The following is a 144,179-nucleotide window of genomic DNA, read 5'->3' on the forward strand; positions in this document are numbered from 1 at the left end:
CCATAAAGCTACAGAACATTCCTTTTCCTTCTCCTCTTCCAGCCCATGATTCAGGAACTGTCTATGTAGCAGGTGCATTCCGTAACTCCACCTTCTCCTACACTTTCCATTCTTCATTCTTTCCGTCTAGTCCATAGGCACAGTCTGTAGCATTCACTAGCTTCATTCCATGCACAGAAACTGTGACAATGGTACTGCTGTACTTTCAAAGAGAGTGAATAACATGCTGCCATTAGAAATTATTCTAAATCCTTCCAGGTTGCGATGCCAAATTGCATTTGCTATAGCCAATTCTATTTCCTTATTCAGACTGAGGTGATGCCCTCGGAGCCTTGTCAACTGAAATGAAACCACCTCATGGTGAAAGCTATGAGAACAGCAAATACAAATAAGACAAAAACCTGCAAAGAACCCAAAATATTTAGTCCAATTATCCTTAATTTTATTTTTATTTTTAAGTACAATCTGAATTAAAATATCCTTGCAAGGTTTTTTAGGCTTGTCAGAGGCAATGCTGCATCTGTAGAAGGTGGTATGAGCCAAAGCAAAAACAAAAAGTACTTTGTGATGTCTTGGAAATCCAGACATTTAAAAAAATCCTGCAGAGAGGTATCTACTAAAAGCAAAAGTAATGTTTCTGGGCAATTCAGCTAAACACCTGTGTGAGTAGCCAGCATAGGGAGTCCCACTACTGCAATGGGCTTTCCCCTCTCTTACCTGGTGCCCCTCTGCCCCCCCCCATATTGGGGGAATTAAGAGAACCCCCAGAACAGTACACGGAGGGAGGAGAGGGGAGATAATTCCATCTGGAAAGCAGATCATAGTATCACAGTGTTGAATTCCTCCCTCTAAGTATAATGCCAAGATTGGAAGGGGAGAAAATGAAGAAGAAAGAGACCAATTACTTGTTGGAAGTGTTGGGAATGGGATGCAACTCACCTTTTGTTGAAGGCTGGTAGGTTTGCAGGGAGAGGCAGTAGTCATAGAATGCAGGGCAGGTCCCAGTGCTTGAACTACGGTAAGTTCTGCAGGATGGCTGTCTGAGGAATTGAGATGGATAGTGGTCATGAGATATGAAGTTCTAAATCTAACAGACAAAACAGAAACTGACAAATCACTGGTTTTGGGTGGCATCCACCATAGTGACTCGAAAGTGCAATGGCTGATTTTCTAACAAAAATATGTAACTTGTCCCTCAGATCAGCTTCCATACCCGAGGACTGGAAAATAGCCAGTGTAACAGAATTTGTTTTTTAAGGATTTGGGGGAAAACCTGGAAATTTCAAGTCTGTTAGCTTAATATCTATCCTGAAAAAACTGGTAGAAAGTATCGTTAAAAGATAAAATAAACAAGCCTATAGAAGACTAAGCCTTGCTACTGCAGATCCAGCATGGCTTTGGCAAGGGCAAGTCCTATCAACAAGCAAATAGATAGAGGTGATCTGGTTGACACAGTGCACTTGAACTTTAAAAAATGCTTTTGACAAAGACTCATGAGTAAGCTTAACAGTACAGTACACAGTAGTGGAATAAGAAAAGAGGTCCGTTTGTGTACCAGGAATTGGTTAGGAGCAGGAAGCAGATAGTAAGAATAAATGGACAATTCTCTTAATTTATGCTTAGAAATGTGGAGCACTCAGCGTATACCCAAATAGATATATTATTTCCAGGCCATTCAGAAAGTTAACTTTGCTATACAGTACTGTATATATACCCTGATAACTAGAGAAGCCGGAAAATTGGGTACATTTGAAATACATAGAACTGAATGTTTATTTGTGGAAGTTCTGCTGTCTCTTGAAGCTTATATTTGTGGGTGTTTTTCTAGCCTAGGTTTTTCCCCAGTCTAAGTTTGCAGAAGCAAGCTAAATATTTTACTTTTATACATTAATTGCATAAGTGATTCCTGCAAAATATTAAGTTGGTAAATATTCCCTTTGAAGAAAAGTCATATATTGTATTTTGAGGTAGGTGTGTGTGTGTGTAAATTAGCTGCTTATTAATTGTACCAAGTAGTCCTGTATGGGGCACTATTAAAGCACAATTTAATAGTAGAATAATGGTATGGCATTTAAATATCAATGTACACAAATTGATATTAAATACAAAATTGAAGTTATTGTCATAGTCTGCCATGGTAATCTATTTCCCTGTACAGTACTTCAGGAACACAAATAACCTTGCCCAGCAAGAGGCAATTTGTGCACAAAAGCAGATCTCAGTGTGCAGATTTGATTTATTTGTATAGACCTTGAGCATTCTCCCCCTCCCCTGATGTTTTCATTATTGTGCAAGGAAGTGAAATAATGTCTGTGTTCTTGTCTCAGACAAGCAGCATCTCCATATGTAATTTCTCTTTTTTTTTTTAAAAAAAATATTTTTATTAATTTTCCAATTAAAACCAATTATATCACATTCAATATTTCAAATTATACACATATATATATCAATCAGACCGAATGTTATGCCAAATCATCTAAAGAATTTTTTATTTGGGTTCCCATGCTTCAAGAAATTGGGAATTCCTCGCAACTGTCCACTGCCGTCTTTTTTCTAAAGTTCAAATCGTCCTTCAAGTTCATAATAATCCAGATCTTCCCCTTACAGTCACGTAGATGTTTTCCACTTTCACGATTGTTTCCCAGCTGCTGATATAAATATCAAACAAAGTCTCACAGATGTTCTTTCTCCTGTGTGAGTTAATCAGTCCAGCCTCCCCATAAATCTTCTTAATGGAGCTCCTGTTGCGTTGAAGCAATTCGAAGTAGCGCCATCTTAAAAAGCTCAAATCACTTTCGCTTTCCTCTCATGGCCATGAAAATTTACGATCATTATAGAATTTACAGCTTTTCCAGGCAGGAGACCCAAACATCAAACCATAGACTCTTGGTAAATTAATGGATCTCCTTGCCCTATAGCTGAACTTAGCTTCAGGTCGCTGCTCCAATTTAAAGTGCGTCACAGCTCATAAATCCTCCGAACGCATTCAGAACTCCTTCCGTCCGACTAGGGGGGGGCTTTTCTCATCGGCAACTCCACATCTTTAAAAAAATATGCTCAGTAACAACAGTTATAAGGTTCAACTCACACAGTCTTTTGCTTCTCTTTCACTCCAAACAAGCCAGGACATCGCGTCCGGGAAGGTACGAGGCAACAATATGAAGAAAAAAATAAAATAAAAACTCACTCCCCTTATCGCTCCGTCCCCATCAATCCTTCTTCCAGATGCAGTACAATCTTTGACTCCTCTCACTCGGCAGCATAAATTTCTCAGCAGTAAACAGCGCTTCTTTCCCTCCTTCTGAAGTATGTCCATAGATTTAAGCCTAATTATCTTCTTTAACCATGGAAATCCCCGCCATGCAGATTAGCGTCCGGGAGTCCTGGCCCTTGTAAGTGCTCAGCCCAAGCTCCCCCCACTCCAAAAACAGTCGGAGTGGGTCTGGGGGCATCGCGGGCCAGCGGCCCCTCTCCGTAACCCCCGGAGAGGGTAGGGGGTTGCCATTTACTCCCCTAGCAACCGCCAAATTCCTTACAAAGGTCAGAGAGATGGAAAACAGGTCCGCCATTCCTGCAGGCGGAAACCGGAACCCTCCATATGTAATTTCTCAACCAGAAGATCAGTTGAAGGAAAATGCAAGTCTCTACTCTCCAGACAGAAACCTGGATGCAGGAAAATAGATTTTTCCTAGTTGTCACCCATGACATATTGTTGCTGGGAAAATGCAATCCACACAGTACCTGCTAACTGCTCTATATGTGTTGACATTTGTCCTCCCTCTGCATTCACTCTGAGAGGTGAGATGCTACCGTAACTCAATACACATGTAAATGTCAACTGTTGGTGAGAATTTGGTCACCCAGGTTTGAAAATCAGGAGTTCTGCTGTGTATCTGCTATGTTTCTGTTATGGTGCAAATGCAGCATAAGAAGCTAAATGTTTCAGGGTGCTGAAATAAACAGAGGGGGGAAATTAGGCACTCTTTTTTCATTTTGTGCTTACAGAAGGACCGAGTTTTGGTGAAGACGTCATTGCGGTTTCATCATTCCTACTAAAATGAATCACTTCTTACAGCTGGAAATACAATACTTGGGGACTAATTACAAAGACGGGAATGAGATCTTTTTAATTACTTGCTGTTAACAGACTTCCTAAAGCAGTCAGAAAAGGGGCTCTTTTCATCTGAGACAATTTCTCACCTGGCAATGGAAGCTTTTAAAGCTTCTGTTATGAGATAGCTGAAGGATGAAGGAAGGGAGACAGGGGTGAGAGAAAGTATGGCAGATGGCAGAGGGAGGAGGCAGGGGAGAAGGGAAGAAGATAATACTACAAAGGAATGAAAGAGGAGAAAGTGCACACACAGAATGGCAAAAAGCTAGAAATAGAAGGAGTACCTTCATTTAAATAATGCGAGGAAGTAAAAAACACAGAAATATTTAATGATTATACTTTGTAATAAAAATGAGCTGTATCAGGAGCTATCCAAACTGACATTAACAAAGTCTGGAGATTAAGAGGCTTGCATATTTCATTTTGAAAATATGGGAAGGAAATCTGCTATTGTGGCACACCTTAAACAGAACTATGCCTTCTTGGCTCAAGCTCAGGCTGGTGCTTGAAATTCTCAATTTGCCACCAAACACTTTTTAGTTAAAATGCATCTAGCTATGGGAGATATGTTTCATGCACACTGTGCATGTCATTACAACCTAATTAAACCAACAAATTTACATGTTTCCAGTTTGCCAATGTGTGTTGCATATGGAGAAACAGTCATTGGCCTTTGTGGCTACAGTGGTGCCTCGCAAAATGAATTTAATTCATTCCACGAGTCAATTCGTTTTGCGAAAAATTCGTCTTGTGAATCGCGGTTTCCCTGTATACATATTTTTAGTTACAGGTAGGTAGCCGTGTTGGTCTGAGTCGAAGCAAAATAAAAAAATTCCTTCAGTAGCACCTTAAATATTTTTAGGTTATAACCATTTTAAGTTGCCTATTTTATGTATGGAACTGGAACAGATTTGTATGACATTTACAGGCTCCCATGACTCCTTTGTTCCCATTCTGCAATACCAATGCCCTCTGCATTTACATGTGGCACATTTGAATTGCCCTGAGAACTCCAGGTATAGGGTGGTATATAAATTCAAAATATAAATACTGTATAAATAAATAAATAAATAACACAAGAGAGGCTCTGAGGTCCACTCAGAAGCTTGACCCTACTCAGATGTAAGATCAATAAACATAAATAAACCTTTTAATGGTTTTTTTAATACATAAAGGTAATTTATGTATGCATTACTATGGCCTGTATTTTGTTAGCCCCAAAATGGAAAACAAAAGCGAGGTCCCAACTGAAGAAGAATGGCAACTTAAACTGATGGAATATGTGCAGCTTGTGGACCTAACACATAGAATAAGAGAACAAGAATAACATTATGTTTATTTATTTTTTGTAAATAATTTTTAGAAAAGCACATGTTAAAAGATTGGAATTTTTTTATTGAAAATGTGGGGGGGGGGGACTGTGTACAGCATTAAGATAAACAACAGTTTTGAGGGATGGAATACTGAATGGTTTAGTTCAGGCATCTCCAAACTTCGGCCTTCCAGATGTTTTGGACTACAATTCCCATCATCCCTGACCACTGGTCCTGTTAGCTAGGGATCATGGGAGTTGTAGGCCAAAACATCTGGAGGGCTGCAGTTTGGGGATGCCTGGTAGTTTATGTAAAATATGCAGGGATTTATGTTAAGCAATTAAAAGACGCCTGCTTCTTGGGAGAAAAGCAATGACAAACCTAGACAGCATCTTAAAAAGCAGAGACATCACCTTGCCAACAAAGGTCCGTATAGTTAAAGCTATGGTTTTCCCAGTAGTGATGTATGGAAGTGAGAGCTGGACCATAAAGAAGGCTGATCGCCGAAGAATTGATGCTTTTGAATTATGGTGCTGGAGGAGACTCTTGAGAGTCCCATGGACTGCAAGAAGATCAAACCTATCCATTCTTAAGGAAATCAGCCCTGAGTGCTCACTGGAAGGACAGATTGTGAAGCTGAGGCTCCAATACTTTGGCCACCTCATGAGAAGAGAAGAATCCCTGGAAAAGACCTTGATGTTGGGAAAGATTGAGGGCACTAGGAGAAGGGGACGACAGAGGACAAGATGGCTGGACAGTGTTCTCGAAGCTACAAACATGAGTTTGACCAAACTGCGGGAGGCAGTGGCGTGCTATGGTCCATGGGGTCACGAAGAGTCGGACACGACTAAACGCCTAAACAAATGTTAAGCAAAATGAACCATGGAAAGAGAAGAGAAGTCGTTGATATTTAAGGTTGTTTAAATGAATATTCTAAAGTGTGTGTGTGTGTGTGTGTGTGTGTGTGTGTGTGTATGTATGTATGTATGTATGTATGTATGTATGTATGTATGTTAGGACGCAAGATCCATCAACAAAGCATCTTAATGGGCTGCCATCCAATGCATACCGGTATTTCCTTTGAGTGTCTTCAGGGTCAGCCTAAAAGGTGCGTACCTGTGTCCCCTCCCCAGATTAACACTCGCCCAACGGGGCGTTGTGTGGGTCTCCTCTTTCTGAGCACGCCACGGGCGAATCAACCCGAGCGAGGGCATTTCCGAGTCCCAAGCCGAGCTTCCCCTTTCTTCCTGGAGGCCTGAGCTGCGCTCCCTATAGAAGGGGCAGGGGAACGGCGCCTCCTCCTGAGGGGCCGACATTATGCTAATCAGTGACGGGAGGCGTCCCCCCCAGCGCCGAGCCGCGGCCAAGAGATCGCGTTTGGAACGGGAACAAGGCGAAGCTAGCCGGCCGGTGTGGGTCCACTCCTTGCCGTCCACACTGCCCAGCAGCGGGGCGCGGAGATGCTCGCCAGGCTGGCCGGGTAAGGCGAGTGCTCGCCTTCCTCAGCCTCGGCTCCAGGGGCCACCTCAGAGAGCTCGTCGCTCGCTGCGTCCAGATGGAGCCGCACTTCAGGCGCGCGAAAGGGATGCTGGTGTACGTCTGGGTGCCTCAGGGTGAGTCCCAGAAAGCGCGCGGTTTCTGTGAGACTGGGGTTTGTGTGTGCCGTCAAATGGGTGGGTGGGAGAGGGGATTACTACTACTACTACTACTACTACTATGACCTAGGCGCCGTGAAGGGGCTCCAGGCGCCACGGTTTGCGGGCGCCAAGGGAGCTCTGGGCAGCCTCGCGCCTTTCCAGCCTCCTCTCAGCTCGCCTCCTCTTTTGCAGCGCTGTTCGCGTGGAGCGTGGCTGCGCAGCTGTCTCCGAGGAGCGCGGTCCCCGGCCAGGCGAGGTAAGTAAGGAGCGTGAGGGGCGCGTGGCGTGGCCCACTTGCCCTTCTTCCTGTGCGTGGCCCGGAGCGAGCTTGGGAAAGTGGGCTCGCCATTCCGAGTACCTTTCCAGCTCCAAAGCAGGCAGAATGGCGAAAAACTGGGGGCTCGTCAGTGAAGCTTACCTTAACTGGCATCTCAGCTTCAGACCCGGGACGGTTCCTGTCTCTTTAATAGAACTAGAGGAAAATTCCACCCGAACCAAAAAGTGCTTCGCTCACCTCCGTGGGATGGGGAAAGCTGCACCTGGGGGAAATCTGCCCCCTTGTGCTTTGATTTGACTCTTAAAGGGACAGGGGCTCTTTCGGAGCCCACTCTGGGCGACCATGACCAGACCTAGAGGTGCTTGGGCTGAGAAAGGAATGGTGGTTTAAACTGGGAATGGAATCCCAAAGCTTTGCTGAATGTGCTGTGCATTCTGACAAGGTGTGAGAGTGAGCTGTGGGAGAATCAAAATCTGCCTCCAGAGGCAGAGCTTTGTTAATTCCCTGCAGCAAAAGCAACAAAGAGTGATGTGTTACCTTTAGAAACTACCAGATTTGTTGCGGTCTAAGATTTCATGGGCTAAAGCCGATCAATCATTTAATGAAGCGGTCCCTAGTTAACAGAACATCCTATGCGACCAAAAATAAAATAAAAATGTCTTTAAGGTGACACAAGACTCATAATTGTAATTAGAATCTGGTAACATAAGAAATTTAAATGTGCTTCTGGCACCAAGCTTGGTTGCCTCTTCAGTTAATCACTTAGAGAAGCAGATTTTCTTGCATTACTCTGTCAAATATCTTAGGCAGGGTATGGATTTCTTTCCTCTATTTCTCCTTGCCTGCAGAAGAATTATGGAGATATAATTAAATGGGAATAAACATAAATAAATAAATGGAAGCATTTCTACATGAAAGGCTTCTGGATTACACCATTTATTTCCCTTACTGAGTAAGAAATGACTTTAGTTGCTGGAAGTACATATGAGGCCGCAGAGAATGGGGAATAACTCTTCATGGGTATATCCACACCAGCATCTTTATTGATATAATTTAAAATGTATTAAGTGCTCACAATTTGCAACCTGTTGATTCTTAATGTTTTACAGACTCACAAGGGATGGATTAATTTATCTGAGGAGAAATTAAGGATTTGCGGCTTTCATTTTAAGGTGGAGGGGAGTAATTAGTGAAAGGAGACATGCATACAAGAGAGCAGCTGGTGTGTATTTGTTGTTCAGGAGCTAATCAAAGCAACCAGAGACAGAGTAGAAAAGCACCCTTTCGGAAAAATCAAGAGTCAGAGGAAACCCCTTAAGCCCACTTTGTCTGATATTCGCTCCAAAGGAAACTCCTAGTTAAACCTGGGGCCCTCCGTCTGAGAAGAGGTGCAGCTTCCCTGAGTTCTGCATGAGTAAGAAAGGTGCAGATTACCTCTGCTAAACAAACCCAGCCTTGTTCTTTTTCTGCCTAGGAACGGCAGCAGTGCAGTACTTCGGAAAGGAGATCCTAGTGCCCTGGGAGAGCAGGTAAGGCAAGGGCACCCACTCACCTGTTGGGAGCTGTTTTTTTCTGTGTTTGAAAGGTTGGCTCAACCATGCATCCAACAAATTATAGTGTGTGGGGTAGGGGATGGGGATGGGCGTTCCAGTTACTGTGAATATTTTCTTTCAGCCGTTTGGCACTGTGTTGTCCAGCTGCTGAACGGAATACATTTCCTTATGTCCTTTCATTTTCTAGCAGTATTGAGAAAATGACTTTGTTTGCAAACAGCTTTAATGAAAGGGTTTGCTTTCATCAATAGCCGTGTTTGCTGTGAGAGTGTTTTGCCTTGGTTCTTTTACTGAAATAACATGCAAGAATAGTTAGACAATTATACTCTTGGCTTTAAGTGAAATGTTCCCTCGCTATACATATTATAATTGAAGAGGGATATTGAAACTGTTTGATGAGCTTTTGATACAGTATTAATGACTCAGGCTGGTGGATTCTTGACTATGTTTGTAATATGAGTCAGTAAAGCTGAGATTTACTACTTTGGTCACTGAAAAGGACCTGTTAGTATGTAAAAACATATATAGAAACTTAGCCATTTTTATTTAGTAGAGGAACTTGGATAGTAGAGCTATCCAACGCCAGAAGTAGGGGGGGGGGGAACCCCACTCACATTTCCAAATGCTTTCAAATAGTTGCTTTCTATCTGGCCCATGAAAACATTGAAAGAATAAATGATATGCATGGATTTGTAAAGAAAAAATGCTTATTTTATAACATTGCCTTTATAACATCAATTTTGCCAGGCTTTATATTATTTTTTTATAAGACAGGTAACAATGAATCAAAATAGGCATATAATTCTGTTGTTTATAAGCATATTATTCTGGATACCTTTCAGTAAGTTTTAAGGAATTCTCACTGTTGTACCTGGATTATGAAAGTATTATAACAGACAGGAATAATATCACTTTATTTCTGTAGGTAAAATAAGCTGAAACAAAACCAAAATAAATCATGAGACTAAATGATCAGAAACAATGATTGCATTAAAATATTATGTTGCCGATAAGATCTATTGTAATTTTAATTACTTTCTTTTAAATTAATGTTTATTGTTGTTGAAAAAACTAGCTTGTTCAACATTTAAGCCTGATTCCGATTAATAATTCTTAAGGATCTGATACTGTTAAATGCAAGTTGTTCTTAGTTCTGTCAACGTCGAGTGCTTATGAACTGTTTACACTTTCTAATGTGCAGTAAAAGTGCAGTCTTGTTTGAGTGCTATAAAATCAATACTTTTGTTCTTAATTTGTTTTTTTCAAAAATTTTTTGAATTTTAATAAAGACAAATGTTATAGAAAAAAGAAATGGAAGAAAAAAATATTTTAAAAGCAATAAAATTGTTACAATTGCTAATGAATAGGATGCAGTTCTACAATTTATTGAGTCAATAATAAAACACACCAAGTAGAAAAGTATGCATGTCTATAATTAGGTTTTATTTAGTACAGTTCAAAGTTACTTTTTATCTTCTTTTTTGAAGTAAAATTTTGTAATAATTTTGGTTTGGGCTGTCAAACCATTTGTAATCATTTAATTTGTAATTTCATTTCTTTATAATTAAATTATACACCAGAACCATATCATCTGCCATATCTTTTAAAGTATATTTTCCCTTCATTCTTTTTTGTGGTTCTTATTTTCTGAATGGGGAAAGAATTTAGTCACTTCAGATTTTCACTTTGTACAGCTTAATTAGGCTCCTCAAAATGAGTCAGTTTCTTGATATTATTTTTCTCCACTTTTTGTTTCTGGAGAGGTTTTGCAGAGAGAAAAATATTCTGCACAATCACAATAATTAAATCAACTGCTGATAAGGCCAAACTTTTGTTTTTATGGAAAGCATCCAGGGAATAACAACCATTCAGTTGCTTCTTTTAAAGCTGTTGATCCTTAATCCCTCACTCCAAGCAATTCTAACAATTCTAATTCTAATATTTGGCAGATTTAACTGAAATGGGAACATCATCAGTTTTGGTAATTAATGGAACTGAAGTAGTTAAACTCAGGAGAGGAGGGTAAACCAAGAGTGGATAAACTCAAAACTATGGGGAAATGGCAAACATTTCATCAACACATTGAAACACTGCTGATGCTCACCAGTTGAGTTGAGCCAGCGACAACACCCACATGCGACTCGGATTGTGTCAGTGAACTCAGGTCATTGGGGACACACCCCAGTCTACTTCTCTGCATCAAACGCACGCCACAGTCCAAAGTGCCCTCACTCCATCAGCTCTAGTGTCTCAGCCAGCAATGATCCTCCATTGCAAGTCTCCAGATATCCCTTCAGGCAGGTGCTATTGTTTTGGAGTGCAACACACAAACTGAAAAAGGAAGGGCACGCAACATAGTACCCACAGAAAGCACATGCAGCATTTTTTGGGACAAGAATTCAAGACATATCCCAGGACAGAAAGATTCTCGCCAAGCAGCCAGGAGGACACACAAGCCATAGAGGCACACTGACAGCAGCAACATCCCGTGGTTCACTGCATATAGCATGGGAATGGAAAGCAGGAAACAGGAGTTCAAGACTCATCCGGGAAAAGGGATGAGGAATGACCCCCTTCAGCTTTTGTTTATGAGCACATGTGCAATCATGGAAGGGGAAAAATAAAGGGAACTGATTGCATTCAACCCATAGTACAAACATCACTGAGCAGTTCTTAACTTGTTTGACCAAAGCAATGAATAGGAATTGGACACAACATGGGGCATTGAGTCTTCTGCCATCCCCATGTGGTTAAGTTACATTGATGGTTGTTACTTTGTTTCCCCCCGGCTGTTTTAATGTTTTATGACTGGTTTATTGCATTTATTTTTGCTGTTGGTTAAATTGTTATGTTGATGTTTTGACTTAGTTTTTTGGGATTCACTGAGGAGAGATGGATATAAATACTGTCTCTTAAAGAAACAAGTAATATTCATAGCCCTTGTTATAATACTATTTGCTCCCTTCCCCTGGTGGTGCCAGCATTTCAAGTCGGGTTTTGCCCGCTGCATCCAAGATTGTAGTTCATTTGCTTTGTGTCAGATCCATCTCCTTGGAAGTAGGGAGAGAGGATTAAAAGTAAAATAGAGGCGAGGCATATGGTTATTATTCTTTGTGCAAACAACTGCATGGAATATTTATTTATACATTTATACCCTGGTCTTCCAATGCATTTACTATTTGCCTTGTGCAGTTCAGTTTAAAACTGTTGCAAAATAAACATTTACATAAAACAAATAGGAGCATAAAATCAGAACGGGTTTAGCAGATAACAATGTTCAAAAAAGGGCTAATATTTTGAAAGTCCATGTTATTTGAGGCTGTTGGCCTCATCACTTGAAGGTTGTGAGCTGGTGATACTGAAAATGTGTGTTCTGTTGAATAATGTTGATGTCATTAGAGCCACATTATGGACCCCAAGTCCAGTGCCCTGTGCAGTCAGAGCCCTAGCAGCAACAAGTAGTGGTGTGCTAGGAAGCAGAACAACATGGTGTCCGGCTTAATCTCTGAAATTTTCACCGGGTCAGGGGTCTTGGTCCAACCCCTTATTGCTTCAGGGCCTTATTGGCTCTGAGCCCCCAAAGCTAGAACTAATTGGCTAAACTTGCTGCTGCTCTTGTCCTGTTGTGCCATCATTTGAGAGAAAATGTGCTGGCACTATTTTGTCCAATCATTTTGTGAGAAATGCATCTCGTTTCTCTTTCGATGCTCTTAGCTGATGAGTGAAGTTACAGTTATGATTGACACTTGGGAGATAACTGCAAACCATAGAGATAACAGACTACAGTCACAAACTATTGTCTGCAAAAGGAATATCCACATGATAAAAATATTCCTTCTGGTAACTACATGGCCTTACCCTCAAATGCATTATGGGTTGTCTTATGCTTTAAACTTGAATCCTTTTTTGAAATTTGATTTAAAGCCTGATGGCAAACATGAGCATGTGTGAGAACACCTTTTAAAATTATGTTTCTAAAGAGTTATAAGCCCTTCACAATGCTATGCTTTTTTAGATTAATTCTTTTATACTTTCTGTACAGGGATTTGGAACATCAGTTTATAACTCTTCATCTACTACAGTATCTTCCAGGCAAAGAAGATTTCACAACACAATTTGTGAATCATCCAGTAAGATCCCTCTTTGTTCTGTTTTTAATCTGTTGGGAGCTACCCAGAGTGGCTGGGGAAACCCAGCTGGATGGGTGGGGTATAAAATACTACTACTACTACTACTAATAATAATATAATTGTGATTATGATCATTTTTAAAAATCACTGACCAAATTAACATGTGTGTCCCCTTCACACTTCTCAGAATTGACATGCAAACAAATGTCTGCTTGTTAAGTATTAAAATGTTTGCAGTTTAGAGTGTATATAGTCTGGATGCAGTATCTAAACAAAGTTTGATAAAGTAGCATGAAAGGGGAAGTAAGGGATAGGTGATAGTTGTGTCTAGAATACATTAGGAAATATGACAAAATCTGTGAGTGGTATTCAAACCTGCTCCATTCAGAGTTGACCCATTGAAAGCAATAGATCCCACTTAGTCATGTTCATTAATTTCATTCGCTTTACTCTGAGTAGCTCCTAGTTGAATACCACCCCATATGTTGTAAAGAAGAATTTATGGCAAACTTTCCTTAGACATGGAATGGACTAGGTTGGAATTTTTCACTATGCCAAGTGATTTGTATGGGACTTGCAGAAGTTCCCCCAAGGAGGAAAAGGAATGAAAAGACATGTGCTTTATGGGGAGGCTCACCTTCATTTATATTCACACACTTAATAACCTACTGCTGTAGGATAATTGTTAGTTCTAAAATAGTGGAAGGGAAGAGTTTAGTTCTTCTGTGCCATAGAAATAATAATAATCTTTGTATAGCCAGAGGCAAAGGGCAAGACAAAGTAAAAGACAAGAATCCTGAAGAGTAAATGGAGCCAGAGAGTGGAAAATGTCATGGGTGAAGGCCCCAGATATAAGAGGGAAACTTATAAGGTCTTCTAGCAGTAGGAATTCTATGGTTCACTAGCTCCATTGATAGCATTTCTATTAAAATTCTCCAGTGCTGGCATCACAAACGGGGCAAATGTAGAAGCAGGCACTGGGGCAAAATTGGTAATGAAAATATTACTAAAATGAACCTAGAACAGGACATCAAATGGAAAATTGCCTATGAAATTTAATTGGCTTTTGAATTGCCATTTTCAAAGCCTGCCTGCTGCTCTCTTGCCAGCTGGCTAATGATGGATTACAGGATGAATATAATGAATATGTATTATTATTTCTGGCTTATCTGACAATGTCAAAAGCTATTTACCTGGTATTTAAGCTTTGGCTTACAGTATTTTTCAGGATCCTAATTAATGGGAGCTGATCCTTCTCAACAACACAGAATATGAGCCTAGAGATTATTGCAATTAGCTCTTATTACATTGAGTGGGCATCTTCATATTCCTTATGAAACTGGGTCACTTGAAAGTATTACTGGGGATTTTGGGGGTATAGTTTGATACAAAATAGTTTGTAATTGATTGCTATTTGCCACACATTATTTATGTGGTATGTAAAAATATTTGAAATATGATTCAAAGGTTTTCCAATGATATTAGATCACTTGTAAGTGTCAATGGGTATGCTTTAATGGTTAATTTATTTTATAAACTTAATATTGGGGGGGGTAGGATGATTTGTGCAAACTATTACAGATACTGAGCTGGATCAACAGGTTCTTTCTGTGAATGAAAGGGGTGCTTCTGTCAACATTAAACTCCTTCCATGAGTGGAAGGGAACCTTTGGATCCTGTTACTTCTGCCATTTAATACTGTCCTGTGCATTTTATAGAATATGGAATTCTTCCTTGCCTAGAGGATGAGAGCCATTACATGTTGCAGAAATCGCAGGTATATGTATCTATGGTGTACCTTTAACATGTGAGAATGGTACCCATCTATTTTTGAGGTGTCATTCCCCTTGGATTAGGAGCCTCTTCTCTGGAAGGGAAACTATGGATGCAGCCCATCCCATGCAAAAAAACCGCAACAAGTAGTAATAGCTCTGAGTCCAAGCAAAGTCTATGGTTTGGCTCCATATGTTAGGGGAAATTGCAGGTCTACATGGTACCCACTAATTGCAGGAGGGTACCCACTAACATCTGTAATGTATGATGTACCTATAAGTACATTCTCAGTTAAGAGATGTATGATTTTCAGTTCACAAATGAGATGCAAACAATTGTTTTCCGAGAAAACCCTTGCAGTCCATTATCTGAAACACAAGTTGCTATTATCTACTTTCACATGTCCATCTAATTACCCCTTAACATGTACAGTATATGACTTTCAAATAAAGGATTATGTATTCTGTCTTAATTAGATTCATTCACATGCTTTAATGGAGGTGAGTGCGTGCATTGGCAACTGTGTGACTGTAGTCGATATAATGCAACTGGATCAAGATGTCAGAAAAGTGAGTAGAAAGTAGTTTGCATGTTACATATTGTGTCTAGCATGACGTAAGACTCACACTTACAGCTTTATTGGCAAACTTCTTTTCAGAAGAAGGCTCAATTGACTTGTATTATTGGGCCTTTTTGAAGAGGTGATGGATACGGTAACTGAACTACTACATGTGTTGTTTATTTTAATTGATAATTTGTGTCCCACCTTTCCTCCAAATAATGCTCAAGTCAGTTAATCACAATGATACGAATGCAATAAGATATTATAAAATAACACTGATTATGTATATTATTATGTGTATTAACACACCTGTGGATTTATCAATAATTGTTTTATGTACACTGCTTACAGCGTTTTTAAAATTAAGTATCTATATGTTTTGCTAAATAAACAAATATTTAAACATTCCTCCTTTTTGGGAGCTCACCCCCCCAGAAGAGGTATAGGCATTAGTGAGAGATCCTGTTTCTAAAATTGCTTCCCCACCCCCTCTTTTCATCTTCTGCCATAGTATACAACACAGGTGCAGAACGAGACCACATTTGCCGAACATGGGGACAATACCATTATGAAACCTTCGATGGGCTCTACTACTTTTTCTCTGGAAAATCTACATACACTCTCTTAAGGCAGAATGAACTGGACGAACAGAGCTTCTCTATACAAGTGAGAAATGACAGTGTAAAGTTCATTCCATTTAAAATAAATCTGATTTGCAATAAATATGAGCCTTTCATGCATTATCATCATCATCATCATTATTAGTAGTACTATTAAAAAACCCCACTGTGAGAATTGTTTGATTCTGTTGCTTCCTGCTAGTTCTTGAACCGATAGTTCATTGGGTTGGGCTGCTTGTATGGTTTGACCTACAAGCAATCCTTCAGCATGCATGGTGCTACGGAGGTATCATTTCCCAGAGCTGATCAAGATTGTGAGTGACAACTATACCTACTGCTGCTTATCCAAGCTCATTGGAAACTGAAAGGAGTTGAGTGAGGAGAGCCTGGAGGGCTTGGAAGAAGTTGTCATGGACAATGCCAAGGCTCAGGCTACCCTGGAGGCCTTCCTCCAATGGAGATTCAGTATGGTACTCGGCCATGAAATTGAATGGGTGACCTTGCGCCAGGCACTGCCTCTCAACCTAAGCTACCTCATTGGGTTGTTGGGATTAAATGAGGAGGGGGAAAGCCATGTATGCCACCTTGTACCCCTTGAAGAGAAAGGTGGCTATAAATGCAATAAAAATGAATGAATGTAGCTGTCCACTGTGAGAATAGGATATTGGACTGGGGCCTTTTATTTGATGCAACATGGCTCCTCTTGTACTGACTCTGACACTGGAGGTAATATAGCCTTTGACTGAATGGATTTGTATTCCACCTTTCCTCCAGTGGCTGAATATGGTTCTCCAGTTTATCTTGAACTGAATAAATATGAGATATGGAATAATACTGTACTTAAAGGGATGCTCACAGAGGCTGCAATTTCAAAGTCATTTTGGGGCCCCATTGCTAAAGCAGTATGTGAAATGCCAAAAACATAGTAGTTGCTAAAATACTTTTCTCCCATTTTTGGCAGGTCCATAATGATCCAGATTGCAAGTCTTCTCCATATTCCTGTAAACGATCAATTAGCCTATACTTTTCTGGAGACGGGGAAATCAGATTAAGTAGTGAGGTCACCTACAAAGGAATTGGGTAAATTAAATGTATACTTTCATGATATGTAGTGTTTTTATTTGCCATGCTATTTTGATATGCAGAGATGTAGGCCCCTTAATTGATTCCTAACTATATGCTATCTTCAGTCCTACAAATTAGTCATGTTTGTGGGTGAAATGAACTCAGTAATGTTCATATTAATAATACAGTAATTCAGTTGGCAAGCCATCTTAAGTTTATTATTTGTAACACTAAGTCATTAAAAATAGTGTGTACATTTCTTCAGAAATGGGGGCATAATCTAAGAGTGATATAAGTGTGATTGGAAACAAAAATAGCAACATTGATTGATAGTGGAATGCAGTAATTACTATAATTGGAAAGAGATTATTTATTTATTTCCCCATGAGACATCCTAAAACATTTTGCAATATAATTAAAATATTAAACAGTTTTAAAAAACTGCATATATGAAAACTATTATGCACACACACACACACAGACACACACATTTTAAAACAGCACATACATAAAATTAATGCTGACCCAATATTTATGCCAACTGGGTATTCAAGAGGCCTGTTGAAAGAGGAACATCTTTAGCAGGCACTGAAAAGACCATAGATAAGGTGCCTGTTTGAAAGGTGAAGGTAAAGGTAAAAGACCTTGTCAAATGTGACTATGGGGTGCGGTGCTCATCTTACTGGTACTTCATGTGGTCAGCGTGACTAAACTACTTCTGGTGCAACTGAATACCCTGACAGAAGGCAGAGCGCATGGAAATGCTGTTTACCTTCCCGCCACAGCAGTACCTATTTATCTACTTGCACTGGTGTGCTTTTGAACTGCTGGGTTGGCAGAGGCTGTGACAGAGCAATGGGTGCTCACCCCATTGCGGGGATTCGAACCGCTCACCTTCTGATAGGCAAGCCCAAGAGGCTCAGTGCTTTAGACCACAGTGGCACCCGCGTCCCTGCCTGTTTGATATATAATGGGTATAAAGGATGACAATGAGTTTGTTTGTTTATCATGGTATTTGTTTGGCTTCCCAGGATACAATTACCATATACCATAGGGAACTTGTACATCCAAGCATTAGCTGGATATGTCATTGTTAGACACCAATATGCATTCTCTCTGGCTTGGGATGGTACCTCTGCTGTTTATATTAAGATGGCTCCTGACTACTTGGGCAGAACTCATGGACTGTGTGGTAACAACAATGCCGTTCTGCAAGATGAACTTGCCACTAGTTATGGTGAGTATTTCATCTAATTTATTAAGATGTTATTTGTGTTCCTCAGCAGTTACAGGCCTTACTTAGAAAAAGAGCAAGACTGTGCTAGCCCTCTTTTTGTCTAGTTTGGCTTCTCTAAATGCCATAATCGCTATGACTTCATCTATTGGCTAAAAACACTGAAAGGTGAGAGCAGGTTAGTTTTCACAAGACAAATGGGCAAAATAGTGACTGGACGTTTTGCTTCATATCTTAGGTTCTACATGGGCTTGCTTTTTAAAATGAAAGTTGGGAACCTGGCACATTATGGCTAGTGGGATGGTGGCAGTGCTGCCTGTTAAATAGCTTCTGTCCATGAGCAGAAAAGGACCAGACTTTCTTCTTGTGTTGTTTTAAAGTGGATTCTTTGTGATTTCTACATATACTTTGCCCTTCAATACTGATGGGCTTTGTGTGCATTTTGTGTGCCAATGTCTTTATACCATTTTTCCCCGAGGACAAAATGTAATATAAGACGTGGCCTTGGATGAGCTGTTGATTAGAATTTAGCATTAACAGGAGCAGTCAGACTTCCATCTTTCTATCTGACAGAGATGCTTCGTATTTCTTTCATAGCTTCCATCTAAACCCGATCAAGAAAAATGTTAATTTCCTGCATTTGTGCACTTTCCCCTAGGAAAACTTACTGAAGACATTGAAGAGTTTGTAGAAAGCTGGAGAGAAAATCCTCCACAGGAGAACATCTTCTCCTGGGATACCTCATTTAACTATGAGCCACCCTGTCTGACTCAAAGCCAAACGTTTTTACAGGTAGGCACGATAATTGATGTAAGACAGGCACACTGGCTTGCTCTTGCGATTGAGGGGGCTGGTGCTGCACAACATACTCACACTCTGTGCACATGCCACAATGTGCTGATGTGCCGCATGCACATTATGTGGCATACACGAGTGATGGGAGTGTAGCATGTGCACATGGCATGAGCACATCACTGCAGAATATTGAGGCGGCCCAGCACCCTCCTTGAAAATTGCGGGGGCCCTTGGCCCCTTCTAGGTGACACCCCTGATGGAAGACAAAAACTTATATGATACTGAATTCTGAAACTTCATATTTAAAAAATGACATAAATGACTTCCTTATTGTGAAAAGAAACTGCTGCCCATCGTTATGAGATTGAGACTCCTTGTTAAATACCTGTGATGCATTATAAACATCGTTTTTGGATGGCTCACATAGCTTTATACTGGCTGAAATTGACATGACAGAAATTGAGCTAGCTGGGGTATAAATGGAAGATGATTTCAGATTCCATCTGCCTCCTGCTTTCAAGTTCATTTTTGATTTTACTCTCTACCTCAAAATATGTGGAATATGTTATTTCCTAGAGGAGTGCTTAAGGTTCATAGATTAAGTAGATTTCTTATCACGCTTGAGTTATTTTTAAATTCCTCATTTTATTTCATTCTTTGATTTTATTATTCCTATTTTAGCATTCAAAGCCTGTAGCCAGCCAATGGACTCCTGTGATACCTAGTGCCAGAATTTAATCAGATAATTCTTCCTCACTTGTATTAAAATCTGTGAAAGAGCTTTTGTCTCCATAGGCAGCAGTCCACAATGACAAAGAAAAAGTTCATCATAATTTTGGCTACCATGTTTCAGTTTTATCAGAAAACTTATCCCATACCAAGTCTGCTTTAGATTTGCTGGGTAGGGATGATAAAAAACAAACCAGTTTGCTACTGGCCCTGGAAGGGGGGGGGGGTTATCAAATAAAATATGTCAACGTACATACAGTATAGTGCATGTATTATGTAAATGTAATATGAGTATGTTTAATTACAAATTATACATCTGTGTTGAATCTGATGGACCTCATTTGAAACCTAAAATATAAACAATTCACATGCTAGATAAATTTGAATTCACAATGCTGCCTCTTCAGCTAAAACCTGTACATGGAATTGTACTCTATTCATGGATCATAGCATTCCTGCCTTCCCTATATAACACCCAGCGCCTCCCTGGAAATCCACTCTTAAGGACTGGCTAGGCCAGGCATCCCCAGACTCTGCCCTCCAGATGTTTTGGGACTACAACTCCCATTATCCCTAGCTAACAGGACCAGTGGTCAGGGATGACGGGAATTGTAGTCCTAAAACATCTGGATGGCCGAGTTTGGGGGTGCCTGGCAGGCTCTCTGGCGCAGAGTGAGATGTGACATAGGAACCTGCAGCATGACATGGAAATAATAAAAAACCAACCCCCCTTGTGCAAGCCTCCTACTCAGCAACATCTTTGCAGCCTTGCCAATCTTTCTAGGACCATTGCTGTCAGACTTTAGATTCAAAATCAAAGGCTGGATACTTATCAGGTGATCTAGTTTCTAGACTATTTTTTAAAAATAAAGCTTCTTCCTTCACACTCATTCTTTGTGTTTTCAGAGGACATATGCATTTTGCAGCATTCTGCTCTGGAGCCCCTTCAAAGAGTGCCATGAATTTGTGAGCCCATTTCCTTTCATGGCCAGTTGCACAAATGATCTATGCATGTAAGTGTCTTGGTCTGAGAAGTCCCGAAATAGCAGTCAGTGGTTGGGATTCAGAGAGGTCCACTTAAAACACTTCTTGGGATGGATGGGACTGTGCTGATTTTCAGCTTCTAGTTGCAGCACTTCATACTGATGAATGCCATTCCAAACAGTCTCAGTATCTATAGGTGTAGCTTTTTAATGTGCATAAGATACCATGGTAGCTGTGGGAATGGGGTTCTTTGGATTTTGGCCATTATTTTTCTGCAAAAATAAAATATGTCTCTTTCCCCCCTTTTTGCCTGCTTCCCTTCTCACTGTTTTTGACTGTCCTTTGTGGTACAACTTCTAGTTATAATAGAATAAGTGGCAGATGAGTTAAAGCCAATATTAATTCATTTAAACATTATATGCATTTTTAATGTTCATCATTGGTATAATTTAGCAGTAAACCATGGCTTAGCGTTATGGAAACAAGCCTCAGCATGACTTGCACTCAATTGCAATCACTGCCTCCACTCTTGTTTTAGCTGCAAGGAAGAAATTGGCAGCTTCAATTTCTGTTTTAGTTTAACATCAGTTTTATGTGTTGTCTCAGTCCTAAACTGTGGTTAATTTTAGTGAAACATATATGAAGCTTTGTTTGCATCTCTGCATTAGAACAGTGAAAATAAGGCTATGTCAAATTTATTTTATTTTTGTGTTAAGGTCAGCAGCTGATAATGCAACTTTGTGTCGAGCATTAACTGAGTATGCCAGGACTTGTGCTCAAGCAGGAAAACCTCTCCACAACTGGCGGGCACAATTTAAGGAATGTGGTATGCAATGGCAAGGTTTTAGAATGCTGTCTTCTGGCAAAATATTCTGCAAATCGTTTATTTCCCTTTCTGCAGGTTTTCTTGTTTTTAAATATTGTACCTTAATTGGTTATTGTATGCAAGTTCAAACTTTAAGACTAAACAGTATATGCTTTTGCATGGAGACCACGTCACTAGATGCTTAAATTAAAATTAAAGTAGCATAAATTTTGCACCCCAGGAAGGAGAAGCATAAATCATTTAACATTTCTTCATTTCTTCTGTTTTTCAGCCATTAAATGTGAGGAGCATCTTGTCTACAATGAATGCATTGACTGCTGCCCAGTTTCATGTCAGCAAAAAACTCATTGTGTTGACAGTGAGCTGCCCTGTGTTGATGGATGCTATTGTCCAGATGGTAATGCATTTTTTGTTGTGGAATTTTGTTAGAAGTTGTGGCCTTTCGGGAGTGTATGAACTTTCTGCAATCTACAAGACACTGTACTTAAGTCACACTCCAGATATTTGTCAACAAAACCAGATGGGTTCATTCTAGAGGCAATGGGTGGTGTTCAACTGACATTTCCTGTCAATACAAGGATTTCCTCTTGTGCAATAGAACTTTTCTCTCTTCTCTTGTTCCCATGCACATTCTCTCCCTTTCCTAAGTCTGCTACAGAGAGTTGGAGGAACCCCCAGAGCAGATTCTATGAATGAGCTAGACTATGAGGGTTCAGGCGATCCCTGAGGTATCCTGGACCCAAGTTGTTCAGGGCTTTGTAAATCAATGCAAGAATTTTGAACCTGGCTCAGTAGCAGATGGGCAGACAGTGCAGTAGTTTTAACAATGGTGTCACATGTTCTTGACCAGAAGCTCCCCTCGGCAATCTGGCTGCAGCATTCTGGAGTTTCCAAACCAGACCCAAGTGCAGATATAGATATTAAATAGCATTGGGGACAGATTTATTGAGAGTAAGCATTACAGAACTTGGTGTGATATTTTAGAAAACAGGCTTAGACTGCAAGGGTAAGTGATAGCATGTCCTATATTGACTTGATAGTATGTTATGAAATTAAAAGGACTTCTGTGAAAATATTTTTGGTATCAGGTTGCAACTATTTATAACTCAAGTTGTTTTTTCTTTATGACAAAAGCAGCTTTTAACTGTTTCATAATACATCTTAACCTTCTGTTTTGCTTTGCTTTTTTATTATACCATTAAACCTTGCAGTATAAGATGCAATGAGGAAACATACACAAGGATTTTAAATATAATTTATCACATCTTCATTTTCTAGCTAGAAGTACTAGGCAGTTAAAGGTATTTTTAACGGTCCTTTTCAAAGCACATGGCTCTAATTTTGTTCTTATTGTCAAATGTCCATTTTAGGACTTATTTATGAAAACAAATTATGTGTAAGGCCATCAGAATGCCCTTGTGATTATCACGGATTTGTCTACAGAACTGGTGCTGTGGTTCATGAAGAATGCAACAACTGGTTAGTAACATTCCATATATTTGTTCCTTTAATATAACATGAATTCCCTAAACAATGTCCAATATATAAGCCTTAGCATATATACCAGTCCTTACTTTTAGAAAGCATACACCTTCATAGAAAGGTGCTTTCTCTTTCATTATACCATTGGTAACAGCACTTTGTAATTTTGTGGAATAATCTTAATTTTAATGGTTTTGCGTACTAAATATGGTGACCAATTCTTTTGCATGCCTTTGGTGCATGAAGGTTTCAAGCTGCAAATTCCCAGACTCTTCTCCTTATCATACAATCTATGCTTGAGTTTATAAATAAGTGCTGGCAGGATGATGAGGAAGATGCTGCACTTGCAGTCAGCTGGCTGTGATAGGCTTGCTGAACCATACAACATAGGGAGAATGTTTGCATCATTTCTATGAGAGATTTACTTAGCTTTTTAGTTTGTGGCTGAGCACTCTGTGACATAGCCTATTCAAAACTTTAACCTAAACACGCTTTATGGGTCTGCAATTATGCAACCTTTAAAACCTGTGTCAACCTCCATTAACATGGAAATGCCGTTCATTTTCCTTAGTATTCCCCAGGTTATCTTGCATTCTGAGATTTGTGGCATAATTTCACTGAGAGTGCTGGGCTCTGCCCCTACTTCTGCCTTTTCATGGTTTCATTACTTAGTATCAATTGAAGCATTCCACTATAAGGTTTCCTTTGCAGTCCTACAACTGTTACTTCCAGTTGCCACATAAGGACTATGCTAACAGCCTTAAAACATCAAATAATTCTTTCTGTTTTCAGTACATGTGCTGGAGGAAAATGGATTTGCACAAACCTTACCTGTTCAGGTATGTCTGTTCTCAGATATTCATTCAAAGTCTTATTTTTATACTGGGTGTATTGCATGTGATCAGAGTGTTAATATTGATGTCTGATTATTTTTCCAATATTTCCCAGTTATTTACACCTGGAAAGCAGCATATAAATGCTTAAAAGTATTATTATCAGCTCGCAGAAAGCAAACTTGTAATCAATAATTCCTTCAGACTTTTTGTTCTCTATTGCAGCTTTAATATCATACATTACTAGCAGCACAGAATATTTCGGTAACATACTGATACACTTTACCCCCCCCCCCTTTTAGCTGAATGTTCAGTCTCGGGAGATATTCACTTCATGACATTTGATGGGCGCAAATATACTTTTCAAGCCACTTGCCAGTATATTCTGGCAAAAAGCCTCACCTCTGGAAAATTTGCTGTGACTCTGCAAAATGCTCGTTGTGGTCAGGTAAGGCTGTAAGAGCAAATGTTTTGGCTGCACCAAGTGTGGGTATTTAACTGGCATTATCAAAAAGATTAAACTAAACTTTCAATTTCTAAGTTTACCTTCGGTGAATGGAAGGAACTTTTCATTCACTGAAAGATTCCTCCCATTCTTGGAAGGTTACCTTTGGATCCAGTTCTAATTTCCTTGGGGTGGGACCATAGTTCAGTGCCTTGTATGTAGAAGGTCCTAGATTAGGTCCCTTCAGTTTATGTGTATCTGTGTCGTGAGAAATTACTGTGCAGACATTTCTTAAGAACTTAAAAAGCTAACTGTCTCTGAATATCCAGTGGCAAAAGGTGGATAGCAAATAGCACATGTGCTTTCTTATGACTTTATTTTAATAATAATAATAAATAAATTAATTAAATAAACAAACAATTTATACCCCACCCATCCAGTTGGGTTTCCCCAGCCACTCTGGGCAGCTCCCAACAGAATATTAAAAACACAGTAAAACATCAAACATTAAAAACTTCCCTAAACAGGGTTGCCTTCAGATGTCTTCTAAAGGTCAGATAGTTTTTATTTCCTTGACATCTGATGGGAGGGCGTTCCACAGGGCAGGTGCCACTACCGAGAATGCCCTTTGCCTGGTTCCCTGTAACCTCACTTCTCGCAGTGAGGGAACCACCAGAAGGCTCTCGGTGCTGGACCTCAGTGTCGGGGCTGAACGATGGGGGTGGAGACGCTCCTTCAGGTATACTGGGCCGAGGCCGTTTAGGGCTTTAAAGGTCAGCACCAACACTTTGAATTGTGCTTGGAAATGTACTGGGAGCCAATGTAGGTCTTTCAGGACCGGTGTTATATGGTCTTGGCGGCCGCTCCCAGTCACCAGTCTAGCTGCTGCATTCTGGATTAGTTGTAGTTTCCAGGTCACCTTCAAAGGTAGCCCCATGTAGACCTAGTGATTTCTTCTCCTGTTAAGAACATAATAACATGTCTTATACTGAGACAGAACCTCGGCTTAGTATTTTCTCTACTTACTGGCAGCATCTCTCCAGGGCTTTGGACTGGGATCTCTGGAGATTGAACCTCCAACTTTTACATGCAAAACACCTTCTCTGCACTGAGTCATGGCCCTGTGATGTGAAGGGGGCTCCTGCGTGGGCCTTAACCTCCACTATAGGGTAGACAGCAGGAGGATTGGATGTTACTGAAAATTAAATGCCGGAGTAGGCAGGTTTGGGCTAATCCAGTAAGGTAATTCTCATTATTCTTTGGTGGTTCTATGAAAAGAGCAGACGTGACAAATGGGTCCTTAGACTGGAGTCCTTCTTTCAGAGCTGTCAGTGGCAGGGAATTTCCACCCTTTTTGCCAGTATGTGAGTAGTGCCAATTTTTCGAGTTTTTGTGTCATTCAGAAAATTGAGGTTAGTTGGTTCAAATAATGGACGAATAATGCTGAAGCCAGTAAGCACAATGTTTATCTGTTCCCCAGAAAACATGTTTCAAATGCTGGGATTGGTTGGCTAATGGTTGTGTTGTTGTAACAGGAGGTTATGTAAATAAATAGTCAACAGTACAGTGTTGAAACCTTTTGCCAAGGGAGGTAGAATTATTTCACCTGATATATATTTTTTATTTGTAAAAAAGAAATATTTGCTCTCTTTTATCTCTATTTAAAGGTTGTGAAAACAATGGCTTTTTATCTAGCTCCTCTGAGGTTTATAATTTTCTACTTAAGTCATGGATAGCCACTGTACTGCTCTCCACATGTTTGTTGTTGCTGTTTAGTCGTTTAGTTGTGTTCGACTCTTCGTGACCCCATGACCAGAGCACGCCAGGCACTCTTGTCTTCCACTGCCTCCCGCAGTTTGCTCAGACTCGTGTTCATAGCTTCAAGAACACTGTCCAACCATCTCGTCCTCTGTCGTCCCCTTCTCCTTGGGCCCTCAATCTTTCCCAACATCAGGGTCTTTTCCAAGGATTCTTCTCTTCTCATGAGGTGGCCAAAGTATTGGAGCCTCAGCTTCACGCTCTTTCCTTCCAGTGAGCACTCAGGGCTGATTTCCTTAAGAATGGATAGGTTTGATCTTCTAGCAGTCCATGGGACTCTCAAGAGTCTCCTCCAGCACCCTAATTCAAAAGCATCAATTCTTCAGCGATCAGCCTTCTTTATGGTCCAGCTCTCACTTCCATACATCACTACTGGGAAATCCATAGCTTTAACTATACAGACCTTTGTCGACAAGGTGATGTCTCTGCTTTGTAGTCCTCTGTTGGTGGACTACAATTTCCATCAGTCACAGCTACCATGGTCAAGGATGATGAGAGTTGTAGTCCACCTGGAGGGCACTGTTTTGGCTTACTCCTGACTTCAGTAAAATGTTTTAATAATATGGTAATATAATAATATGCTTTCTACATGCAACTCATCTAGCAGATGGCAAGTCCAACAAAGGATACACTGTTCATTGTTAAGATCTAGAGTGCCTCAGAAAGGCAGTTTTAGAATGGCATATAATCTCCCAAGCGCCTGCACAGTCCATACCACTTTAATAACCTGTTAGCGTCTCTGTAACAATATACAATAAACCACTTTTTCTTCCAACAAAGCCACTTTGCTAGCATTTTCTTTTCTGAGTTGTTGATCAAACAGATCTTGAAGCAACAAAATCTCAAGGCACAAGGTATTGACTCACAAGAATTGATTCAGTTAAACTGCTTTTAACAACAACCACTTGGTACATTGATCTGTGAATAATAATCTAATAAACTGTAATCTTGAATGCTTGGTTTCTAGTTGTCATCTTTGAAAATGGTTGCTTAAAATGTCTTACATAGAAAGACCAAATTATGAGATAAGAAAAGGTTGCATTTTTTAATTTGACGTTAGCATAGATTATTTATTTCAGAATCTTTGTTTTTTTTCTGAGCCTTGAATTTCTGTAGAGTTACTGAGAATTTTTCATTAAAATGCTAGAGCTCTATCACAATAAAGCAGATTACTGTATTGAAAAAGAAAAACATCTCTAGCAACAGCCAGATAACACCTGAACAGGTTTTCGACTCATTGAATCACAAAGAGTACAGTTACTTAGAGCCTCAGGTTTGTTGACAAAAACAATCATCATGCAGTAAGTGAGCTTGGAATGATGTAAAATTTAGCTTTAAACACTTTTTGAAAGAGGATCAGTCAAGTGATCAGCATAGCTTAGCCTTATCTGAGTCTCAAATGACAGTATCACTAGGTTTTGTGGTTAGTTATGATGAGAAGGATATTTTAATATAGGAATTTCTATTAAGTGTCTGGTGATGAGTGAGGTACAGTCCATGAATAGGCAGCTGCTGATAGTTAGTAGAGTCAATGTTATGAATGAAACAATTCATTGGCTCAGAGAATTGTTGCTAGGATTTTAGAGCCTATTTTAGACAGTATGCATATGCACATACAGATATATGTAGCCATTATATACTCCCACATTCATCTACCGCTCTTAACATTTTAGGGCTTGTTTTTATATTTGATTGGACATCTTGAAGCTGCCATATATGACCAGATGATTGGCCAGTACTTAGTTCTAGTACTGTCTGATCTGACTGACTGTACAGGGTCTCAGGCAAAAGTCTTTCTCTCACTTGCTACCTGGCCATTTTTTTAACAGTAGCTGCCAAGAATTAACCGTGGGATCTTCTGTGTACAAGGCATGCACTTTACTTTTCAGATATGGGCATTTCTAACTTTATCTAGGGTATATATCTCGGCTCATGTCTATCCGAGTCTTGAAACTTGCTTTACCACTATAGAAGTGGGAGGCAGTGTGCTTCTGAATACCAGTTACTGGAAACTACAGGAGGGGAGAGTGTTCTGGTGCTCATAAGCTGCCTGTGGGTCTCCCATGGCATATGGTTGGCCACTGTGAGAACAGGATGCTGGACTAGATGGCCATTGGCCTGATCCAGCAGGCTCTTCTTATCTTCTTAAATTATAAATAACATCTTACTGGGTGTTCTCATTTTCATAGCACTGCATTTTGTAGTATGTAAAAAAGGTAAAGGGGCCCCTGACCACCAGGTCCAGTCGTGGCCGACTCTGGGATTGCGGCGCTCATCTCACTCTATAGGCCAAGGGAGCCGGCGTTTGTCCGCAGACAGCTTCCGGGTCATGTGGCCAGCATGACAAAGCTGCTTCTGGCAAACCAGAGCAGCACACGGAAACACCATTTACCTTCCGCCGGAGCGGTCCCTATTTATCTACTTGCACTTTGATGTGCTTTTGAACTGCTAGGTGGGCAGGAGCTGAGACCGAGCAATGGGAGCTCACCCCGTTGCAGGGATTCGAACCGCCAACCTTCTGATCAGCAAGCCCTAGACTCTGGTTTAACCCACAGCGCCACCTGGGTCCCTAGTATGTAAAATCTCCAAGCAAATTATTAACTGAGTTTTGTGTACTAGTGACTTTCTCAGGAGATACTTTCCTGCTCTACAGGAGCATACTTTCCTGTCAAATTCTACCAAAAAGAAAATAGGTCTGAATCTCAAGCTTATTTTACAATGCTACTCTTCAATTTATTTATAGAATCAAGATGGAGCATGTATCCAGTCAGTCAGTCTTATTCTCGATCAAGATTCCAAGAGGCAAGTGACTCTGACCCATTCAGGAGATGTTTTGGTATATGATCAGTACAAAGTAAACCTGCCTTATATAGATGGTAAGTAAAATAAATAACAGTCAGCAACAGTGAAAATGCTATGATTTCAATTATGTCTACATATCATGCCTTAATTCCATCATGTTAATCATTCTGGTTTTTTCTTCTTCTCCTACAGCCTCACTTAGCCCTCTGTTTCCTTCCTCTAATACAGTGGTACCTTGACTTACGAGTGCCTCGACTTCCGTAGGTTTTGACTTCCAAAGTCTGCTAACCTGGAAGTATTTTCACCGCGTGTGCATTCTGCGCATGCACAAAGCACAAAATTGCACTTTGCGCATGTGCAAAATGGATGCTTCGACTTCCGAAGAGCGCTGCAGAACGGATCGCCTTCGTAAGTCGAGGTACCACTGTATCTACATCATCCCATGGTGCCCCTGGAACCAGATGTTAGTTGTATGTTCACTCCCTTTCATCTCACCATGTAGATCAAATGTGGTCCTCCAGATGCTGCTGAACTAAAACTCCCATCATCCATGGCCATTGGCTATGCTTGCTGGGCCTGATGGGGGTTACAGTCCATCCACATCTGGAAGGCCAAAGGTTCCCCACACTTGATAAAGATAGATGAACTAAGTGACAGACATAAAGGAAGCCTTTTTACCGATGGCCAAGCTATCTTCAGCCTGAATCAGCTTGAGCAACAGATTAGTTTTAGGAGGTTTCAATGAACAACAAATCATCCAAAGCAATTATTTTAGCTTGATTCTATCTTGCTCTCAGTTCCATCACTTAGAGTTTAACAGTAGCTGTCAACCCTTCATCAGCACCCCCACCACTGCTACCCACAAGGGTACATTGTGGTGGTGAAAAGTGCTCATACCATAGTATCCAGACTTCCTAGAGAACTTCCTGTCATCGCTTCTCACCTGGGTAGGCTTGAAAAGGTGGTGGTGATTGAGGGCTCATGGCATGCGCAAAATAGAGTAAATTTTGATCTCGGCAAAACAAATTTATTTGTGCTAAATTCAAGAAGAGATTTAAGAGGTTAATTTGCAACTAACATTAAACACATTGTGAAGAATAAAAGCAACTCCTGATCTCTTGATAATATTGTATATTACTATTAATACATTTTTTCTGCAATGTTTATCTACTAGATGCTTTTGAAATACGGAAACTTTCCTCTGTATTTTTGCAAATAAAGTCATATATTGGATTGCAAATACTGTATGACTGGAAGGGCTTGAGGCTCTATCTCAAAGCTGATGCTCAATGGAAAGATGATACCATAGGACTTTGTGGGACCTTCAACGGAAATATGCAAGATGATTTTTTGTATGTATCATTAACATTTTTAAAAAATACATCTGTCTTCATGAATATTGAATTTCCCCCCCAAACAGTATAGAAAAATAAATAGTAGCTATTTATTAGAAGAATAAAATATAAAATTTGATTAGCAAACCTAGTATTAATTAAGAGGTAATAATGTTGAAGAAATTCAACCCAGAAGGAGAGATCTTGTAATAATATATATTGTTACTTTCAAGGGTCTGATTCTTGGGAGCAAGAACGCTCCACTTAAATGTCCTTTCAAATGATTTTAATCCACAAATATTTAATTTAATAAGTATTTTCCTATAGAGAAGTACAAATATAGAATGCATAAGAGGAAGACTTACCCTTGTGTGTTTTAATTTGTTGGAAGCAGCCCAGAGTGGCTGGGGTAACCCAGTCAGATGGGCAGCATATAAATAAAATAAACCACAATGAATCCAGTAAAGACTCTCTTGAAATTAATGAGACAACACCATGATTTTGAATTACTGTTGTTTGTACTTGCTATTTGAAGTATATCCTTTTTGTGACATTGTTTTTTTTAAAAAAAAAATGGGGGAAAGATCTCCAGTAGGAGTGCCAGAAAGTACGCCACAGCTTTTTGGAAATTCCTGGAAAACTTCATCTGCCTGTGGTCTTGAGCATGATTATTCACCAGTGGATCCATGTGATATTCATCTACAATCAGGTAAGTGTGAAGATATTATAGACAGATATTGGTGATGGGTTTGGAAGCATTATAAGAAACTGTTGCAGGAGAGGAATTGTGAGCAACATCACGGGAGGAATGTTTCTAGTACCAAAATGAAACTGTCAAGCTCCCTTGTAGTTTCTGCTATTGCCAGCAGCAAAATGTTGTTGCATTTATAGGGTCAACTTTTACTCAGTGGTGATCCATTGAAATTTCTGACTCTGAATAACCCATAGTATTGAATTTTTATTTTTTGGTGCGTATTTTGGTACATTTGCTGTAATGATATTGTTTTATTATTCTAGTTATGAAATTGTTTTGATATTGTTGATTTTGAGTGGCATGAGTTTGTGTGTGTGTCGAAAAGAGTGTGGAAAGGCATTCTTATTAGTATTCCTAATTAAGCATATCTGTGTTTTAAGTCATTTTAGCCAGCTGGTTATATTTTGTTTGAGTTTTCATTGATCAGTTGTGCAGCTGACGAAAAATGCATTTCATGCTTCATTATTTTCAAGGATTGTCTAGAAGAAGTAATATAAAACAGTGATAATATAAGTAATCAATATCATGACCCTGACTGAGCCTTATTTACAGAAAATATAGTAATAAAAATTATATCTGATGAACTGAAGAGAAATAATAATAGTGATTGCTATTTGAAACTTCCATGGAAAATTCCCATAAAAATGACTGTTGTCAGTTGTAGAGTTCTGGCTGTGACTTATCTATGGCTGAATCAGATAAGCTGTAAAAAGTAATGTTTGTTCCACAGAAGAAAGCCTTTGCTATTAAATTTGGAGACTTTCTAACTAAAACATGGTTATTTTATTACCATTTACTTTAACAGCCACTTATGCAACAGAAGCTTGCGGCATCATTACGAAAGAACTCTTTGCCCCATGCTACTCCTTCCTGAGTCCTCTCCCCTATTTTGAACAGTGCAGAAGAGATACCTGTAAATGTGGGCAGATCTGCATGTGCTCCGCTCTGTCCCATTATGCCCACCTGTGCCACAGATATGGAGTGGTGATAGACTTTCGGAGTTATGTCCCAGAATGTGGTAAGTTATTGTTCAGCATGTAATTAACTAAATGACTGACTGACATCTTGTGTAAATTTCAAGACTACTCTAAATTTGATACACCATTTGCTGGACATCCAGATTGAATGCACATGGTTAGATTTAAATAACAATGTGCTACAGTAGATCAATGGGTTGCGGGTTAAACCACAGAGCCTAGGGCTTGCCGATCAGAAGGTCGGTGGTTCGAATCCCCGTGACGGGGTGAGCTCCCGTTGCTCGGTCCCAGCTCCTGCCAACCTAGCAGTTCAAAAGCACATCAAAGTGCAAGTAGATAAATAGGGACCACTACAGCGGGAAGGTAAACGGCGTTTCTGTGTGCTACTCTGGTTCGCCAGAAGCGGCTTTGACATGCTGGCCACATGACCTGGAAGCTGTATGTTGGCTCCCTCGGCCAATAAAGCGAGATGAGTGCCGCAACCCCAGAGTTGGTCACGACTGGACCTAATGGTCAGGGGTCCCTTTACCTTTACAGTAGATCAAAGTGGTACATGACTAGATGAGAAACATGGTAATGAAGAAAGCCCACACTGTAAAGCTGGGTTGGGAACCAAGCACTGCATTCTCCTGTGAACAATATTCTGGGGCATACATGCAGGTTCAGAGGCAAAAATTGGCACAGCAATGAATATTACTCTTACTGTTTTACAGTATGCTACATTCCAGGCATGCAAAAACCAGTTGTTTCTACACCCTCCTCAACACCTTGTTTCATCCAGGCAAGCAAGGGGCATGATCACAGCTAAATGACACATTCAAGCTAGGTAAAAGCACATATATATGGTGCAAAGCAGAATCATTTGTACCGTCTAGCATTTAATTATAGTAGGCTATAAAAAGATCTCAAAAAAGATCCTGTACAAGTCTTGCACAAATGGAAGAACTTCTCTGTATTTGGGGTGATTTTGTCATGCGGTGATCTTCCGCTAGGGTGGAAACAGCCCTTCCATTTGTGGATGATTTGTTCCACTAATAGTGGAAGGGTACCTTTGGTCCAAGCCATTCCTATTTAAATATATTAAGGAAAATTTCTGTTTGGTTCCCTCCTCCAAACTAAGCTCACTTTGCCCCGTTTATTTTTTGTTTTTCTTGTTTAAATGGCACAGTTATAGTTAGCCATGTAAGTGGGATCCAATGTGATTTGCAAGTCTAGTTTACAGTACTTGGTGAACGTGTAAAGTAACCTAAGGGGGTCTTAGTGGAAAAAAGAGTCAGGCCTGCACTAAATGTTGAGAGCGTAATAAAATAAATAAAGAATTTTCTTTGTGTAGTAAAAGTGTAAACACTTCATGGCCAGCAATACACGAGGATATGATTTAGGGCTAACTAAACTTGGGCTTAGGTAGTAGTTCTGTGCACATTTTCCAGAGAGTGAGTCCCCTGAACACAATGAGATTTATTTCCAAGTAAGCATGCAAGAAACCATCCCAGTGTGTGGGATGAAATGTGTTACAGGCCTTAGAGAGTAGATTGCCTTTTATTCATTCGGCTTGTAATATGAGAAGTCTGTTTCATTTGCTTAGCTCTTTCATGTGAAGATACAAAGGAGTACAGTACCTGTGTATCTACTTGTGGCAGATCCTGCCAAGCTTTCTCTGTGCCAGAGACATGCAGTGATGATTGTGTTGAAGGCTGCACCTGCCCTCTTGGAATGTATCTGGACATCAAAACTGACAGATGTGTGCAACAGTAGGTATAATTTGTAGTGCTGACACAACCACTTTGTAAAAGTATATTTTCAGATTTAAGGGACTAGCTGAGAAATTGGTTTAACTTTCAGACATGAAATGAATTGCAGAACTAAAGAGGTGTATGTGGGAGGGGGGACGACATGCTGCATTTAGCCAGCAGTGGGAATACAGGGTTCGTTGATGGTTGTAATGATATGAGATGGTTGTAAACTCGGGGTGGTTAAACTTTTCTGTCAGTTTTGCCTCATGCCCACTCAAAGTATGAGAGAGTGCACTCGAATGGCCCCTCCAAGACTGCCTGCTTTTGCGTCATGTTTACCAAGTGAAGAAACAGGCAATAGTGCTGAGCAAGATATGTATATATAGGAACCCACACACAATTCTGTGATAGAGCTAAGCATTCCTGGACCCTTATGTGGGAATGGATGAGCAGATTAAGTCCATTTTTGTCTCATGCTCCAAAGAGCCTGCTCTGCCATGTCTCCATGAGATTTTTTTAGTGCTCAGAGTTTACTGGAGATTACCAAATTTGCATCATCCTGCAGTTCCATTATCTTGAGGATATGTGAGCAATTTATTGAGGTTTTTGACTGGCACAGTCCTATTCATTTTGTTTTCCTTAGAAAATATATTTTGTGACCAGCATGGATTACTGCTGAAGGGGAAACAGTACATAACAAATAGGCTCTGCCATTTGTTATTTATTATTGCCTGTGGATAGTATAGTGATAGGAATGCACTTCAATATGCAGTGTTTGACAAGAAAAGTTGTTAATATGTTAATAACTTTTTTTTTAAAGTGAATGCATCTTTATAACGGGGGAGTCTGTGTTGTTTCCATGGAAACAAATTTTCTATTTTTCCCCCTTTATAGAAATGAATGTCCCTGCTATTTTCAAGGTATTGACTATTCACCTGGAGAAAACATAATCACATCTTTGGGGAAATGGTAAGATATTCCCACAGTAAGGGCAGTTTCTAATGTTCTGCGGGTTTTGCCAAGCATACCATCTGGCAGAATTTTATGCTGCTGTGTTTAGCAGACACTGGATTTGCCCCATTCCTTTTGACTTTGGAACAGAGATCAGCCACAGGGAGAGAGCATTGGTGTTGTTTAAAAAGATGGCACTGCCCCTTTGCACTGCATCCTCCCCATTTGCTCCTGCAGCTGGCCTGTCTCACAGTCTGTATGGGCCTTCACTAGCCATGCTTTTGGAGGGCTAAGAATGAATCTTAAAGATGGCTTCCCTTGTGGCCCCACCTTTTTTCACCTGCTCAATACTGTATGTTTTGAGGTCTGAAATATTAATTTGATTTGTGACTTGGGTCACATCCACACCATAGATTTAAAGTACCTTTAATACTCAATTTAAAGCACAAAGCCTCCCCCAAAGAATCCTGGGAAATCTGGTGCAAGAGTTTCTTAAAAGGGAAATCAGATGGAAAATAGCACGTATGTACTGGCACCATTATTTTCTTTGAAGAACTCTGACCAGATTCCTTAAGTTTTTACAAACAGACTTCTTGTATTTTGTTTCAGCCATTGCAGAGATGGCATGATGAACTGTGAGGAAAACAACATTGGTATGTAACATAAAGATGTTATTTAACCCAGAATTCCCTCGTAGAGTCCTAGCCTTGCCAAAGTTATGGATGGTGACAGCAGAGAGATAATAAACCAAAGGGTGAAGTTTTTCAGATAAGCCGGTGGGGGGGGGAGGGAGGAAGGGACCGGAAACATCATGAATCAGACAGGGTGGGGGAAATCACACTTCTTAAAATTAAAAACATAAATAAAACTACCAAAACAAACGAAAATGCACAATCATAAGAAGACCCCAAAAATAAAAACCATAAATACAAGCACAAAGTTGAAACATCCGGAAAAGCATATTACCTCAAAACACTAACCAAAAACAAGTTATGCAACCATTACCATTCAAAACACAAATGACATAAATAACCCCCCCCCCAAAAAACCCACAGCAACGCATGGCCGGGTCACCAATTTAGGTATAAATTTAATCAAAAAATACTATCTAAATAATAATTTTATCTCAATGTATGCCTTTCTAAGCGTATTTTATCCCAGAATATGGAATTTTAAACACATTTTGATCCCCGCCCCCGCTGCATGAACAAGATTAAGAGAACTGTGGAATCTGAAAAATAATTATTTTTCCAGTTTGCACATTAGTCTGGGAGGTGTGGATCAGATAAGTTCACACTGGAATTCACAGAAATCAAATTCCTCAATCATTCCAGCCCTCATTAAGGCTAGCAGGAGAAATTTGAGCCAGAAGGCAGAAGCAGGGTGCAATCCTATTGCTCCCAGTATTTTTAAAAATGTTTTTTAAGGTTAGGCTGCAATTGAAACCCCCTTCCATTGGCCTATGGAATGATGCTAGTGTCATTCTGCCAATGCAGAGCTTCCTGTTATGCCCATCAAACATGGGCAGGACTTTTCTAAGGGGAGGGCTGAGTGAGACCAGGACCCAATGGATCTCAAGCTGGACTCAGTGCTATTCAGGCTGGCACGGCGCTTTGCCTACCTCTGCTTTCTTCCCTGTGAGTGATGGGACTGTGGATGCTGGCTATTGGCTCAGCCTCTCTGTCATGACTTGCCACGTCTCGACTGTGGTTTGGATTATCTTGCTCATTTTTAGTGTGCCGTTTTAGCTTGTTCCCCAGCAACTGGTAGTCAGAGGTATACTGACTCTAAACCTTGAGGTTCAGTTAGGATTAGTAGTCCCTGATAGATTTCTCCTCCATGGATTTGTCTAAACCTCTTTTAAAATCACATGAACTACTGGCCTTCCCACTACCACAGCATATAACAGCAAATTCCACAAATTAATGATGAAATGTGTGAGGAAGTAGTTTCAGTTGTCCATCGTGAGTCATGACTCTCCTCCAGTCAGTTTTGTCAGATGGCCTGGAGTTCTTAGTGTGATGAGAGAGGGACAAAAACTCTCTAAAGAATCATGGTATATGTGTAGGACTGAAGCCCAAATGCATAAATACAAAATGGAGGAATCTGGCTAGGCTTTAGCTTTGAAGAGGGTGCTTTGGGTTTTATGGTAAAGAGCAAACTAAATATGATGTATGTGTGTCTTCTATTGTTGTAGTTCATGACTGTCCAGATGACCAGATCTATGTAAACTGCAGTAATCCACAAACAATGGAGCTTGGCAGGGAGAGAACATGTGAAAACCAACTGCTAAACCTCACTATATCTGCACATCTTCCTTGTTTTTCAGGATGCATGTGTCCTCAGGGGTAAGTAAAGACAAACACAGGTTCAGTTTTATCCTGCTAGTATAAAACCTATGGCCTATGGCCACTTCAGCACCTAGTGTACATTTGGTAGTATGGCCTTCTGCCAAAGACATTTGATGACTGTGTCCATTCTTATTCCTGTGGAGTTGTGTAGCTTTGTTATCTTTTCCATGGGGTGTTTGTACCCTTTGTAGAATTCACTCAATATCTTCATGAATGAATCTGGTGCCCTCTGGGTGTTTGGGACTACAACTCCCAACAGTTCCTCCCACAGGAACCGTTTTAACTATGGAAACAGTTGCACATCTTTGTTAAGAAGGCATCATGGTTTAGGTTTGGAGGGCACCAGTTTGGTTAAGGCTGGTATAGAGACATCCAGACGAGGCATCTTTTCCACAGAGGGTCCATTTTATCAAAAGCAGTATCTCTGTATGAAGAATTTGGGTGGGATTCACCCAACCAATATTGTCAACAGAAGCCCCACTCAAGGACTTCCACTTGTGCAGTGGGGTTTCCCCTTCCCTCAAGTGTGCCCGCCTCCCAAATTGGCTCTGACAAGTTTGGGAGAACTTGCAGGGGGAGAAGAACGAGGGTTGCTCCATTTGGCAAGCTGAAATGCTTGTGCAGATGGAGCAACTGGAAGTGTGTGTGTGTGTGTGTGTGTGTGTGTGTGTGTGTCTTCCATCTAAACTATGTCTTACAGTGTCACCATATAGCCTTTGCCAGCAGGTCAAGATGCACCTTTTTATTCAGATGATATTTATTGATGAGATTGATTTATTGATGCTATTTATTGGTGAGATGATATTTATTGATGCCGCCACCTCTGCTGCTTTTACTGTGAATGCATGCATTTCATCTTTTTATATAACCCGTCAGGGTCTTTGGGTGAAGAGCAGGTAACAGATCTAACAAATCAATCAAAGGTTTCCAGGGTGCCTTACTAAGTTCTTAAAACTGTCTGTCAGATGTCCTGAGAAATTACATTTCCAGGATCCTTGGTACTTGGATGACTGCTGTTCCAGATGCCAGCCATAGCATTTGCAGTGATGGGAAGTGATGGCATTGGGGAAATCTCCAGTAGAGCTTGTGTTCAGCTCAAAAGAAGCTGAGTGCACCTAGGTTCACCATTACTGACCCCCCCCCCTCCAGCTCTGAACTTTGGCACTGTCCGTGGTATTTTTCTGAAAATGAAATGTTGCAAGAATAATGCAAGAATAATGAAAATAAGGTTCTCGGAATATTCTGCTTGCTTTTTTCTCATCGCAAAAGAAAAAAATATTTCTCATTGCAAAAACAGGTGGCATACCAGATCAAATAACTTATAAGAAGCTTAAATGAATACCTGAAAGGTTTGTTTTAAAAAAGAAAAGAAAAATCATCACTTTCTAATTTATACAAGAAAATAATGATTTAAATGGAGCCCAAGAATGTTTCTTATCAGTAGCCAGAGAGAATTATGCTAGCCTAACTCCACTTAACTGGGAACAAGTCCTATTGAATTCAGTAGACCTTATTTCCAAATAGACATGATTAGAATTGTGCTATTAATGAAGTTAACATAGACAGAATGTAATAACATAGACAGAATGTAATAACATAGACAGAATGTAATTTCTTTTAACCACCTTTTGTGACAGCAGTACTCTTCTGTTGTCCTTGGGATAAAATGAACAGTCTTGCATATCTTCATATTTGTATTTTATGAATTCAAATGGACTGTATTTTACGTATTTAGTTCAAAAGCTTGACAATAAGCTTTGTTTTAAGCGTGCATCCTCCCAGTTGCTAGATCATTTGTTCTATAATAGCCTTTCCATAAATTTCTTTGATACTTGCAGTGCAAAGCCTATGCCTATTTGTGTGGAAGTAAGCTCCACTGTGTAAGGCTTACTGATAGGGAGGTATGTAGAGGTTTATAGCTTAGCTGATCATAGTACTAAACAGAATTTACTATAAATCTATCATGACTTGCCTTTAACAACACCCAGGCTTGCCTTCTCCTATTAAGTGATGAGCTGGCATAAGATTGATCTATGATCAACTAAAGATAATGTGAAAGTCTCATTTTACCAAGTTGGCAATATTAAGTTTTTACTTTAAAAGTGCTAAATTTTAATGAGCGGTAATGTGACTATCTCCTAAAGGGAAATGTGTGGAAGAATCGTACATTCTTCCTGTGCCATTGCTTCTTCAGAATATCTAAAGTGGCTCTTGGTGACGAGTGTAGGTGAGATGTTTTTCTTCAATGCTGTTCCTCTCAGTTTCTCTTCTGTGCATGTATTCATGTGTGTGGTTGGTAACTGCTGCTAATACCCGGTAGTAGGGGCTGATAAATGGCATAAGATTGAGATGCCAGTGAAATTAAATCATGCCTAAGCTCAGTAAAAGGGTCTATGAAAAGGCGCATCATTTCAGTTGGTCTGTAGGCATCATATTGAACATTGACATATAATAGAAATAAAGTCATTTGTAATAAGTGCCTAAGAGTCCTGCTGTATTGGACCAAAGGCCCATCTTGTCCATGGGAAGCCCTCAATGATGATATGGCAGCAATAGCACATTCCATACTTGTGCTTTCAAGCAGTTGGTATTCAGAGACATACCACCTCTGAAATTGGAGATAGCACACAGAAGCCATTGATATCCTCCATGAATTTATCTAAACTCCTTTTAAAGTCATTTAAGCTGGTGACCATTACTACATCTTATAGTAAAAGGTAAAGGTAAAGGGACCCCTGACCATTAGGTCCAGTCGTGACTGACTCTGGGGTTGCATGCTCATCTCGCATTATTGGCTGAGGGAGCCGGCGTATAGCTTCCAGGTCATGTGGCCAGCATAACAAAGCCGCTTCTGGCAAACCAGAGCAGCACATGGAAACACTGTTTACCTATTTATCTACTTGCACTTTGACGTGCTTTCGAACTGCTAGGTTGGCAGGAGCTGGGACTGAGCAACGGGAGCTCACCCCGTCACAGGGATTCAAACCGCCGACCTTCTGATCAGCAAGCCCTAGGCTCTGGTTTAACCCACAGCGCTACCTGCGTCCCTATATTCACTACATCTTATAGTAGCGAATTCCATATTCTATGGCCTATGAAGAGGCATCTCCTTGTCTAGCCGCAATTTTCCAGTATGAAGCTTCAGTAGCTGAGCCAAGGTTTTAGTATTATGAAGAGAAAGAAAAAAGTTATGTCTGTGTGCTTTCTACACATTAAGCATATTCCTATATTATGCCCCCCCCTGCTTGCTTACTTTTTGAACTAAAATGCCCCATATGTTGTAATTTTCTCTCATAAGGAAATTGTTCCAGCTCCATGATCATTTTAGTTGCCCTTTTCTGAACCTTTTCCAGCTATACAATATTCATTTTGAGGTGTGGAGACCACCTGCCAAAATGTCAAAATGGCATTTTGTTTTGTTTTTGAGTTCTTAGATCACTGTAATCAATCTGGCTGCTTGGCTTTCCAAGAGAGAAAGCTGTTAACACTTGTTTTATGCAGGGTAATATTACAGACATGAAACTTGCACTTTGGTCTCACCTTGTCAAAGTGATGCTCTTTGTCTCTGAATGTGGCCTATTTAGTTGGTAGCTTAAACCAGTGGGAATTTTCAGCTTTGTAGTTCACTAGCCATCCAAGAAAGTGACGCAGAACTTGAAAGGGTACAGCTACTCCCAACAGGCTTTAAATAAAATTATAGTTTTAATGTTTAATATAAATGTTGTTTTTCTGAAAAAGTTACTGCTTTCTCGGTAAACATTTTCTAGATAACTTGTAAAATTAGAGAAAACAAACACACTCAGGAAAGCTTTGGCTATCATTGCTCCACTCAGTTCACAAAAGAGTGATTCATCTTTTTATAAAAGTGCTCCTGTGAAATCTTAGGTTGCATTTATGTCTAGACATTGACCAAAACAGTCATCATGCCAAGCACTTTGTAAAAAGATGTATTTGTTATCCTGGCACTGATTATCCAGTACCAATACTTGAAATGTTCGCTGACTAACTTTTTTCTAGTCTAGAAGACTTTTCTAGAGGACTGTAGAAGATGCTAGAGGACAAAATAATAATAATCTTATTACTGCAAATTTGTTAAATTCTTTTTTTTATCGCAGAGAAGCTTAGGTGACTGTGATGGTTAAACCAGCAACAAAATGCAGTGTTTAATAAATGTTTTGAAAAAGAGTAATTCAAATGATATCTCTTGGTGAGGGAGAGCATATTTTAAAACACTTTTAGCTGTTGATCATAGTAGCTATTATTTTCCACCCTTCATCCTAAGGTTTCAGGGCAAGTAACAACATTAAAACACAATATTGTTGTTGTTTAGTTGTTTAGTCGTGTCCGACTCTTCGTGACCCCATGGACCATAGCACGCCAGGCACTCCTGTCTTCCACTGCCTCCCAGTTTGGTCAGACTCATGTTGGTAGATTCGAGAACACTGTCCAGCCATCTTGTCCTCTGTCGTCCCCTTTTCCTTGTGCCCTCCATCTTTCCCATCATCAGGGGCTTTTCCAAGGATTCTTCTCTTTGGCCATGAGGTGACCAAAGTATTGGAGCCTCAGCTTCACGATCTGTCCTTCCAGGGAGCACTCAGGGCTGATTTCCTTCAGAATGGATAGGTTTGATCTTCTTGCAGTCCATGGGACTCTCAAGAGTCTCCTCCAGCACCACTAGAGGTCAAAGAGAACAATTACCAGACCTTTAGAAGGCATCTCAAGGCAGCCCTGTTTAGGGAAGCTTTTAATGTTTGATGGATTTCTGTATTTTAGAATTTCTGTTTTTTTTTTGGAAGCCGCCCAGAGTGGCTGGGGGAACCCGGCCAGATGGGCGGGGTATAAATAATAAATTATTATTATTATTATTATTATAATTCAAAAGCATCAATTCTTCGGTGATCAGCCTTCTTTATGGTCCAGCTCTCACTTCCATACATCACTACTGGGAAAACCATAGCTTTAACTTAAAAAGCAGGTGATGTCTCTGCTTTTTAAGATGTTGACTAGGTTTGTCATTGCTTTTCTCCCAAGAAGAAGGCACAATAAAACACAATATTAAAAATAGGTTAAAACAGCTTACAATCAGAGAAATAAGACGTGTTCTTAAAATAAACACCTCAAATGTCAAAAACTAGGGCAAAAGTCATAGCAATAGTGTGGGGGAGATGCTTACATCATGGCTACCTGTCTGATAGTGCCTGAGGCATCAATGCTCTGTTTTACAATGCCCCCACCAATGCCCCCACCCATGCTCAGTTGAATTATTCAGCGGCAACCAGGAATATATGCGTGCAAACTGTTTCTTCAAATTTACATAAATTTAAAAACATAATTGACAATGAATTTCTATTTGATGTTTTTTATAGCCTTGTTAAACATGGTGATGCATGTTTCAAGCCAGATGAATGCCCGTGTTCTTGGAAAGGCAAAGAGTACTTTCCTGGGGATAAAGTAATTTCTTCCTGCCATACATGGTGAGTAGAAACTTTAAAAAAAGAAAATCTCATGTTATAAATGCAACTATACTATTCTGGTTCTGAATTGCTGTTTTCTCTCACTTCCTATTTAAGTATTTAAATGCATATACTGGCATTTAAGTGATTTTTAATAACCATCTTAAAATAGTTTTTAATAACTAAATTATGCATTGGGGAAATGATGGAGAGCTATGGGTAAAAAATTATAAATTATAAAAATTATAAATTAATCAGTGTAATAACGTACAAGCAAACACCCTTCATCACACATTTTAAACTCCAGAGGGCTGATTTGGAGTCGGGGAAAGGAGAAGCACCTGTGAAAGATGATGTGGTGACAACTGACCTTCTGACAGCAGAGTCACTCCTACCTACCAGGAGGGAAGGGACAAGGCAAGGTGGTGGGAAGGGCAGCACATTGCAAATGCACTGGCAGAGCCAATCTAGCCAGTCCTTCTGGTTCATTTGCACTGCACTGACATTCCTGTCTACTTGCTCCTTCACTTCTCTCTCCCAGTTAGCAGCAGAGACTCAACTGCTGGGAGGTCAGGTAATCACACTATCGCACCACGCTATTCCACCATTATTGTGAAGCACCCGCTGTCTACCACCTGCTTCTGCCAAAAGCCTTCCTTTCAAAACTGCTTCACTTTTTTTCTAAAAAACGAAGTCATAGGGGACTATTGCATTAATTAGCCTGTAATGTATAGTTTTCCCTTAACATCCAAACACAATATTAGCTACCTTTCCTAGATTAGTTCCCACTTCCAAATATACATACACATTTTAAAGATGTATCTTAGTCTCTTTTCATAAATCACCTTATTTTCCCCTTGTCTTTTTCATATTTTGGACTAAAACCCAAATAAACAAATCCTGTTACAGCAGCATTTGCTGAACAGTGGTTTATACTCATACAGCAGTTCTTAAGCAAGGTCATTCACTATCCACCCATTTTTTCTGAACCAGTGATATGCTGGTGTTTCCATACAACAAACAAATGTGTGACAGCTGAAATCTTAGAAATAACACCCCAATTTATGCCTCTTCTTCCCACCATCTAGACTCATAGCAAAAGTATTACAGATTGTTGCAACCACAACACTGTATCTTAACCCCTGTTGACCAGTTTGGCTAATTTGTTCCATCTGGTTACTGGTGGGCCTGCACAACTCCATAGGGCCTAAAGTAATCCAGGCTGGTCCAGTCAGCACTAGTCAATGCCTTGTCTGGATGTCTTTGCCCAATCCAGCCTTGTGCTGACTGCCTGCCTCTGCCTCTTGTCAGGTTCTCAGTATCTGCTCTAGAAGACATTTGTAGCCCTTTGGCCGACTGGTGAAGCGACTTACAAGCCATCTCTACTTGGCAGGAAGGTAAAGTGACCCCGTGTTACCTCCCTTGGTCCCCAAGGCCTGTACACTTTTAACTTTCAGTAATGGTTTGCACACACAAAAATTCGTTCCCTCTAGAGGATGTCATGAAGGGCTTGCTGTAATTCTGAAACAGCATAATGTATTAGTTGAGAAGTCTAAACCCAGTCATTAATAGTACAACAGGCAAGAGGATAATTAGATTGTTAGTATTTCTTTTCTGATCTTGTCAAGAAGTGAATCTTCACCACAGTATAAACTTCCAGTTATCCACCAATATGCTAGCAATCTCCATGTTGCTTATAGAAGAAAGCTCAGTGGGCCGGTTTCACCTAACAAGCTCTATCAGTGAAAGCCCAGTACAAGGGTCAAAGGGTCTTACCTGTCGTGCCCTCTCCTCCCAATTTGGCTTGAGGGGGTCAGGAGAACTCCAAAACAGCATGGAGGGGGATAATGTTGTCTGGCAAGCTTGCACAGATAGGATGCTTGTGATATGTTTTCCCCAATATATCTTAAAAGATATTCAAGGTGAGTTTGGTAAAATGTAAATATGTATCAATTAATCAAATCTTTATTATGGTCATAGACCAGCATAAGTAGGGGGGGTACCATCATTTAAAATCTGTAAAACGTTTTGGAGAGCTAAAATTATTAAAACAGAAGTTATATATAAAAGACTATAAGAAGCTAAAAGAATGGGTTAGGAGCATTAAATGGATGTGGAAGAGCATAAAAGGTTAGTATATAAGAGGCTATGACTATCAATTTACAAAGCACTCTGAAATGAGTGTTCATTAAATCTAGTTTGTGGTGCAGGTCATCAACCGACAAATTCTGAATGCTGCTATGCAGAACCCAGCAACATTGTATGTTGTAAGAGGGTTGGTATCTGAAAGCAGCAGGGAGGTATACAATTGTCCTGAGTGCCCTGGGTACTTATGGAGTAGGGGGGGGGGGGAGATGAGGCCAATTCGGATGTGTCTATAATATAGGCACTGGAGAAACACATGCTCTATTGTTTCTGTTTGCCCAGAATCACAGGGGTATTGTCTCTCCAAGTAAGCAATCTTCTTATATAAATATGTATTATTGATTGTTCATATCTCAGGTTCATGCTGAAATGGATATTAGACTAACATCACACTGAATAAGAATAGAATTTGTTATTAATGGATATCCAGTGAATGTATAACTGTATGTGTTAATGAAACTGGACTAACTTTATTTCATTTTTATAAGTACATGTGTAGATTTTTTTTTAAAAAAAATCAACACCTTCACAATAACACTGTATATCTATTTTTCAATGTGGCATTTATTTTTGATATTTTGTATTAGCTGTATCAGACTAAGTCATTCTCAGAGCAGATCCACTGACATTAATGGAGCTAAGTTAGCCATGACCATTATTTCCATGGATTTGTTATGTGATCTATTATGTAACTGGATACAGTTCTATGATTTTTTGTAATATTTTCAGGTAGTTTCATTTATTTCCTACTTTTCATTTTGAGTTTTTACTTTACATGTGTTCAGTTTAGTGTTACAATATATTATAATTCAGATGGTTATATAATTTCACATGGAATCAGAAAACATTTTTATTCTTCCCAAAGTGGGATGCTATGATGTTTTTGTTGTCTGGCACTGCAGCATTCAGTTAGGTCCAGCAATCTGGGCACAGAAGCAGAATTCACGCACATTGCTTTATGCATGTGCATCTTATCCATTCACTGAAATGCATGGATTGGTTGCATGTGCAACAACTTTGTGTCCGAACAGGATTTCTGGATCAGGAGGAGCGTCAATGCTTTTTGCTTTCACAGAAGATTAACAGACATATTTGTGCATTGATAATTATGGTTACTTTTGAAATTATAACTCTTGGTTTTCTTTCCATCATCACCAGCATCTGCTATCATGGGTCATTTGAATGCACTTTCCATCCTTGTCCATCAATGTGTACTACATATGGAGACCGCCATTACAGAACTTTCGATGGACTTTCCTTTGATTACATTGGGAATTGTAAGGTTTACCTGGTTAAGGTAAGACTTTGAGTTGTTGTTGTTTTTAAAATGCTTTGCTTTTTTCTAAAAAACCAACATACTACTTATTCTAAATGTTAAGTTGAATAAAGCTTGCATTAAAAGGTAAGACTAGTGGCATTTTCTTACCTCCTGCACTACCTCACCAGCCATCTCTGGGGGAGTTCTATCTTCAGAGCTAGAGAGAGATATCATTAAGGGGTGGGATCAGAGAGGCTGGAGAACTGGACACATTAGACAGGTTTTCATCAAATGTCAACAAGTTGTAACCAGCTGCTTTTTCCTCCTTCTGCAGAGTTCCTCAATTACTAGTTTATCAATCATCATAGAAAACGTGAATTGCTTTAACACTGGGATCATTTGCAGAAAGTATATTTTCATTAACATTGGAAAATCATTCATAATATTTGATGATGACACTGGAGATCCGGTAAGCTCTAGCACTGCAGAAGGAAATACACATAGGCATAACTGTACTAGGGGCTGCTGCCCCTGCTTGCTCTGCTCACCAACCCTGCAAGCCTACAGATGTTTGCCACCCTCTTCTCCCACACCTGACTGTTGCCTCAATTTGCCTTGTGCTTGAGCCAGCCCTGGTACACATATACATATTTTCCCTTTCAGTGCCTTTGTGTTTTGCACTGCACATACTTGCACCTGACAACAACACATGATGGATGTGCTGGTGTGTGTGTCAAGCAAGGTGATAAGCAGCATGCAGAGAAAATGCAAAGTGGACCCTGCACATTAGACATAGGTTCAAAGCAACCTCTAAGCATGCATAATGTAAGCAATGGTTTCAAGCCAAGAAACCTCACGTCTTTTGAAAAAAAACAGACCCATATATTAAATAATATTAACCTAGAGAGATGTGCAGAAGACACTGAAGTGCTTGTTCTTCTAAATGTAGTTCACACAAGCTTTTACTGTGAGATGAGCACAGCACCCCATAGTCACCTTTGACTGGACTTAACCACCCAGGAGTCCTTTATCTTACCTTTTACAGTGATCCATTTATTAATATCCATGAGACTGGATTGATGCAACACACTCTATGTGGGGTTGCCCTTAAGGCTGCAGCTGGTACAGAATGCAGCTATGCGGCAGTTCGCTGAAGCAACCCACCATGAGCACATAAATCCCTAATAAATAACCTGTAACAAGCTGCTGGGGCTTCCTACTTTGAGAAAGTGCCTTCTCCCATATAGATCTGCCCATTCACTGAGATGAGCAGAGGAGGCCCTTTTGATGATGCCACAGCTACCTGTGATCACTTGGTGACTTCTTGGATGATGGCCTTTAGAGTGATAGCTCTACGGCATGCACGAACAACACTATGCCTTCATTCTATGTTAAACCTGACCGCTAGTACTCAGTACACTTACTGCCGTCCCACTGGATATTGTACTGTTGTGAAATATATTAATGAAATGGTATAAAAATGCTTTAAATGAATAAGTAAATATGTGTGGGCTGGCTTTTCCTAACAGAGTCCATTGAGTTACCTAGACAAACTGCAGCAAGTACATATATGGAAAGCTGGTTTTTTCACACTTGTTCACTTTCCCAATGAACACATCACAGTAATGTGGGATCAAAGAACAACTGTTCATGTAGAGACAGGACCTCAATGGCAGGTAAGAGCACATTGCCTCATCTAATTATGAGTATGATGTAGTTACAGTTAAGCACTTTGAAACCCCATTCATTTTCTTGGAGAGATTTAGCATTATACTTAATAGTCCAGTTGAATGGAAATAGAAGAAATTCTAGTATTGCTTCTATTCTGTTGTTTACGGTTTTTTTTTGTGTCGTATTATGTTCTTATTTGTTTGTTGTTATCATAAAATGAATAAATTTTTTTTGGGGGGAAAACAGTCAGTGGGATTCCTGAGGATTTAGCTTTGGCTAGAATAAGTCATATATTTAACATATTAAGAAGATTAGATTTATTGTATAAATGAAATATTGTAGTAAATAATGAGCATTGCCATAACTAGGGTGAAATACAGTCATAGATCTGCAGGACTTTTGATTAGAAAACAAAATGCCACCAGCTGGTCATAATAACTTTGCCTCCTTTTTAGGGTGTGCTGACAGGATTATGTGGAAATTTTGATTCAAAAACAATAAATGAAATGAGAACTCCAGAAAATTTTGAGTTAACAAATGCACAAGAATTTGGAAGTAGCTGGGCAGCTGTAGAGGTAAATAATTGGAGTGGTCACTCATTCTATTTCTCTACATAGTTCTTTATCATTTAAAAGCAAGCACCAACTGCACTGTATGTTACTGGCTTTCATGTTCTTTTTTTTTTTTTAAATATTTTTATTAATTTTCCAATTAAAACCAATTATATCACATTCAATATTTCAAATTATACACAAATATATATCAATCAAACCGAATGTTATGCCAAATCATCTAAAGAATTTTTTATTTGGGTTCCCATGCTTCAAGAAATTGGGAATTCCTCGCAACCGTCCACTGCCGTCTTTTTTCTAAAGTTCAAATCGTCCTCCAAGTTCATAATAATCCAGATCTTCCCCTTACAGTCACATAGATGTTTTCCACTTTCATCCGATTGTTTCCCAGCTGCTGAGATAAATATCAAACAAAGTTTCACAGATGTTCTTTCTCCTGTGTGAGTTAATCAGTCCAGCCTCCCCATAAATCTTCTTAATGGAGCTCCCTGTTGCGTCGAAGCAGCTCGAAGTAGCGCCATCTTAAAAAACTCAAATCACTTTCGTTTTCTCTCATAGCCATGAAGATTTACGATCTTTATAGAATTTACAGCTTTTTCAGGCAGGAGACCCAAACATCAAACCATAAACTCTTGGTAAATTAATGGATCTCCTTGCCCTATAGCTGAACTTAGCTTCAGGTCGCTGCTCCAATTTAAAGTGCGTCACAGCTCATAAATCCTCCGAACGCGTCCAGAACTCCTTCCGTCCGACTAGGGGGGGGGGGCTTTTCTCATCGGCAACTCCACATCTTTAAAAAATATGCTCAGTAACAACAGTTATAAAGTTCAACTCACACAGTCTTTTGCTTCTCTTTCACTCCAAACAAGCCAGGACATCGCGTCCGGGAAGGTACGAGGCAACATATATGAAGAAAAAATAAAAACTCACTTCCCTTATCGCTCCGTCCCCATCAATCCTTCTTCCAGATGCAGTACAGTCTTTGACTCCTCATAAATTTCTCAGCAGTAAATTTCTCAGCAGTAAACAGCGCTTCTTCCCCTCCTTCTGAAGTATGTCCATAGATTTAAGCCTAATTATCTTCTTTAACCATGGAAATCCCCGCCATGCAGATTAGCGTCCGGGAGTCCTGGCCCTTGTAAGTGCTCAGCCCAAGCTCCCCCCACTCCAAAAACAGTCGGAGTGGGTCTGGGGGCATCGCGGGCCAGCGGCCCCTCTCCGTAACCCCCGGAGAGGGTAGGGGGTTGCCATTTACTCCCCTAGCAACCGCCAAATTCCTTACGAAGGTCAGAGAGATGGAAAACAGGTCCGCCATTCCTGCAGGCGGAAACCGGAACCACCCTGGCTTTCATGTTCTGAATAGTAGTGCTAAACAATGGTTTAAAAACTAGAATTTTAAAAGTATTACATTGTTTGTACTATTGTGTAACTTTGTTTTTATTCAAACCCCAATGTAGCGCCCTCTCTCTCTCTCTCTCTCTCTCTCTCTCTCTCTCTCTCTCTCTCTCTCTCTCTCCCTCTCTCTCTCTCATAATAGAGGGCATTTTCAGAAGCTTTATGATACCTAAGTTGGATTTTCCAACCACCAGCACACTCCCTTTGGCAAACATATAGCAGTCATATGCCACTCTCAGTACATGGGGCCAGGGAGGAATAAGGGGAGCAACATGACCAAAAAAAGTAGGCATTTAAAGGAGAAGTATATCAATGCCTCTTAAAGTGTGTGTGTGTGTTTGCATGAGTCCATATCCCAGCTCCACCCCAACTCTGGGTGACTGTTTAAATCAGAGTGGGCAGCATACTGATAGTCATCTTACTTTAGGGACTGGTAAGAAAATACTCTATCCACCTTACAGGCAGTTAGACATGGTACATTATTTTGTGGTTATAGGTGTTTATGCATGGGGGACAGTCACTGTGCTGTTCAGAACAGCTGTGCTACACACACACACACACACACACACAGAGAGAGAGAGAGAGAGAGAGAGAGAGAGAGAGAGAGAGAGAGAGAGAGAGAGAGAGCGCCAGCCTAGTGTATGTTACACTTCTTGGTTATTTTAAAAGTTAGAAAAACCATACTGCTTGTAAGAAAATGTTCTCCTGGTTGATTATTTTGCTTTTGGATTCAGTGTGTTGACAGCTCTGACATTCGGCATCCATGCATTTTAAATCCACTCAGAGAACCATTTGCCAAGAAAGAATGTGGAATACTCTTAAGTGAAATATTTGAGTCTTGCCATCCAGTGGTAAGTAGCTGCTAAGGCATAATAATAATTCTTATGGTTTTTAACGTATAGCTCCTGAATTCCATATTAGAATGATGTAGAACTCTGATCCTGCATTTACAGTTTGATCATAAAGTCTGTTGCATTTAGGATGGGCAGGAAGAACAACCACAGTGACTACGCTAACTGGGTTCTATATGGCTACCTGTAAGACTGACTGTTCAGGAACACTAATGAGTTTGCAGTCTCCACCTGGGGACTGCAATTGACCTGTGTCGAGGTGACAGTTCATACAACCAGTGTCTAAACACAAATTGTGGCACTGCATGCTCACCTACCAATATAAAGACATATAATTCACATTAAAAGTGTTTCTACATGATCTTGGTGGGGTTCCAAGCCTGCTGGTAGTGATCACATTGGGCTGACAGAGTGTACAGTCTTCACCCGAAGCAATTAGGTGAAGCAATTATTTTACTCTCTTCTCATTCCATGATCCTGAGCAGTTACTACCAGTTACTGCTGTTTTTAGAACTGCAAGGAAGATGTTCTCAACATCTTAACTGTGAAATGATTTATGTTTGCAGCAATCAGATATAGCAGCATTAGCACCAATATATAGCACAGTACAATGGTGTAGCATGATTGATTGATGAACTGATAGTGCCAGGAACAAGGTATTACCAAGTTGTGGCACAGGAAAAAAAATATTTAATTCTTAAATCCGTGCTAGTTTTAACTATCATAAATGTTGTATACTGTATAAATGTTAGGAGGCCAATAAATCCCACGTATTAGTTCATATTTATTTTCTTGTTTACAATATAGAAACTTTGGGAAGGAGGCATGAGGCTCTGGCAGGGTCCTGGAGTCCTCTTATTTCTTTCCCAAAGCTGGAAAAGTGCTAACTAGGCTTTGGGAAGTAGGGAGAAGGACTCTAGGACCCTGTTCTTATGAAAGCCCAGTGCCTTGCTTATCTGTGAAGGCTGGGAGTTTCAAATGTTGCAAAACAACAGGGCATATATGAAAGGACATAGCGATGAACTTGTTTAATACAAATCAACAGTAAATGCTGCATGCCAGAATCCTTTCGAACTTGCTTTTTAGATATCTGTGGCTCTGTGCTGAAAACACGGTTGCCAATGTTTGTGTAGGTAATGATACGTTACAGTAATAATTATCTTCTTCAGGTTGATGTCACCTGGTTTTATTCAAACTGTTTGACAGACACATGTGGTTGTAACCAGGGAGGGGATTGTGAGTGTTTCTGCACAAGTGTTTCAGCCTATGCACATCAATGTTGTCAACAAGGAGTTACAGTAGACTGGAGATCTCCAAGATTGTGTCGTAAGTATGCTTAAATATTCATTGCATGCTGAAATAGAATGGAAGAATTTGTGTCTGCACCCAGCTTTAATTATGGCAATGCATGCATTACTGATTTCCTAGTGAGAAAATTAAGCATTCATGGATTCCCTTTTTTCATCTTTAAGAATTAGCTGTAGTGTGATGAATAGCCATTTCCCCCTCACTATGTTATAGTAACCAGAGCGGCTGTGAATCTTCCATGTCTACTCAGAAAGATTCCAAACTACAGTCGGTGTTAATGTAGCATAGATGTTAAATGTAACACAGTCATGCCAATTATTATTTTATTTATTCCTTTTGCAAAAGAAAATTGAACTGATACTCTGTTCTGTAGCCTTTTTACTCTAAGGCCAGGTTTTCAATCGATTCCAGTGCCAGGAATGGATCTGTTTTTATAGCTTCATATTGAGTCATGGCAGTCTAGAAGTTTATCTCTTCTGATGTCTTTCTCTAGAATTTACAAACCACTCAATCTCTGCTGGTCATCCTAGTTAAGTGAGCCATCCTCCCTGCAGTGAGATCCAAGCTTAGTGGGACATTGTTGTGTTGAAGGAGTATTGGTGGTTTAAAAAATTCTGTTAACTGGTAGTGAGCGGAGCCCAAAAGCTCTACCTCCCCCCCCCCATTTAGGCAGAAGTACAAGAAATGTGAATGATAATGTGAATGGTCTCTTAAAGTTCAGTTCAAAGCTGGGCATTATGCATTTCCTCTAGAAGATGCAAAAGCTGTTGTATTCACATCAGTTTCTCATCTCTCTACAGGAAAGAAGTACAAAGGTGTATGACCAAGCTTATTCTTATCCACTAGAGGTCACACAAGGATAAGCATCTGCTCATTGAAGCTGATACTTCATTTTGTATCAGATTTATTAGACAGTAGTATGTGAGTTTTTAATTAATTTGCCAGTCTTAATTTCTCTTCCCACTCTGAATAAAAATGGAATGTGATTGTGCAAATATGCCCATATATATACAAAAGATACTGCTAGTTGTGTTCCAGATTTATTTTGCTCACTCCTTTCCTTTCCTTTCCTTTAGCTTATGATTGTGAATATATCAATAAAGGTAAGCAAATCATGGGGAACTGATGATAAGACAGTTCAGTGTTTTTCCATCCACTTTTAATAAAATAACATCTTCATATCCAGTTTGATCAAAGCAGCATTCATTACTGTTTAAACATACAGGTACGGTTCTGATTAACCTTGAAATTTATACCAGGATCAAATGTGGATCAAATTTATATCTGATCCACTTAATTATTCCATACATTTGAAGCGAGTTGCACTCCTGCACTCTCCATCTAACATCTCGCATTCTGAACAGTATTTCTAACACAAAGGAGAATATGAAGGTAATAAAAGAATGTAGTAGATTACCATCCTTGTTCCTCCTCCTCAGCACCTGAAAGCTTTCTGTGAGTATAGAGTGTCAGGCTCTCCTATGACATAGAGTCCTGCACTTGCCACTTGGATATGACTTCAAGATTTGGTACAGGTGCATCATTCCCGGAATGGTCATAAAACAGTCAAGAATGGCCAAATCCAGAATTTTGCCTCCTTCTGCCTCTCCTATTATTTACTATCAAGTTTTATCAAGTATCATGTTTAATACTGTACCATCTAATACTGCTGCATAATGATTCCTTATCTTAGAATCACTAGTTACTACTATTTGTACCACTGTTTGTTACTGCTGCTGCTGCTACTACTACTACAACAACAATACCTTGGAATAAAAATGTAAGAAAATAAACAAAATAAAATAAAATAGTTGCATTTCCCACCTCGCAGCGGAAAATGTTCAGATGTACAGTAATGTGTAATTGCCAGAGATATGTTCTGTGTTTTTTCTCCTGAAGGGCCTCAAGAGGGAGCTAATTTGCAAGCTTTGATAATTGTTAGTCTCTCCATAGCTGTTCTTACTATATTCGGATTCATTATTGGTGTAAGAAATCAACAACGCATCACTTGACACTTTCTTATATAGCTAAAAGGGTATGACTCTCTTGTACAAAATGAAACTGCCCATGTTTGGCATATTTATGTACAGTATTTTAGATATATTTTAATAAAGTCCAAAACAATCTTTACAGCCTGAGGTAATGGGGAAATCTAAAGAAGTCAGGTTGAAATTGTTTTAGTTTTCCATTCCTTTAAGACGACATGAGTTTTCCTCAGATAATATTGAGATTGTTCTAAACATATTCATATAAACATATGAATATAAAACTACAATGAGGGTCTAAGGTCTCCTTTTGTTGTGTACCAGACAGGATGGGCGCTAAGCACCAGCTCCACTTCCCTCTGAAGGGAGAGGAAAGGCTTAGCAAGTGGTAAACTATCATCCACTTGCCTTCATCTTTCCCTCCAGATTAGTGGCAAGGAGAATGGAGGCATAACTAAGAAATCTTAGGTAGTATTTTAGTTGCCATGAATTTTGATTCAATATTGCTTGAATATACTAGGTTGGATCCAAAGACTTCCTTTGGTCTATGGAAGAAGTCCTTCCTTCAGGTATCCCATTGAAGGAAGACACTTTCTATTAGAGGAAGGGACATTCAGATCCAATTCATTATTTTGCATATATTAGTGATTTTCAATTACATTCTGCTTTGTCTGGCATTCTGCTTTGGCAGCACATTTTCATTGATAAGCTGCATGCTTCCCCCCCCCCCCCCCGAATTCACTATACATTTAGATTTCTAGTACTTACTGGGCAATCCAAATGCCCTTCACAGCAGGCTGCAGTAGCTTGGAATAAGTGGAGGTGTCCCTCTGCCCAGCTTTCCCTGCTAAAACAGCCACTTTTGACCCCCCCATCTCTTCACTGAACATGCAGGCAGGTGGGAAGGCCATTGGTTGCTGCTCCCACCATCAGGAGCCCAAATCTGGGCATGGGGCTGAATCTGGGGTGGGGCTGAGTTGATCTGGTCTCTGATGGATTCCAAACCAGTATCACTGTTCTTATGTTGACCGCTCTGGACCTGATCATGGTGCTAGCCTGGGTCTGCAATAGTACATCAGATTTGGTCCCTGTTTTTTTCATGTCACATGTTTGGGGCACCTCACCTGTCTCCATAAAATATAGATGCTCTGAAATAATGGACTAAAGTTACCTAGGTCCATTGATTTCAATGGGTCCACTAAGAGTATGACTTCATATTGGATATCGCCCTCTGCATTTTAATTTGATAAAGGTCTGCATGCTGGACTTGAGTTAGCTATTGTATCTGGGGTGCTGTGAAAATATTTCACAGTGAGCGGGATGGGTGGGACAAATTAACCCCAGAAGATTCATACTGTCTGAAGCAAATTACCCATGCCCTGTCCTTTCAACTCTTCATCACAAAGATCCTAGGGGCTCAAATAAAATGTCCTTTAAGGTACATAAACCGCCAGAGCAATTCCCTTCTCCTTTAGGTCTCAGGCTCAGGAGAAACCATCAACAGAATGTTACTGCTAACATCCAAAGGTATCTCTAAGATATGCACAAGTACAACCTTTGGCCCCTACTAGCTTTGGGAGGTAGATGACAATCTTCCCACAAGTCCAAGCTTTTCTTAAAACCTTTGGTGACCCTCCCTGCCTGCAGGGTCTGACTCCATTTTTTGGTACCCAATGCACTTACACACTAGCAGCCCACTTTAATAATGTTTGTGGTGGAAATGATTATTTTCAGCCCCCCCCCCCCAATATGAGCATTGGGCTTTAACATAGGGAATAACTCTAACTTGGATACTTTCCTCCTGACAGAGGAAGAAAAGGTTGGAGCAAATCATTTTTGAAGCTGAGCGTGCAAACATTGCACATCTCAAACAGCTTTTACGTGACTCGTAGTTCTGATGTCATTTGATGGTGGTGTTTTCTTTGCCACTGTACAAACTTACCAATAAACATGTGCGATACAAGCATTTGTGGCATTCAACAGGAAATGTAACCTTGCCTTCTCTTGACAGTTCTGGGAAAGGGCCCCTACAAGCTGGTCAGCTTCTTGGACAGAGAAATTGCACTTGGAGCCAAGCTGCTGGATGGTTCTGTTTTTCCAGCAAGAGGAGATTCTGTTGCTCCTGGAGATGCAGTACACTTTATGCTGACATCGGGACTGTATAAGCCAAAAGCACATGGTAAACTCACTATCACTGTAAAATATCTAGAAATATAGCAAAGGCAATGCTCATTTCAGATGCATCTTTCAAGTACCAGACACAAACAATGGGAAATGGTATTATTTTCATATCCTCATTCAATGTTTTTCCCCCCAGCAAGGTAGTCCTAACTTAGTAGGCAGCGTGGGTTCTGGCTGCATCAGAATGTAGGAAGTTTTGTAGAAGGAGCATTAAACCTCACTCTACATCTATTAGTAGGTTCTCAACAAGAAGGCTGTCTGCCAAAATCTCTGTCTAATGAGTGGATCTTTACAAGGTGATTGCTGATTTATAAATAGTCTGACACTTCAGCTTTTCAGATCAACAAATTTCTAGACCCAGCAGTCCTTATCTTCCCTGTGGCAGGAACAGAGGTAGAAAATCATGGGAGGAAGTCTGGAAACAGGCAGTCATCTGTAGAATTAGTGAGGTACAAATGGTTAGGTCAGCTGAGTTCACATTATGGTTGGTTGGCAGGTTGGCAGGTGGTGGGATTGTAGTTAAGTGGGAAACCACAAGTGTAAAGAGGTTTTTAGGATTACTTCCAACATCACTTTTCATTATTTGAGTTTTTAAAACATGATGTGAGAGATGATTTTGGAGTTTGATAGTTGCTTAGCCAGATATCTACTCCACTCTAGAATTGAATGTGTGATTATTTGTACTATACAAAGATATTTTCTTCAACCATTTTTAATTTTTTTTTAAATTAATTTTTGCTTCCTTATTTAGAAATGAGAAAGCAAACAAACCAATGTAGTCTGTGGAGTAACTGGTACTTAAAAAAAAAACAATCAAAAGTCTAAAACTGTTCTTGAAATGTAAGAAATATAGAAATAACTAATAGAAGATAGTAGTAAAATAAAAAAATTCCTTCAGTAGCACCTTAAAGACCAACTAAGTTTATATTTTGGTATGAGCTTTCGTGTGCATGCACACTTCTTCAGCTCATACCAAAATATAAACTTAGTTGGTCTTTAAGGTGCTACTGAAGGAATTTTTTTATTTTGCTTCGACTTAGACCAACACGGCTACCTACCTGTAACTAGAAGATAGTAGTGTAATAAAGGAAAGATTAAGGAAGCATATTGTTAAAAATTGTGTAAATGGCATCCAATTTGGATCAAACATAAGAACACGAAAGCCATTTGTTTATTTGCCCATTATTATCAATCTGACGAAGTATTGAATCTTCTGAAACAAAACTCTTATTTGAGTTCCTGCTGAGGTGAAAGTTCAAAGTGCCAAACTGTAGTGACCCACTGTCCAAAGTTGTGAAGTGGATTGCAAAACACCCCCTTTCCTTCAGTGGACATCTGTATTGCTGGATTATATCGGGAAATCATCTTCATGAAATTAGCATATGGATGTTCACATATGCAGACTTTATTTATATGTTATGGCTTTATGTGGCTGTCCCACAATATCTTCATGATAGGCAATCCTGCTAGGTGGTCAGAGAAGGGCAGGCACACTCTCCGTCCCTTCCATGTGCATTGTCTGAGGTGACAATTCTTGTTACAAGAATTAGCTATTGGTAGTTTACACTGGTATTGCTAGTTTTCTTACTACTGTGTGTATGGAAGAAAATGCCAGTTCCTTTGGCGCAATTATGATTCACACAATAAATGTTGTCATCTTGGAAAATTAGACAGTATTCCTGAGTAATGAACTGTGCATCACACAACATCTGTTTAACAGAGATTATTTGTTCTCTCTGCAGGATTTTTAAAGAAACATTATCCAGCCCTGAGGGGGGGATAGTTGATTTTACAGTAGTTTTATGGTTATTTTAAGCAAAACAACACAATGTACAGCGAAATAATATTTGGAACAACAGATGCTCATCTGAGTCTCAGTCCTGTCACCCTTTTAGTGAGCGTTACTTTACCCTACAATTAAATCTGCTCTCAGAGTGTCTGTATTTAGAAGACCCGTTGAAAATTCCTGAATAAAAATATGGCTAACACATAGAATTGCCTGTTACGGACATGTTTTCTGGGATAAGGTGGCCAGTTAATGGGGGGGAGGGGACTGAAAAACAAGAGCCTACAGTACAAATGTTGCTTTCTTGATATTTTTGTGAATAAGTGTTTGGTGGGAGGTATTTCCTGGGCATTGGGGAGAGCGAGTTTAATGAAAAATATAAGTTGTTAAACACCATTTGTCTTATGGAATTAGAATGTTCTCTGAAAAATGTAGTGTTTCGAAATTCCTCAGTCTATAGTTTCAGAAACTTCTCTGTTTACAACAATAGCCCTATTCAGTCATGTACTTAACAGGAGTGTGCAGTGGCCACAAGATCCGCCTTGTATCCATAGCATTTAAAAGCAGCCTGATCTGTTTTGGATCTGATCTATGTCATTCTGATTTCTTAAACCAGAGGTGTTATTTTTTCTTCTTTGACTATAATGGGAAATCGAAAAATGGCTATAGCTTTTTTCCTTTTCAAATAAATGAATGAAATTGAAGGCAAAGAAGCCACTCCACATTTCAGGCAAGGTCATCCTAGGGTTTTCATGCAGAAAACCTTTATTTATTAATTTGTTAATTAAATGTCTGGTTTTTTAAATTTATTTTTGCTATTTTTTTAGATGCAAACTGAAGATATAGCAACCTCCTCCTGAGAGGATGAAGCCCACCAGTTTTCAGAAAGATAGGTGCACTAGTTCTCCCACAAAGGCAAACTCTGTTGTTTTGGACTGGGAAAGTAGAAAATCACATTCCTCCCCTAGCTTTTTTTTTTTTGGGGTGGGCATATGTAATCAGTTTAGAAATTGGTGACATGAGGAAGGTGTCCCTGGGTAAGAAACCTGCCAAAGTTCAGACAAGTAAGTGCAAGGGCTATCATGATCCACCTGTACCCCACCTTGTTAATGGTGCTGTCCAGCTCAGCAGCATGAAAGACTGCGCTAAATCAAGCCAATCTGTTTTGCTATTCACAGTACAGACAGATCTGACACATCCCCACCCCAGTATTTAGCCTTGTCCCCAAATTTACATGATTTTCACCACTTTTGTCATTATCACAGGGGCAAATAACTCCTGAAGCATGTATCTTTTCTCTGTGTGAAGACTCCCTGCACAATTTATTATTCTGAGGTGCAAGGAAACTTGACATGGCGAAAAGGCTGCCTGCTTCATAAGAAATGCATTGACACAGTGATTGTAGCAGTGGGAAGACCTCTGTGATTTTGAACTTCAAACTAAACAGCTACCCCCACAGTTCCTTTTACTAGGCTTGCTCTCTCGTCAATGCCTAAAGATAGTTTGAGGTAGTGTAGTAGCTTTGGGCTAAGCTGAGCCTAGCAGAACCTGCCTGTGCTTTTAAAAAGTGTAGAAACAGTCAAAACAGTGTAGTGTGCTGGAGGCAATCTCAAAAAGACTTTGCTCTGCTCTGCTCAGCTCAGGCAATTATTTTTTGTTATTGCTGTTTGTTTTCCAGATCCAAACCTGGCTTCATTTGAATCAGCTGACAGACCAAATTATTTTCTTCATTTAGCTTCCAACAATACCTTGGTTCTCGCCAAGTGGGAAAGAAGTGAACATTTTCAAAACAGATCAACGTTTGCCATCCACAAAAACACATGGCTTTCAGGTTATAGCTCCTTTGAGTCATTTGCAGTGCCAGGAGCCTTCATCCACATTTCTGCTGCTTCTGTGAATATTGTTAAATATCGCCACTCTGAGGCATTCAGACTTGCTACACTTTTCAAACTTGTTGGTAAGTACTTGAATATGAATTGTGGTGGCTACATTTTCAAACTTGATTTTGGCATCCTTTGTATGATATCATCTTTCATCATGCAATGCCTGATAGGAGTTCTCATAAATAACCAATCAATTTAAAACACAGCATCCTGGTGCGGAATTGCTTGTGAGTGTGATATTTCTGTAGTTTAAACTTGTTCCTTTAGTTTTACTGGGTTCAGAATATAACTTCACCCAGCTAGCAATCTAATGTTCAATTTTATTACAAATCAAGCGCCATTCCCTTCCTCTTTTCTTCTCTAGCTTGAAATGTAAAATGAGATCATGTGCACGCAGACCAGAAGTTCTCAACCAGCTGTTTTGTAGGCACATGCACTGAAATTCTTTAGTGTTAACCCATTACTCTCACTGAAACTCTCATTTGTTGGTCTAAACTACATAATCAGGTCAGATAAGCTGCTTTTTGTTTACTGACTATATATTCTCTATTTGGGTTATTTCTCTGAATTACCTCTTGAGTATGTGGTTGTTGTCATCTGTCCCAACCTAAAACCCACTGTTTTTCCTGAGTGTGCTTCTTTTGGAAGAATGGGCAGTTTCATTTCCAATTGTTAACTCTGCACCATGAAACCCTTGTCCAAAGTTGTTGTTTAGTCATGTCCGACTCTTCATGACCCCATGGACCAGAGCACACCAGGCACTCCTGTCTTCCACTGCCTCCCGCAGTTTGGTCAAACTCATGTTCATAGCTTTGAGAACACTGTCCAGCCATCTCGTCCTCTGTCGTCCCCTTCTCCTTGTGCCCTCAATCTTTCCCAGCATCAGGGTCTTTTCCAGGGAGTCTTCTCTTCTCATGAGGTAGCCAAAGTATTGGAGCCTCAGCTTCACGCTCTTTCCTTCCAGTGAGCACTCAGGGCTGATTTCCTTCAGAATGGATAGGTTTGATCTTCTTGCAGTACGTGGGACTCTCAAGAGTCTCCTCCAGCACCATAATTCGAAGCATCAATTCTTCGGCGATCAGGCTTCTTTATGGTCCAGCTCTCACTTCCATACATCACTACTGGGAAAACCATAGCTTTAACTATACAGACCTTTGTTGGCAAGGTGATGTCTCTGCTTTTTAAGATGCTGTCTAGGTTTGTCATTGCTTTCCTCCCAAGAAGCAGGCACCTTTTGATTTCGTGACTGCTGTCACCATCTGCAGTGATCAAGGAGCCCAAGAAAGTAAAATCTCCCATTGCCTCGATTTCTTCCCCTTCTACCGGTATTTGTCCAAAGTATATAATTTTAATTGGAATAGATTGGTGTTATGGCAACATGATGTCTTCGAGAATCAAAATAATTTTAATTTAGATATGAAAGCTACCCATTCAAACACTGAGCCTGTCCACAGATATGTGTAGATGATGGTTGACTTTGTAGGGTAATGTACACTCTGATCAGTCGTTAGAGAATGCACCTTGCAGTCCTTATCACTGTATTGCTTGTGACATTTAATGCTGCTGTCATTCATGGGCCTTGAATTCATGAACATTCTGAGGAATTAGTCATTGGGGGATTCTGTGGTCATTGGGAGACTTAATACTTAGGAATCATTAAGAAGCAGGCGTCTTTTAATTTCGTGACTGCTGTCACTATCTGCAGTGATCAAGGAGCCCAGGAAAGTAAAATCACTTAACCCATTCCTAAAGCATCATCCCTAAAGATCAATATTTGGTAGAGTTTGTCACCATCATCAAGAGCTCCCCCTATGTAGATTAACTGGCAAAGTAATCTTGCCCCACTCCCTCAATGCCATATCTGTGTTTGTGCACTGGATTAAGTGGAGGTGTTCTTCCCAGTTTTGGCTCAGCCAGCCTCCTCCTTGCTGCCCGTCTGGAAGTGGAATTGGGAGCAATCAATATACTGATGACCCCTGCTGCCTACTCCAAAACATTTGGATGGCCTCTTCCAGAAACTTCATGTAGATGTTAACACTGAGGACAAGATGGAATCTTGTGGCACCCTATAAGACAGTGGCCAAAGAGTTGACCAGCTGTACCATCGGCATCTCATACTAAAACTTACCTTCAGTGTGGCAACAGAACCAGCAAATGACAATGCTGCCTGGTCCCAACTGTGATAGGCAATCTGGAAGATTAATGTGGTTGACTAGACTAGGACTGTTACCAAGGCATTATCAGTTCCAAATCTGGGTAGCAAATCTGCCTGAAAGTGGTTCAAAGAATCTATAACATCCCACTTGGAGTTGGGTTGCCAGCATCCATTTAGTTACATTGTCCTGAAAAGGTACATTAGTCGGTAAATGTCCAAGCAAGAGGGATCCAACAAGGACTTTTAGAATAGTGAGTGGTCTTACAACTGATAATTTTAGAACTGCAAGGACCTTATTCCAACTTAGCTAATACCATCTGGAAGCTTTTAACCCAGAAAGGCAAGACTGAAGGCATGCATAGAGTTAGACCTAAACTTTTAAGGATTTTGTCCACATCCTCACATTGCACATGTTGAAAGGTATCCTTCACAATAGGACAGAAGATACTTCCAAGTACATCTCCAGCTATTACAAATAATCTAGAGTCCAATACTGAACTGTTCAGCCTTTATTGAGCTAATTGTATATTGGTATCTGTTCATACTAATATAACTAAAATATTCTTTTCCCTATAAGCAAAGGGTAGAACATGAAATGTTGCAAAAAAGAGAGACTAGCTTAGGCTAGTTGTACAGTTACCACATATTTGTTTTCATGACAGAAAGGGCCAACTGCATGCCATTCAGAGTTTCCTGTTATCAAGCCATTGAATTAAAGTCTTAATAGTGGCATTGTGAATCTGCTTACATTTGGGGGCATGTTAAGATGAGATCCTAATGCAGCTGTTGGCTGGCACACTCCAACTTCACACAAAAAATGACAGAATTTGTCATTGCCAAATGCTTGTTGCCTCTTGACAAATTCCTTTAATCATGATGGTGCTGAACATTGGAACAGCAGGATACATGAAGCTAATGCTGTTACCAGGATATGAAGTGCTGCAAACATGCACCTTAGTTTGAACAAAACAAAAACGTTGTGGCCTTTTTTCTTTAAGAGGGGAAGAAGAGGTTAATATTTGTAGTAGACTTCCCTAGTGCTGTGTAGCTGAGAATTGTATATCTTTTTAAAAGTGTGAAGTCTTTGCCTTCCAGTCATGCCAAAGAATCCTATCTATGCCAGTGGAAAACTAAAACAATTTACCTCAGCAAGTGGGATCATATCAAATGATCATGAGGCATTTCATTAATCACCACATCCGAGGATTTGGGTTTCAGAGTTTTATAAGCAAAGAAACATAGGGCTTGAATCTTTCTCCAGTGTTCTTTCACAAGGCCCGACTTGCTGATGCAGGATAATTACATGGTCTAAAAATATAGCAGCATTTGTTTAAGTTAATGGAAAAGTTACACCAGTTCTAGAGTGCAGAGGCAAAGGCAGATTGGGTTTCCTGCTGACTGTCATAAATACTTTGCATATTAGATCAGAACTTTTCTAACTGGGAACTGCTATTCCTGAATATAAATATTGGGAATAGTATAATTGCTCCTTTAAATCCCCTTGGCCAAAAATGTCTTCATGAATAGGCTTGATGTTCTCTGAAGCACATCTAAAATATTTTTTAAAGACCAAGAACCCCTAGAGAAAACCATTGTTTAATAAAGGTCATGTGAAGATTCTCAACTTGATAGCGATAAGTGTACCATAGATACCAACATGCATATCAAATAGAACACCTTCAATATAACGGATGCTGATAACAGAATAATGTAGTTCTCTGGAGATATTTACTGCAATTATTTGGATTACTATTTCATCTCCTTAAATCTGTGAAAGACTGAAATGATCCTATCCATTTGTTTTGTGAATAATGAACTAAAAAAAGAACACACAGGATATCACGGAGGAAAGCTCTTATAATTAAACATAAAGGAAAGAGTCATTGTCTCTGCATCCACCTTAGCTTCTAATTTCCTGGCTTTGTGGATCTTGAGCCAAAATGTGATAGACTTAAGTTTAAAGCATTGAACTGAGTCTACAAGCTACATGAAAGTTCCATCCTTTAAATTGCGTTGTCGTGTGCCACAAAGCATGTGGCTGGACTGTAACCATTGACAACATGGCCCATTTATTTTGCAATAAAGGGCACACAGCAGAAAGCATTAGATTCTAGGTACTGTGCATTTTTAACCTCTATTGATTTCTCTCTTATATTGAGGAGCCTTGTATGGAAGCCTTCTATGATAGAGATATGTTCCCTTGTACAACCCACCTTCATTGTATTGAAGTGAATTGTTTTAGATTTATTATCTAGCCAACAACATATTAAGTTTTTATCTCAAACTGTAGTATATACAGTGGAACCTCGGTTTATGAACACCTCGGTTTATGAATTTTCGGTTTACGAATGCCGCGGACCCATCTGGAATGGATTAATTCACTTTCCATTACTTTCAATGGGAAAGTTCGCTTCAGTTTATGAATGCTTCAGTTTATGAACAGACTTCTGGAACCAATTGTGTTAATAAACCGAGGTACCACTGTATAGTTCTTTTTGTTATAGCTATTTTGCTATCCAGAATAAGCAAATTTATGCAGTGATACAGCTGCACTTTCAGAGTTGTTTGTCATATCAAGTGCCATGATCGTCATACAGAGCATTGCTCCCTAATCAAGTAAGGATTCTGCTATTCACTATATAGTAAACAAATGACTGAACTTTAACAGATGGCATTAGGTTTCTTTTCAATTTCATGGCTAGTTTTTTTTTAACAGAGAAATGTGTCTGGTCTGGTGGAAAGCCATGACTTGAATGATCGGTAATAGCACCCAAAGTTGAATTAAGTTAATGCACCCAAAACAGAATTAAGAAGAATGGAATGGAAATCGCTAATTAGGGACGCATGGTGACACAAATTGCATTTCTCAGCAGAAATCAAATGTAGCATTTCAGCTAGGTAGGTTTGTAAAACCTGACTCACACAGCAACTCTCCAATATCTTACAGATGTTTCCGAGCCCTGCTCCCTAAGATCTTTTTTCACATGAGAATCCAGGAATGGAACTCAGAACTGTTATCAGTTGAAATTATGTACATATAAGAAATGAATTCAAATCGCTGTCGTCAATAAGATTATGACAGAGAAAGATTTGTCTGATTTCATCTGACTTCATAAAAATTTCATTCTCATTTTCCAGCAAATGCCAGATACTCCCTTTCAAAATTCCCCAAACTCATCCCTGCAATTTGTAGTTCACATTGGATTCCAATGCTTCCCAGTCTCAACAGGCATCTTAAAATGGAAGCCTCCACTGCCACAAAGCCTCCCTAATTCCATCCTCCTCCCCTCATCTCAAGAGTAAGTTTGGAAAAGGGAATGGTGGACTTCAAGTATAATGGGCCTAAATGATCCCATCCTAAATTATCATGTATGAATGAATGAATGATTCATGCTTAGTATAAATGGAGTATAGGCAAGTTCACTCATTACTAGCTGGAATCCTTTATTTTTTACATTTAAGCTTTCCTTGTGTATATGTTTTGTACACAAAGCTACACTCGAAACATGTTACACTGGCACTCTGAAATGGTACAGTCTAGGAACTGTGCCACATGATATTTCTTACTTGTAGGAAAGCTCCCATGAATAAAAATTGTAATGTGAGAAACTGTTCTAAATATGACTTGGAAAGAAATTTCTCTCTCTCTCTCTCTCTCTCTCTCTCTCTCTCTCTCTCTCTCTCTCTCTCTCTCTCTCTCTTTCTCTGTGTGTGTGCGTGTGTGTGCAATGCCCTTTCACAACATTGCAGAGGGAATTACTTTAATTTTTTTTTTTAGAGATATCAATACCATACTGGGTCCATTTAATGTTGCATTGTGTACAGCCCGCACTCTGTCACCCCAAAGCATGCAACCATTTGGAGATGAAACTTCCTAGGAATTAAAATGCTCTACTGCTTGTGAAGAAAGAAAGCACTTTTGTAGGCACTTGAAACTCAGCCAGGATTGCTGTATACTATAAATAAATAGTATCAGCAACCTAAGTTGCTGTGTTTGTAATATGAAAACATTCCTTCCAACTGAGACAAACATAAAGGAACTCAGCACTGGATCACCCAGAGATGTAAGCCTCTTCAGTTAAGTGCAATGTGAGGACATTTAGGGAATCTGCCTCTACCTTATGAGATACTGAAAAGTCCATCAATGTTTTCTGTAGTCATTAAAAATTAAGATTGCTTCTTGCTGAAAACATTAGATTTCCAACATTTGTCTGTCATATAACCTGTATAATCCAATACCTGTGGATCAAAGCACTGTCTATCATTAGGCGTCACTCATTGTGGAATACATAAAATCTGTTCAATAAGGAGTGATCATTCAATGCATAGAGGTCTAAGTAAAACTAGAATATGTGTGTGTATACACATTACATTGAAACTTTTAAATTCTATTTCTAGATACCAAGTTTAAATTTCTAGCTCACTCAACATGTGAATGGCGCTATGATGCTTGTGCAAGCCCTTGTTTCAAAACATGCAGAGATCCTTTGGCAGAACACTGTCAAACTGTTCCAAAGTAAGTATCTAGATTTTTAAATATATATTTTTTTTAAATTTTAACAACATTCTTTCTAATAGTAACTTCAGGTGGCTGAGTACCTCTCAATTTTGAAATGTAACAGGTCCATCTGTAGAGAACTGTGGAGTTTCTACAAACTTGCAGGAGAATGCAACTTTGTAAATGAAAATGAAAAGAAAAACAACACATTTTTCAGCAGCTTGGAACCACGTTTGAATTTCCAGATTGTATGGAATACTTATAGCAGTTGAGCCTAGAGAGAGTGGGGGGAGAAAGGGCGCAAAGCAGACGTGGGGACAACTTTTTCAGCCCATGTAGGGGTGCCAGACAGCAGTGTGGACAATAGTAGGTGAAGCACAGAAGTAAAAACTTATCAAATATAAAAACATTAGAGGGCTCTCAGTCTGAATTTCCTGCATGAAGGAAGGTAAGATGCTGATGGCATACTGGTAATTCAGACTAGGAGCCCTGTTGTAATATGGCGCAATACCATTTTCTAATTTAATGTTTATAATTGTGCAACTTATCTCCCGCCTGTGCCAAAAACATTTGTCCATCTGACTGAGCTGCCTCTTTCCATTCCAGCACATCCATTCTTCATTCAATACTTCATAATGTTTCTTGGCCAAGAGGCCTACCCCAGCTAATGTTTGTTACCCATACCCCTGGGTCACAAATTGCCATACCAACTCATCGCAACTAAAAATACCTTGTTGCATTCTTCCTATCTTTCCTCCGAAATGGAACTTTTCCCCACTTATATGGAATAAAATTATGCTGTAATGGTGGAAGCAGCCAGATTCACAAGTATAGTATAGAAAAGTAGGAGTGCCAAGCATTCACTGCAAGAGTAAGAGAGATATTTTTCATATGGAAGAGGTAAAGGATACTGGTCATGACAGTGACTGTATGCACAGTCCCACTTAAAGATGTTATTAATAACTGGCATTGACTTTTGAGATTTAGAATCACACCTTTAATATCCAGTGGCCTGGACGAAACTCCCTCTCCAATGGCTTCTGTTCTTGCCTCAGCTTTTCCATGCAAGGCAAATTTTTGGAAGGACTCTGATGGGCCATCAGTGTTGGTATAAACAAACAAGGAACACAATTTTGTGGAAGTATGTAGAGGCTTTCTGCCAGTTCTAAATGGAAGTATTCATCATTGGAGAAGCATATGTTTTTGTTCCAAAGGTTACATCACATTGTTCATGAATCAGCAGGAATGCACATTAGGTCAGCCACAATGTAAGCCTATCACAGAAACTCTGACAACAACCTGACATTCCTGCATCTTAAATGATTAAGAAATTAATAGTGTAATTCACAAGCATTTAAAATAGCTTGACTGAAGTGCAGACTAAAACAGGTTTAAGTGCAAGTATGCCTGTTCAGGTGTTTTGTCAATTGGGCTCCTAAGGATATTATTCAATCCCTCTCCTTCATCTCCACATGCTGTTATGTGAATAGATCATCATCAAAATCATTATTTTATTTTCTCTTTTAGGGTGGAAGGATGTGTTCCTATGTGTCCTTCACATATGGTTCTGGATGAAGTCACTCAAAGATGTGTCTATTTTGAAGACTGTACGTAGAACATAATTCATATTACGTTTAGATAAAATTCAAAATACAGTGCTACAATCCCTTCCAATATCCTGTACAGCAGGGGTGGCCAACTCCTGAGAGACTGCGATCTACTTGCAAAATTAAAATCTGGCAATGATCTACCCCTTTTTTTTAGGGGTCCACTGACTTTTTTGAAGCTCTTCTGAGGGAGTGGGAGGAACAGAAGCAGCCACTAACATTACAATCGCTGGCCAGATAACAGCCTCCATTTCTAAGCTCCGGCTTCCCTTCTGCAACAATAGACACCAGCACAGGGAGAGGGGGCGGGTCAGGAAGGGGGCAGTGATCGACCGCGATCTACAAATACATCGTAGGGATAGTAGATCGCGATTAACATGTTGGACACCTCTGCTATACAGGGTTCAGGATCTCTTCCCACTTCTTCCTAACCATTGCAACTCCCCTGCTAGTTTAGCTCCATTCCATTTTTGTAGTCCATCAGCCACAGCTGGCTTTCCAAGGGATCTAGGAGGAAAATGCATGTCAATCCCCATAATATACGACACTTAAAATCTTCCATTCCTTTAAGAAGCTCAGGGCAGCATGCAAAGGGTTATCCCATTTCCCCCATAAACAATCCTGTCAAGTAGGATAGGCTGAAAAATGTTACCTACTTAACTTCATGGCTGAGCAGGGATGGAACTGGTTCCAAGTCCAACATGCTAGCCACTATATGACTTCCATTAGTTTTCTTCTGACTGGAGTAGACATATATGGAAATATGTGTTACTTAGGAAAAGGAACTGCCTGGGAATAAGAACATATATTCTGAAGGTTACCTTATTTGGTATACACAAAAAGTGTATTATTGTTTTTATCTGAAGTCTTCACAAAATATGCAGCCAGTCATAAAAATCATTACATTTATATTTTTGTGAAGTCAAATTAGGTTTTGAAACATTAAAATTGAACCAAGTTTTCCCCATTCTTAAACAATTTCCTGACCAAGAAGACATGTTCAAGTTGGCAATTGTTTCTTTAATACTGTTCTTCACATTTATTCCTTTTGGTGCATATTTATGAGCCTATATTATTACAGGTCCGGAAAGTAGCATCCATGTTTGTCTTATTTCAGGCATTGAACCTACAGCTGATGTTCAAATTTCATCATCCACTGTAAAGACACATACAACGTCTGGGGCAACTTCTGCAACGATGCTGAGTAAAGAACTAACTTTGTCTCCTAGGCCAATATCAAAGGACAGAGAAACAACACAGGCATTCAAGTGGCAATTTACTCCAACTAAACTTTCTTCTCTTTTGTTGCCAAATATTACAGTTTTAGCCATATCTGCAACATCAAATGCTTCAACATATTCAGCTTTTGGTACCAGCTCAATGCCAGTAGTTTCACACCCAGTATCTGATATTGGCCTCCCTTTTGCTGTTCCTCCACCTACAACTGTAGCAGTTACGGAGTCTTTGCCTGGTAAACAGACAAGTAGTACAACAGTCCCTTCTATAACTATAGCAACTGAATCAGAAATTAAATTAAGTTCTACTTCACCTATTATTGTGCTGCCATCAATGCTTACAGTTGCTAAATCACCAGCCATAACTAAAAAAGCACTGGATACAAAAGTAACAGGTGCTCAACTTCCCCCCACAGAGGAAACAGAAAGAAAATTTGAAGGTATTACAGAAGGCAAGACTTCTTCAACACCAAAGACAGAAAGAACAAGTCAATTTTTTACCAAAATCCCATTGCCATCTTTGGAAATGTCTTCCTATGCCCCCACAGTGAAACAAACAACAGACAGAACGACACTGGGTGTAAGTCAACTGACTGTAACAGATGCAAATATCACTGTAGCTCCGTTTTCTACTTTATTTACTGCTTTATCAACAGTAAGGCCTGTTGGAAAGCCAATTCCTTCAGAAACAACAAAAACAACAGTTGCTTTAATCAAAGAAGGAGTTAAAACCACATTTATTACAGTACCTCCAGCACTAACGCAACCCACCACCACAGTCCTGACACATACAAGTGGTTTTCCAGTTTCTACTGTTAAAAAGGAAACAGTACAAACAACATCAAGCATTATGCACCCACCAAGTACTTTTTCTCATTTATATTCAGCTACGACTCTAAGACATAGTACTTCTGCCAAACTACTTGGAGCGCCTGGTACAACTTCGCCAACTTTAATAGACTCAAAAGAATTTTTAGAGACAGGATTGACAAGTGCATATTCCCCATTTATTCAACCAAACGTGACAGAAGAAATGATTGTTCCGTATACCCAGTATCCCACTTCATCACACGCTATGACAGTTACACCCCTCTCTACCAAAATAAGTTCTAAAATGACAATTCTGCCAGAATCAATCACCGATAAAACATCAACAGAATACAGAGCACCATCGTCCCTGGAAACTACAAAAGTGAGTGTTGCACCCTATTCTATTGGTGTGACAAAAGTGGAAACAGCAAAATCTGATTTGACAAAGGAAGCTGCAGCTATGGGTGTCCTAGTCCCATTGGTAACTAAAAAAATTGAACCAGTTCAAACAACGGAATTTCTGCATCCAATGACTGATACAGAAAGAGTGAAATTGTACCCTGGCACAGCAGAGTCAGAAAAAGCCACTACAGAGTCAGAAAAAGCCACTACAAAAAAACCTTCCATTGTTTTGCTTCCAGGGTCCATTTCTACAACAAAGAGTCTGATAGCATCACCTGAAGTGCGAGTTACCAGTGCTGATACTCATCATCCAATAACAGCAAAGTCTACATCATTTTTTTCAGAGTTTCCTCTTACTACAAAGCTGCTAAGCACAGTTGCTCCAGAATTGACAATAACAGAAGCTTTAGGTGCCACTGGTGCTACTTTACGGCCATACTCTGAACTGAGCAGCCAGCCACCAACTGTTAAAGAAATAGCATCAACCAAAGTAGTATCAACCCTTTCTTCCTCTATTACTCTTCCTGTAACAACACTCCCTACCACACTTTTCCTGACAGAGAAAACAGTTCTCCCATTAACACAAAAAATACCTGAAATAGCAGCCACTGCAGGGCAGGTACTTGAGATATCACAACCATCTATAACTTCCAAGGCTACTTCATCTGTTCCTACTTCTCCAATGGAAAGGTTTTCTTCCCGTATGAAAGAAGAATCCACTGTTCCATATTTTATCCCCCAAACGGCAGGGAAACTTGATTATTCACCACCTTCTGAAGATTACTTAACAACCAAGGGAAGTACTGCAGCCTATCATTTGCCAGTTGAACTGTTGAGAACCAGTATCCACCCCAAAACTGTTTTTAGTACAACAGAGTCAGCAGCCAAATTTGCAGTGCCCTCCACATTCCAAAGTACTCCACTACCAGTGATTCCTCTTTCTGCTGTATCACTTACTTCAGTGTTTTCACCAGAAGTTCCTTTAACAAGTGAAAAAAAAGTAACCCAAACCGGTCTTTTGCCATTGTCTACAATAAAAGAAGAAGTGGAATTATTTCCTACTGAAAAGTCAAAACTTGAGCTCCCTACCACAAAGAAAGCACTGACTCCTCCTCAAACCCTTACAGCATCTAGTACTTTATTTCATGAATCAGAACCAGCATCTCCTTCATTGTTTATACTGGAAGTACCACAAACTTCAGCTGTGAGTCCAACAGACTCACAAGAGGTGGCATTTTTAACACCAATACAATCAACAACATTCACATCTATGAGCAAAAGTGCCACAGAGAAGATTTCTGTTTTGTCTAAGCAAGTGCCACTTTCCACCATTTCTTTCAGTTCAACACTCCCTGCGTCTAGAGTGACACCAGCTACCCCACATTTAACAACTACAACTGAGTCAGCACCCATTGGAATCAGTGGTCTCACAACACGGAGTGTCACTAAATCATTAGCAGAAAAAACAGCAGGGATAAAAGAATCCATGGCAACATCCTTATTTTCAGTGCCTTCCATTGCTTTAGAAACAAAGAGCACCACTTTGTCAGAGACCGAGGGGCAATTGGTGGTTACAAAGCTTCCTGTATCACATCCGCTCACTGAACATTCATCTACTTCTCCAGCTTCACTTGGTTCTACTGTCCAAACTACAATAGTCAAAAAAACATCTGCCATGGAGATGTCCACACCTTCAACAAGTTCTTTGTTGATACCACCACTACAGCCAAATGCTACAGGAGTAATACCAGTTCCTGCATATTTATCAGGATTAACCACTGTTGAAACGGTCTCAGGAGTTACAGCAGCAGCTTTCATGCCATCTAAAGAAACAGCAACATCACCAACATGTGTAGTGAGTACCATAGATAATCCCCCCAACCATGTGAGAGATTTATGTTTCATATATATAACACTTGGGTCTCATCTACTGATGGATATGAAATGAAGGTGGCTCCTAACTGCTCATGGAATGACATATATTTGCCTCTTTATCTCACTTTGTGACATGAAATTCATCTCATCACAGTGGCCTGCATTGTGGTATAGAGATGGAGAACTTCCAACAATACTCTGGGACATACATATGTTTGTAGAATGTAAATTACATTTAAGAAGCCAAAGATTTAGCTCAGATTATAAAACTCACTATCCCCCCACTAATCCAGAAGTTGCTTTGCATGTTCCAAAAACAATTTGCAAGATATAATTACAGATTCTAGTTATCATTAAGAATTGATACATTGATAAGCTAGTCTATTAGGGCCATGCTTGCCACTAATCTGTATTTAGCAGAACATTTTTTTCTTTTCTTTTTTTAAAAGAGCCCTCACTATGCTATACGATATTCTAGTCATTATTGTCACATTATTCTCCAGGTTCAATTAATTATGAAAGGTATTTGTGTATGGTGTGACTTCTGCAGAAAATCTGACTGTTGTTTGCTCTGCTTCAGCAGTTAACATGTATTGCCAACACTCATAAGTGTCAATTAGCACAACCAAAGTTTATTACATCACACTGAGCTTATAAAGTTGTCAAATGCTTTAATTCTAGATATTTTACAGACCATCTCCTTTACTGCATGATCTGCATCTCTTTGACCAGCCTCTTAATATTGCTCTCCATGTGTAAAATATTCCTAATGAAAGAATGCAAATTATGTATACTGAGTAGCTGATCCCCTGAATAGTTTTAGTCTTTAGACACTTGCCCCAAATTCCAAAGCAACATAATCCTTGAAATATGTCCATACTGTCGAATTTATAATGTTTCATGACTATACTCAGTTTCCAGTTTTTCCTTTGTATTATATTGATTCATTGCATTGATCTGTGTGCCATTTGAAAAATTTCAAATGGTTTCTGCTTTTTAATGGTACTACAAGAATTGACTTGAAAAGGGCATTCAGTAGTTTGGTATACTGAACTTCTTGTTTTCAGTGAATATTTATTTATTGAATATCACCTTATTTTGATAAGAATAGTAACCTAAGTTTTCTAAATATGTCTTAGCCAATCACAGAGAATGAGTGCATAAAGCACATTTGCTTAGATGGACAACTAATCCAAGTTAACAAATCACAGAACTGTCCATACAATGCAACACAACCCAGCTGTGGATTTCTTGGATTTGGTGTTCAGATTAATGGAGATAAATGCTGCCCCAAGTGGGAATGTGCATGTAAGTTTTATTCATACTGTATTTATTTTAAAATTGCATTACTTTGCTAGTTTGATTATGCTAAATCATTTGTGTAAATAGAACAGATTTGATCCCTGAGTTCAAAGTCTTACTATTAGCACAATAAAGCCCTTAACAACTTACCTACAAGATTGCCTTACCCCACATGTGACGCCTCGACCAATTGGTAGAATTGGCACTATAACAGGTGCCAAATAATACCCATTCCACATGTGTAAGAATTCAGTTGTTTAGTGTGGCATCACCTGCACTTTGGTACTCACTGCCTATTGAGATCCAACAGGCACCTTCACTGTACTCTTTTTGGCACCTGCAAAAAGACAGATGCAGGTGTTTAGACAGATGCTTAGCAAGTTGAGATGATTTTAATATGTTTTAGGATTCTTTAAAGCAGGCAAGCCAAACTTGGCCATCCAGCTTTTTTGGGACTACAGCTCCCATCTTCCCCAGCCAACAGGACCAGTGGTCAGGGATGATGAGAATTGTAGTCCCCAAACAGCTGGAGGGCCAAGTTTGGCCATGCCTGCTTTAAAGTATGGTTGTGATCCCCCCCTCTATTTTATTGTTTTATCTTTTTGCAAACCACTTTGAGGTTTTTACAATCAAGCAGTGTATAAATATTATGAAATAAATACATAATGAATAAGTTAAATCATTGATTTCAAGGGTCTGCTTTGACTTCATTGCAGTCAATCCTTTATGTGTTAATGATCTGTATCTAACGTAAAGGTACTAAGCAAGCTATTTTAATGACTTAGATTCAGTTTATAGTGCTTGATCAGTAGTTAGCTGTTTATTTTATAAAATAAGTTAAGTAAGTCCTTATTTTGTTTGATCAGGTCGATGTACACTCTTCTCTGATCTGAGCTTTATCACCTTTGATGGGCACCATTTGGCTTTATTTAAGGAAGCATCCTATGTCATCAGCCAAACTCAAGATGAAACTATAAGCATCCATATCAGTGACTGCAGCAAGAATCATATGGTAATGGGCCTTGTGGAATTTTGTTGGTCATTGAGTATGTCAAGGATGATAAATAAGTGCAGTTATGCTGCTGCATATAAAAGTATGCAATTTTCTGCTGTTTCGCATTAATGCAAGCATAGGCAAACCTGGCCCTCCAGATGTTTTGGGACTACAACTCCCATCATCCCTCGCTAACAGGACCAGTGGTCAGGGATGATGGGAATAGTAGTCTCAAAACATCTGGAGGGCCAAGTTTGCCTATGGCGGCATTAATGCAGTGTGATTGATGACATTGTTTTCTGTATTCTTATACAAACCTTAAATGTCACACTCAATTAATGGTTTATGTAACTAGCTATATGGACCTCTCATCATCCTCAAGGCTGTAGAATATAAGTGCTTTGAGGATGGGAGCTGCTCAGTTTTGCATTTTTCAGCTCTTTAAATGTTTAAACCTATTCTAAAAAAGCAGAGGGTGGAATTATCTGGGGGAAGATTTTCTATTGAGTATATGTATAATATATGTATGTTATATTTAACCATGGAATAAGCTAAAATGTTGTTTTGATTTGGTTCTTATCTTCATTCAGGGCATTTTAACCTCTAATAAGCTGTGCCTGGCAATGTTAAATTTAACATATATGTCTAACCAAATTACCATTGACCGCTTAAACAGAAAGGTAAAGTTTATTTCTTCTGTTATAATTTTCATTCATGTATCCTATTTTAGATTCCTAGAATTCACATGCATGTAACTTTGTTGAGAATTATGACTCTAGTAATAGAACTGATACGTTTCAAGAGGAGGCCTTTTATTATTTGCATTCTGCATATGCAGTAAAACTGGAACAGGAGTAGAATTTTTTGTGCTGTTCATATTGATTTTCTGCTTCCTGTACTTCAAACTACATTTTAAGAGATGATATTCTTTATGATCTTGTGAAGCAGCTTCTGAGTAGTTCATCACACATTGACTCCAAAGAAACCACACATTTATTCACCCAGTGTCCTGAAGGCATTAGACCAGGGGGTAGGAAACCCTCAGGCCTAGGAGCCAGATGTGGCCCTCAGTGCCTCTCAATATGCCCCTTGAGTCTTTACCAAGTCACACTTGGTAAGTTTCTGCCAGGTCACACCAGATCATCCTCTGGCGTGCCCTGTAGTGATTTTCATACCCTGCAAATGTCTCAGAAAAACTGAGACATCTGGGTTTTTTTATTGTGTGAGAATGGCAGCAATTTTGGTTGCCATGATATGTGATTTCTCTCCCCAATAAGTGCTTTTGGGGGACTATGATCTAATGTGGCACCCCAAAACACATGCCCCATGGCATGAAATTGGGTGAGATCATGGCAACCAAAATGACCACCATGCTCTCATGATAGAAAACAGGAAGATGGCAACCGGGAAGATGGTGTCCTGGATTTTGGCTTCAAAGTGTTGGAGGGCATGGATTTTATCTGCCTGGAATGTGTCCTTAAATATTATAATTCTTCTTGTCTGCCTGGAGGGGAAGATGGAGAGTGGTGTATGGCTCTAACCCCTTTTGGCACACCCACCACTGGTATAATAACAATAATAACAATAAAATTATTTATTAGTGATATTCTGCCCAGGCACTCTGGGCGGCTTCCAATAGAAGATTAAAAATACATTATGTGATCCCTGGAAGGTTGCTCCTCAGGGAATGTGGCCCTTGCAGTGCAAAAGTTTCCATCCCTGCATAAATTTGAGGCCTGACCCACCACTCAAATGCAGCACATGTGTTCACTATCCCCTCACTTGATTTTGCCACCTAGTTTGGAGTGCAAAAATAGGGAAGCTGTTAAGCACCTGATAAGCAAAATAAACACGCTGTATAGGTCTGCATTAGACAATATTTGACTAGCACAGTGCATGTAAATTTCATTTCAATTATTTTTATGTTCTGTGGAGGGCTGGGCGAAATATTGTGAAAACATAGTTTTATGGCTGTTTGCTAAAATAAGTATGTATATTCTCCAGATAGCTGTCAACTCAAGATATGCATGGCCCACTGTTACAAAATATGGATTTAAGATTGAGGACAATGGCTTCATGTATATTATTGAAACTCCGACAAATACTAAAATCCAGTGGTTTCATACCACTGGGGTGATGGTAATAGAACTTAATGCAACCAGTGATCCAAAAGCAATGGGACTGTGTGGTAAGCAACTTTAGTAAGATTATGATGTTACATCTGGTAAATGTGGGAAGTGCTCCTCACTTGGTTTTTCACAAAGTTTGTTAGAGCCTTTATAGTAAGGTTAAATATATTCAGAAAACAGAAAATGAAAAATATGATTATTTTGGAAGCTGCTACTCTGTTGATTGCTGAAGTGATGAAAATGATTCAGGAAGAGAGAAAAAATGCCAGGTTTGCCAATCAATAAACTGCAGGCTGGTTTTAATCCCTTGGAGATCAGATTTCAGGTGGTCATGGATAAGGCAAGTTTGCTTCCTAATTTAGAGCATTTGAAATAGAGGCATGAATGCCGAAGTAACATGGAAATAAATAGGACTGCAATAAAGAGAAAATGTATCTTAATGAGCTTTCCATAAAGCAAAGAAAAAAAATAATGCTTAGAGATTTGTTGTCTACTCTATGCTAACATAGAAGTTACTAAGTAGAATGTAATACAAGGGTCCAATTTTTAATAATTGGTGGAATTTCAATTAAATGTCATGATTCCCCCCCCCCAAAAAAAACCACACACACACACACACACACACACACACACACACACACACACACAACTGCGAAGGGGAATAATGGAGATCAGAATTCTTCTTTGCTACTGAGAATAGAATAAAGGTGTGAACATAGTCAATAATTAATTACTTATTAATTGCATTTTTAAACCAGCCTTCCTCAACGTTGAGCTCATAGCAATGTACATTAAGACTAAAACAGCCACGACATAAGAAAAGACCAATAGCCCACCTAGTTCACATCCTGCACTAACAATGGCCAACCAGATGCCTATGGAAAGCCCTAAAATAAATACACACCCATCCTATAAAACATGCATTAGTTACTTAAAAACAAAAGTAAAAACAATGCTGCGAAATCCTTTGAATAGAGGTGCATATGATCAAACCTGGAGTTTTGTAGAAGCAAAGCTGGTGGGACTAAGGTACAGCCATCTGACCTACCTTGCAACCACTCATGGAGTAGAATGTCTGGAGGGTCACCCCTTCCATTGTAGAACTCAAAACACTGTACATATCCTCGAGGTGCATTATATTTATTCATAGATTTTAGTGGAACACAAATTATTCACTTAGAATCAGTCCAAGTTACAGAATTAGTTCAGATATATGGGTACCAAAAAGCTCACAGCTCATAAAGGTTATGTTGGAATTGCTCTTAAGCCTGTTTGGTATGCACACATGGCATCATTCTTTCTGGAAGTTCTAACCTTGGATGATATGTTTGGTATAGGCTCTTGGAAGCATGATATCTATTGATATAAATCTTAGCTTTGACACTTGAATTATCGTTGCTGGAAGGCTTGGATGCAAAGTCCATCATTACAGTGGCTAGCTTGCCAAGTTTCATAAAGGGCAAATATGTGTAGCAACAGTATGAAATATCAGTGATACTTAGTCAGATTTCAATGCTTACAGACGGTAATGTTCCTACAGAGAAGAGGTGCTTGAAATAAATGTTAGTACTATTTGTTCTTATTCTGAGTTGTTAGTTTGACTAGTTTCTAATTTATTTTTTCTTAATGTCAATTTTAAATTTTAAAATATAAATTGAGAAAAGGCAATGTTTTAATGGACTTTGCATATGCCAAAGTTGTAACCATAGTTTCTTACTTAATGATGCCTTGCTTTAGAAAATCCAGAGAAATAAATACAGTACTTACTTAGTAATACATTCTATATGGTAATACATTCCACTGAAGTTGATGTGACTGACTTGAAAATAAGCCTGATTAGGAATGAAATGCTAGACAGAACTTGATTGAACAAGACATTTAGATTCTAGAAGGCCACAACAGGATGGTTATTAAAATGCTATCCACTTCATTGTGCTTCATCTCTTTGCTGTACCCACTTGCATTTCTGCAAAGCAATCTCCCCCTACCCCGTATCTGAAGAAGTGTGCACGCACACAAAAGCCCATACCAATGACAAACTTAGTTGGTCTCTAAGGTGCTAGAGGGAGCGAGGTGGCACTGTGGGTTAAACCACAGAGCCTAGGGCTTGCTGATCAGAAGGTCGGCGGTTCGAATCCCTGTGATGGGGTGAGCTCCCATTGCTCGGTCCCAGCTCCTGTCAACCTAGCAGTTCGAAAGCACGTAAAAAATGCAAGTAGATAAACAGGAACCGCTACAGCAGGAAGGTAAACGGCGTTTCCGTGTGCTGCTCTGGTTTGCCAGAAGCGGCTTTGTCATGCTGGCCACATGACCTGGAAGCTATACGCCGGCTCCCTCGGCCAATAATGCGAGATGAGCGCACAACCCCAGAGTCGGTCACGACTGGACCTAATGGTCAGGGGTCCCTTTACCTTTTTAAGGTGCTACTGGAAGGATTTTTTTTAATTTTGTTTCCCCCTACCCCAGAAGTTTAATCCTATTTCATTAAAAAAGGGAATGTTTCAAATAAAGCAAAGTTGGCCTAAAGCAGCTACTGGTATGTAAAAACAGCTGTTGCTAGACTGCGTATGTGATAGAGAAGGGTGGTAGTTCAGTGACAGAATATGTGTTTGGCATGCAAAAGGTCCCTGGTTCAGTGCCTGCCATTCTCAAGCAGAGCTTAGACAAAAATACTCTCTGAAACCCTGGGGAGTCACTGCCAGTCAGAATTAGACTCTAACCAGTACTGGACCCAGTACTTTTTTTTCAGGGGGTACTCAAGGGTACGTACTGGCACCTCTCTCTCTTTTGGTTAAAAAGTGTGACACTTACTGTAACAACTTCACGGTGAGCACCGGCACCTATTTTTCTAGGAAAAAAACTCTGAGTGGATCAAATAGAATCCTGCTTCCTACATCCTTAAATTGTATTAGGGGTTGACACAGAATGTACTTTTCAAATTGACAATTATTCTCCCACATACATGAGATATTTCATAAAGAATCATCAGACTAATTAACCAATTTTACATTGCGTAGATACATTACTGTATTCTTATTAATTTTAATATATTTATTACATTTGTATACCACCCATATAACTAAGTTCTGTGGACTGTTTACAGAGACATTAAAGTGTGCAAGTACAATTCAAAGCAGACACAATGAACCACCAAAGCTAATCATAAAAAAAATCACAATAGCAAAAAAATAAAAAAAATAAAGTAAAACCAGCTTAGGCAAAATACCTAAACCAATTTAAAAAACAGTATAAAACCAGTAAGAGGGAAGATTGGTACAAAGTTTTAATGTACCATGTGTGTGTGTGTGTGTGTGTGTGTGTGTGTCTTTTGAGAGATCTTGCAGGATTGTTCTTTTATAGGATACAATACTATGGTTCCAGCTGTTAGGGCTGGTCTGCACGTATTGTTTATCATACAGAGGCTGCTTAAAATGCCTCCATGTCTAGGTTTTCCTGTGCCAATGCCAAAATAGAGCCGGTCGCCATGCTGTATTTTGGCATTAGGTGGGCAACCCTCAAACTATGCCATATGGAGATTTTGGTCAGCAGCTGTTGCTAATACAGTGGAGATTCTTTACATAAATTGCAAATACAAGCTCAGCATTATATAACAGCCATGGGGTTAAAGTTATTACACAGAGGCTGTTTCAAGCAGCCACTCTGTGATTAGCATAATACTGATGCCTGTCCTAAAATACCATAGTATGTACATGGAGATATGCTAATCTGTATATTGTACTCTTGTGCAGGCTTCTGTGATGGAATCTCAGCAAATGATCTCATGCTACCCAACAGGACCGTTGTAAGCACTGTGGGTGCTTCAGTTGTTTTCACAGATAGCTGGCAGGTGCCAAACACATTGAAGTATATTGGAGAACAGAGAATCCATGAAACTAACTGTTCAGTCACAGACTGTTCCCTTTGTTTAAACATGTTATTGAACCAAACCTTCAGCAGCTGCCATCCTTACGTATGTTATCTTTTGATCCTCTGAATTAAATTTATTGTTGATCATCTGTTTTTAGGGGTCAAAAATATTTATTTTATAGGTTGTTTCCCTGACAAACAACTTTGCCTATTTCACATATCTACTGAGTTGATTATTCAACAGTAATAATTCCAGGGAAAATAACTTGATAGGCTGCATATAGCTTCAGAACCGTTGAGGTACTGTACTACATATATTGTTGTTGTTGTTGTTGTTTATTTGTGTCCAACTCTTCGTGACCCCATGGACCATAGCACGCCAGGCACTCCTGTCTTCCACTGCCTCCCACAGTTTGGTCAGACTCATGTTGGTGTCTTCGAGAACACTGTCCAACCATCTTGTCCCCTTCTCCTTGAGCCCTCAATCTTTCCCAACACCAGGGTCTTTTCCAGGGAGTCTTCTCTTCTCATGAGGTGGCCAAAGTATTGGAGCCTCAGCTACATATATTAGAAACAGATAAATCAGAACATTAAAAAAGCATTGGTATGATTGCTTTTCGTATTTTTTAATGCCAACTAATGCCAACAGCAGACAGCATCGGTTATTTGTATTGGTCTACCAGGAGGTAGAGGGGCAAGGGCAAGGTGGAAATGATACTTACATGGCTCAAACATGCCAGGAGAGCCAGTCTTCCTTGTGGCCTTGCCCCTCCACCTCTACTTCACAGTAAGCAGCAGTGATGTGATTATCCAGAGGTCAGATGAGTGGTTCCCAATCACGTCATCTGCTACTGACAAATACTCTCTAGCAACTATTAATTTCTGGGTTTGACATTAGCACCTTTATAGGGTGCAGCGACATGTCAAAGATGTGTCAACCATGAACTCCTCTAAGAGGACTACTTGTAGCACATATAATTTGTCATCATCTTGGAGGTGCTTCTTCGACTTCCAGAGAAATTGTCCAACATTTACCATACCTAATTGCATGTGAACTTTATCTCTTGAAGTGACCAGTTGGAGAACACAAAGGTTTTCTCTCCTCTTACAGCCACCATGCACATTATGTCACTATTATACTTCATATTGCGGATAAGGGCTGAGGAAGAGAGAGAGAGGCACTTGTTTATGGCTGGCTACACAGTGAGCTCAGCGCAGATGCAAGTTTATAATTAGGGGCTTCCTAGAATTGTTGTGAATCTGTCTTTTACCCATTAAACTGCACCAGCTTCTATTTGGCATCAAACACCTAATGATGATCTTTTTTTTCTCCAGCTATCCACCAGTAATCAAATTAAGACTTTTATTTTTGTGTTAAGGTTTCTCCAGATTCCTTTTGTGATATGTGGGTCCAAGATAAAGAATACATTCAGAATCCATGTATAGCACTGGCTGCTTATGTTGCAACATGTAATAAATTTAACATCTGTATAGAATGGAGGAATTCTGATTATTGCTGTAAGTACTTCACATCAAAGACACTGTGTTTGCTGTTGATGGCAATAGCTATGATGATGATGATGATGATTTTCCTCAGCCACTCTAGGTGGATTACAGCATATCTGAAAGCATAATAAAAGCGTCAAGCATTAAAAACTTCCTGATACAGGGCTGCCTTCAAATGGCTTCTAATAGTTGTGTAATTCTTTATCTCCTTGACATCTGAAGGGAGGGCATTCCACAGGGAGGGAGCCACTACCGAGAAGGTCTTCTGCCTGGCTTCCTGTAACTTTACTTTTCGCAGTGAGGAAACCAGCAGAAGGCTCTCAAAGGCGGACCTCAGTGTCCAGGCTGAGTGATGGGGGTGGAGATGCTCCTGCAGGTATACTGGGCCGAGGCCGTTTAGGTCTTCAAATGTCAGCGCCAACACTTTTAATTGTGCACGGAAACATACTGGGAGCCAGTGAAGATCCTTTAGGACTGGTGTTACATGGTCCCAGCAGCCACTCTGTCACCAATCTAGCTTCCACATTCTGGATTAGTTGTAGTTTCCAAGTCACCTTCAAAGGTAGCCCCACATAAAGCACATTGCAGTAGTCCAAGCAGGAGATAACCATGCATGCAGCACTCTGGCAAGACAGTCTGTGAGCAGGTAGGGTCTCAGCTTGTGTACCAGATGGAGCTAGTAGACAGCTGCCCTGGACCTGTACCTCCATGGACAGCTGTGAGTCCAAAATGACTCCCAGGCTGTACACCTTTGCATATTACTGCAAGATGAGAAGGCAGTGCAGTCTATGGGACAAAGGACTGAATTTGTGCCAAAATGCTGAGGTTCAAGTCCAAGCTTATTTATATAGAAATAATGTTGAGAAATCAGTAGAAATATGTACAAAATCTCAAACCTCTACTATACATGGCAAAAAATAAATAAATGCAGCACTGGAAAGGATACTTCTGAGTGGAAAAGCAATTTTGGGGAGGAAGTGCTTAACTTTTCAGCCCTCTGCTTCTCAACCACTGGCTGTTCTAATTGCCTTCTTGCAAGATAAAAGATATGTCTGGAATAATTGGGTTGGGATGATTGGTTGAAAGGGGAGGTTAATGGGGGATGTAGTGAGCAGGTGAAAATTTTAAGCTCTACTGTATTTTTCCGCTCTAAATTTTAATGTTTAATTTGCAGTGAATAAAAGTGTTGTCGCTGTTTTCCTGCACAAGTTCACATGAAACATTAGCTCATGTAAAATACTACATGAAGAAGCATCACTGTGTTAAACACTGTGTTTATTATGTTGCTAGCCTTTCCCTGTCCAGAAGGTTTCTCCTATAAGGCCTGTATATCTGCCTGTGAGACACCAAGCACTTGTCAAAATATGGAGCCAGGACTTCAGGATCCAGACACCTGTTTAATATTGACTGAGGGATGTGTGTGTGCAGAAGGGACCGTCCTTCACCGTGTACACTCTGCTCTTTGCATCCCTGAAGAGAAGTGTGGTAAGTATCAATATGCTGTTGAATTTTGTATCATTTGGCAAGTAGTGATGAATTATTCTGATCCCACCCAGCATATGTATGAATGGAAACAAACTTCTGTTTCTAGATCACCCTCAGGATGTGTACAGTACCCAGTTAACTTATTTTTAATGGGTGGTATAAAAATGAGAAAAATAATAAATGTCTGGCGAATACAGAAGGGTATTATGTTGGGAGGAAACCCTACATCCAGGAGCTGACTTGCCATGTGCAGGGCTCCCGCACTATCTACACACCAAAATACCCTGATGAAATCTCATTAGGTAACATTGGCTACAAAAATGCATTTTAAATAAAAACTACATGTTATGCAACTCAAGAGTAATTGGTAGGTCCATGGGATGGACTAAGGCAGCTGCTTCAGACAGCAGAATCCCATGGAACAGTGTCCCACCTGCCCCTGCTGGAGAAGCGGCAGCTTCTGACAAGATCTCTCCAGAAGCCACCGCATGACCCCAGTAAGCAAGGCTGCAGCGGAAGGGGGAGCGGCGCCTTCCCATTTTGCCTCAGGTGGTGAAATGGAATGGGCTACCCCGGCAATGCAACATACTAGTCGGTCCCCCGACCTAACATTACAACCAATTTCCCAAAGCACACAGTACAACTGGATAAATTTCCCCCTAGCAAAAAAGCACCCCAGCAGAAGCCCGTGGAAGAAGAATGCACACTACCCACCGACTTGCCAAAGTCTTTCATCAAACATGTAACTTATTCAAAATAAGCTGTCACTTATCCTTTCTACCCCAAATATTATACCTCTCCTACTGCCAAGTTTCAAATCAATCCTATAACTATAAGTTGCAGAATCTACTCCCCTCGGATAACTTATCAGAACAGATGGATGGAATTCAGCTGACTCACCTTTGAATGTGGAGCTGCAGTGGCCTTATAATGAATGTAACTAGTTCCTAACAGGCCCAAGAACAGCAGTGTTGCTTTCAGAGTGCTGTAGTTCAGGGATCTATCTAAAAGCCATTTCTTTGCATTACTCATAGATGGTTGGTTTGTGTGCATGCAGATTTTTAAAAGATTCACGGAGTCCATTCTGTGTCTGGAAAATGTAGACCGAAAGAGAGTATGACTCAGGTGTGTTTCCTGAGTAATAGTGCTTTACCAACCTCTGACAAAAAGCATTGATTTGGATTTTTTTTCCCTGCCATGGTCATATATTATTTATGTCTGTAGTTATAAACATGTCATAGAATCTAGACATTAAAATAAAATACCCCCACTTTTGGCAACAATTTAGCCTGTACAGACACTTCTGGAGTGCCACATGCACTGGGTGAGACTTGGAAAACCTCCCATAGTGGATGCTGCATGCACAAATGCGTTGACAATGAGACCATTGCTCCTGTGGAGTACAACTGCTCAGCAAATAATGACTTGGAATGCCAGCGTTTTGGCGAAGTAGCTTTAATTGTACCAGATGATCAATCTTGTTGTCACCAGAAAGTTTGTAGTAAGTAATCTCAATGCTTTCCACTCTATTTCTGAGGTTTCCATGAACAATACTGGTTTCAGTGGTGGAGCTTCATGCTCCGGCACTGGGGGGTGGAGAGCAGGCAGGGGCGGGGCTGGCACGCATCCCGGGGGCGTGACATGAGTCCTGGCGGCGAGGTGCCCAGTGTGGGGGGGGCAGCTGCAATGGCACCCTACTGGGATCGCACTGCCGGGGGTGGTGCATTCCCTCTGCACTCCTCTTCCTCCGCCAGTGACTGGTTTCAAAAGTTTTGATTAAAACATGAGAATTGGATTATTATTATTATTATTATTATTTAATCAAGGTTTCAAGGCTTCTTCCTTTTCCTAGCACAGTTTGCTGTCTCTTAAGCCCAGCTTTTTTCTGGAAAAAGGAAAAGCACCCACCTAGGAAGAGAACCTCATTCACAGCTGCCAGCCACTTTGTCGCCCTGTTACCTTTACATAAGACTGCAATGTGAATACTGCATACCAGGCCCTTGTGCCCCTTTTAACCTTAAAAATCAGTCAACATTAAAGACAGGAATGGAGAATGGGAGCCATATATCAAGTCTTCATAGTGCAGCTATGTATAAACAGAATGCAGCAGTATTACAGTTTTTCATAGCACTCTATCCCCACTTATATGATCGCCTGAAGAAAAGTTTAACGTGGCACTAGTAACAAAGCAAGTTGAAGCCTTCTTGGATTTTACAAAACATTTACAAATATCAGCCCTAGGGGTTCTCTCTCTCTCTCTCTTTCTTGTGATACGCAACAAATGCAATCAGTTTTATTAATGCCATTCAACCCTATTCTTCTCTTGTTTTTGCTGTGATCTAAAAAGCTTGTAATCAGAGCCTCTGTGAAACATTTATTCCTGAATGCAAGGGCCTAGAGAAACTGGCAACCTATTACCGAGATGATTCCTGTTGTCCTAGCTACAGTTGTGGTAGGTATTGAATGAAGAAATGAAATATCTGGCAAATGAGTCTCTATTGAAATATTTGACCTTGACCACTGTTATTATTAGGGCTGGGCATCAGATTCAGCCAAATTAGAGACAGCCCTGGATCTGGTCCCAAATTGGGTCATGCTGGATCCTGAGTTGTCAAGGGGCAGGATATTGGGAAGGCAAGGCTGCAGGAGTCTATTTCTCCAGGGTGATTTCCCCCACAGGAAAATCACTAGTGGCACAGACCTTAGCAGAACTGAATCCTGCGGATAGTAAAGGTACCCCTTCGCAAGAGCCTTCCTTGCAGGGATGTGCTTGAGAAGCAGACCCCAGCAAGATTGAGTCCTCCACTTGTGGGCCACAGGGTGCTCCTTTGCAAGTTTCCCACAGGGTAAGGACTGAACTCTCCTGCTCTTGGTTTGTGAGGCCGGGAGGAAGAAGGGGACACAGTGTCTCCTCCTTCCCCTGACCCTCCCTGACTATGTTAAAAAACCCTAATTAGTCCTGCCCCCACCACCTGCTGATGGTGTTTCCTGCTCGGCAGGGGGTTGGACTGGATGGCCCTTGTGGACTCTTCCAACTCTATGATTCTATGCTTCAGAACATCCATTCCCTGTTCTGGAAAGGGACTTAGAACTACAAAACATGGCAACTTCCAAGCAGAGCCCTGTTTGGCTCACCACTGCCCATGAGGGATGGAACAGACATGTTTGCTTTTGCACATTCCCCTGTTAAATTCCTTGTTCCTAAAATTGAGAGCTAAAGTAGCCTGTGCCATGTGCAGTTGCAAAGGAAAAAGGAAACAGAGACAAAAAGGTAAACAAGCCTGGGAAGGTCTTGGTGGTGCTCATTTGCCCTGTAAGCATTTTTCCATGCACTAGTCCCAGATCCATTTTTAGATACTTGGAAGGCAAGACTGAAGAAACTGTATCAATGTGGTATGTGGAAGCTCTTTCTCCAACATATATAGAGGACGTGCTAGACCTATATTTCACAGTTTGCTCCAGTATTCCTAGTTACACTGCAGAAGGAAATAAGATGTAGTTATATTTTATTACTTAGTGCAAGCCCCATTAGGGAGACTTCAGGATGGAATATCATATATTTTATGAGAAAATTATCTTTGTTTCAGAATGTGATCCAGCAAAATGTGAGTCTATGGAACAGATTCCAAACTGCCGAGCAGATCAAACTCTGATTGCTGCCCATGTGGAAGGCACCTGCTGTGTATCCTATATCTGTGGTATTCAAATTTAGTTCTTATTGACAGCCTGTAGATTAATATGTAAGCAAAGAAGACTGTCTAGGAATATGTGCTACAATGGTATAAGAGAAGCTCTACTGCCTAGTCCAGTATTCTGTATCGCACAATATCCAAAATAGGGATACTTGAGGGATAGAACAAAACACCTTACACAGAGATAAATGATGTGCCAGTGTGCAATGGTGTACTGGCACCACCTTCCTGCCTGCACATCTTTTATAGAAGATACAATGTAACCAGAATGGATTCAAATTCCCCCACTCCCCCCAGGCCCACACTGCTCTTGAATTCCAGTTGTTTCTAAAAGCCCAACTGCACTTCTGTGGTGGCCACTGCAATCCTGAAAAACTGCTTCTCAAATCCCCCAGTGCAATCAGCATCCTATACTCTATCAGCCCAACCTGGAGGCCCATCCAAAACCATTAAGCATTCTGTTGCATGCACCCACCCTCTGAGTGGTTTGAGGTTATAGGGGAGCTATTTAGTTTCTGTGGCAATACTTCACCTATACTGTACTTGATCCCCTTTTTAGCTATGCAAAGTCTCTTTCTCCCAGTGAATAAAAAACTACTTAGCTAAATTAAGCTTTCCCACCCAATTTAATCTCTTTCTTTTTACAATCAAAGTCACACGATTGGGGCAGCCAAAAGTCCGACACCAATCTCATTGCGCGGACAGGCGGAACCCCCCCCCCCAAGCCCTAGGTGACCCCCGGGAGGAATAATGACACCTGACAATTAAAATTGGCCACAACTTTATTAAATTCTCAGATGGGAAGACCTTGGCTTAGGCATTGGGCGTTTATCCCTCCCAGTCCCCAGCCAAGGATCTGGGGAACATCAGGGTTATCCAAAGTGTGTGGGGATTGGTAAGTTACACCCTCTGTTGTGAGTGTGGGCAGGCCTAACTCTACCTGGCCAACTCCCTTGGCAATGCCCCCCAGCCGGGATTGGCTAATTGACGAGGCTAGGTGGGAACCTCCAGGTACCGAGCTCGTGGGGGGTGCGGCAGTGGCGAAACCAACTACCTTGCTGGGGGTCTCGTAGTCTCGGGGGGGGGGGGCTGCATGCAACCACGCAAAAGCCACCCCCTAGTTAATGTGGGGAGCGGTCATTCTCGTACTGACTCTCTAACTAGACGTAAGGTTGACAGTTCTGCATTCAGAAGTTAAATTAGGTAGTGCTCAACTTTTCATTGTAGTTTCATCAACCCTTTTAGGTAGAATTTTTGCACTTACAGAAAACTGAAAACAAATGGTATGTATGTGTGCTTTCTAATAATTTAACATTTCTCTTTTTATCAGCATGTGGTATTTGCTCTGATCAAATTCCAGCGTGCCAGGAAGGAGAAGTGCTTACTGTGGAAGGCAACATGACAGACAGATGTTGTCCTACTTACCAGTGTAGTGAGTTGATGATTTCTCTAGAGGCTTTCTTAATTGTTTGCCATGATTTTTCAGTGCTGTAAATGATGGACAATACAGAATTTTCATTAACAGACAAGCTCATTAAAGCTATCCTAATCATTTTTAAGGCAGTCATGGAATAAGCATATGGAATTGTTACCAAGAGATGCTATCCATGCCTCTTAAAAATGTCATTAATTTATTAAACCAAAGATCTATGATTCAATGTATAAACAAATTTTGTGTGAGGTATATATGAAGAATGTGCTTTATGCTTTGCTGAACATTTTATTTTTGGTCATGAGTTTTGGAAATGCTCTCCCCGCTTGAACAATCAACACCATTTCTTTCTTTGCACTTTTAACTTGCAGTTTGTGAAACCTATCGTTGTCCTGAATTTAAGTGTTTATTAGGGATGTCCTTGGTAGAAGTATGGAGCCCAGAAACGTGCTGTCCATTTCGTACATGTGGTAATTACAGTTCTTTTCATTGTCCTTTAATTAGGTTACATTAATTTATCTTGCAGTATAAAATGCAATGTTGAATTAATATTGAAAATCTAGCAATGTCTGGAATCATCAGTAGTCTAACTATGGTGTGGGCCAATTGAGATGTCTTGTAGAGAGGTGGTTTCACCCAGGTGCTTGCAGGCTGGGACAATGCAGCTTGTTTGCACAGCTCAGCTGGGGATCAGGAAGGTTACTGCTCCCCAGCTGAGACAGGGGCTTTTTCTGAGCAGGAAGAGTGGGCAGCTGGGGAGGCTGCAGAGTGTTTAATGGAAGGGGGAAAGATGCACGCACTACCCATAACAATAAAGTAAGCTCAACCCTACATCCACTATACATCTGAGGAAATTTGAACATTCTATGAGAATGAAGGAGAAGATTGGAAAGCTCTGTCTCATGGGAATAAAACTTTAGAGAAACTGAATGACTGTTGAGGATATTGCTTTTGTAGGACGAAGTCACTCTAGTCCAGGCATAGGCAAACTCGGCCCTCCAGCTTTTGGGGACTACAACTCGCATCATCCCCAGCTAACAGGACCAATGGTCAGGGATGATGGGGATTGTAGTCCCAAAACATCTGGAGGGCTGAGTTTGCCTATGCCTGCTCTAGTCCATAAAGTGTGTGCCACAATAAATCTGCTAGTAATTAAGGTGCTACAAGACTAGTTTATGGAATGCCTGGCAAACGTTGAACTGCATCATTTTAGGAAATAATTTTGTATGTTGATTGCTTGCATTCATGAAAGTGTATGAACATTTATTCTGACACTTCTCTTCCCCATTTTAGAATGTGCATGTGAAACAGTTCCTAAGCCTCAGTGTAAACTGGTAAGGAGGAAATCTTATTAAAACACATTTTAAATGTTATTCTGATACAATGAACTGCCTGCAAATTGTGCTGTCCATCTTTGACTCCAGTCATATTTGACATAGATTGAATTCATTGCCATTATTTATATTATTGAACAAGAATGAGAAGAGGCTGAGAGAAGATATGCTAGTCATCTTCAAATATCTTAAGGACTGTCACATGGAAGGTGGAGCATGCTTGTTTTCTCATGCTCTAGAGAGTAGGACTCAAAGCAGTGTTGGAATGGGTATTATGTAGCACCTGTAGTAGTGCCAGTTCCAGCTATTGAAGCAATTGAGTGGGCACATGTCGAGCAAGGCAGTCTCGTAGGTAAACTGGTCCCAAGTTGTTAAGCACTTTGTATACTAATGGTAACACATTGAACATGGCCCAGTAGCAGAGCGGCAACCAGTGCAAATCTCTGAGCACAAGTGTTACATCCTGAGAAGGCCTCACTCCTGTCAGTAATTGTGCTGCAGCACTCTGCCCTAACCACGGCCTCTGGATCAAGCAAAAGGGAAGCCCCACATAGACATGCCATAAATTAGATGTCAGGAGGGCCCAGAAAATTTGCTTTCATAAAACTGAACAATTTCATAACTCTGACTCACTTTTGTATCCTTTCACCCCAGATGAAGAGGGGAAATCAACATGTTCACATTGGCTGTGTGTTTGCATCACCAAGGTGCATGAGGCCAAAGTCTTTCATCATTATTAAATATCTCAGCTCTCTCCAATAAGGCAGCAACTGCCTCTGTAGCCTCCTCCCTTGAGGACATAAAGGCACCTGGCAATAAATTTGTTCCTCCCTAATTGGCTAATCTTGGGCATATATCCCCCTGTTTCCTGGGTAGCTCCTGCTCACCAACCAGAGAATTAACCATTGGCTGCTTATCATAAATGTTCTTCAGAGGAGTATGCAGGAGACATCCTGCTGCACCCTTTTATCAGCTTGACGAGCTTCTGGTATATAGCTTCCTACCTCTTCTTTGGGCCATTCCATTTCTGGGAGAGTGCTATGCCTCTTGCACAGATATGGCCAGAAAGGGGGTTGTGGGTGGAAACACAGGAGCTACATATTCACTACACCTCTGCATCATGTGACCTTGCCTGCCTTGGGTGGTAGGATGACTTAACTCTGTTTCCTGGATACTTTCTGCACAGTTCCCTGGAATGAACGTTTGCAGTAAGTAACCAGTATTTTGATCCAGCATCTGTTTCTGTTTGTGAAAGCAGGAAAGCATTCAGGAAAGCATCCAAATGCTCACATAGCTCAGGATTAGGAACAATGGGTGAGATCCAATATCACACCAGCAGACACAGCAGGACTTCCCCAAAACTCCAGAGCACATTTAGGAGGAGGGTGTTGGGGTAGGAGAGGAATGGGAAGTCCCATTTCTAGATGCAGAAGTCTGGTGCACAAGTGGAACATCAGAAATGGATGACACCTGTTGCTTTTAGCAGACATTGACAAAGAAATTGCCATTTAATATGCAATGAATTGCATGTAATTTTCCTTTTCCTGTGCATAATTGGGAATAAGTCTGATGAATCCAATCAGACTTTTAAATGATCATTATAAGATTGGGTGGTATACAGTCATACCTCGGTTTAAGTACGCCTCAGTTTGAGTATTTTCAGTTTAAGTACTCCGTGGACCTGTCTGGAACGGATTAATCCACTTTCCATTACTTTCAATGGGAAAGTTCGCTTCAGGTTAAGTATGCTTCAGGTTAAGTACGGACTTCCGGAACCAATTACAGTCATACCTCGGGTTAAGTACGCTTCAGGTTGAGTACTCCGCGGACCTGTCTGGAATGGATTAATCCACTTTGCATTACTTTCAATGGGAAAGTTCGCTTCAGGTTAAGTACAGACTTCTGGAACCAATTTTATTTGTAAACCGAGGTACCACTGTACTTATGTTTGAACATATAAAAGTAAACTGTCAGAGAGGAAGAAATATTGTATTAATCTTAGGCCTGTGTTCCCTGAGCACCTGTACTATAAAGTAGCCACTAGGCAGAGGCTACCTTTTCCATTCCATATTTCTAAACATTACTATGAAACCAGAATTTTACCTTCAAGTGTAGCTTAAGTTACACTTTTCAAAAGTACTTTATTACTAAGCAACAAAATGAAGAATTTCAAATGGAATAGGAATATATAAGCCGTGCTTCTTAGCACTGACATTGAAATGCAACATTAATGACATAGTAATTGTATTTTTCTTCTTTTATGGACAGGGAGAGAAACTTATTATAGATGAACAATTCCAGAACAGCACAGAAAATGTTTGTCACTGCACTAAGTACAAGTGTTGTAAGTATACAAGATATTTAGTTGAAAAAAGCATTAAATCTATCCTATTTAACTCAAGGCTATGGCCACATTCACACATCATGCTGTACCATAGTTTTGAACAGACTCTCCTCCCCTTCCAGAGGTTTGTTAGCTTTTACTTCCCCTTTTGCTTAACCAGTTTGTTGCTTTATCCAAGCTTACACCAGCTTGGTTTCAAGATAGCTTATTTCAAATGAGCCATAATTAATATCAACACATTTGTCTGTATGAAACAATGAACCATGATGAAGCAGAAGTGGAAGACAAACCAGTTTCATATGTTGCTGCTGTGTTCCCAAGGAAGCATTATGTAGAAGGATTGGAAGTATCATCATCATCATTATCATTAAATTGGTGTCAGTATAATAGTTATAAATTGTTCTATATAGAATTAGAACACTTTTAGATTTAGATTTAGAACTATAGTTTCTCATTTTTCTAAGGAAATAATTCTTAGACATTTTTGCTGCATATTTTTATGCTTTCAAGAAAAGCTGAGCAGATATGTTTAATGAATGTGTCCTTTGGTTTTTTAAGAGGCAACCAGTATGAGCCAACATAAAGTCATAAATAGATACAAATGGATTCAGTTGATTCACTTTCACAAATAAGCCAAATGATATTTGTGAAGGTCTAAAAGTATTATGTTCTCACTTTTCTTTCTTCTTTTGAAGCATCAATTGTCATTGGTTTTGATTATTTGTTAACTTTATTCAATGTATGTTTTTGGAAATCTGTTCCAGCAAGAGACAAAGTGTGCCTAAGCAGCGAGAGAGGCGTTCTGCATCCAGGACAGTCCATTGTTGAACACTCACCTGATGGTGTTTGCCACACTTCCTACTGCACAAGCATAGTTGATCCTGTTACCAAGTACTATCGGATAAATATATCCACTATAGATTGTGCGGCAAGGTGCAAATCTGTAAGAAGTTTAGAATTTAACTTTGGGGTTTTTTTCTGGTAAAATAGAACAGCAGATAGGAATAATAAAAGTAAATCATTTTATTAAGAATAAAGGAAACTAGTGCAGTTGCACTAATTTCCCCATCCATAATTTCTGATGTCTTATAACAAGAGGTCTTGTTTGAAAACTGGGATTAGTGGTTGACCCATTGATAACATTCAGTTATAAGAACAGATGTTTTAATGCTGCTATGATTTGTTCTACAAGAGTAAATACTTGTTAGAAGTTAAGTCTTCTGCATAGGTAATAGTTGCAAGGATCAAAGCAAGCTGCAGAAATGTAGAGTATATTTACTAAATGTTACATAAATTAATCAATGGATACAATGCAATTTGTTCATGGTGAAAATTTCCCCATTTATTGAATCAATTGATATTGTATCTGTTTGTTGAGGCTTGAAGAGCTTCTGTACAACAAACAAGAAACTGAGCATCATCATAACTACTCTGCTACAGCAAATGCAGCCAACAATACTTTCTATGAGGACAGGATATCATGCTATTAGTGCTGGACATAGGCTTGTTGCAATATTGCACTATGCATAAATACAATTTAATTGTGAAAAAGCTCATGCCTTTGCTAATATGGAATACAGAAAGTCATTTTATGTATGCTTTAGTGGTGTAAACATTAATGTGCATGTGATACACATAAATGTGTTAGAAAATGGAAACATAGTTCACTATTTAAGCTGCCATGAGCAAACAGAAGTCAAACCACAGCATGAGTTAAAACTTAATAGCCATGCTTGACTTTTCTGCAGAACTTAAGAAGTTGTTGCCTCAAATACTGATGGACATTAACCAGGTTATTCTGGTTGAATTTTATCACGGCATCTTGGCAACAGAAGACAATCTGTCTAGGACACAACAAATGTGTATGAACTGTACATTTATCATGCTAAAAACTGATCACGTGGAAAGGCCCACAATCAATTTCAAAGTGGCTGAGCCACACCATGAACCCAGCATCCCCATGTGCAAGTCTAAGGGCCATTGAAGTACATTGCTCTCCTAGTAATAGCAGCAGTACATTTAAGGTACAATAATACATTTAATAGTACTGTTAGATACTATGATTATGATAGAGTTCAATGGAATATTGCAATAAAAAATACACTATTGTAATCTTAATTCCTAATTTGAACTATATTTGAAATGATATCCTTTACTTTTTCAGAATGAAGTCTATGAACCTCCAGAGGATTTAACAACTTGTTGTGGAAAATGCAAGAATGTATCTTGTGTTCACTCTTTCAGCAATGGAACAGTTTCACATTTTAAGGTAAATTCGTACAGTACTTAGTTTTTCTTAATGGAGGGAGAGTGGCTCTCATTGGTTACTAAGTGTAAGTGCTAAGTTAAGCTTGTACTTCTGAACCAAAAAACCTGTAGTGGAATTTTTTAGTCTTATCTTGGCAAGCAATCTGTGCTCAAATTACATTAGCAAAACAAATTTAGGAAACATGAAGTTGCACATTCCTACTCTGGTGATGGCATAGCTATGTATGATGGAAGCTACCTGGGCAGTAGTGAATGACACGGTGGGGTCATGGTGCTCACCTGGCCTCCTGACAATGGAGTCACTGTTTTTATTGTGAGGGAGAGGGCAAGGTGGCAAGGCAGTTGGTGGCCAGCAGGAGTGCAAGATTGGCTCGACCAGTGCCCTTGCACAGCACCAACCTCCCAGCCGCCTTAAGGACATGGGTAAGTGCTGAGTCCAGTGGCCAAATGCAGTTGCTGACCATTCTTCTTCCCATCATTTCATTTTTATTGAAAATGAAGGTCTTAAGGTGTTGTAAGATCAATAGGGAGGACTATAGATAGTAGAGGAATAGTCCAGCTCTTTAACAAACAGTATGTAGGCTTTGGCGTCTCTTCACAAGAGGTGGAAGGGGGAGAAACAGCAATACTTTCACTACTAATTTGCACCCCACATAGAGCTATGTAACCTTTCAGAAGTCACACTGAATTTTGCTGGTCTGTCACAGGACTAGGTGGGAATAAGAAATATAATAAACCAAGGTTGCTACAGTGCAGAACTGTATTACTTCATGGATGCATCTGGAAGTCTTGTTTCTCAGAAAGGCACAGTACAGATTGTATTTGGTATTAGGAATGTCAGTGACAGCTCCCACAGTGAAAGCAAGTGGCTTATTTTGACTTTAAATCAAGTTTGTTTTTGTTTTTTAAAAAAGCTCTGCAAATTCTATTGGTTTTTGAAGTGTTTGTATTTCTGATAATTATTTTAAATACTCAAAATAGCCTGGCACCAGTTGGATTTCGAACTGTGTCAGATATGACTGCGCAAACACACCGTTTGGACCTGTTCTAATTACATCAGCCATCAGCTGTCCACCGTTTAATGAAACAGAATGTGTGAAGGTCAGTGGTTCATCCATTTTGCATTCGATTTTGAAAGCTTTTATTTTGCTTCCTCTGGACACTTCCATTTATTGCAACAAGATGGAACAAAAGGTTGTAAAGGTTAAAGAACCGGAACACAGGTTAGACTTTGCATTTGGAAATGGGATGCTGTTGAAATCATTCCTCCCTCTGGCGAGTGACCCTTCTCCTGGCTGTAACATTTAGATCTACTTAACATATAGATCACAAAACCACCACACTGGAAGTCTCTGTATGCACACCACACCCCTGGGCAGCACTGGTGAGGAAACAGGGATGCTCGCAACATCATGGTAATATAATTACCCTAGAGCTATATGTAATGTAAACTACATTACAATAGATCCAGTGCTGTATAGTGGTTAGGGTGTAGGTACTAGGAATTGGGAGACCAGGATTCAAATCCCCATTCAGCCATGAAGATCACTGGGTGACCTTGGGACAATCTCCACCTCTTAGACTAACCCACCTGACAGCATTGTTACGAGGATAATATGGCGAGAGGGAGAGCCATGTACACCACCATGAACAAAAGAGGGATATAGATGCAAGTAAGTAAGTAAGTAAGTAAGTAAGTAAGTAAGTAAGTAAGTAAGTGTCTTTTCAGAGCCATAAAGGTTAAATGGCCTCTACAGTGAGCACTATGACTGCTCATTGATTTACCAGGTGTAGAAGTGTTCTACAGATGATGGAAAGAAAGCAATGTTGTGTCACTCCCATGGCAGTTCAGAGGGGCAGGCAAAGTGCCTAGAGGATTATACTTACCGTACATTTTCCTCTCAAGTAGACTTTCAAGAGCAGTCTTGCTATGTTGCTCCTAATCTGTTTGATCTGACTTTTGTTTAGAGTGAACGTTACGCTGAATCTAAGGGTTTTTAAAATGTAATAATAGAATCACAGAACTGTAGAGTTGGAAATGCAGGAGTATGCATCTGTCCCATATGGGGATCGAATCTGCAACATTGGCATTAGCAGCATCACGCTGTAACCAACTGAGCTATCCACGCTCATATTTTGTTTCAGTTAAAATAAATATTGTATTATTCTCTAGATTCTGGTTTATTTACTGTTTAGTTTCCTTAATAGTGCAGTTAAGCTCTCTTCCAATAGTTCATCTGTACTACTACTACAACCTGTGAATTAGTGCTAAAAATGATTTCATACTGGTAGTGACTTTTTTTTTAATACAAATTCAGGTTGGAGGATATATTGTACCATTCTTAGAAGGATGCTGCAAAACATGTAAGTACCAAAACATCAATAATGATGTGCATATGAGAGAGTTTTGAGGGGTACTGGTTGCCTTCTGAAACATCTAAACAATAAGCAACACTAACAATAACAAGAATAAAATTGGTTTACCCAGTGGTTATAATAGCAGTAACATTCTGAACTTAACTTTAGTTATTAAGAGATCATGTGCCATTTAAAGAAATGAAATTTACCTCCATGTTTTGTTTAGATCATTGTGTGTCTAGTATGAGATTGTGAATGACTGTAAAAAATTACACAGGTGATAGCATTGTCTACCATTGCCAATAAAACTAAATCTAGATTGTCTGAGTTAAGACAATATTTACTAAGGTTAGAATGACACCTGTGTTATTTTCGCTGGTTGGGACTGAATCTAAGGCTACTTTTCTGCAAGCAGTAGTGATTCTTTCAATCATAATTCACAAATCAGACCAACCAGCTGGGGGTGGGCAAGAGCTGGAAAATTGCTAATCAATGATTCATTCACTATGATTTGAAATATTAGTTTGGTTGCATGGTCATTTAGTTTATTTAAATGAGCTTTGCTGTTTATTTCCTTTAGCTGAAGATTTAAAACATTATTCTGACATCAGCTTTCTTTGGTATTCCTCAAAATAAAGTTAACACATTACAGAAGTAGAGGGGCTGTGAAAAGCAGAAACTATTACTAATATTTTGTTTAAATATACTGGATGAATGAATCATGGAGGCAGTATCTTTGTTTTATGGTACAAAGGAGTTGTCAACTTATTCATTTCATAATTCCACAGATCCTCACATTTTTACTAAGCCCAGAATTACTTGGGCATATGTTTATATCATAGGCTGCAATCCTATGATAACTTACTTTAGAGTAAATCATTGAACTCAATGGGACTTATTTCTAAGTAAACATTCAATGGATTGTGTGGCACATCATGTAGTTCCATATCCAGACCAAAATCCATAGACTAACAGTGTGTGTCTTCGTGTTGGATTGTGTGAAGTGGTTAGAGTGTTAGACTTCATCTTGGAAGATCTGGGCTCAAATCCTTTTTCAGTCATGAGGCACTTTGGGTAACTTTGGACAACTTGTTGTTGTTGTTTAGTCATTTACTTCAGCCTAAACCTACCATGTAGATTTGTAGTGTGGATAGAAGTGGTAAAGCTCATGTATTATATTATTATATACAATATAAAGGTAAAGGTAAAGGGACCCCTGACCATTAGGTCCAGTCGTGACCAACTCTGGGGTTGTGCGCTCATCTCACATTATTGGCCGAGGGAGCCGGTGTACAGTTTCCAGGTCATGTGACCAGCATGACAAAGCCGCTTCTGGCAAACCAGAGCAGCACATGGAAACGCCGTTTACCTTCCCGCTGTAGCGGTTGCTATTTATCTACTTGCATTTTGACATGCTTTCGAACCATCGCAGGGATTCGAACCACCGACCTTCTGATTGTCAAGCCCTAGGCTCTGTGGTTTAACCCACAGCGCCACCCGTATCCCTATATACAATATATTTACAGTAATATGTACATGTCAGTACAATACAATTATTAAAATATTCCACGTTGAGCTCCCTGGAAGAAAAACAGGACGCAAACATGGGAAAATAAAAAAGATATTACTTAAAAATAAAGAAGATATTTAAGGAGAAGGAAATTGTTTAGCAACTACTACATATAAAAGACAGTTACATGCACAAGAGCAGGAACCTATTTTAAATATAAAACAAGAAAATATTATTTAAACTCAGGAAGGAATTCAAAGTAGCACTAAGAGGCTCTGTCAGTGCAGGCCATTAGGCTTCCTTGATGGAATGATTTCCTCACCCTCATTCCCCCTCCCCCCCAATTATCATGGGGGAATTGGGAGAACTCTTGGAACAGTGGGATGGGGAACAGGAGTAGAGCCAAAATATGTACCTTGAAGGAATGAATGCCTTAGCGCAACACTGAATTCCTCCCTAATGTTTGTGCATCTATGTATCATATATAATGTGTTCAATTTGTAATATTCTTATTAGGTTCTGGAATGTCATTGTTGCTCCCATTCCCCGTTAGCCCAGTCACTCCTATACCTAGCGCTAGCTGTAACACAGGTACATATTCTTGGAAATCAGTAGGAACAAACCAGACAGAACCATTGTTGATTTCCAACAATGTACTCCCTCATAGGAGCATCATGCCCTCAGGTCACAACATCTGGTTGAAATAAGCTGTATTGTAGTATGAACTGCTCACTTTTCAGATCTGCTCACACATCTTTTCATTTTGCACTGTATGGGCAGTGCATTGTTGTTAGCCAACAATGTACTGTTGGTAGTAAGCATTTGCATAGTGTTTTAGTTCGCTGCATGGTTATTTTGCTTGCTATTTTCAGTAATTTCCATAGTGTTGTAGAAGGTAGAAACTAATCACTTTGCTTGTTAAAGCTTGCTGTTAAAATAACACTTATCCAGAAAGTATGCCATATGTGTACAGCACTGTCTCCTTGGGTAAATGCTGAATAAATGGCTAAGTATTATCATCTGTTATATAACATTTCTAAAAATAATTATGTGGTGCTGGTAGTTGCTCAATGAGAAATACTGCAAACCAGAAACAGTGCAATAATCACAAAAGTCTTCCCCATACAATTGGTGGAGTTCCTATTGGATTGGAAGCAAATAAGCAAATTGTTCCTATTTGTGTTGACTTGTTTGTTTTATTTTAAATATTTGTATGCCACCTGTCCAACCATATTTTCAAGGCAGTTGGCTGAAATGTGAGGTGTAGCTGCTAGCTATGAAGGATTGCAGCACGAAGAAATAGCTCGACTGCAGCTGCATGTGAAGGTGGTCTCACTGAGGGGCCACTCCTAACTAAAAGGCTTGTAGCTTGAACTGAGAATGATAGCAATAAAACACCTCTGTGAATACTGGTGTTATTCAGGAGTTTGTGCCAATGTAAGAACAGTGTTATCTCATGTGTTGCAAACATATCCTAGCTTGTAATGCAGCCTGTCTGCTATTCATTTGTAACTCCTATGTAAAATAGTTGGGCTAGTGTTGGAGATTTGGAGTGGGGTATCGTGCATAGGAAAGTTGCCTCCAGTTGCACTGTTTCTTCATCTCATCTATCTAGTTCCCTATTACACAGTTTGGCATTGGTGGCTGTTACCTTTGTGGCAATTTGGGATGTCACATCATGTTGTGCAATTGTCATAGTGTGAAACCCTTAGAGTGCAATCTTCAAATTGCTTACCCAAAATATGATGATGTAATTAATGTAGACTTGGCACTATGAATGTTGCCATGTACACACCATATTTATTTTTATGTAACACCAGTTTAGTAGTATTGAATTCAGCTGAATTAAATTATGTTAAGTGCTTTCAGAAAATACTTGGATAGTTTACTTCCACATTTTGAGATAGACCTATTCACATTCATGAGTAAGTAATTTAACACTAGGGTCCTAGATTATAGTCCTGAGCTCTTACTTAAGAACAATTATTAAAATCACTGGTACTTTAAAATAAATACATTTGGAATTAAGTTTTCTGTTGATTTGGAAAGTGAATTTTAGGGTGCTGTCAACCCCAGGAATTTCATTGGTACAAGCTCCACTCATTTCAATGGCAACTATACTGACACAGTCCTATCTATCTTTAGATTTTTTGATACATAGAATATTTGTGCTGATAATAAATATAATGCTTAGAACATTTTTAAGAGTCCAAAATTTGAATGACATAGACCAGGCATCCCCAAACTGCAGCCCTCCAGATGTTTTGGCCTACAACTCCCATGATCCCTAGCTAAGAGGACCAGTGGTCAGGGATGATGGAAATTGTAGTCCAAAACATCTGGAGGGCCAAGGTTTGGGGGTGCCTGACATAGACCATTGCTCATGGTGTTTGTCTTTTATTTGCTGTATACTTACCTGGTGTATCAACTGGTTTCTAATCATGTCATTCTTTGCAGGCAAGGAAGATGGAAAATTCTGCAAAAAGGTGACTGTTAGGATGACAATACGCAAGAACGATTGTCGAAGTAACACACCAGTAAGTAAATGACTAGCAGTGTCCTGCTACCATTTGCACTCTGTTACCCTGAAAGTTTAGCATTATTGTTGGTTGGAAGCCATTTAGCCATTTCTCTTAGCACATCAAGTTATTTTTCTGCTTATTTCCAGGTAAATATTGTTTCCTGTGATGGAAAATGCCCTTCTGCAAGCATATATAATTATAACATCAATACATATGCAAGATTCTGCAAATGCTGCAGGGAACTTGGGCTACACAGACGAAATGTGCAGCTATATTGCAGTGGCAACTCCACCTGGGTCAGCTATACTATTCAAGAACCCACAGACTGTTCTTGCCAGTGGTCATGAAACAATGCTACAAGAAATCAATGTGTTCAACAGCTTTGGGGAAAAATTAATTTTTAGCCCTGAGTTAGGACAAAGAATGTTGATGACACAGTTGCCTACAGTTAAAAAAAAACAGCATTTAAATAAACTGGATTGTGTTCTGGGCTCTCTGCTTAACAGATGAATTTACAGCACTGATGTTGTATTTTCAGAACATGACCCCACAAAAATCTGAACGTTCTAATGAGGCACAGTATTCTAAGGGTTAGTTCATACAACAAAATTGGCCACTTAACAGATTGTGTGACTGGTCTACTTACAGGAGCAGTGTAACATTTAAACAGAGAAAACACAGTTCCATGGTAGCAATGACTGTGAAGAGGCAAATATGCATTTTCAAACTCTCCCGTTCATGGAAGTTATTGCCATACTGCTTTGCAAGTTGCTTGTTCATGTTACATTGTTCTTATGAAGTCATATAATTTATGTAAGATGTTAAATCTACAAATCATTGGTTGATTGTGATATATGAACCATCCCTTAGAACCACTAAAAGAGAAGACCCCTGATCCAGCTCTAGTTGCAAGAATGAAGTTGTGTCCAACTACTGATGGTTCTAGAAGATGGATCTGTGTTCCACTGAGCACCCATTCAGTTAACTATTCATTATGGAAAGGTGATACAGATAGTACTTCTTTAGTGGTTTGGGGAGAAAGGAGATCCGTTTGGTCAATTTTTTAATAGCTAGATTTCTATTACTAGTCCATAATAAAAACAAAAGCAAAAAATAATAATCTGAAATTGCAGGATTTTGGTCCTGTTGTTAATTTCATTTTTAAAAAATTGTGGTATGTGCCAACTTTCAAAAGAAACTGGATTGCCTTTGAAAGAGGCCATGAAACAGACAGAACTGATTTTGTGGAAGTCTGATTAATTCTGTGTCAACCACACCACCACTTTTTAAAACAGGGTGCCCAACAGATGTTTTGGACTGCAGCTGTCATTGTCTTTGACAGTTGGCATGCTCAGTGGGACTGATTGGAATTGTAATCTGAAACATCTGGAAGGTGCCAGGTTAGGAGGGATGGATGGACCCATTAAAGACCAGTTTATCCCAGTTTCCAGAAGCTATGGGGCTAAATTTATCCTTTCCTGTTTCTGGGAAGATTTTTAAAATGGAAAATCCTTTAAAAATCTGCCTAGAAACACACTTTAAAATAAAATAAAATAAAATACCAGGTGGTCCGAGAGTTGGGCACTGCCTCCAATCTTTCCCTCCCCACAAAAAATCCTGAAGCAGGGCACCCAGCTGCCTTCAGCTTGAGTGGCATGGTACTTATGCCACCATGCAAATTGATTCAGTGTGCAGTAAGTTCTCCTGAGCGTTACAGGACTTGCAATGCTTTTACTGTCCAATTCTCCCTGACAGAGACAGAACATCATCAAGTCCTGGTGGCACTAGGTGCTCAGACTGTGGGCAATTGGATGCCCTGTTTTAGAAGTTTAAAAGGAAAATTGCTGGGTGTGGGGAAAAGATGGCAGCCATCAGGCTGCATTGTAAATGAACCTGCCAGACTGAGGGTTCTGAAGACCATTAAGGCAATTCTGGTCACGATCCACCCAGGTTGGATTAGACAAACCTGTTTTTTGAATCAGAGTAGACAGATTCCTACCCCATCCCTACATGTTCACTATCCTTCTCCCCCCCCCCAAACACACACACACACACACACACACACACACACACACCACATCTTCAAATAGTGTACCTTGGAATCCTATGCATGTCCTGTTGAGTTCAGTGTGACTTCTTCCCAAGCAGGTTTGTATAGGATTGTAGTTGTAATACCTAGGCAATATTGTGTTGTGTCTGTATATACACTGGGTGACACTGCAAGTAAATTTGTAAGAAAGTATAAATCACACTGATAATGCAAAAGAAGGCAAATGATATAAATATAGTTGTTCATCAGGGAAATACTTTCAATATTGAGAACTGTATATATAAACGTTCCCTGGTATGAAATATGATATTTTAAATATTTTATGGTGTTATGTAAAAGCATATTTTCTAGGAAACATAGATCTGCCATTTGACAGTATCCAAGTTAAATATTAGTAATAGCTGCATCTTGAAAACAGTATGACAAACTGATTTACACCAGTTTATCAAATTTAAAAAGTGTTTCCCTTTCCTTCAAGTTAAACACATTTTATATGAAAAAATAAATCTTTTGCCTTCTATAGCATATCATATTGTATGTGTGACATTTGTTTGTCTCTTAATGAGAATATCCACCATCTAGAGAAATGTACAACTAGCTCTCTATATAGTTAGGTAGTTTGGGGATGACTGATTATTTCTCTCAAATGATAATTTCCCTACATTGAATTTCAAGCTACTTTTCACAGAATCATAGAACTATAGACTTGGAAGGGACCCCAAGGGTCATCTAGTCCAATCCCTTGCAATGCTGGTATCTCAGCTAAAGCATCCACGACAGATGGCCACCCAACCTCTGCTTAAGAACCACCAATGAAGGGGAATCCACCACTTTCTGAGGGAGCCTGTTCAGAAGCAGTTTATGATGTATTATGGAAGTTGGCTTCGCAAAACAAAATCAGCAAAAGAGATGGGTTACATGATGTTTGTAACAGCAAGTGGCACATGATTCTCTCTGATCAACTGTATTATTTCCTGACTTTCTTTGAGCGATTCGATAAAATATGTGTTGTGAAATCAAGAAAACAATATTATATTCAATAACTTTGTATAATTCAGCTTCTGAACTATTTCCAGCAGCTGGCGTTGTGAGGCAGAGCCGATCTCTCGACACCAGCATTGCTGCTGCTCACCCAGATGGTGCAAGGGTGAGACAGGGTGGCAGGGAGGTCAGGGCCACACAGGCACACTGGTGGGACCAAACTTGCTTTCGTACTCACATAGCCCCACCCTCACTCCTGTTCTACACCACCCCATCTTCTAAGCAGCCATGCCAGTATCATGCCAGATGCTCAGGGGAGCAGGGAAGTACTTGTGTTGAGTCTGTTGCAGCAAAATAACAAAACAGCTTGTGAAATGTTAAAGGTGGACAGGTTGATTGACAGGACAGAATAATCTACTCATGTACTTTGACCCTGCCTTTGAGAATCCCTGGTACTAGAATTTGCCTCAATGATAATAAAAATACTAAGGCAAAAGTCACATCGGTTTGTTTGCTATCAGTTTCTGCATACTCTGCATGTTATATTCACTTATCTAATAAACAGACACTATTTTATAGATTAGTTCTTTCTACTAGTGCTTTAAAGTGTTCGATGCAACAAGACGGCATTGGTGCATTTCATTTATATTGTGTTACAAATCCTCGAGTGAGTTTTTGCAACACAGCTGACCAATGCCGGATGGTGGTGGTTCCCCCCCCCCAAACCATCTTTCTGAATTGTTCCCACTGAAATGTACAACATAAATGGTCACATTTTACACTGGATAATAAAAATAAAAAACATTCTTGCCTTTCAAAGATACTGTGTTTCTATCCCCAAACTTTAAATGGAGGCTCTTTAGCGCAATGTTCCTTTCAGAGGGTCTCTATCCATTTTATAAACTAAGAGCCCTGTTGGATCAGACAGAAAGCTAATTTCTCACAGTGGCTAACCAGATGCCTGTGACATGAGTGCAATATTAGCTCTTTCTGCTCATGTTCCCTAGCAGATGGTTTTCAGAGGCAGTGGTACCTCGGTTTACAAACACAATTGGTTCCAGAAGTCTGTACTTAACCTGAAGCGAACTTTCCCATTGAAAGTAATGGAAAGTGGATTAATCTGTCCCAGATGGGTCTGCGGAGTACTCAACCTGAAGTGTACTTAACCCAAAGTATGAGTGTAATTGGTTCCGGAAGTCCGTACTTAACCTGAAGCGAACTTTCCCATTGAAAGTAATGGAAAGTGGATTAATCCGTTCCAGACGGGTCCACAGAGTACTTAAACTGAAAATACTCAAACCGAGGCGTACTTAAACCGAGGTATGACTGTAGTGAAAGTAGTACATCGCCATCAAGACTAATAGCCATTGAAAGGCTTGTTCTCAGACCTAATAGAGACAGAGAAACTTTTGTAGGCTGCCCACTAGATCTCAAATTCTGCCCTCTTGTAGCTGCCAGAACACAATTAACTCTGAACAAAATATTTTATGTGCATATTTTGTTTATACTTTATTTGTTCCTATTTTTCACTTACAATTGAGAAATGGTCAAAGGATGCACGGGATCCTTCTGACATGAATATGAGAGGTATTTCTTGTAGAGCCCTTTGACCTTTTACTGCAGCTCATGTGTCAGATTATCACACATGTCTGTTCTGACATTAGAAGTATGCCTGCGACAATTTTCAGAATTTTACCTTCAACAGGGAAATATATCAGAAATATCTTCTTTGACATTCACAGCAGGGGTTGCCAACCTTTTCAGGTCAGTGAGCATGTTTGGAATTTTGAAAAAGTGCTGTTAGTGCCTGTCACAAAATGGCTGCCTTGGGGGATGTGGCCAAACACAAAATGGCTGTCAGATCTAAAAACATTAAAAGAAATGGGACAACAAAATTGTGCAGACATGCTCCCACCATCAAACCAGGAAAAGGCTTCTACATCAGCCATTGTCATAGAGAGAAGCTCTTTGCACCTTTCCTTTGTTCAAAACAGCCCTGATATCCAATGAATTGTGACCATGTTTAAGCAAATATGTTTGATGCAGGAAAGCTTGAGCCAGAACTGAGTAGGAAGACAAAAGAGCCTCTTGTGCATTGTGTATTTTTAAATGGATATTTACTGAAACTTGTTGCATGGTGGGCACATTTTTGCATTGGTGCCCCCTGGCATAAAAGCATTCATTTGGTTTTGGTGTTTAAGGGGTCAGCAAACATTTTCAGCAGAGGGCTGGTCCACTGTCCCTCAGACCTTGTGGGGGGCTGGACTATATTTTGGGAGAAAAAAATGAACGAATTCCTATGCCCCACAAATAACCCAGAGACGCATTTTAAATAAAAGCACATATTCAACTCATGTAAAAACACCAGGCAGGCCCCACAAATAACCCAGAGATGCATTTTAAATAAAAGGACACATTCTACTCATGTAAAAACACGCTGATTCCCGGACCGGCTGGATTTAGAAGGCGACAGGGCCTTAGTTTGCCTACCCATGGTTTAAGGCTAACATAGAATTTCTTTAGTCAGTTTTGCCTTTGGAAAGATAGCACAGTGTTTTAAATTAACAAATACATGAATGTGGATTTAAACATGGAAGTTTCTATTCTAGTTACCAAATAAGGGAGACTCCTTTTGCACCAGTAAACACCCCAATTTGAATCGGTTGTTGACTAATGTAGAAGCTAGTAGTACAGGACTCAGTCACTGCTAGCAGTGATAGTTGCCTATCATCAAGTTTGTTTGATAGAAATGTGTTGAATGTTGAGATTGAATGGTGAAGCATACATATAGGGCCACTGTCCCTTTGTGTTTCCATCATCATCTTCCTGTTGCGGGACTGAAATAAAAATAAATTTGACTATTTTATAAACCTGATCTTCCAAAATTCAATTTGTTCCACATTTCATGTTTTAATTACAGGAGAAGCTTAAAGAGCACTCTTGCTCTTGATCTCTCTTGCCTAATCCCACAGCTGTGTTATCTAAGCCCTATTCCCTCCTGGCAGCTATATTGTTGACTTCTTGCTTCCTAAGTTCCTAAAGAGGACAGAAGACAGGCAGGTTCTATTTTGAAATGAGCATTTTGATCAGGCCATAATAGGCCTGATCCACACACACACACACACACACACGGACTGTGATGACGTTGGAGACTTGTGCTTCCACAGGGGTTCTGAGATGTAATTGAATGTGGCCTCTGCAGTATATTCCTCTATTTACAGGAATATTATCCTGTTAAAATGCCTGACATTCTTTAAACAAGTGTGGCTTAGTCAGGGAACTAGTGTAGCTTGTATTGTCGTTGTTGCCTGATTATCAGCATTAGTAAATAAGGGTTGCATAAGACACAGGCAGCCATGCTGCTCAATTAGGGAAAAAACGACATCAACAATGGTCCTATACCTTTATTAGGACCAATTTTGTTGCCTTTGAAAAGAACACATTTCAAAATAGTCAAAAATATCCTAAAACTGGAAGAAGATGATTTACAATAGAATGATGGAATTTGGTCTAAGCTGGAAACGTCATGTATTCCAACCACAATATAAATTGCCAGTTTGAATTATCTCCCTAGGGAGGCTCGCCTGGTGCCTTCATTACATATCTTTAGGCGCCAGGTGAAAACCTCTCTCTATAACCAGGCCTATGGTTGATGAACATTCTGTGGCCTTTAAAATGTGTTTTGGGTGAGGTTATTGGTTAGTTTTTGTTTTGTTATGTATTTTGTGTTCTCATTTTGTATTTTTATGTTGTGAACTACCCTGTGATCTTTGGATGAAGGGCGGTGTATAATAATAATAATAATAATAATAATAATAATAATAATAATAATAATAGAAATAAAGTTGGGACAAACACAAAAGCAAATCCCTGCCGTGAAGAATGGGCAAGACAAAAGTTGCTCCCCTTATACCAGTTCAAATACATGTGGGAGTGGACTACTTCAGTCTAATTCAAAGAGCAGGGAGTAAATTAAGAGCTAAATAATGTTCAAATGCCGACAAGCCCTACAGGATAAAGCAGAGGCTTGGCAATTGCTGTAAGCAGAATCTTCTACGCTGCTGAATTTTTCATACAGCAAAATATTACAGTGCTTCCCTCCAAGCTTAAATCCTTTCAAAGCAAGGAGCCGGGAAGTAAACCACCTATCTACAGCAACCTATCCTTTCTGACAATGCTGCTTCCTAAGTGATCCCAGCATGGAATGCATATCATTAAAACATTTGTTTCTCAGCTTTCTTCTCCTTGACAGGAAAAAAGAGAGAAGGGAATGGTGACATTTCCCAGTTTTTTTGGCCCGGCTGTATGGTAACACTTCTAAATCCTCTGTCAACAGTGGCATGGTGTTGCATTCATGTTTTTTTTAAAGTCTCTTTCTAGGATCCATCTGTTATATAAATAAAAATAATGCAGGCCTATATTTTTTATGGTACACTAATCCACCTTGGCTATGGTGTAATTATCAAATGATTTCATGCTACCCTGGTGGCAGGCTGCATCCAGACCCCTGAACACTTGCTGCCGAGCCCTTTTTAAATCCTCTTTGCACAGTTTCATTCATAAATTTGCCATGCCTTTTAAAGCAACATAGTTTAAAGCTTATACAGTGATATTAAATAAATGCATTGATAATTCTACAATGCAGCAAAAAAAATTTTTTTTCAAATGCTCCACTTTTGCACATTACTTTATGCTTGCTATCTTCAGCTTAATGACTGAATCAATATTCTGAAAAAAACAGGCACACTGGATCTGGGTTGACTGAAGTAAAGGACATGAGGTTCTGATGAGCTCAGAGGACATAGCATCTGACCCCCAGAGTCAAGCAGGTTAATGGGAGTGCAAAAGCCCAATCACTGCTGTGATTATTAAGGAGGGTTTTTTTTTTAATTGCTAAGGGGTTTTTGTGGCAAGTGGGGTGTGCTTCCCTTGACTTTCTTATTCTACATTGTTGTACAACCAATGGAAAATCAGCCTGTGATATCTATTACTGCATAGGTCTTTTGTATAGAGTGGTACCTTGGTTCCCGAATGGCTTGGCTCCCAAATAAATTGGCTCCGGAACGCCACAAACCCAGAAGTAAGTGTCCCGGTTTGCGAACCTTTTTTGGAAGTTGAACACCTGATGCGGCTTCCGATTGAGTGCAGGAAGCTCCTGCAGCCAATCAGAATCCGCACCTTGGTTTTCGAACGGGTTTGAGAGTCGAACAAACTCCCAGAATGGATTAAGTTCAGGAACCAAGGCACCACTGTACTGGAATGTTGTAAAACAGATTGGTGCCTAGTACACAAACTTACGTGTATAGGGGAAGAAATTTTAAATTACATTGGCACCTCCCTTTCTGGCAGCGGTTCCCTACTTCTCCCCGAAAGCCCACATGTGAAGTCTGGGAACCCTCAAGAGTGGCACCTACAACCTATTAAGGGTTGCCCATGTGATGTAGTAGTCGAGAGTGCTGAACTAGGATCCAGGAGATCAGGGTTCAAATTCTCACTCAGTCCTAAAGTTCACTGGGTGTCATTGTGTCAGTCACTATCTCTTAGTCTGACCTTCCTCACAGGGTTGGTGTGAGGATAAAATGGAGAGGGGGAGAAGGGTATACACCAGCTTGGGCTCCTTAGAGAAAAGTGATATATAAATATAATTTTATGTGGGGTGGGGGTGGGAGTGAAATCAGCAATTCTCCCATGCACTTGTACAGGCTTTTCTTTAAACCAGTCTTATTTTATTTTATGTATTTAGTGCAATATTTATATTCTGTGTCAATGCGCACTCAACATAGCACAGAGAAAAACGATATCAAAAAATGAAAATGAAATCTCAGACAGCAACAACCGTAAAATTATGGCATTAAACACACCAGAAAACATCAGATAAAAACCAATAGCCTGAAAGCTCTAGCCAGAGAGGAGTCGTTCCATAGTTCAGCAGCCACAACGAAAAAGGCCTTTATGCTCATCCCCACCAACCATACTGAATGGAGATGACAAAGTTCTCAAATCTTGTGCTCAAATGACATTTGGACAATTTAGGCTCTCTTTGAACTATTTGTATGTGCACATAAACACTGTTAACAAGATAGGAAAAGAACAAATTTGGAATTAAATGTACATTGTATTTGGTGTGGGCTTTATGTTTGCAATATGGATGCAAATAATGTAACAGTGTATTATAGTACCCCATTATTTAGAATGGTTCTTCCTCCAAGGCGCAAACTTTTCCAGAGACGAATATGATACTTTCAGGAGCTGTCACATTGTATGCCTGTACAAATGTATCTTTGTTGTAACTGGGGTAATGCACCCTTGAGCCCAGGATAAAAAACAAGGGGACAACTTTTCGTGGGCTTTACATGCCTATCACATTGCTAGAAGTTAAGACTGCATACAGACATATTTTGATGGATGACACATTTTCTCCTTTATAAGCTGAAAGTCTGAGCAATCAATTCTCCATAAGAAGAAAAATCATGGAAACACAATACAGTTAAGTCAGAGTATGCTGTGGGCCTCAAACTAAACCAGTATAGGAAGAACTACATTTTGCTCCCTTATTCCTGAGCTTCAGATTTAGATATTCAGTTCCTATAAAAGCCCTCTCCTGTTTGAGGGTCAGCTTTGAGCATGTTTGTGTTCCTAGTGAAATATCACAATGCAATTTCTCCTCTCCTTGGACTTTCTGAACCTGGTAGCTCATTCTCAACCATCCCACTTGGATCTGCAGAGCATCCCTTCCCGCAAAGGCCTCATTTCTTTCTCTGCTTCTATAAAAATGCTCACTAGCTGCTTGGCGGTGAATTTCTACCTCAGCTCATGGCTCTCAAATACTAATAGGCTTCTTCTCATTGAGTGACCCCACCACCTAACCCAGGCACCCCCAAACTTCAGCCCTCCAGGTGTTTTGGACTACAATTCCCATCTTCCCCAACCACTGGTCCTGTTAGTTAGGGATCATGGGACTTGTAGGTCAAAACATCTGGAGGGCCGCAGTTTGGGGATGCCTGACCTAACCTCTTGAGTGCTACTGAGATACCTTGCCTTTTATTTAGCCTGTCCTTGCTGTTCTGTGTATGAGCAGCAGATCAAAGAAAATATGGTGCTGCTGTTTCATCCAAAATGCTTTCTCCTAAATAAGACAATCTGAAGTAGTTCTCTTGGGCTGTGTTACTAAGTATGTGCTACACACAGTGCCTAACCATGAAACCTTCCTGGATATTCAGTGAGTATTCAGACTACAATAATCAGTTTATTTCTTTATCCTTAAACCCAAATACAGTAAAATTGTCATTATCTGATAACACCTGAATGTTTACATTCATTTTACAACTTCCATGCTAGCATAGCCTGATAGAAACACCAAATTTTATAATCCAACAGTAAATTAACCTAATTAAAACAAACCAACAACAACAACTTTGGGTCAGGCCTTGGCCCAAGGCTAGCCTCTAAGCCAACCTTCCCAAAATTGGTGTCATTCAGATGTTTGAAATACAATTCCCATCAGCCCCTGCTGACATGGCCAATAGTCAGAAAAAAATGGGAGTCGTGTTTAAAAAGGCAAACTGATAAAGTATATCCACAGATATTCTTGAAAAGTGAGATCATAAACTTTATGTTTGTAGAATTATTTGCCTAATGAGAAACCTTCACTTGCTGGTTTGTCCAGTTCTACTAACCTTATGCATGAACTCAAGGTCATCTTCCTACCGATACATAGATAAATCCAAGGCATTTTTTTCCAAGTAGCTATTTTAATCAATGTGTCATTGAGGACTCATCTCCTGTTACACTCCCCTTCTCTGAAACTATTAAATTATGATCTAGATACTTGGAATGAACTGAAAGCCTAGCTGAGTTACAAAGTCTGAGACTTGCTTATTGCTCATGCAGTCTATTTTGGTTAATATGTCATTTGAAGTTCAAATTAAAGTCTTGCAAACGTTTGCAGCATAATGTTTGGTGCAAGATGCTGTTTAAGAAAATCCTCCTCCCAAACATTCAAGATGTACTTTTAATATGAGGAATTAGTGCAAATCCTGCCCAGATTATTATTATTTCAGCAAGAGGTGCCTGAGAACAGACTGGAAGTGATGCCAGGTGGCAGGTCCAGTGCCAAAGCCTGTTTAGAATATATTTGCTTTAAAACACAGGTTCATGGACCCTGTCCTTTATCATCAAGTGCCAAACCAATTTATAAAGTATCAAGTGGAGATTTAAATTTAAAACAAACCCTCTTGCAGTTATTCTTCCACACATACACACGTTTCAAAAAAGCCAAGAAATCTGCTGCCTGGTGGACATCTGAAATATTGCACATTGAACTGAAATAGAAAATACTCCTTCCCAAGATTCACTTAGTTTCTGACTTCATTTAGATCAGGCACCCCCTAAACTGCGGCCCTCCAGATGTTTTGGTCTACAACTCCCATGATCCCTACTAGCTAACAGGACCAGTGGTCGGGGAAGATGGGAATTGTAGTCTAAAACATCTGGAGGGCCGAAGTTTGGGGGTGCCTGATTTAGATCAACTAGGCTTCATTTGTTTCTAAGATTGCCAGGTGTTTCTACAGAATGATCTGTAAACTTAAGAGTTGTGTTCTGTAGTCATTATGAGATTCATCTGCCATACTATTTATGAGGCTGCACTTTAAATTTTAATACTGTATTTTAATCTGTATTTTAATTAATTGTTTTTATGTTTTATTGTAATTCTGTTGGTGTCAGCCGCCCTGAGCCCGGTTTTTGACTAGGGAGGGCGGGGTATAAATAAAAATTTATTATTATTATTATTATTATTATTATTATTATTATTATTATTATTATCTTCTCTGACATACTCACTGTTGGAGCGCCACTCCCTCAAGTCTCATGACTGGCAGCTTTACTGACAACTGTGTACAAATAATTCCAATGGAGAAACTGAACTTTGCTTCTGAAGTTGATTTCATCTGTCCCAGAAACACCAGCCCTGTTCGTGTCCTGAGGGAACATACCACTTATCGGATGTAGGCTTTAAAGAAATGGTCAGGGCACAGCCACTATGGCAATACAAATGAAGTCCAAGGTGGGGAAATCAACTGGTTGGACAGTGTTGGGAAGAGAATGCTGGATTAGATGAACACTTGGTCTGAACTAGCATTCTTACGTTCTCATGTAAAATAAAATACCAATTTAGAAAAGTATATACACTTTAAAAAACACGAAGTCTTACATTATTGGGCCCTGATCTTTAACAGAATTCGGGGGTTCAGAATTGTGTTTAGAAATTGTGTTTAGAAATTACTGCTTTTTAATTAATAGGTTAGTCCTCTTAGTTCTTTGCTTTCTTCATCCACCAATCTGATCTAGCAATAGATTTTCATTATTAACTGAGCTGAAATTTCCCAAAAGAGAATTTTTGGAGAATTTCCTTTTTCAGGCTCCCTTCAGGCTTCTGGCATTATGCCTGTTCCTCTCCCCTTTAGCATGGAGAACTTAAGAAGGCCATTTTCATTCAGTCAAATGAAGAAATTTTGATGTCCAACACCTTTAGGGATATATGAAAGTTTGATGTTTATGTAAGATATGCCTGAATCTTTTGTATATTATAGAAATAAAAAAATGCAACACTTATCAAGAAAACTTCACCTTACTACAGATCTGTATTTTCTCAGATGACAAGCAATGATATTTTCCAAATGGTAAAATCTCTTGTCTGCAATTTTAATGTATTTTACATAACATAAGAGGTTTTTAGCACCAGAAAAATTCCATTTTCCTCAGTCAAGTTTCAGGTTCCTAACCTGATTTTCTGGGCTTAATCCTCTTCCTGTTGAAATCAATAACTACATTGTAATATAATGATTCACGTTCAAGGTTCAACCATAGAAAATTCAAGCTACATGCTGATTTTACTGCCATTGTTGAAAGATGATCTGCTAAAGTGTGTTAAAGCACAATAAACTCTTAACTCTTTCACTACTGCTCAGCTTCTTCAAGAAGCCTAATATGAATGTGTCTGTAAACAGTAGGTGGAGCATGTACATGAATTAGTCAAGTCTGAAAATAGACACTTTAATGGTTTTGAAGTTAATCTATAAGGCCTATGGACTTTAGCTTATTGAAGACTCGTAGAGCTAGAAGAGTAAGGTGGACAGGGAACAGAATAACCATATGTTCTTGCATAGTTCTTATATTGTATGGATGCCATCATGCCAGAGTTCTGCATACCATTGTTATTTTGATTCATGACAAATATAATGGCATTGCTTTTTATGTTGCAACAGTTATCCTGGGAGGCAGAGATGCCAAGGGAATATGTCGTTCTGCAGCCAGTTCTATTTTCTCCAAATGTTACTGAAGGCAATATCATTACAGCTCTTCTGTCCTTGCTAAGAGCTGACAATATATGACTGGTCATCCTGCATTAGGGTCACAGCTAGATTCAAGAATCCTCTACTCTTCTTCTCCTGCTTTGTAAATGAAATCTGTCCTAGGATTTATTTTAGCCAACCATAGCTCATTTAAGCAGATCGGCATTTCTCCTCTCCTCTGGGCTCCACCCCCTGGCATGTAGCTGGAGGTAGTTTTGATCACAAAGTTATAAGCATGTTTTTTTAAAGTGTATAATTAACATGATATTTATGTTGACCCAGAAGGATGCACTCCCTTCTCTGGAGTAAGCTCTATGAGCAAATTCTGCCAATATTGTAGCCTCTTCTCCAATAAGAACATTCTCTCTGTTTATGAAGTTTGGAAATGAGTGTATTTTCTAATGGAACCAAATCAGCACTGTCCAGGGGTATTAGCAGAACTGGGGGAGCCCTAATGTTCAAAGAATTACAAATAATATTGGTGTGTGTGTGTAAACCATAATGGGGAGGAACTCCTAAAGCAGCACAGAGAGGTCTGAGCAGGCTCAATGACTATGGAGTGGTGATCAACTGGTGGAAAGGAGAATGAAATGAAGTATCTTGAAGAATGCATGGTTGACTGACTGGGACACCGACAAGAACCCACTGCAGCATTTTCTTACAGACCCTACTTGTGAAGCACAGTTGCCTACACAGTCTCTACACAGATGTTGCAAGCTGCTTGTGTAATATAAAAGCATTTTGGTCTGGTCATATGATGTCTAGCCTCTGTATAACTGCTTTCTGGCCTCCTGAAAGGGTAGAATCACCCTGCCAGTGTATTGTATTCTTTACCATCTTCTCACCTGTCATGCTACTTGTCACTGGACTGATGCTTAAATCAAGTATAAACATACATTCAAAACACCATACTGATATTGCTAAGATATAGCCCTTCTGTAATTCCCCTTTTTTCTGGTTAGGTTTGGAGCAGGAAGATGTAAAAGTTAATGGCAAAGAAGGAGATATCAAATACTTTAATTAGCTAATTAGTCCCATTTTTCTCATGTCAGCATAGGACCCAGCTTGGCAACTTAATAATAATAATAATAATAATAATAATAATAATAATAATAATAAATTATTTATACCCCGCCCATCTGGCTGGATTTTCCCAGCCACTCTGGGCGGCTTACAACAGAAAAATGAAATAAAATGATGAAACATTAAAAGCCTCCCTAAACAGGGCTGCCTTCAGAGGTCTTCTAAAAATCTGGTAGCTGTTTTTCTCTTTGACATCTGATGGGAGGGCGTTCCACAGGGCAGGCGCCACCACCGAGAAGGCGCTCTGCCTGGTTCCCTGCAACTTGGCTTCTCACAACAAGGGAACCGTCAGAAGGCCCTCGGTACTGGACCTCAGTGTCCGGGCAGAACGATGGGGGTGGAGACGCTCCTTCAGGTATACTGGACCGAGGCCATTTAGGGCTTTAAAGGTCAGCACCAACACTTTGAACTGTGCTCAGAAACGTACTGTTAAGGAACCTTCAACAGTCCTTCTGATTTCATCAGCCCTCTGCTGCCCAGACCCCTCTATTTTATAGCACATTATACAAAATCATCATTACCGTATCACAGCAGTACATTTTTTAAGTTTCAGCTATCAGTTCCTTTTTCTACACACTGACCCTGTGCTGCTTTATGGATCCATTACTTTATTCCTCCACCAAGGCAGCAAAAAGTGGTGGTGTGAGAATGTGGCAGGTGAACCCACTGTGGCCCCAAACTAAGGCCTCTGAGAACTAAATGCAGTCAATGGGCCACCCAAGTAAGATAAGGCTAATTCATATGGAAGTGCATTACTTTCAACCTTTCCCCACAGGGGTTGGCCCCTAGTTGGCCTCACTATCTTATTCACCCTTCTCTGCACACATCCCAGCTTGCCAGCCATATTTCCATCTTAAAGAAGAAGGTCCCAGAGAACTACATGGAACCTATGAGGAAAGGCTGGAAGAGTTGGGAATATTTAACCTAGAGAGGAGATGATTCGTGGATAATGTACTACCAGTAGCCACATTCAAATAATTTTTGAGGGCTGCCATGTAGCTGATGGAGCAAATTTGTTTTCTGTTGCTTCAGAGGTAGGACTGCATCAGCACATTCAATGACAAGAACCTCTTGGTGGTATGAGTTATTTGACAACAGAAGATGGAGGTCTCTCCTTTTTTTACTTTTTAAAGCACAGGGTTTGCTGCATTGGCTGGTGTTTGTGCGTGAATGGCCTCTGAAGTCTCTTCCAACTCTATGATTCTGTAAAAGAGGTGAAGAAGGAGCAGAACGCTGTCGAGAGCAAGCAGCACTTAATTTAAATAATGACTTAACAGAACGACTTGTCTCCTTTTTCAGTTTTGAAATGTCCCTGGTAAATAAAAGGTTAATAACCGTGTTTATGGTAAGAAAAGCCCCACTTTCTTAGATACACACACTTCACTGTACCCGGCTAATCCCTGAAGCAAGGAGGTTTAAGGTAATTTGTGGTGCAGCTGTCCTTTCCTGGAACACAAGCAAAATTTTCTGCCCATGGTCAGCTGCAAGAACAAATGTCTATAGCAAATGAAAAAACAAGATGTTCAACCACAGCCTTCAGCTCCATCAGGAAAGGCACGTGAGTAGGGCTGTTGGCATTGTCTGAATCAAACTATACAGCACGAAAGGGTTTACTGTACGGCTTATGGCCAAGTAGAAGCAACAGGTCAGTGGTAAGGAAAGAATGCTGGTGACGGAAACCCCATTGATTGACATGCAGAGGCCATAAAGTCACAGTAAATCTATTGTTTCTCTAGAAGGAAATGGGATTAAAGAATGTATAATCATTACAGCCCCTGCACTATAAAGCACCGAAGTGACAGTTGGCTCAGTCAATGCCGAGCCTTTTCCTCACAGTCCAAATCCTCCTGCCTAAACTAGGGCAAAACTCACCCTGAACTTATGTGGCTGATCTTGAGTGCTGCAATCTTGCCTCATGTATGTTCCAGAAAGTCAGTTCTGGTTGATGAAAAGACACGATGAAGCACTAAGATCCTTAAAGCAATATTGATTTAATGTGCTTTTTTTTATTAAAAATGCATTTCTTTTTAAAATCCTTTGTGCACTCACAAACGGCCTTATACCAAGATGTTTGGTCCATCTGGCTCAGTATTGTCAACACCAACTATTGTTGTTGTTGAAACAAAACAAAAAATAATAATTTTTTTTCTTCCAGTAGCACCTTAGAGACCAACTAAGTTTGTCATTGGTATGAGCTTTCGTGTGCATGCATGCACACTTCTTCAGATACACTTGTTGTTGTTGTTGTTGTTGTTGTTTAAATGTGTACACCGCCCTACATCCACAGATCTCAGGGAGATTCACAACACAACTAGCAGCAGCTCTCCAGGGTTCCAGGTAGGAGTCCTACATGGCAATGCCAAGGAATGACCTTCTAGGTGTGTTCTCATACTGAGCGGTAGCCTCTCAGCAGCTGTTCCACTGAACTAATGCACACTAAGTTTGGATTCCTGCTATGTTAATCTACCTGTGCCAGGGTAGATGGTTCTGTTTAAAAACCTAGCCACTGCTTCCTCTCCCCTCCCCTTGGTTAGATGGAGTTTTAAAGCTGTGATGTAACAATTGTGTTGTTTAGGCTGTCACCAGGTGGTGCCATAGTGCTTTTCTCACACTACAAGGTTAGCTCAGAGAAATCAGGGAAACCACCACTGGAAAACAGCCTTAAGCTGTAGTCCTCTACTCACAAACCTGGGAGTTGGTACTACTGAACCCCATCAGGCTATCCTCTTACTAGACACATGTAGGACTGGACTAGTATACTTTCTATGGTATGGAAGCAGAAGACTCACCCCACCCCCACCCCAAATTCAATTTGGGCTATTCTTATATTCTTGTTTATGGCCTCCTCTTCCCTCTGTTATATTGGAAGCATGTTTAGCACTTCTACATTTCACATACAGGTTGAGTTTAATATTTGAAGGGGATAACTGCTAGTTGATGCTGTCTTAATTTTCACGTTAAAGAATTTCAAATTTCAAATACTGTATAGTATTACACCCAAAGCAAAGTGGCTTAAAATGAATATTCCCCCTCAGTATTGCTAAATGGTAAGATAAGGAGGTCATATTTGCATTTGTTTCATTTAAGCACCACCAGCTCCATCTGCATGCTGTCTGCTAGAAAGAGAGCTATAGATTTTGGCTTAAATTGAGTTGAATAACAATAGAATCAAAGAATTGTAGAATTGGAAGGGAACCCGAGGGTCAGTATGTGTCTGGGGCCCAGTAGCTGAGGTTATCCTGGAGCATAGGAGTCAATTCCAAGGGGCTGAGGTCCCTTTGACACCCCCCCAACTAAAATACTTGATGGGGACAAGCCCAAGCTGATGAGCATAGCCATTCAAATGGTGTGCATGTACCACATCATGTGATGATGATGATGATGATGATGATATATTATTTGTACCCCACCCATCTGGCTGGGTTTCCCCAGCCACTCTGGGTGGCTTCCAACAAGATTAAAAATACATTAAAACATCAGTCATTAAAAACTTCCCTAAGCAGGGCTGATCAATTACATACCCTCCAACATTTCTTCGATGAAAATAGGGACGTCCTGACTGGGTTGCCCCAGCCACTCTGGGCAGCTTCCAACATATATAAAAACACAACATAATATTAAACATTCAAAAACTTTCATTTGCAGGGCAACCTTCAGGTGTCTTCTGAAGGTTGTACAGTTACTTATCTCCTTGGCTTGGGGGTCCATACCCTCCAACATTTCTCTAATGAAAATAGGGACGTCCTAAGGAAAAGTGGGACATTCTGAGATTAAATCAGAAACCAGGATGGCTTCTGTAAAACTGGGACTGTCCCTGGAAAAAACAGGGACACTTGAAGAGTCTTCAATTATGCAGGTGGGGCTTACCTGCCCCTCCCATATTTTATTCAAATTTGGACCTCTGGCCTGGATTCATGGTGTAATGGGTGAGGACAGAGCAGAGTGGCTCAGTCTCTTACTCCTGATGAGATGAGGCTGCAGAAATCATATTTCTAAACTGCCTCCAGGTGCCAGGGTCCTAGATGACCCTCACCATCTTCTGCTCTTTGAGTAAGTTGTGCATATCCATAGCTAAACAAACTGAAATCCTTCTTTTTCTTTGCTTTCTGTCTTTAGCAACCTCATATAGAAAACACTTGTGCCTTTCCACTCTGCACCCAGCCTTCAGTCATTCAAAACAGTAGCACTAAGTTTGTTCCCCAAGAAAAGGATGGTCTTTTCCCATTTCCTTTGGACCTTGTCAGCATTCTTGGTTTCTATTCTTGCTGGGTTACTTTTGGTTTCCGTTTTTGTTCCACCCCCACCTGCCCCTAGGCTGTGTCCAGCAGCACCCCAAGCTCCTCACCAGATCACAAAAAAGGCCCCACAACCCACTCATTTATATTATCATTGTATTTCTAGTGTTTCCAGTTGTAACATTTGCAGAATCATCATTAGGTTAGAACAAGCAGTAACCATCTGAGCTGCCTGCCTGCTTGCCTGCCCTGGAAGGCTCTCCTGCAGAGAAGTTCTAAGTCTGAGCTTGGCAGCCACTCTCAAGAGGAGTTTCCTGGGTGTGCAAACATATGTGTACATCAAAAGAAATAAATTTAGAATCTTGGGGGGGGAGGGGCAAGGACAAGTATCCCCATGGACACCCATGTGTGGACTCTCACAAAGCCCATCTAGCCATCTAGTTCAAATCATCTGCAATAATGCTAATAATCTGTTGAAGGGGCCGGAAGGTGAAGTGAGATCCCTCCCATATGACACAACACCGGATTACTGAATGAATGGATGTTTTGGATTGTGTAAGTGTTTATCACTTTTACTAGTCTTTCCTCAAATTTTCGGCATATGTACTGTACTTGGAAGTAAGTGTATTATTATTATTATTATAGACAGATTCTATGAGAAAAGGGAATTTTCTTTCACATGATCTTAACACGAACCTCTGATCCACTGAGCTTTTCACTTTAAAAAAGATTATCATCAGCTTTAAAAATCCACAGTTCTCCCCACTGTGACAGACTTCTAGGGCTTCCTCCAGGTAGCTGTTAAACTAGTTAGTGCTGAATCACACAGACATTCTTTAGAGCTGGAATAGCCAATGGGGTGTGCTCCAGATGTTGTTGGACTCCAACTCTCATCAACCCCAGACAGCATGATGAATGGGAGTTGCAGTTGCAGGGATGATGGGAGTTGCAGTCCAACAACTTATGGAGGGCAACCTTGCCTGCTTTTGAGTTCTTGCTTTGAGGAGAAAGATAATTCAACTCCTTCGAAAACTTTATTTGGTCCCCGCCCAGAAGAGCAGATATGCTTAGGCATAGTTTCCTGAAGAGTGTTCAATTTCATTTACAATACATGACCTTTCAATAAGCAGATCTTCCTTTGGGTTGGGGAATGTTCTCCAGGGTAAAACTAGACTGATTGAAACTGAAGAGATGAAAGCTGATTGATTTGAATTATATGACTGGAAAGCACTCTGAGAAGACTTATAAGTTATACATGAACAAAAGCAGAAACAAACACATGCAGATTTCATTAGAATGAAATTAACTTTGCTAATTGAGAACCTGCAAAAATCTAACAAGTCTCTGAGTTCTTTAAAAGGGTTAAAACAGCAGCAGCTGGTCTCAAGGAGTCTGGCTTGCCTAGTCCTTATCTCACTGTTATCCTGAGCTATTAACTGGCCACAATTACGAAACATATCAGTTACTGCCATCTGTTTTTTGTGAGGCACTCATCGGATCGTGGCCAGCAAAAGGGGATTAAGTGGAGAAAAGCAGAAATGGCAAAATGATTCTATAGTGTTCGACTGCTACAGTCAGGTCCCCTTGTATGGTTGTGCTCCAAGAGTATAGTCTGCAGTTTGGAACAGCTGCAAAGAATTAGGTATAAAGATAAACTGTGAAGACCATTTCAAAGCTGCTATAAAGGAAATGCATTTCTCCATGCAGTCATGTGGGATTGTGCAAAAAGAAATAAAAGCATACAGAGTGCACATGTTTAATTGTGGAGAGTACTGGGAATATATATATATATTTATATGTCAAATTTGAGGAAATTCTTGCCGGGGGTGAGCACAGGTGTAACATCATGGTGGCTCAGTTGGAAAAGCTAGTAAGTAAACAACTTAATGGCAAACACAAGAAAATATAGGAAGCTGAACAGCCATTCCCCTAGATGCATATGTGGCAACATTGCTGACACACACCAACTATGGAGCAGCATGACTACAATGTCCCCACATCAGCCACCCACAGATGGGCTTAGATTGCCCTGACAATGTCATTGTGCCATGCCACATCCATCAGATATAGAAACATCATGATATCCACTGCTGGGTGATCCATTGTGGTGCCAATAGAAAAAGCCCAGTTGCATCCAGAAGGGAGGACAGAAAACAAAGCAAAATACCCTAGTAGCTCACTCTGGAAGAGACCTGCTTATGACATATTGGCTTCATTGGAACAAGTGTCCAAGGCCCTCTGGGGATGAAGCAGAGAAATTGCTTTTCATCAGTCAGGGAAAGCAAGGCACTTGGATGAACAACACACAACACACAAAACAGCCACTGCACTTTTACAATAGCTCACTTCATGAAGCAATGGAATGGGAAGCAATGGAGTAGACTGAAGCCCTACCAGGAGGAGGGTAGAAGTAAAGTCAGAGGCACCTTGCCCCCAGACAGTGGCATAGTTGCAATGAACAACATGATGGCTACCTGAAAGCAACAAAATAGGCTGATGTTGCAATAGGTGCAATTGGTGTGATTATGTGCACTAGCATGTGTTTGGTCATCCTCTGGACAAGTCTTGCACTTGCTTTGCAGTGTGCCAGGCAATATTCCAAACTCCATAGTCTCAGAGAGAGCACTCGGGTACTATCGTGTCAATGGTCTCACCTGATACATTATTCCATGGAGCATAGGTCCAGTTCCCCGGGGCCCTGGGTGCCCGAGCACCCACAAAATTCCCCATGAAGGGCCTGGGCACCCACAAATTTCAGTGCCAGGGCCATGCACGCTGTATGGCACTCACGGCCCCGGGCACCCACGGTCACAGGGCCAAGTTGGCACTCCTGCCATGAAGGCAGAGCCTGGGTTGCATGAAGTTTTGGTCTCTCTGGTGGTGGATTTATGATGGCAGTGGGGTTCACTTGACATTATGCTGGCATATTCTGAAGTTATGCTGCCTTTGATTCTTGAGCAGTGGCATCTCTCCAGGAGCTGCTGGCACAAGGCATTGACACCAAATTGTAATGCTGTCCAGACAGTGTAATTTGAGCATAGTCCTTCAAGATCAAAACTAGGGCCCAGCTTCTTTTTAGGCATCAAAATGAGAAAATGAAAAGCATAACTTTAGGCTTGAAAAGGCAGTTCAAAAATTATGCACCAGGTTTTCAGTTCAATCCTATGAAGATTTAATTGGGATTAATAATATCTCAGATCAACCCAGTGGGGCTTCCTTCAGAGCACATAGGGCTGTTCTTTTTAAATAACTGATTTAAATCATGTTGCTTGCTTTAAAAATCTGCCTTCCCAAATACTGTCCTCCTCCTAGCTCTAGAAGATAAGCTGTCCAATACAATGCCAAAGAGTAAAGAATCATTATGGTCAACAGCTGTACTTTGATTTTGTCCCCCCCCCCAAAAAAACCTCCCAGATTTAATTGAATTATTCCATAATATGCCATGCTGCCAAAAATAAAGTACACTGGACTTTATTGCTTCTAGTAAATTAAATTATGGCCTAATACAAAATTTCATTGTTAGAAAATTAATACCTTAGCTACTTTCCTTTGCTAATATATAATATGCTTCTTTAATATTTACTTGATGCTTTATAGTCAATATCCTCTGGATTATCTTCAAAGGACAAAATAAATTGCTTTATCTCACAGAAAAATACATGAATCCATAAAAGTGCGCTCCACCGAGGACACTGTGCCACTGATATGTTCGACCAATTGTATTACATAGCATGAGATATAGTATCGTGCTACCTTCAGGGTCTGGTATCACACTCTTATTTCACAACACTAATTTGTTGCTTGTCCCGACTGTTGTGCAATTTTAATTTAACATTAGATTTTTCTGTCATGCCTTTGCACACTCCACCAGAGCAACTGTGAATCTTTTACATTGTTGGTGCTTCCAGTGTTAAAGGTAAAGGTAAAGGGACCCCTGACCATTAGGTCCAGACTCTGGGGTTGCGGTGCTCATCTCGCATTGGCCAAGGGGCCAGTGTACAGCTTCCAGGTCATGTGGCCAGCATGACTAAGCTGCTTCTGGCAAACCAGAGCAGCACACGTAAACACCGTTTAGCTTCCCGCTGTAGCGGTACCTATTTATCTACTTGCACTTTGATGTGCTTTCAAACTGCTAGGAGGGTAGGAGCAGGGACCGAACAACGGGAGCTCATCTCGTCGCGGGGATTCAAACCGCTGACCTTCTGATCGGCAAGCCCTAGGCTCTGTGGTTTAACCCACAGCGCCACCCGCTTCCAGTGTTAGAGTAGGCCTATTGATTTCAACCCTTTGGGTGGGATTCAACATGAGTCCCATCAGTGGAAGCCTTGCACAAGGACCCCTGCTTGTGCAATGTGGCTTCCCCCCTTCCCCCCCACATGCCCCCTGAAAGTGGCTCTGGGGGTGTCGGGAGAACCCTCAGTGCTGAGAGAGAGGAGAGGGGAGAGATCTTTTTTCTCTGTCAAGCTGAAATGTTTGCCCTGATGAAACAACCACCTGAGCATTGTGATAAATGCCTGCCTTAGACTTAGTCTGTAATCCTATGCATCCACTGATAAGTGAATTTTGGTTAACGCGGTGTGTTCCGCATTCAAAGAAACATTGGCTTTGGGCTGCTTGGCTCATCAAGTGTGGTTAGAAAGCAATGCTTTGGTTGAACACCACACAGTGCTGCAAACTCAGTTAAATACAATAAACAACACTGTCCTTCCTATTCAGAAGTGAGCCATGTTGAGTTCAATAGGAATGGCAGGTAAGCATTGTAGGATAGCAGCCTAAAAAAAACTTCATAAAGGTACTTTGCTTTATTTTGACTGCACATTCCTTTGTTTCATGGTACAGTATAAATTTGGAAACAAATTTGTCTCTGTACCACTTGCATCTCGGGCCTTGGGCAAAAGAATGGTATGAAGAAACCTAACTCTATGTAAAGAGGATTCTGATCACTTTTTAATCTCCTCTCATAATTCACTCTTCTGTCTCTGCCTTTGGAAAGAGCACTGTCCAATTTTTTTGGCCCCTTCAGACTGATGCAAGCTGAAAAATGAGACAGATATCGGAGTTGAGGTATAACTCCACTTTAACGCCCCCCCTTCCCAGCCACTATTTTTAATTTGAATATTTTAATATATTGTACACACGGAAAAAAACAATGGTGATGCTATTCAGGTATCTGTTTCTACTAAAATAAACGAATAAATCCATACCAAACTGTAAAGCAGACCTGTATAACAAATTGTTCCTCACTCACTACCTTTTTGCAGATCCTTTGGAATTCCATGCAAAAATAGTTAACAACAACAACAACAACAACAACAACAACAAATTATTTGTTCCCCTCCCATGCATTGCCCCAGCCACTCTGGGCATCTTCCAGCATATATAGAAACATAACATTAAACATTAAAAAGCTTCCCTATACAGGGCTGCCTTCAGATGTCTTCTAAAGGTTATATAATTACTCATCTCCTTGACATCCGATGGAAGGGCGTCCCACAGGGTGGGTGCCACTCCTGAGAAGCCCTTTCGTCTGGTTCACTGTAGCTTCACTTCTCACAGTGAGGGAACTGCCAGAAGGCCCCTGTGCTGGATCTGTGTCCAGGCTGGGTCCTTCAGGTATAATGGACCAAGGCCTGTATACCTTTTATAGAACTTTTTCACCTCTTTATGGGAGTGTCTAAGCCTTAGGGAGTGAGGGTGTGTGGATGCTTCAATCTTTCTTTCTACTTGGGTGTTTCAAAAGAGATAAGGAGGAGATGGATCTTCTCTTCCAAGTCAAAAGCATAAACTTATCAAATTGCATAGCAGCCTAGGACAGAAAGAAGCCAAGGAAGTAGCTAAAGAGCAAAGATGAGTCAGAACTCTTGTCAGGCAACAACCAGTAGAGGTCAGCCATAGGAAATCTCCTATGCTTAACCAATCACCAGAAATTTCTGTTTAAGTTATAATGAAGCAGTGGTGTGTGTGGGAGGACTGTCTATCAGGAAGGATACATAAAAGATACAAAAAGGAAAGGTTCTAAATAAGTTGGCTTTTGATCACAACCAAACATATTCCAGCCTGAAAGTTTTGCTGATGAAACTACAGGAGCAGCATTTCACTCTGGGGAAACCACCTTGCTATGCCGACCCTTAATTTTAATTTCATTTTTAACAGGTAGCTGTTATATATACTGTAACACATTGATAGCCATAGTCAATGCCTGCCTAGTGGGTTTTTTTAGAGTGCTAGGAGAGCAGGTCTTTGGGTTCTACCACACACTGTTTTTGAAATGTCTCCAAGATTCAAATGCTGTTTGTCATCTGATATGTGTGTGTGTGTGCATGTACACTTCACCAAACTCTCTTTGTGCCCCTTCTTTTTTCTGTGTATATGCATTCTGTATTGATATAAGACTTTATATCCATTCGTAGTGTAGTGTTTCAGTGGCTCAGGTGGTGGTATTTTAGATGCCAAGAAGTCACCAAGCAGGTGTGACTCTAATACAGAGGTGTTGAGCCTGTGGCCTCCCACACGCTGTCAGTCTGCAACTCCCATCATCTCTGACAACTAGCCATGCTGGCTGGGGCTGATTACACTTATTTTGCCCTTGAAAGACACATAAAAATTGAGGCAGAATAATTAGAATATTGTGGATGCCATAGTAACCAGGCCATTGACATCTGCTGGATTTCTGCACCATTAATTGAAATAAGGTGCATGGAGGGATCAGTCTTTGACCAATAGAATGTTAGCAAGAATTCTTGGATTTACCTAGGTATTATTAGAAAGCAAAATCCCATTTTTTGCCACTGGGCAGAGTCTTACAGTGTAAGCATATTATTGGGTACTCAGAAGTAAGTACACACTGAGTTCAGTATAACTTACTCCCAGGTAAATGGGTTCAGGATTGCCACTTTCACAGGCCCTGTTTAGTTTTAATGATCCTGGTTCAACAGATCAGATTTTGTTAAACAGGGAATGAGCCTCCTATAGAAAAGGTTAGGTTATTTTCCACATACATTCTAATAATGAGCAGGGCGTAGATGGCTGAGCCTTTAACTTTAGTTTTTGCATTCCAGGGAGCTATTTTTACATCCTAGATTGGCTCAAATGTTAACATACACTTCAGGCATATTTAGTTATTCAACACCTTTATTGAGGTTCGAATGATTTGTTTTATGAATTTGAAAGAATAACCATGCTAGCTCTCTTTTTTTATTAATGTAAATAAAATATTACAGAAAACAAGATTTACAAATCAAAATCACACCCAATCTTACAAAACAAAGCAACATCCATTTACCCAAAATAGAACAAGAAAAAAGTTTGAAGCAAAAAACAAAGAAAAAAAGGAGAAAAAAGGAAAGGGAAAAATGATACATTACACACACACACACACACCCTTTCCCCCCTTCCCACCCTCTTCTTTCCCTCTATTTCCACCTATTTCCCCCCCTCCTCCCTCCCATTTCCTTTGTTTTATTTATATCGTAGCATATACAGCAATACTGGAAAGAGGATTGAGTGAGGGCCAATAAAGTAGAAGATGGTGAAACCAAAAAAAGAAGAAGGGTCTATCTGATTTTTTCTTTTACTTATTTCTTTTCTTGTCAGACTTCCTGCCATTTCCTGATGTATTTCCTTAAACTTATGCGAACGTACTAAACCCAGTATATTTTTCTAAAACACATATCCAATGCGTTCTTTCCTCTCAATGCATCAAAACCTTGTGTTTAATTTTTGTTTTTGTTCCCCCCACCATTCGTCTAGTTCAATCAATTATTACCAAATTTAGTGCACCTTTACTGTATTTTTGAACGTATAATTTGTATTTTACCCATCTTTCTGAAAAGTTTTTTGGCGATTTGCCCTTCAGGTTGTTTGTTAATAGAGCCATTTCTGCCAGTTCTTGCAGCTTGTTTTGCCAATCTATCAACGTGGGTGCCTCGGTCTCCTTCCATCCCTTTGCAATCAGTAACCTGGCTGCTGCGGTTGCATATAAGAATAGTTCTTTCATGGATGCTGGAATCTCTCTTCCAACAATACTTAGGAGAATCGCCTCCGGCTTTTTAATAAAAGTTGTTCCTAATATTTTTTTTAATTTCCTCATAAATTTGATTCCAGAATATTTTAAGTTTCTTGCAAGTCCACCACATATGGAATAGGTCGCCTTTACTATTCCCACACCTCCAGCAGGTGTTTGATAAGTTTTTATAAATTTTTGAAAGTCTGGAGGGGGCCAAGTACCACCGATGTTGGGTTTTAAGCATGTTTTCTCTATATAGTGTAACTTGCAGTGAAATTCATGTTGACCCTCCAAAGCTGCTCCCAATCTGCCAACATGATGGGTTGCCCAATGTCCTGGGCCCATCTTATCATGTTTTCTTTCACCGCTTCCTCCATTACGTGATATTCTAAAAGGAGCTTATACATTTTTGATATAATTTTTGTCTTATTATTTATTAAATTGATTTCTAATTTCGATGGTTTTTTCCCCAAATCCTTTTTGTGAATAAATCGTGAATTTGGTGGTATTCCAACCATGTTGTGAAATAGCTCCTTGCTTCATCATATTTTTGTTGTTGTTGTTTGGCCATCTATTTCTGTTAATATGTTGTTATATGTCGTCCAACTCCCCTTCATGTTCTTTTTTTTGATCGCTATTACTTCCATGGGGGATATCCAATTTGGCGTTTTGGGCTCTAGATATTTTCTATATTTTCCCCACGCTTTTAGAAGGGGATATCTTATTACATGATTGTTAACTCCTTTGTGGGCCTTGCTTTTCTCATAATTTAGGTAGGCATGCCACCCGAACCGGGTGTCATGCCCCTCTGAATCTAATAGTTCTGGATTTTTAAATAGGAACCATTCTTCTAACCAAGCGAAACATGCAGCCTCAAAGTATATTTTTAAATCCGGGAGACCGAACCCCCCTCTTTCTTTAACATCAATCAGCACTTTGTGCTTTATTCTAGGTCTTTTCCCTGACCAAATAAATCTTGAAATTTCTTTTTGCCAATTGTCCAAATATTCTAGTTTTCGTATAATTGGAATAGTTTCAAATAAGAAAATTAATTTAGGTAGGACATTCAATTTAACAGCTGAAATGCGTCCTAAGAATGACAAATGTAATCTATTCCAGATTTCTAAATCTTTTTTTTTAATTTCTCCCCAGGTTTTCCGGTAATTGTCTTCAAATAAATTTAGATTTTTTGGAGTAAGCCAGACCCCCAAGTATTTTATTTTCGAGTATATCTTTAAATTTGTTGTCTTTAACATTCTCTTCATCTCTTATTTTCTTACATAGTATTTCCAAGGCTAATGATAACTCTTAACTCTTACACTTGAGAGAACATGAAATAGGTGACTCAGGTGAACACAACATGGGTGAGGCTGAGTGTAACAAATGAGAAAAACTGATACTTTCTCTCCCTTTCACTCAGAAAAGGGCAGTTGTTCCGCTGATATTTATAGCAGACATTTAAAGGAAAGAGAACATGTTCAAGCTCTAGTCTGCAGGTTTTTGACGCTTGAGAGGCATTTCAGCTATGGCAAGGCTGGATTTCATGTTCTTCTAGTGGCAGCCACTATTACTTTAAATAGTTCCATCCTCTTGTGAGTATAGCTGGTTTCTCTTACATTTTGAGTTAACGATATCTTACTGAAAGAAGGAGGATATAGGATTCCTGGAGAGTCAGGCTCTCTTCGCATCTAGATATTTTTTTTTATCATTCATGAACAATGTGCTATCCCAAAGGTAAGATAACACCACCTTCATCACATGTTTGGTAATTTAGCTTAGTTCATAGCAGAATTATGTTTCACATAGCAGCATCGGGCATAACCAATGGTTCATTCCAACCATCAGTAGACCCCCATGTTCTTATCCAATCATGTGCATTTAACAGCAAGTTTAAGCAGGTGAATTAAAAGTGAATGTCAAAGGAAGTGTCTCTGGGCAGCAATCTTTCATCCTTCCAGATTAGCAGTTTCCCCTCTCAAAGACAGTTCACAGGACAATCACATCATGGAAATGCTCTTTCGGCATGGGTGAGCAGTTTATATCACAAAATGTACTTCCATACATTCTTCTAGCAATGTTTGTTGCTGGGGTTGCTGACATTATCAGGTTTCTGAGTGCAAATTCTTTTCCGTGGAGCCAGGTCTCTCTTCTTCCTAGGAGTGCTTAATGAGTCATTATTTGTTTTAGTCTTGCAGTAACATTCAGTTTGGCTTCTGGGAAATCAAAATGTGCCAGGATCAGACCAAGAGAAAAGGAATCTATTTTTAATGTTGAACTCAGGCCATCTGGTGCTACATTTCCAGTTTCAGTTGCACAGTTTATCAACATGCTTCCTAGCATTTCAATTTAAAAGGAAAACGCATTTAAGAATGGCGCACCATTTCTGTAGATCTTCACTAATTTCATTCATTGAAATGCTATTAATATAATCCTTAAAGGTTCAACTAAGTCAGTTGATACTTGCCTACAGGCATTCACCTCTGGTACTCAGGAAAAGTATCCAGTCTCAAAAGTATGCAAAGGCTAGCTGATTTCTAGATGGGTGAACTGAAGGTTACTGCTCTGAGGCACATTTTGACACCATCTGATGTCTTATAAATTATGGTTGAACCCAGAGCTTGGAGAAAATCAAACTGCGGCACAAGTAAAAAATGCAGTCCTCATAATTGCAGCAACTTTTCATAAAGATGCTAACTTCTGAAATAATCAGGTGCCTGGGTGGAGCCTTGGGTGGAGCTAAGGAGCAGGTGGAGAGTGCAGGGGTAGAGGAGAAGCTTGGAGAGCTTTTTTTTGGCAAGTCCAAGGTAGCCTAGTGACTTTGTGGCGGATCCAGGAACCAAACCAGGTGAGAGTGGGTGAGCCTGGGGGAGATGCTTGACTTAGAGCAGGGTTGCCCAACTTTTCATACCAAGTGGGCTGCAAGAGTACTTTAACATGGAAACAGCAGGTGCACACTGCCTTGTATGTGTGGCGGGTGGGCATATGACTTGGTAACAGAAATGAGAAATGTCATATACACTTTTTCACCCTGAGTAGAAAAAAAAATATTTCTACTCAAAGTGGACAGATGCCGATGTCCATGACAGAAGCTTAGAAGTTGAGCTGCAAATCTGTGGCCAGTTACTGTCTGGAGCTGAACTGTTCTATGAGCTTATACAATAAGGTCCCATTCATCACTCTTGTAGAGGTAATTAAACAGAGCTTGAGGAAAAAGCTCCAATTAATGCCTTAATACTGAAACTGTTTTGGCAGAAAAGAAAAGATGTGATGCTGAATTCCAAATATAAAACACACATGCAAACTAAGTCGTTGTTTAAGTAAAACAGTGTGCTACCACCAAGCTCTAACCAAGGAGAAGAGTTTCAGGAAACTTAGTTAAATCAACGGGCCAGAGTGGGTCAGTTCACCTTTAAAGGAGAACCTACCTATTTGGCACTTAACACAACAACTTGCAAACATAGCTATCCGTTGAAATCTGCACTTCTCTGAATTTTGAAATGCAGTTCTCCAGCCAACTCATGCGTACCAAAATGCACGTATCAGAACAAAGCTTACATTATAATGCAGATATTAGTGAAAGTAACGCATACATTGCATTATATTGGGGGGGGGGAAATTGCATGTAAAAATGCGTATATTCCGAGTCATTAGCACTCATATGGTGATGAATTTAAGAGGACTTTAAAAAAAAAAGCAAACTTGTAGAAATGTGGAGAATTGAGTTTAAGACTGGAAAAATGTGAAACTGAGAAAAAACCGAATTTGTCAGATTTGCCCGCCTCTTTTCAGCTGATTCTCTGTAAAAGATACAAGGCCACATTTGGTCACAAGATCAATTAGGAAATTTGTTGCTGAGTACAAGCCAACCTCACTTTGCCGCCCCCGCCCCCCCGCCAGCTCCTTTGACCTTTGCTTTGCCTCACTCTCCATTGCACAAGAGATAGGTCAGGCAGCCGCTTGGCCTCTTAGCACTCCCAAGGCAGTACCGTTCCTCAACCTTGTCAACAGCAGTCAGCCACTGCTAAGACGTGTTTTCGTAACTACTCTGTTGAACTATTCACTCTTGGTTCTTAGTGGCCTCTGGCCTCTTTTGGAGCGTAATATCCAAAAGAAAATTTAAAAATCATAGACAAGAAGAACCAAGATAGATGAACTAGCTGAAGTAACAGGTGTGTGAACTGGTATTTTCTTCTCTGAAGCTAATTTAAGGGTCTGTGTCGAACAAAATTAATACACCATAATAAAGCCAAAATCTACAAAACTTAGCCATGTCTATATAGTCTGTCAATTAACAGAAATGAGAAAGCAAAATAAAACAGCTTTTCTTCACAAGAAACAATAAACCTGTTAACTCTGATGATCAATTAAAAATATTAGGCAATCAGGCAATCACAGATGTAGAAGCTTATCGTTCTTTAAGGCATTATAAATCACATCCTTCCCTAAATCTCTCAATTCCTTATATTCTAATCCCTGTTCGGGTATCATTTTCATTGCTAAAACATACTGTTTGCCAATCAGTTTATTAAGGTTTGTCTTGCCTCTGCCAAAACAAATGCCCTTGTTCAAAGATAAAAGGAAGCCTAATATTAAAACAATAATTTCACATCTCTGCTTGCAGAGCCTAATTATGTGAGAAATTGGCACGTAGAATTTCTGAGGTGATATAGAATTCATATGTCAATAGTCGGTCTCTTTGAAGTTGACCCATGCTGTTCTTGACTGTGTTGGGTTATAATATAATATTAGAGGAACACTTTCTTGCTTTCTTTTCTTTTCTATAATAGAGCATCAGCCTTGATGCTTTTTAAACAGAGATCCTAAAGAGAAAGATCATTCTCATGGTATTGGCAAATGCATATCAAACATAGGAATTCATTCCCTGATGTTGCACTGAACCAGGAATTGCTTGCGATTGTGGTGGCATGGGCATGGATTGGAACTCCCATGGCCACTGTCAGTTTAGGATTAAGAGTGTTTAACATTAGGACGTCAAATAGTTTGAGTTATTTTCTCTCTTTTGAATGTTAAATAATCTACCTGCCTATGCTGCAAGAATTTGAATTGCCCAGCACTGCAAAGATCCAGCTGTATTGTCATGGGAGATTAAAATTTTTTTCTGTGCTTAGTTGTCTTAAACTCATTTATTACCAGTGAAAGAAGGCAGGAAGTTCCAATTAAAGTAATGGGTTGCACTGATTAAAAAAATAATAGTGGACAAACGAGTGGGACTAATTTGGTTGCAAGCTTTGAATAGTGAAGAGGTTATAGATATTTATGAGGTTTAGTAATAATCAATGGTCATTTTAACTTACATAGTACTGTTCCCCCCCCACTGTGGATCCACGTGTTTTTATGATAAAATAAATTATGGTCTCGGTCCTGTATACCTGAAGGAGCGTCTCCACCCCCATCGTTTAGCCCAGACACTGAGATCCAGCGCCGAGGGCCTTCTGGCGGTTCCCTCACGGCGAGAAACAAAGCTACAGGGAACCAGGCAGAGGGCCTTTTCGGTAGTGGCGCCCGCCCTGTGGAAGGCCCTCCCATCAGAGGTCAAGGAGATAAACAGCTACCTGACATTTAGAAAACACTTAAAGGCAGCCCTGTTTAGGGAAGTTTTTAAGCTGTGATATTTTAATGTATTTCGGTATTTGTTGGAAGCCGCCCACAATAATAATTTTATGAGTAGATTTATTATTGTATTTGTTGTGGAAGATAATAATAATAATAATAATAATAATAATAATAATAATAATAATATTTTATACCCCGCCCATCCAGCTGGAAGGAATTTTTTTATTTTTTGTTTCGACTACGTCAGACCAACACGGCTACCAAATACAATTATTCCTATCTTAGTTTTCTGCAGATAACATGAAGCCAGAATGCACATGTGCCATCTTTCATTCTGTTTAATATAATAAATAAACTAACCAGCTCTGTGTCTAGGAACCCTAATCAGGGAAACAATACCGGTGAGTGGCAGAGCACATGCGTTGTATGTGCAGATCCTAATCTGTTCCTGGCATCTCCAGATGAACCAGGTGGAATATTTTGTGGAAGACCTTCCTGCTGAGACCCTGGGGAGCTGGGTGGACTGGGTATATGGTACAGCAGTCATGCAAATCCTCTTAAAATGTGTGGCTTTTTCTACAGTTAGGCCACATTCACGCCATACATTAAAAGTCCTATGATACCACTTTAATCAGTCATGGCTTCCCCCAGAGTATTCTGAGAGCTGTGGTTTATTAAGCATGCTGAGGGTTGTTAGGATATCCCTATTCCCCCCCCCCCCTTTAGGGCTACAATTCTCAGAATACCATATGAAGAGGGATCGAGTGTTAAACCATTTTGAGCATTTTATCTCTGTGAGGGGAAGAGAGGACTCAGAAGAACTTTCCCCTTTCAACCCCATCAATATTTGTTGATGTTTCAGTGATGTTTTTATTATTTTTTATTTTATTTTATTCTTATATATTGCCTTGATATATTTTCATGAAAATGTGGATTACAAATACATACATAAATAGATTTTCCTTCTTTACAAAAGCACATGCATTGTATCTTTCTTCAGGTTGTGTTTTCTACAGATCAGTTACATTTGTTGTGATACATTAATGTTATATGCTGGTACTGTATATGGTTATATGCAGTCAATTTCCCTTCTTTTTTGTTCTATCAGTATAAGGAGTCTTTTAGCTCCTGTTTGTTTGTAGTGTGGTGAGGGGGCTGTGATATCTTTTCTGCTTTGCTAATTTTTGAGGTTTGTTTTTTTAAGGAATGGTTTCTCTTTTGTGCCGTCTCCTCTGGTGCCTGCTTTCATTGTGTCCCAAAGGAGTGGAGTTGTAATATTGTTTATGTCATTTTCTTTGAAGTAGTTCTGGGGAGTTTTTGTGAGATTCTCTCTGATTAATTTATTTGTGGTTAGGATGGGACTAAAAAAAACCATGTTGGGGTGGTTTCCTCTCCTATTTTAAGGGTAGCTTCTACTGGGGCATGGTCTTGATGTTACCTATATTCGTTGACTCATCCATGGGGTTGGACATTGCGCCATGGTGCTTGGACTGGAATGTGTGGCTGGGGTCTCCCACATTTTTTTTTATTTTTGCCCCATATGTCATAAAGGCCTCCGTTTTTTAAAGTATTTTTTTTAGCAGTTTGTAAGTTTGTCTCTAATTGTTTGGGGTTTTCCTCTGAAGAAGGTGGCCCATGGGGTTGTGGGATGGATGTCTTTCAGGGAGATGCCTCTCATATTTAGGTTGAGGTCACCTCCCAGGATTGCTTCCCCTTCAGAGGAGGAGAGGAATTTGTTTAGTGTTTTCTGGATGGACTCTAGTTGTTTTGAGTTTGGGGCATATATGGGACCAATTGTTAGTTTAGTTTTGCCTTCTGGTATCCCTTTGGCGAAAATGATTTTTTTCCTCTTTTAGCACTGTTGTAGCTTTAAAATTCAGGTCTCTACTCACTATTATGGCTACTCCTGTGAGCCTTTCCTGAGCTAGGTGCAATCCATAGTTGAATGAAGCAGGGTATACTTAGGAGTTTGCTTCCTTTGAGTGGATTATGTATTTCCTGTAGGAAGGCTATGTGTGGTTTTATGGTGTTTACGTAAGATGTGGTGCATTTTCTTTTGAAAGCGTTTCCCAACCCCTCATGTTAGTGTGATTGCTTTTAAGCTAGCCATTCTGCATGTCTACTTTATAGGACGATTTCCTGCCAACCTGTCTGGGTTGAACCTTCTCTCTCGCCTTATATTGTCTATCAAATCTAGTGTATTGCGTTGACCTAAAGTATGATGGGCAGGGGAAGAGGGAGATTAGAGTTAGAGTTGGGTTGGGGAGTGGATTACAGAAGGTAGCCTATATGTAGTTATATAGGTGTTTGTTGGGGATATTTTGGGCCATTTGGCTTCTAATCAGTTGGTCCTAGGTCTCAGCTAACATGGAGGGCCTTGTTTAAAAACAGGCCTTCCTCCCTTTTGCTTGCGATAGGGAAGGGTCAGTGAGATGGTGTCAAGTGGTGCTTGTGTTGGGTCCAAGGTTTATAAACAATGTTGTCAGTAGAGTTACCAACACTGTTGGTTTGTTGGGGTGTTAGGATAGGTATATGGGTCAGATTAAAGCCTGTTTATTGGTTGTTTTATAAGAGGCTCATCATCTTGCCTTGCCGGAAGGCCAGAAAATATATATATTTTAAATTGTCTGTCATCCAGCACTGCCATTTTTAAAAACTGCCATCATCCAGCACTGGGGGGGGGGGAACCTTAACTATATATCAGAATCAGTCTTCTCTAGTCTATAGTCTCGTTGTACTATGTAAGGGATGACACTGATAAGTTAGCATCTGACATAACTTGCGAGTGTGACAAAAAGGAATTAGTTCTGTGATGGACTGCATATGTATTCTGATCTTAAACATACCTTCTAACCCATTCGTGGCATGTGTGCAGTAGACATAAATATATAGTGACATTTAAAATGTGATATGAAAGCATATGGAGACTTTCTTACCAAGTACAATGGAGTTATGTGTTTTATATCATTCTGCCTTGAGACAGCTGGAGTAAGCTTGGAAGAGGCGGCTGAAACTATAAACATGATTAGGTTTTTTTGTTCATCTCTTCTGATCATTGCCGATTTTATTCTTCGTAAAGGACAATAGCCTGTAGTTCCTGAATACTGCTATCTAGAGGAGTCTTTCCATGCTTCTGTCCCCCACCACCCAATCAGCAGATGTCATTAACTGAAAGCAGATAGCCATAAATGCCCTTCTCAAAGGAAAAAATCTTCTCCATACTAGATGACTGTAATGAAGCCTTTAACATTAAAGTACATCACCTGTTCTAATGATATCCATTTGATACTCCATTTTTTTAAAAAAACAACAACAACCCTTGATTCATAAGGAAATGCCTAAAATTAAATTCTGAGGGTTGTGTGCAAAGTAGTGGCACGAAGTAGCACAAGGTATTCAGATTAAAACAAGCAAACAAGGGAAGCAAAAAGTGAGCAATACAGAAAACTTTTGTAAAACAGGGGGCTTTAGAATACTTTGTCCAATGATCTGCACTTTTAAAAACTCATGGCAAAGTGTTGCTTGGGTGGTGGGGAGGTAAAGGTAAAGGTAAAAAGGACCCCTGGACGGTTAAGTCCAGTCAAAGGCAACTGTGGGTTTGCGGCACTCATCTCACTTTCAGGCCGAGGGACCTGGTGTTTGTCCACAGACAGCTTTCCAAGTTATGTGGCCAACATGACTAAATGACTTCTGACGCAATGGAACACCATGATGGAAACCAGAGTAAGGTTACCAGAGGTCCCTGTTTCCCGGGGACAGTCCCCCGATTTACAAATCAGTCCCCTGACAAAATCCATCTATTTAGTAGGAAGTTGAAAAGTGTCCCCGGCTTCACTGAAAAAAATCTGGTAACCTTAAACCAGAGCAGCACACGGAAATGCCGTTTACCTTCTCGCTGCAGCGGTACCTATTTATCTACTTGCACTGGCATGCTTTCAAACTGCTAGGTTGCAGGAGCTGGGACAGCACAATGGGAGCTCACCCCGTCGCGGGGATTCAAACCAATGACCTTCTGATAGGCAAGCCCAAGAGTCTCAGTGGTTTAGACCACAGTGCTACCTGTGTCCCAGAATTGGGTGGTGGGGTGGTATAGGGAATGCTGTTGCAGTAGCATAGGAAGAGGGGAAAGTGTCAAGGTCCTATGTAGGTGTGGGACACATACAGTGGAGTGGCTCATGCTTTGCTTCAGGCTTTACCTCCTCTGGTTTTTTGTTTTTTAATACCCCCCCCCAGTCTATATTAAGCAATAGTGGGTTTCCTGTGCATGCTGCCTTTATGGACTGCCTTTATGGGAAGCAACAGCTCGTGGACCCCTTCTTAGGCCCTGCTACTAGCAACTTGACCATCTCTTTCGACATGCTGCACAGTTCTATGCATCTGGTGTTCAGAGAGGGAAACTCCCTGTTGTGTTGAGGATTGCGGTTGGAATCACAATCCCCACCATTAACAGAGCAGATTCTACTATTTAGTAGATTCTTCTGAGTCCTGTTTTCAAAAGAGTGTGGGCAAGGGAAATGGAAACTGTGGGAGACCCACCAGGTTAGTTTCACTGGGTCTTTCTAAGAGGGGAGAAAAACCGCTGCTGGCTTTTGTTGTTGCTTAAACGTGTTGTTAGATTTAGGGAACCTGAAGAGTGAGATATACCATGCGTTTGGATAATTAAATGTTCACCACATATGCACAGAAACTTTGCCACATCAGAAATCAATGTAGAAAACACGCCTGAGATCCTTGCGGACAAAATAAAGACTGACGACTCACACTTCGTCTCTAAGTTAGCATTGCTTCTGCCTTGCCCCCCTTTCTGTTTCCTAACCCATGGTGAAGGATTGCCTCAAGTTCATGAGACAAACTGTGTCTCACTTAATATAGACAATGGTAGTAGCAGGTCAAGAATTTCCAAATGGACAGTGAGGATACATTGCAGCACTTCAGTGCCCCTCAGGGGTGCCCATCAACTTTGGGGGCCCCAGCTCCCACAAATATTTTATGGGGGGGGCAAAGACTCCTCAGCCCCTAGGAGGTGACCCTTATGGTGTCCCTTCAGTCTTTCAAAATAAAGAGGGGCAGACACTTCTGTACAAATTTTGAGAGCAAGTCCTACTGAACTCAGTGAGAATTGCTTCCGAGTAAACGTGCAAAGGTTTGGGCAGTTGGTAGTCTTCCCACTTGACATCATGCCTGCCCCACCGCTGATATGACATCCTCTGAGACAAAGCAAGGGATCCCTTAGTACCCAATCATGTCATTAATTCACAACATTGACAGCAAATGGAAGAGTGAAGGATGGTTGGCACGTGTGCACTGCTCCCATATCAAACCCTTTAATGGCCACTTAAAGCAACTTCCTTGAGTTGGTTACAAAAAGAAAGGAAGATGATGGGGGTGGGTGGGAAACCCTCCTGGTCCGACTCATCTAAAAGAACCAGGGAGAGGCCCCCCCCCCCCGTTCCAGTAATTAGCAGCGTCCCTCACTTTGCAAGCTGCTTGCAGCAAGCATGGCAATATCTTTTGTGACATACTCGGATTTCAAAGACCGTCCTCAGAACCAGCTGCAGCTCACGAAATCAGGCAACTTTTTCTGCAGAAGATATAATGCCAAGCCTTTTGAAATGAAAGCTGGGGCTGGACTAGTAGAGATTAATGTAGCGGGTGGGGGGGCATGCTTCTTGTTTGATAAGCCACAGATGTCTGCTTGATTTGTTGAGATGGCTGACAGTTGCTGATGGCTTGCAGCTTGGGATTTACCCCTCACCCATAAAGTGATCAGTTCAGGTTTACCAATGGACTAGATGTATGTTGCTGACATCCAGTAAATCATGGGCTGACTGGCAGGATAGGGGACATTTTATCGGCTGCAGTAAGGGAGCATAAGAGTGGTGTCTAAGTAATACTCAGGTTCCCTCCTGGATAAGTAGTATTTTATGAAATAAACGAGATATATTTGCATGGCCTTTAAAACAGCTTCATAGGATGCTGAAGGCTGGGTGCACACTTGGCTGGAAACGCATACTCCCAAGTATTAATGAATGTGCTACTAAGCAATCCAGGGGATTACATATGTCACTAAGAGTGCAATCCTAAGCGCACCAGGTAAAGAATAAGTCCCACTGAACTCAGTGCACTTTAATTCTGAATAAGCATGCAGAAGATGGTGCTTTTAGGGACTTAATTAAGTCTCTCTTTAAGTTTATAATCATATGCTATAATATCTGTTATGCTTGGTATACATAGCTAATATTAAAATAAACTTTGAGATTGAAACATTGGGTTAATTAGTTGATCCTGAAAATATTATTAATCAGACGCAACTCATTTTAATTCTAACTACTTTTTCTTTACAATCTGATACCATTCAGTCTCAACTTGGACACAATAAATTTTATTGGGACCCATCAGTTCACCCATTTATCTGAGAATCAACAAGTGCTGATTGATCAGTGGATCACTCACTAGGTTCCCCTGTCAAGGGCACTTCCCAGCCAAAGGAATGCACATGGCACATAGTTGACTTTTTAATGTCAGAGATAACACAGTCGCTTCTACAACTCTGGATACCTATGCACACCAATTTAGCATCTAGGCAGCTGTTCCCAAGTCCATGCTCTAGGGAGCAGTTGCCACAACAGGGAACCATCCAACCCTCCCCCCGTTTATGTACCTTCCCCTGACAGGCTGCACACATGGATCCGGCAACTATGCCTGTGTGGAAGCTTCCTGTTTCAATTCTGTCCTGATTCTGGGGGAAAGCGGTGCAGGAGAGAGTGGGGGAGCACACAGCCCTTCACTTGCTTGACCAGCCTCTTCCTACTCCAAAGCTTCCCCTGATTTTTTCTTCCTGGCTGGTCCAGGTCCCCACATCTCACTGCCCGATTCTCCCAAGTCAGACTCCAGTCCCCCTCCAAACTAAACACACTCACTGTAAAAAGTTAACAAACATGAAAAGATTAAGAGATTGGTGTTTTATGCATACTGTTTATAAGTGGTATATAAATGCTTCTGAATACAATACGAAGTTTAAAATATAAAATCTCCAAGTTCAAAAGTATCCACCTCCTCACAATGTCTAGATTCCTTGGCACAAAGAACACTGACCTCACTTCATTGATGCCATCAGGGAGGAGGGGTCCTTTGCTCGTTCTACACCAGTGGGACCCATTTTTACATTTGATTTATGCTTAATAGTGCTACTAGTGTACCTTAATCTTAAAATAGTAGCTCACAGAGCAATAGACACAGCATTACCACTAAATGAAAACTAGTCCTGCAATGTGACAGGAGAAAGACAAGAACATCTGGCCGGCCAAAAATATGTATCTTATTTTAAAATATGGCTCCCGTCTTTCTCCTGCTGCACTTGTGGGCATTGATAAAATGAGCAGCTTCTCAGAAGAACACATCCTAGTCTGGACATGCATGCAGAGCTCCTTTGGTCTGGCCAGCTTTGTTGTGACCCACCTAGTATGACCTCACAATTCACCTGTGCGTCCTGACCCACTGGCTGAAGAAATATGTTCTAAATGCATGAGAGTGTTTCAACATAAATTTTAAAGAGGTGATGCAGCCTTGAGTTTGGATGTGTTGCAAATACTTCAGCCAACTGGTAGCACCAGTAAATTTATATTCCAACCAGCAGATGGCTGCAAAGAGGCTCCTGTAGCTCCTTTTGGTCTCTGCAGCTTTCAGCCAATAGGAAGCTCAAGCAAGACTCCATGTGCTAGTGTGGCTCACACACCTTTCATCCTAGCAGTAATTTCAGCCAGGAAGGAAATGCACACTCATCAGTTATTTCAGTTAACAGGAACTACAAACTGGCAAACAGGTCTCTACTTCAAGCATTCAGCACAGTACCACTGAAGTTCAGTTTTTACAGAACCAGCTGGAACTAGGGCTGTGTACACATTACCATTTACTCTGGCTCCAGTACATTTTTGCCACTGGCTTTTAAATCTGTGTACACACAAATTTACCCAGGATGCAGAGCTATCCTGTGGTTCCTTGAGAAATACTGCTGTTCAATGCTTTTTCCCTCAAAGCAGCTTTAATCTGACAGGAAAGCTAACTAATATGTTTCTGGCATTTATATACTACCCAATTAGCCATGTCCTCTATGCCCTTCACAAATTTAAAAATCAATAGGATACAAATGTAGGAAACTAAAGGATTCAATTTAAAAGCTATACCAGCACAAAAAGAAGTGTAAAACCATACAAAGTAGCGTACGATCACTAACAATAATTAAAAGATCAAAGCACACTTGCTGGTTGCAGAACTATGAAGCCAGCATACCTGGGCACAAGTAGTTAGTCCAAGGAGCCACAACAACAACAAAATCTGACAATGGTATTTTATTTTATTTTTGTATATTTAGTTGAATTGGTACCTATGTTCATGACTCAGACAAATGCACTAGAGCTAAAGTTCTGCTTTGAACAAACCTTTAAGGTGTCTGGTTTGTGGTGTTTTCCCAGATTGCTAAATTTAGTATATTAGTTCACCCCCTGCTAGACTTTAAGAAATAGATTGCACATAATGTGGGACTGTCTGCAATAATCAATTGTAGGGGAAAAGACTTGTAACATTTCCCTTTTTAAAACACACACACACACACACACACCCTAAACCTGAACGTCTAAAATGTCAGCAGTAACAATGTTACATAAAACCAAAGCAGTTAAAAAAATGAATCAGGCAAAAATGTAATTTATGCCTGTGTAATTAGCACAGCTTTAATACTGAAATGTACACCACGTAAAGAAATAAAGCCACGGGGGCCCTTTCACACCTGCAGAGCATATGGAATTCCAAACAATTAAAAGCAATGAGTATCTGAAAGCAAACAAAAGTGTGGTTCATTTGTTTAGCAAAAACCATAGACGGATGGAAACAAATTGGTACAAAGCATATTTAGACAAAAGTTGCTCATCGGACAGAATTCTCAATCCCTAATTTAATTTTGCTGGATAGCTTGATTAAGCTTGGTCTCTGTCTGAGATATTGGAGAGTTTCTGCCAGTTGGGTAGACTATATTAAGATAGACAGGGTGGTGTGCAGCCTTCTCTAGATGGGTTTGTGCTTCTTCTGAAAAAGCATATCTATAGTTTCCTCCTGGATCCACTGCTGGAGGCCCAGCTATATGAACAATGATAATCTGGCTCTAATAATCTATGCTCTGGTAACATCAATACTGAATTACTGTAAAGTGCTTTACATGGGGCTGCCTTTGAAGACTGTACAGAAACAGCAACTAGTGCAGAATACATCCACTGGGTTGCTGGCACACTTGAGCCAAACTGTTTATATAACACCGGTTTTAGCACAGCTGCACTGGCTGCCTATTCTTTTCCAATCCCAGGATGACAACAAGGGAGAGGTCTACCTGGTGTCATCATTAACATCCTTGCATTGTCTGGTAAAAACTAATCTATTCTCACAGGCATTTGGCAGATTATGACAATCTTGTATGGTTGGTACATTTTTGTTGATTAATTTTTTGCTTCTGTTTTATTGGGTGTGTTCTATGCATTGTTTTTTTTTAATTGAATGGCATTGTTATTTCTGATTTTATTTCATGCTCTCAATATAGTGTGAGTTGCTTAGAGACTTTATATAGCAACGGGCTAAACATTTTAAATAGTAGTAGTAGTAGTAGTAGTAGTAATAGACTACTTGTCTGATTTGGTTTGAAGAAGCTTCATATATCTTAATTCAGTGGTTTTCAAAGGGTGTGGCTTGCCACCCTGGTGTGGCAGGAGAGGATGGCAAATGTGGGAAGACTCAAGGACAATTTTTTAAAAAAACATTTCAGTGTAGTATGCAGTAACAGTATTCACTGCTCTGTTAAACAGTATTGGCTATTCTACAACATATTGTTACGAACAGGGTTTTCCAACTCTGACAGATATGAAAGATAAGAAAAGTGAAAGGCTAGTTTGTGTTGATGAGGGGATGAGTTTGTCTCAAATTAGACCTAATATTAATGAGATCACCTGGTAAAAGCAAGCTCACACCTCTCATTGAGTTTGTATGCATATTTAAGGTGGCACATGTAAGAGGCTCGTTTATAATTATATTTTGGGAATGATTTATGTTCTTACGTAGTTGCACTGTTTTATATATTCTGGATGTCCCAGGGTTACATTATAAAGTAATTGTGTTCTATGTTACAAATCAAACACTGCCAGGAGATGTTTCTCTTTATTTTCCAAAGTATTTGATCAATACCTTTTTTGGTGTGGTGCGAGCAAATTTTTATTCTGAAAGTATGGCCCAGAGAGAAAAAAGTTTGAGAACCACTGTCTTAACTGTATCTTTTGTGGTAGAAAAAACTGTGTAAATCAATTCAATGCATAAGCAAACTGGACATTACAAAATCTCTTGTGAACCACACTCTATCTTACAAATATTACAGGTGAACACAAAAACAAGTATTGCCACTATGTATACTTTAAGAGTTTCACCAAAGCCGAAATGAAGACTGCAAATATAAAGTGAGATCATTTTGGCAGCAATTGTGCTAAATAGGGATTTTCCAAGCTTGGCTGCTAACCCGAGATTCCTTGCTCAGGATCACATTGCTAGTAGATTACAAAATTGGCCAGAATAGACGCCCAGCTCAAATGACAGATTTGCCCAACCTGTGCTGTGTTAAAGGAAACTCAGCCATGTTTTGTAAACCAGAGCTAATATTTTCCATCTGTAACTAAGTACAAGATTGATGAAGGAAATAAAAGTATAGGCAGCAGTAGTGAACAAATCAGAAAAGAAAGAGGGAGAAGAAATCAAAATCAGTTTTAATTTTAAAACTTTTGTCCTTAGTACAGTTTTTTTCTTTAGGATCATATAAGAAAATACACAAACAATTGCCACAGCTACTGGGGGAAAAGATGAATTATTTTATAAGCTCTCCTCTACTTTCCATTTAGGAGTAAATTTTTGATACTCTGCCCAAAAACCGATGTAATGCATTTCCATGGGAATGTTGCAATGATGGATCA

General features: G+C 40.0%; 1 protein-coding gene across 1 annotated transcript; it reads left to right on the forward strand.

Annotated features, from left to right (window-relative positions):
* The first annotated feature begins 6,884 nt into the window (after positions 1 to 6,884).
* OTOG (otogelin) lies at positions 6,885 to 101,605 on the forward strand. The gene is made up of 55 exons (XM_060273481.1): positions 6,885 to 6,904; positions 8,813 to 8,867; positions 12,934 to 13,021; positions 15,271 to 15,363; positions 15,868 to 16,022; positions 16,938 to 17,056; positions 18,073 to 18,278; positions 18,934 to 19,067; positions 20,706 to 20,812; positions 21,500 to 21,609; positions 21,881 to 22,006; positions 22,980 to 23,088; positions 23,884 to 23,930; positions 24,227 to 24,372; positions 28,931 to 29,063; positions 30,164 to 30,341; positions 30,908 to 31,032; positions 31,883 to 32,095; positions 33,640 to 33,805; positions 34,682 to 34,756; positions 35,348 to 35,391; positions 36,936 to 37,086; positions 42,456 to 42,563; positions 45,846 to 45,984; positions 46,280 to 46,414; positions 47,475 to 47,621; positions 48,072 to 48,191; positions 50,318 to 50,434; positions 51,604 to 51,760; positions 52,819 to 52,845; positions 55,739 to 55,906; positions 59,373 to 59,651; positions 66,131 to 66,248; positions 67,758 to 67,837; positions 68,955 to 72,139; positions 73,299 to 73,467; positions 74,328 to 74,473; positions 75,046 to 75,135; positions 76,460 to 76,643; positions 80,334 to 80,554; positions 81,831 to 81,969; positions 83,248 to 83,442; positions 84,731 to 84,943; positions 85,790 to 85,894; positions 87,030 to 87,140; positions 88,465 to 88,566; positions 88,938 to 89,036; positions 89,860 to 89,900; positions 92,169 to 92,244; positions 93,009 to 93,187; positions 94,409 to 94,513; positions 95,494 to 95,613; positions 96,831 to 96,876; positions 100,838 to 100,917; positions 101,049 to 101,605. The coding sequence occupies exons 1-55, from the start codon at positions 6,885 to 6,887 to the stop codon at positions 101,247 to 101,249; spliced, it is 10,002 nt and encodes a 3,333-aa protein (XP_060129464.1). The 3' UTR covers positions 101,250 to 101,605.
* Positions 101,606 to 144,179: the final 42,574 nt, after the last annotated feature.

Source organism: Zootoca vivipara, chromosome 1 (assembly GCF_963506605.1).
Source record: "Zootoca vivipara chromosome 1, rZooViv1.1, whole genome shotgun sequence".
NCBI lineage: Eukaryota > Metazoa > Chordata > Lepidosauria > Squamata > Lacertidae > Zootoca > Zootoca vivipara.

Coding starts and splice junctions, on each gene's coding strand:
- OTOG (XM_060273481.1), top strand. CDS start 6,885: ATGCTCGCCAGGCTGGCCGG. Junction 30,342..30,907: donor AATATGCAAGATGATTTTTT/GTATGTATCATT, acceptor AATGGGGGAAAG/ATCTCCAGTAGGAGTGCCAG. Junction 84,944..85,789: donor TTGTCACCAGAAAGTTTGTA/GTAAGTAATCTC, acceptor TGATCTAAAAAG/CTTGTAATCAGAGCCTCTGT.